This window comes from Dasypus novemcinctus, chromosome 12 (assembly GCF_030445035.2).
Source record: "Dasypus novemcinctus isolate mDasNov1 chromosome 12, mDasNov1.1.hap2, whole genome shotgun sequence".
In the NCBI taxonomy this organism is placed as follows: Eukaryota; Metazoa; Chordata; class Mammalia; order Cingulata; family Dasypodidae; genus Dasypus; species Dasypus novemcinctus.
The window spans coordinates 89,755,567-89,899,745 of record NC_080684.1 but is presented as its reverse complement, the minus strand read 5'-3'; the positions used below and the strand labels follow the sequence as shown (position 1 = coordinate 89,899,745).

At 41.9% G+C, this 144,179-nt stretch overlaps 1 long non-coding RNA gene, 2 other non-coding genes and 1 pseudogene across 3 annotated transcripts; 2 read left to right on the top strand and 2 right to left on the bottom strand.

Annotated features, from left to right (window-relative positions):
* Positions 1–44,049: 44,049 nt before the first annotated feature.
* LOC101432834 (small ribosomal subunit protein eS26 pseudogene) lies at positions 44,050–44,391 on the top strand (annotated as a pseudogene).
* A 40,048-nt stretch (positions 44,392–84,439) lies between these two features.
* Positions 84,440–90,591, bottom strand: LOC101432379 (uncharacterized). Its single transcript, XR_009188337.1, has 2 exons — positions 90,550–90,591; positions 84,440–85,333 (listed from the first exon to the last, which is right to left on the bottom strand). It is a non-coding gene; the product is annotated as an uncharacterized protein (transcript).
* On the top strand, positions 89,064–89,193 carry LOC111759114 (small nucleolar RNA SNORA31). The gene has a single exon (XR_002793197.1). It is a non-coding gene; the product is annotated as a small nucleolar RNA SNORA31 (small nucleolar RNA).
* Positions 90,592–91,401: 810 nt separating the features above from the next.
* LOC131280647 (uncharacterized) lies at positions 91,402–132,579 on the bottom strand. The gene is made up of 4 exons (XR_011650296.1): positions 132,527–132,579; positions 118,214–118,238; positions 92,200–92,230; positions 91,402–91,458 (listed from the first exon to the last, which is right to left on the bottom strand). It is a non-coding gene; the product is annotated as an uncharacterized lncRNA (long non-coding RNA).
* Between the last annotated feature and the right edge of the window lie 11,600 nt (positions 132,580–144,179).

Here is a 144,179-nt window from a genome sequence, read left to right as displayed (position 1 = left end):
AATCCATTTCATTGTTTCTGATCTACAAAAGTTCCTCCTCTTTGACTTCCCTGAAAAACCAGTTGTAACATTTATCCAAAGCGGGCTCCCCAAATATCACCTACACACAATCTTGATAAGACAAAGGAGTGTTTGGCTTACCAAGGTAAGGGAGATCTCTGCTCGCAACCCTCTGGCAGTGTCTCCAAGGGAAGAAGATAAAGGTAGAAGGTACTGAGAATTGAAAGTTTGAGTTAAGGTGGGTATTCCAAAGAGTGGGCTTGATTAGGATTTGGTAAGGATCACGGTATAACAGTTCAGGATTGGTAGAAACAACAAGGTGAGGGTTTTAAGGCCAGGAATTCAAAAAACAATCAAGCCATTTGGCTAGGCTGGCGACTCAAGGGAAAACAGTCATGCTAACACAAAGAAATAGTAACACCATGCTAACAAGGGCAGGAATAACACAATCACTATAGACAGTAAGGTGTTGTTTTCATTCTAAGTGCCTAGGCATTTCAGTTCTCACCCTGCCCCACCTCCCATGGTCGTTCTTCAGCCTGTAACTGATAGATAAACCATTAATATCTGGGGGTGTCATCAGTCTAGGTGTCCACAGCTATTTGAAGTGTCGTAATTGCATGTCAAGTTTCAATCAATGGTTCCATCCAAATTTCTGGTGGTGGCCTGGTTCGTTCTGCTGGATGACCCTTTCCTGGATCATTTGATGGGATAGGGGCTGTGCAATAGCATTTATGACTCTGGAGAATACACATCTGAGCACTGCAATACAGACAAATACTAAAAGAAGGATTATAATCAGAGTTTGTAGCCCACCTTCTCAGCCAAGAACCAAGAGTACCCAGGGTAACCCAAGCGAAACAATCGCACCAGATATGGGGTCATTAGTCAAATTACCTAATTTTCTGATTTCTTTATTTACTTCTTGAATCTTTTTCATAATGGTCAAAATCACAGAAAGGTCTGCAGGGATTATATATGACATTCTTCTCCTAAAACAACACACGGTCCCTCATGAGAGGTCAACATTATATCTGAACCACCACCTGACAATTTCATGATTCTCCTGGGTGAGGCATTCTGTGGCCTTTGTAGCATTTTCTAAATTGCCTGCTATTCTCTCAACCACAGCATGTAGGATTCACCTGTCTTTCCAGGCCTCTAACGAAGCATGAAATGAAGAGGTCTAAGGAAAAAAGAAAGAAATCCAGAATTCCTGTACACTAGTTAGATATCTACTGATCTCTTTCTCCCAAAGGACAAATCAATGGGCCAATATCAATCCTAAGTAACGTCAGAGCAGGAATTAGTTTACCAAGGTAGCAAGTTCCTTCTAGTTCAGTAAGCTTCTGTGTCACAGATCAATTACCAGTCATTGACGGCTACCTGGTGATCTGTTTTGGTCCAAAATAGTCCTATGGGATTGTCAAATAATGCTGTAACATTTGGTACAACTATCAAGAATAGTTGGGTGCCAGACAGTGAATTTTGTAGAATTAAGAACATTAGGTGGGAAGCAGACGTGGCTAAACAGATATAGCATCCACCTACCACATGGAGGGTCCAGGGTTTGATCCCCAGGGCCTCCTGACTCGTGTGGTGAGCTGGCCCATGTGCAGTGCTGCCATGCGCAAGGAGTGCCCTGCCATGCAGTGGAGTTCCCACGTAGGGGAGCCCCACATGCAAGGAGTGCACCCTGCAAGGAGAGCTGCCCTGTGTGCAAAAAGTGCAGCCAGCCCAGGAATGGCACCACACACACACAGAGCTGATGCAGCAAACAGCACATCAAAAAAGAGACGCAGTTTCCCAGTGCTGCCAGATAATGCATGCAGAAGCAGAAAAACACACAGAGAATGGACAAAGAGAGCAGATAATGGGGGAGGGGAGATGGGAAGGAGAGAGAAATAAATAAAACAAATCTTTAAAAAAAAAAAAGAACATCAGGTAAGTCTAAAACAATTGTGATACCTCTCATTTGTGTCTGTGAAAGGAGACAGCCTCCAAATATACAAGACTTGTCCATAGTCCACTTCCAAGTTCTGTGTTGGTGAAAGTTGGGTTACAAAGATTAGCTCCCACAGAGGTCCCTGAGTATTATTTCAGTGGAAGCAGGAACTTCCTTTTCTAAGTGCAACATGACAGGGGGTTTTAGATCTCTGGCTGCCTTGTCTGTGGTGATATTTGCCATCTAAAGAGTCACCAATGGTTGAATCCAGTTACCCAGGCACAAGGAACTGGAACCAAAAGAAACTGGGGTCTACCAAAGACAAACACACAAACTCAGTGTTATAGCTCGCATTATGTCCCCCCAAATGATATGTTTAAGGCCTAACCCATGGTCCAGTGAATGTGACCTCATTTGGTTATAGGGTCTTTGAAGATGTAATTTCTTAAGACGAGACCAAACTGGATTAGGACAGGCCTTAATCCAATATAACTGGTGTCCTTATGAGAAGAGGGAAATTCATCACAGACAGACAAGACTTAAGGGAGAAGACTGTCATAAGAACATAGAGGCAAAGAGCAGAGTTATGATGCCACAAGCAAAGAAATGCCAAGGACTTCCAGCTACCACTAGAAGCCAGGAGAGAGGCATGGAGCAGATTCTTCCCTAGAGGCTTCAGAGAGAGCATGGCCCTGCCAACGATTTGACTGTGGACCACTCTGAACCTGAGAGAATAAACGTCTGTGGTTTTGAGTCATCCAGTTGGTGGTACTTCGTTGTAGAAGCCCCACAAAGGAAGAAAGCCAGTCAGTTCAGTTGTCTGCTTCAGCCAGTGTGTGGGTAAATTGAACTCACACCAAGAAGAGACTGAGGATGCAAAAAGTCACATTGAAAACATATAAGTAATGTAGTTAGCAGAAACCATAGGTCAGTGAGAGAGTAGAACATAGGTATAAGAGAGAATGAAGAAATGGAGATTAAAGAGCAACAATCTGTGGTCTTGAATCGTGGCTCTTTGGTAGAAACTGTGTACATTCAAAAATTGTCTTCTTCAGGAAGTCTCCAAATAGCCCTCCATTTGTGGTCTCCAATGAAGGCAGTCTTACAGTGAGTCAAGTGCAGTTTATGTCTCTTTAATTGAGAGACCCACATCCAAGGATCAATCCCTTAAGGGTCTTACTACTCAGCTACTTGTTAACAGTACCTGACAACTAACAGTACTCAACAGAGTTTTCAGTCAAGGTTCTGAGACAGTCTTTCTTTGAAGACATAAACTCTGGCTGAGGTTTCAGCCATGCATTAGAGTAAAATAAATAGTATCTGTAGATGACAGAGGCTTAAAATGGCTGTGGTTAACTTACTGATACTTGTCAAAAGTGAACGAGCTAATGAAAGTGTACTACAATAATGCAACTGACAAGGAAATTTGGTCATTTTGTGGCAAATAAACAAAAAAGGCAATCTAAAATTGTAGACAAAATGCCCGTGATTATTAAGCATGTTTTCATAAACAATGAGAATTGTTTGATTATAAAAATGGATAAATATAATTTTACAGAAGAAAAATTCTTGAAACATAGCATATAATTATATACAAAATATATATATAATACACATAATATACCAAGATTATACCAAGAATACAATAAAAATATACCAATACATCAAGAATTTCAGGGAAACGGACTTTGGCCCAGTGGTTAGGGCGTCCGTCTACCACATGGGAGGTCCGCGGTACAAACCCCGGGCCTCCTTGACCCGTGTGGAGCTGGCCCATGCGCAGTGCTGATGCGCGCAAGGAGTGCCGTGCCACGCAGGGGTGTCCCCCGCGTAGGGGAGCCCCACGCGCAAGGAGTGCGCCCGTGAGGAAAGCCGCCCAGCGTGAAAGAAAGTGCAGCCTGCCGAGGAATGGCGCCGCCCACACTTCCCGTGCCGCTGACGACAACAGAAGCGGACAAAGAAACAAGACGCAGCAAATAGACACCAAGAACAGACAACCAGGGGAGGGGGGGAAATTAAATAAATAAATAAATCTTTAAAAAAAAAAAAAAAAAAGAATTTCAAGTAAAGAGACTCAGTGACTTGGTAATAGGTCCTAAATGTCTGTATTTTAATAAAACTCCATAAATAATTCTAATATGCATCTCAAATTGAAAAGCACTGGTTTAGCAGAGGCTAGATTCAAATTAAAGTAAGATTGTGACCAAGTAAACATTTTAAGTGTTAACTGAAAAAATACCACAAGGACTCTTGCAAATTGAAACATATCAAGGACAGTAAGGGCATTGAAGTTTCTCTAGAAACTTCCCACGCAGTGGACAACATCTGAAATATTTAGACATTTAACCTATACGAACTTAGCCTAAAGCAGGCCAAGTGTCTCTTCTTATTTGGAAACTTTTCTCATTAAATCCATCCATAGTAACATATCAGATATTCCTATTTCTGACTTCCCTCTCTACTGTGAAATAACAAGTCTTTGTGTTTTTCCAAAACAAAAGATACCCTAAAATTTATTTGACTTCATTTTATACTTAGGATTCACTCTTAGGAAGGACAAAAATCAAACATTTTCAGGAGATTTGAGCACTTAGGATAGGATCATAGTGCCTAAGAAACAATATTTGGCTATTCATTTAACAGTGACAATAAAACGTTTAAAATAAGCACAGAAGGTAACATGATTATCATTAACCTTAGCTCTTAATAAGTGAGGAAACTTTGTTTATTGAAATTAACCAGTACATAAAATAGCCAACATAAAGTACAGAAAACTATTCTAGCAAGACATAGGCTCTTCATTAACTAGACAAATTCACAGGGAAAAGAAAAAAAGCTCTTTATATTGTAGGTAAAGGTAAGAAACAATAAACCAAGGAAAATAAGACCATCAAAATTTAGCAAACTTCACTAAGATTTTAACACATTTTATAGCTTTTTAGATTCTTTTTCACAAAAGCATTATTGAGATATGTATTTAACATGCCATACAAATGATCAATTTAAAGAGCATGATTCATTGGTGTTAATATATTAACAGAGTTTTGCAACCTTCATCACAATTCTAAAACATTTTCATCACCACAGCCCCAAAAAATTCCTTGTATCCATTACCAGTCACTTCTCTTTTCCTCCAACCCATCCCCTTGCCTTTGGCACCCACTAGTATATTTATGTCTCTATAGCTTGACCAATTCTTGATATTTCATATAAGTGGAATTACACAGTATGTGTTCTTCTGTGACTGGCTTCTTTAACTTAGCATAATGTGTTAAAGGTGCATGCATGTTCTAGCATGTGTCAGTACTTTTTTCCTTTTTATTACCTAATAGTCTGTTGTATGAATATACTACATTTTATTTATCCATTCATCAGTAAATGGATGGATAAAAGTTTCCCTCTTTTTGCTATTATGAATAATGTTATGAGCACTTGTGTACAAATTTTTTCTGTGGATATAAGTTTTAATTTTTCTTGGATATATGTGCCTAGGAGTGGAATTGATTGACTATATGGGAACTCTGTGTTTAAACTTTTGGGAAACTATCAGACTGTTTTCCAAAGGGGATGCACCATTTTACTTTCCCACCAGCAGTGTATGAAGAATTCTAATTTTTCCACCAACCTGCCAACACTTATTTTAGCCATCTTGTGAGTTATTTCATTGTGGTTTTGATCTGCATTTTCCTGTTGGCTAATGATGTTGAGCATCTTTTCATATGCTTATTGACACAATAGTATATCTTCTTTGGAGAAATGTCAGACTTGTTGTATTAGTCAGCCAAAGGGATGCCAATGCAAAATACCAGAAATTGGTTGGTTTTTATAACGGACATTTATTTGGGGTAGGAGTTTACAGATACCAGGCCATAAATCATAAGTTATTTCCATCACCAAAGTCTGTTTTCACATGTTGGAGCAAGATGGCTGCCAACATCTGCCAGGGTTCAGGCTTCCTGGGTTCCTTTCTTCCCAGGTCTTGCTTCTCTCTGGGCTCAGGGTCCCTCTCTTCCTGGGGCTTGCTTCTCTTTTCTCTGTGTGCTTACTTCCTGCGACTCCAGCTTAAGACTTCAGCATCAAACTCCAACATCAAAACTTCAACATGGGGACCTCATATTTTTTTAATGTAACATAAAAAAACAAATAAAGAGAAAAAAATGAAAAAAAAAAAGGGGGGGTTTTGCCTTCATGGAAAAAAAACAAAAGACAAAAACTCCAACATGAAAAACCTTTCAACTCTGTCCTTTGCCATGTCTTTTATCCGTGAGTCCCCACCCACCAAGGAGTGGAGAATCGATGCCCTACTGGCATAAGAGGTTTACTTGATGAAGTAATCAATATAATGTAATATGCCCAGAGGAAAGGACCAGTTTACAAACATAATCCGATATTTTATTTTGGAATTCACCAATAATATCAAACTGCTATACTCATTATTTGCATATACTATAATCAGAAGCAAATAAAATTCCATTTCCACAAACCTACCATTTTCTACAGTCATTCAAGATTTATCCTTCACCATTTTCTTTCCCACTCTGAAACAAGAGTCATTTCACTTTAGTACAAAACTATTCTCCTTTTCCTTTAATAAAAACACATCTCATTACCTTACAAAGTTGTACCTCTCTGACAAGATTGCTTATAAAAGAGTTTTACTCAGGGACACTTAATTGTAACTTTTAACCAAAGTAACATCAGAGAAACCAGAGAGCAATGAATAATTGTCAACTATCGCACACCAATATTTTAGAGTAGGAGAGCTCATGAATACACAAAGCACACTTTCTACAGCCACACACATCCCTTCTACATTTTTCAAAATGGCATAAATTACCATGTTCATTAGCAGACACAAAGACACAGCCTTTCTGTAGCATATAAAAATAAGAAGCAAAGTGCATAAACTTGATATTATGCTTCATTACTAATGTTTCAGGATTATGTCTTACTTAGAAAATGATCTAGGCAATGAATCATTCATTAATTAACGCAACTTAATATTAGTCCTAAAGATATTGGAGATTACTCTTCCAGCTGACATACTACAAATATAATTATTATTGAAATAAAAATTTCCAAATGAATCAACTTGGTTAAACACAAATTTACATTTTTCATAACTTCAAGCATTAAGTAGAAGGAATGCTAGCTTATTTTATTGGTAAAACTATATACATTTAAGAACATACCCAGTTAAATAAAGATATAAGCTTATATTGTACTTAACCATGATAAATCAGGAGGAAATAACTTTTTTTGTTAAACCAAAAATAATAAACCAGTCTAAAGTATATGAACTTTTGGACTCTCAAAACAATTAAGTTTCTTTAACTTTTTTAGTACATTGAAAGTATTCATTCAATTTCCTTAATTTCTGGTCTTTTTTGGAATAATCAATTTATGCAAGCGCTTATTTACGTCTATAAGCCAATCAGAAAAACTTTATTTTTGGAGGAACTTTTGTAGAGTTCCCTCTAAGAACCTGGTCAATTATTTTAATTTTTACGTATTTTCTGTTTCTTTAGTCCAGACAAGGCAATTATTTTTCCAAAATCCTTTCTGTTTACAGTATCAACAATTATCTTTATCAGGCAACTGGCTTCTTGGGGGTTGAAAGATTGAGATAAGTTTTTTCAAAATGCTTAGCAATGTGCTGGAGTTCTGGCAAAGGGGTTATCCCCTATTCTATTTTATGCTTTCATGAGGAGAAAGCTGGTGTCACATCTGCTTCCAAGAGCTACTCCAAAAGTTGTTTTGTTTCCAATGGACTCATCTTTTCTTTGCTTGCAAAACTGGATTAGAATCCAACATATTTTCATTGGGAAGACTTTGGGGATAGCCTTCAAAAGGCCTTTTCCAACATTTATGTGTTTTTGAAATCCCACTGGTTTTCTTTGAAATTCAGTATCCTTTAAATCAGCCTTGGGGTTTCCCAAGCTGTTTTCTCCATCCAATTTTTAGCAGCTGAGGTTTCCACGAACATTGAGCTAATTGGTTTAGATCATGGCTTCTTGGATTAAACATTTGTGAAATTGCTCAGAACTCCTTTACAAATTTCTCCCTACCCTTCTGACCTTTGACAATGGCTTTCACAGACTAGGGTTTATAATCAAAAGAAAGGGGTTACTCTGTTTTGAAGGAGTTTTCACTTTAAGAAAAACTGAGTTTTCAGGATTTTAGCTGACTAGGAGAGAAGGGGAGCACATCAGAGGGATAGATAATGGCAGAAGGAAGAGGGTAGTATGGGAGAAAAGAATTAACAGGATAAAACTATTGGTACTTTTAGTTGGGTATAGGGGATCTACAAATGAGATTGCTGTGAGGCAGGTTGTTCCTTGCCTTGGCAAAGGAATCTCTTAACAAAGAGAATTTGGATGGACACAACCAATCCAATGTCCACATAGAAAAGGTGGCATTGGATTGGGAAAAGTGGACATGATGGCTGATGAGTATGGGGAAAGGCAGGAAGAGATGAGAGGTGGAGGCGTCTTTGGGACATGGAGCTGCCCTGGATGGTGCTTCAGGGGCAATCACCGGACATTGTAAATCCTCACAGGGCCCACTGGATGGAATGGGGGAGAGTATGGGCCATGATGTGGACCATTGACCATGAGGTGCAGAGGTGCCCAAAGATGTACTTGCCAAATGCAATGGATGTGTCATGATGATGGGAAGGAGTGTTGCTGGGGGGGGGGGGGGGGAGAGGTGAGGTGGGGGTGGTGGGGTTGAATGGGACCTCATATATATATTTTTTTAATATAATATTATTACAAAGTCAATAAAATAAATAAGTAAATCTTATTGAAGCCATTAAAAAAAAAAAAAAGAATTTGGAATTTGAATGTTGGGGTGATACTTCTCATACTAATTAAGTGATAAAGACCAAACAGAAAATTTTGGTCATATAAAATGTTCTCCAGAGTGGCTGCTATAATGCCAAATTATCCTTGAATGAAATGCTATTTAGAAAGATAAACACACAAATTTGAGTTCCAACGTAAATACATAGAGGCAGAGGTCTGGCCCAGAGGATGAGGCATGGGCTCAACTTTAGAGGGAGACACAGGAATGAGAGAATGAACTATTTGGTCCAAAAATGTTGCTTAGGCACCTCATGTCTAGTACCTCCCAAACTAACAGCTGGTTGTTCAGCTACAAACCTCTGAAAAGATTTTTAGCCCCAGCAGGATAGAAAGTTTTGAGAAGGAGATCTCTCCCAGAATCAGATTCTAAAGGATAAAACAAGACAAGACTACTTAAAATTCTCATGTTTTTGATGAATGCCCTAGGACAAAGTTTTGTCCAAAAGACATAGATCTGACCTTCTCAGTCCCCAGGACCACCTTGAGGAATGGGCTTATTTCAGGGCGTATGTCCATTCTCTTCCATATGAATTTTCCTCCTATTGAGAAACAACAAAATGACAAGAACAAAGAGTAGTGCTAGTAACTAGGCAGATTTCTAACAACATTGGGCATTATTTCAAATCTGATCAGATAACCAAAGGATACCTCAAATGAGTTTCTTACTCCCAAGAAAAGAAACAAATTCAGCATCCAGGAGCTCAGTGAAAGAGATCAAGTTCCAACCAATGGAAATTTCAACCAATGCAAGGTCTACTTAGCTGGGAGCTCAAAGTGCCCCCAGAGGAGCATGCTATTTCCTCCTCAAGGGTCTTGGGCCTCAGTGAGGTCTCAGCCTCAAATGCATCTTGGTGGGATCTTCAAAACTATCAAAAGTTGGGTCCCCAGCTATCACCAACACAATCTCTGGAAAAGACAAAACTGAGTTTTTTGCTTACCGAGTAAGGAGCATACCATCTTGCAAAGCTTGGGCAGTGTCTTGAACAGGGAAGGAAAGGTCAGAATTTATTAAGAATTAGAAATATGATTTAAGGTAGGTCTTTCACAGTGGAGGCCTCATTGGGATTAGGTAAGGATCACAATCAGTATTAGCAGAAGCAACAAGGGGGGAGATCACCAGGTGAGGGATTCAAACGATTTTAAGGTACAAACCATCTAATAATGTTTTCTCCTGAAGAGCTGATGAATCTTTCTTAAGTTCCTGTAACAAACAATCAAATCATTTGCCTAGGCAGGAAATTCCTAGAAGAATAAAGTCATGCTAAGAAGACAGAAGAATAGTACAAAGTCATGCTAATATGGACAGTAAGGGGTAGCTTTGGTTCTCATGTCCAGGCTGAGTATAGGGGAACACAGCTTCAGGTCTCACATCTTTTCTAGTTCCTTAATTTAATTAATAAATAAAATAAAATCTTTGACATAAGTCTATTATATATCTGTACGCCAGTCACGATTTTGCCTTTTTGCAAATTACCTTTAACAGTAGACACTCACTCATTGTATTTGAAATTTTCATTATTATTTTGGAAAAAGCTTATAGAAATGAAGAGACACGAATCACCATGTCATGCTGCACAAACAAGTCTAATAGATGTTCACATATGTGATATGTCCTTTATCTTTTACAGCTCTCCAATTGGTTGGGTATTGTCTTAGTTTGTTAGAGCTCCTATAACAAAATACCAAAGACTGGTTGGCTTAAACAATAGAAATGCATTGTCCCGCAGTTCTGGAGGCTAGAAGTCTAAAATCAAGATGTCAGCAGGGCCATGCTTCCTCTAAGTCTGCAAGCCCCTTGCGGTAGCTTGCCCTCAATCCATGATGTTCTTTGGCTTGTAGCATAACTCATTCTGACTATATCACATGGCCATCTCTTTCTCTCTGTCTGTCTCCCACTGACTGTGTCCAAATTTTCTCTCCTTATAAAAGAACACCATTCACTTTGGATTAGGACCCACCTTAATCCAGTTTGGCTTCATCTAAACTAATAATATCTTCAAAGTTCCTATTTCCAAATAGGATCGTATTTAAAGGACCAGGATTTGGACTTGAACATATATTTTTGGGAGACACAATTCAATCCTAAACAGGTATTAAAAATTCTTCATATCACAGTCCATGTTCCACATCCTTTCCAGCTCCCAAGCAGAATATACATCCTCAGTCTAAATCACACTGCTATCGCAGGGGTGCTTAACCTTTTTTGTGCCATGGGTTCTTTTGACAGTCTGATAAGGCTTATAGAGCCCTCCTCAAATAAAGTTTTTAAATTCTTGAAGCAAAACACAGTGGATTACAATAGAAATCAATTATATTGAAAAACTAATCAAAATATTTTATAAAACACATTTGCAATATAGTAATGCATTTCTTATTAACACATTAAATAGAAAATGCTAGTAGCAGATCAAGTAATTATTGTAATCACAATGTGAAGATAAGCATAAAAGAAATTTTGAGATATCTGCAAAACTTGTAATGTGATATGAAAATATCTGTGATTTTCATTGTTGACAATGTCATTATTTCTTGCTAATACTACTTTGGCTTGTTGCCTGTATACCTAATTAAAGATCGCTAAATTTCAGGGAGAGTCAGGTGATAATCAAGATGGAATTGGGAGGCAGATGTGGCTCAGGTGATTGGGTTCCCATCTACCATATGGGAGGCCCCAAGTTTGATTCCTGGGGCCTCCTGGTGAAGGCAAGCTGGCCGCGCCACCACAGAGAGCTGACGGCCGACAATGAGCACAAATAACAAGGGAGGAGAGAATAAATAAATGAAATAAAATAAAATAAATCTTTTTTTAAAAAAAAGATGGAATTATTTCCCAACCAAGTTCATGAGCCTCCCACACTCTATCTACTTACTCTTAGGAGTCCACAATTCCCAGGTTCAAAACACCTATTCTACAGTCAGAGACACTAATGATAAAAAAATTTAATTATTCAAGTGTTAGGCAATTTGAAAGCTTGCTGTGGAGTAATGTACTTAATACGTTCTTGTGGCTGTAAAAAGAAAATCAATAACAACAACAACAAAATGTGTTAGATGTTTATATAAGGATACACACCATCTGGTCTCCTGGCTGGACAGACAGAAGAGGAAAAGGATAATTTATAATTTCTTAATCATAGTTCCATTTTGTTTACTGCTTTACAATAAGTGTATTCTTCTTGCTGTTTAGGCAGGAATAAAAACAATTTTTGAGGCAAGTCCATTTCAAATCTAAATCCAAACAGTATCAATTTGTAATGAAAATAATTGTGCCCTGTGGCCAAGGAAGTTTTGTTATCAGAAGAGGAAACTCCTAGAAGGCTAGCCTAGCAGAGACCAGCAGAACGATTGCCCCTCCTCACCCCCAACGTCATACCCCGTGGCTAAAGTCGGCACCTTACAAAGCTGCCTGGCACCCCAACAATTGGGGATCCCAGCAGGACTCTGGTTATTTCCCAGTCCCATCTTCCCGTCAGCAGGTCATGAACCTTGATGACCGCATCGTCGTAATTTTAAAACAGCAGCCTGCTTTTCCCAGCAAGGAGCGTAGGGCAAAAATTTAGAGCTTTGCCCAAGAATTTAAAAAAGCCAAGATTCTATTGTGTGGTATCCTTCAAACTCTGGGTGGTCTCTCCCTCCCCACCCAACTACTGGCTTCCTGGCCCTAAGTACTCTTGGACTTAAGCTATCTTGAAGATCACCAGAAACGGAGTCTTGTAGCTCATGCATGAAGCCTTATCTTCCACTGGTTATGCTTTTATTTCAGAGGTCACCCATGCAGGGTGCTCTAGGAAGGTTTCCCCCGTTAATGAATCCCTTGCTGAATTTACAGTAGCAGCTCTCAGCCCACACATTAGTGCCACTTAGACAGAGATCAGATTTCCTTCCTAAGCCAAAACTTCAATAGCTTGCAGATCAGCAAGCTGACCTCTCTTTTCTGACTTACAATTTCAACAGTGGGGGTTCTCACGGAACGGAAAATAAAAAACAAACTCCAACACAATCTTTTCCCATTTTTAAATCTTCCCTAAGCTTTGTCTGCAAAATACTTTCTATTCATCCCATGAAGAAATTGGAGCTCTTTGTTCCAGATTAAACAGGGAATGCTTCTTGGGATAGTTGCAAAAGTGTGCAATCCATTATTTGCAATTACTAGCTAAGTAACCTTAAGCGTCCATTTCTCTGAACATCAGTCTCTTCATCTATTAAAAAGGGAATAAGAGTACGTGGTCTGGCCACCTCCCAGGGTTGTTGTAAAGACCAAATAAGATACTTATGTATGTGAAAGTCCTGCTGCTGCAGTCATTATTGTTTTGCTGTTATTGTTTGACACTTAGATGACCTATTATGTTAGTGAACTTAAAACCATGTTAGTGGCTATTTCGATAGATTTGGGCAATCATGTCTGGTTAGCAGTGGTTGAACATGAAACCCAAATCACCTAACCTGGTTTCTAATAAGAGGATGCTGTGATTCCTTAAAATCAGGTCTGTATGGAGGTAATAAAGGGAAATATGGGCAATTATGTAACTGGAGAAATGAACCCTGTCAGCTTTCTTTTCCAGAGAGAGATGGGGAGGAAAATGGCCCCAAAGAATGTAACTGGGCCCTTTGTTAATGGTAATTCAAGGCTTCCTCTGGGTCTTTGTGAAGCTCAGAATGGTCCCCCATTTCTTTTTTCCTTTTTTTTTTTTTTTGCCTTTTGAACATTTATTGTCTTTTAAAATGAAATGATTTACTTCATGGTAAGTTAATAAAAGATGTGTCTAAACTGGATCACAAATTTTCTGACAATATAAAATCAGCTCCAGTGAGCTTTCACTGAGCCTTTACATAATATCTTACACTTAGCCTGTTTTTGTTTTTCACTTTTTAAAATTCAAATAATTTATTTTTTTATCAGTGTTACAAGATACTCAGTTAACTCAGGATAATAACTATAACAACAATAAATCTGCTTTGGTCAATGGTTATTCCTCCCCCCCCCCCCTTTGTGTTCATTCCTTAATCTTGAGGGATGTGGGGCAACGTCCATTCTGACTGCTTCAGGCTGAGAAGCCCCCATTTCTTCATCCCAGTAGGCTGGAGGGGGCATGATTTGAAAGCAAGTTGAGGGAGGTGAACAGGAATTTGCACATCACGTGTGCTCTGACTATCCTATTATTGAGAATTCCCATTGGTCTTTGGGAGGCGCACAAGCGGTGCACACGCATGGGTGCTTGTGTGATGGGTTTTCCAACCAGCTGGCCAACAGAAGAATGAAAGAGTAAATGCCACAGCGCACACTGGTGAGAGACTTGCAACGGTGCCTCACTTGGATCCTCATGACCACTGTGGACTTTCTCAGGGGGCTTAGGGTATCAAGGCTCAGCCAGACCTACCACACAGGATTCATTCCCCAGCCCGTACTAAAAGCACAGAGCCAAAGGACAACTGTGGGCAGACAACTATTGCAAAGCTCCAGGGCAGGCTGCCTCCATAACTCACTTAGGAACTGACCCACTTGCAAAGGAGGGCTAGATAGTGTGGGTAGGAAGGGGTTTTCCAAATTTGAACACAGAGCACACAACAGAGGAAGCCCAAACTCATAGATAGGCCTAGACCTGGGACAAAGGACTGATGCTAGGAAGTGGGGATGTCCACAAGATACCAACAGCATGTGAAGACTTAACCTCCTGAGTGCTTTTCCCTTAGATGGGAATATTAATAATTAGCAGGCACTTTTAAAACATCTCCCTCGTGGTGTACCTTTATCCTTCAGGAAAGTCTGATGCTCAGAAAGAACCTTACATGATCAGGCTTTGCAGACTAAAGGGGAGGGCAGGGACAGGCTGCATGGCCTTCCACCTCCACCCCTCTGCTGTCATCGGCCAGACCAGAGCAGCATTGCAGCAAGGGCTCTGAGTTCTGGTGCTCCAGGCATGAGCAGTGCCACGACACTGGGATTAGCAGAGGAACATAGGGAGCTAGATGACAGTTCTAGCACAAATAAGAGACAACCAATCCCTGTAGCCCCCACCCTAACTTCTTCCCCAAAAACCCTTGAAGGGGGTAACCTTTAATGAAGAGAGAAAGCTAGGACTTGACTTAAGAATATTTGAAAATGCTTTAGTAATTTCTGAGGCCATGTAGCATTTTGACAACTTTTGGTGGCTAAGAAATGGCACATTTTGATGCAATAAGCAAACATAAGCAATGCTCTGGGATACATCAGATCTGTTTGGAGATCCAGTTTTTTCCTTTATAACATTGCTGATGGCTATCAACTTCCTTTCCATTCCTACCATCCCCACCTCCAGCTAAGGTCTCATCATCTCACACCTAAACTATTGCAAAATCGTGGGATCAGATGGTCATTTTTACAGTGAATGGACACATTTCTCAGGTCTCCAATAGCAAGACTAAACTAACATTCAGGGCCAGGAGTAAATTATCACCCTTAGTATAGACTTAAGAAGGTCCCTTTTTTTCCAAGCAGATGGATCTTTGTTTAAACATCTGCATTCGCAGCCTTTACAACAGGATTCAATGACATTCAATATTCATTGAGAGCCTACTTTTGCTAAGTACCGTATTCATACCTGATAAAAAGAATGATGATAAGGAGAGTTGCCATTTTATCATGTTCATTTACATATGAAGAAACTGAAACTCAGAGAGGTTGTCTAACCCATTGCAAAGTAATAGATGGTATAACTGGGATTTCGAGAAGGTCTGTGTGACCCCAGAGAGTCCACGCTCCTAACCACTGCCACACAGTCCTCCCTTCACAAGACTTGCAGTCCAGCTCTTGGGCCTAGAGAACGTATCACCTGCAGATTCAGGCTGGAGGCATCTGTATCCCTCCCAAAGTCCCACTTCTCCCCATCCCCGCCTTGTCCCTGTTTCCCCATCTCTGCCCTACATCCTGGTCCCATTTGAGAGCTAGAGACATGACCTGAGCCCCAATCTGAGCCACCTTGCTTGATTCTAGCCAGCTTCCTGCCAAGAGCTCTGACTGCTGCTCCCCGAGCCCTGAGGGTCCCCATGCTTGACTTTAAGGCAGGACAGAGCAGTAGAGGAGAGCTTGCAGACTGGCGCATCTCTCTGAGGCTGTTTCCTTATCTATAAAATGGAGGCAATATTATCTCATCTTAAGGCTGTGGTGATAATTTAATGAAATAATCTGTCAGGTGATCAGCACAGGGCTTGTCTCCTGAGGAGCCCCGTGCTGCCTTGAGTCTCTAGAATAACGTTAGTAAGATTAGACCACTCTCCCCCGTCCTGTTAAGGGTGTTTCACTTGGATTTGGACACTCCTTGGACGTGACACCTGAGGCATCCACTGCCGACCTCTGAAACTAAGCCAGCCTCCGCGGTCCACATCATGTCGCCAAGAGGGCAGGACCCTACTTCCCTCCCCGGCAGCTGTACCGAGGTCCCAGCGTGTCTATTCCTGTGTCCACACTTCAGAGCAGCACTGTTCAAGAGAACTTCGTGGGGTGATCGGAATGTTCTAGATCGGTGCTGCCCAATATGGAAACAGCTAGCCGCATGCTGCCACTGAGAACTTGAAATGTGGCTAGTATCCCTGAGGACTGCAATTCTCATTTTAATTAATTTTAATTTAAATAGCCACATGTAGCTGTGGCTAGTGACTACCATATTAGACAGTGCAAAGGTAGAATAGGCTCTAATGAGGGTGTGCCCTGAATGTCTGCTCCCGTCCATTACTTCACAAACACACACAACCCCCAAGGAGTTGCCCAGCCACTCATGGTGAAATCCAGCCGCCCAGGTAACTCACCGCTCACCCGCTGACTCCCAAAGCTGAACCTGTGATTGCATCTGTGCCTCAGCCTTGAGAAATCCACCTCCCAGGTAACAACCCCTTACAGGGTCACTGAAAGGTAAAGAGGAAACAGACAAGCAATCCAGCAATGGGACTGCTGCAGCCAGAGTTGAGTAGGGGTGTATACTGTTACATGCAGCCAGAGCCAGAGAGGATTAGAAGTGCTACAGAAGTGAACATCAGGCAACATGATATTCCACAGGTGTGAAAGTAGCATTTCTATAGGGTTGGTCAACACTCTCTAAATCAAAAATATCTGCTGCTGTAAAATAATTAAAAATGAGAGTGAAATGAGTCGTTAACTGGAATAAATGGGAAAAGATGCAGTGTCCAGTGTGTTCAGCCCAGTAAATTATGCCTACAAACCTGACTACCCACACACGGCTCAAAAGGCTACATCCTTTATCAAATGGGCATGTGATTTAAATGAGAATAAACAAAGAAAAAACAAAACAGGTTTTACAGACGAGGTGACTGAGACTTAGGAAAGTTATGTATAAAGTTTATGCCGCTTATAAGACTTGTAATCAAACTTTGAAACCCACAAAGTGGCATTCTAGAGCCCATTCTCAGTGAAACAGGATTCACAACAAGAGAGGCAAGGCTGAAGATGGCAGAAGATGTCATTTTAATAATCCAGGTATCAGGTGAGAATGAAAGATGAATATAAGAATCGGTGTGATTTTAGTTTCTGATGAAATGTATAGGACCCATTGAGGGATTCAGAAATGGGATTCTGATTTAGAGACTGAGATGAGGAGTTGGGTTTTTCATGAGTAGATTATAGCTGGCAATGAGATAACTAAGTGAAAATGTCCTAAAGTCAGTTGGAAACACAAGACTAAAACTTTGGACAGAGGCTGGGAAGCTCTAAATTGGGGAATTGTTGCAAAGTGAACAAATCCCCCCCAAAAAAAAAGATTATAAAGAAAAAGCAGCAGTAGCCAAAGCTTTGCCAGAAAGAAGCCTAGCATATGTCACTTTACTAGGTAGCATATGTCAATTGCCTAGCATATGTCACTTTACTAGGTAGCTGTAAGTGCATTATTTCCCCCGTTATCCATAGCACAAACCTGTCAGAGAGGTGATATGGGAGGAAACATTTGTCTTTTGCCCCCTCAACATCTCTTCTCTTTCTCTGGCACCATCAGCCAGATGGAATTGTGGATCCCTTCCCCCTTAGTCTGTGTGTATCCAGTGGCCTTCCAGTCCTTGCTCAGGGCAGGAAGAGCATGTGACTTAACCTAAACCAACACCTCCTATGCCCCTAGCCATAGTGACTGGTTCAGGGATAGGCACAAGACCCAGTCAGCTTCAGTGCGATCCAGGAAGTTTTTTCTGGGAATGTTGAGACAGAGACAGACACACTTTCCTGTGGAGTCCAGAACTGTAGGGTACAGGGAATGGAGCAGCTACACACATCTCGCAAATACGTAAACTTTGGCAATGGAGTCAAAACTGAAGAATTGAAATGGAGAAAGAGAAATTGGGTCTTAGGATGTCCTTTTGAGACCTGAATCAAGATAAGCTTGAAATGGGAATCCATCTCCTTTCCATTTACATGAGCCAGTAAATTCCTTTAGGGATGGATTTTTCTAATATTTTTAACAAATGGATCCTTACCTGATACGGAAATAATCCCCATTTTCCAGGTGAGGTAAACGAGGTTTCTCGAGGTTAACTAACATGCCCAATTTCACATATTTTATACTTGATACTAAAATACTTAAACTAAACCAAGATTTGAAGTCATTTCTTCACTTTACCTTGCTAAAAGGAGCTATGGAGGGAAACAAGATTTTTTAATAATTGCAATGTAGCAAACGTATGTGAAAAAATAAAGGCACAGCAGAACAACTGGAGGGAAGAACAACGAGTGAAGGTACAAGGTTCCAGGGTTACTGGTTTCTAAAGAACAGGCTCCTCTAAGAAAAATTTTCTTGGTTGCCTCATCTTCCTCCATAGCTTGGCAAAATCAGCAACTGTTGGATGACCTTGTTTGGATGGTTGACTAATTTAAACTCTGGTTATTTACAGGGTGTTACTTAGAAATAATTTCAATGCATAAAACCCGTTCATTGATTTGCAGAAATGTAGATATTTGCTATCAAGAAGAGTAATTTGTATTCTATTACTGGAAACAATTTTTAATACCAGGAATCTTGGAAAACAAGCCTAGACCCCCAAAGACCCAATGCTTTCAGAAGGGAATAATTCTAATCCAGTGATTTTCAATCTTTTCCCGCTAAAAGAATCCAAAATGAGCCCACACTCCTGGAGCGTGGGAGTAACTGGTCCATAGCAACCCTCAACGAGTATTAACTTCAAGTTCCCTGTTTTCAACTTCATGTCAGGTTTGCATTCTGCTCCATAATTCACCTATTGTTTGCATGTAAAAATGTTTTCAAGTGTTTACCCACTAAATTGCTTTCCTGTTTTCCACAGATATTACTAGTGCACTTGAGTCTCTGGTTTGAGGGACCACCTGTATCTTGCATCTTTGCACGCAAGGAGCTCTATACCTAACACCCCAGGGGGCTACAGATCAAAGAAGCTGCTGTGATGACACCAAGTACCCGATTAGTGCTTGCTACTTGCCAGGCACCTGTTTTCCTAGCTTTAGATACTTCAACTCATTTAATTGTCACCACCACCTGTAAATTAGGTAATTAAGTACAGTCAGATTCCCATTTTATGCTTCGGAAAACTGAGTCACAAGAAGTTAAGTGGCTTGCTCAAGGTCACAAATTATGAGGGCTTGAGTTAGGATTTGAAGCAAGTGTCTAGCCTTGACTACACTCAAGTCCTTTGATTGCCCTTTGACAACCCTTTGACCTGTCATTTTGGATTATAGTAAAGGGTGTGGCTGAAAGAAACAGACATATAAATTGGCACAGCCTTTGGGGGCAATTCAGCAGTATCAGTCAAAATTTCAAATGGTCTGGCAATTCCTGTAACATAGCAATTCTATTTTTAGATATCTAGCCTAGAGAAAGACTTGCAGATATGGGAAATGAGGCACACACAGGATGCTTTTGCAACACTACTGTTATAAAGGGGAAAATTGAAAAGGGTCTAAATGTCCATCAATACTAGAATTTTAAATTAATTCTGGCACTTCCATACAATGGATTACCATGAGGCCATTATAATGAACTAGGTCAATTTTTATGTGTGGCTTGGGAAATTCTCTCAGGTATGGGGTTAAGTGAAAAGGTCAAGTTATAGAATGATATGTAAAGAATGAGGCAAGGATTTAAGCATTTAGCTTGAAAACAACAGAAAGCACAACAGTATATTTGCACATGAATGTAAATGCATGCAAAAAGAGCTGGCAGAATTCACCCTGAATTATTCACAGGGATTACTTCCAGAAAGGAGAATGAGGAAATATCCTCAACTAGCATTGAAGGGGAAAGATAACTTTTTACTCCATATATTTCAGTACTATTTTAAATTTTGTAAGAAAAAAAATCATTTAGGTATTTTATCATGAAATTTAGATGTTGTTAAAGGTGCTGAATTGCAAGTGTAAAAGGTTAAGCTCAAACGTGCCCTGCTGTAATTGCACAGAATGCAACAGCAACCTCAGGGTGGGCCAGAGGGTCTAGGTCAGCCTGGCATTTGTTTCAGTTCTCCTCCTTGTACGATTCCAGTCAGAGTTTGCTGACAAGACAGCTCAGCTGAGATCTGGAAACGGTGGAAGGCAAGTGGAGGCCCTAGTTCGGGGGACCCGGGGATGGTCAGACCCTGCCCTCAGAGCGCTGCAGGAGCACTCACCGCTGCTCACTTCTCGGTCAGGGTGGTGGACGGGGTCCTCTGCCAGGTGCAGTTTTTCTGCACATTCGCTGGCACTCCGGGCTGCCTCTTCACAGTGGACTTCTCTGACCTTGACTTCACCACCCCAACCCCAGCCTACCCAGCTCTTCCAACCCTCAAGGAAACCTGTTTTCCTCACCCAACCTTGAGGGATATATGCAGTAATTTTCGTCCTTCCCAATTCCCTGCCTTAGGGCTCATGATGCCTATCCAACTAGAAGAACCTCTGGAATATAACTCAAAGTTGGGGCAAAAAGAAATATGTGATCTGCACAAAATGACTAAGTGAGCAATGCCTCCCAGTTGGCCTAGGAAGTACCTGGTTTTAGCACTAAAATTCCTATGACCTGGGGTTTCTCTCAGTCCTAGGCAAGCCAGGACAGTTGGTCACCCAAATAATAACCAACAGAAGCATTAAGAAGAGGAGGCCAAAGTGAGGAGAGAAGAAACTGATTGCTTAATGAGTTTGACTTTTCTCTATCCTCTGGCCACAGGCCCCCCTCCGTACCTCTTTTCCTCCTGCAGGGGGCGGACCACTGGATCCAGGAGGAAGGAATGACACCAAACAGCAAGCTGGGTTCAGGATTGAGGAGAAAAAGAGGTGGGCCAGGGCGGCGTTGCGATCAAAGAGGTTAAGGCAACTTGGAATCCACGCGGGAGGGAAGACGCATGGCGGCTTCCAGGAAGGTCCACATGGGGCATGGGCGGAATGAGCTGGATAGTTCACACCCTTCCTCACCAAGAAGGTTCTGGGTGGCCAAAGGTGAGTAGAGCCCGAGGCTAAGTCCAACTCTGCTCACACTTGCCTGGTATCATCTGTGTCTCACCAATGGCCATCAAACTCCTTCTTCTGCCAGTCCAGCCCTACAAATGCAAAGGGTGCAGACAAGTCTCCCCAGAGTGACTGTCTAAAAAAGACAAAATGCTACTCAAATGTTAATGTGATGAAACAAAAATGGAGACAAATTCTGCGTTATCTGGACTCCATCTTCCTCCTTTGGCACCCTTGCCCCATGCCTCCCTTTTTCCTGATAGCTCTCTCAGTGGATGGCATCACCAGCTACCTAGTTGCTTAAATCTGTTTGAAGCAGATTCCATGGCAAGAGGCAGCAGAGATTTATGTTTAACAGGGTTATTGATGGTCCCAAGAGACCCCTAAGAGGCCAGAGAGTAGACATCACAATCAGCCACCCAAGGAGCCCAAGGGTGGCAGGTATGCTACACTGGAAGTGCAGCAAAATGCAACCCTTTATCCAAGCTGCTAGAGAAACTAACAGGATGTCCTGCAAGACCATGTGGGGCCAATCGTGATGGGCGTTTGGGGGATGCAGCGTGGAATACGGATGATGACCATCCTCCCCCTGGCCTTTGCTCTCACCTTTTCCAAAGGCCTCAGCCTTACAAGGAGCTGGTAGTACCTGCATCCCACAGAGGGATGCACCAGCTGCTAAGCAACAGAGCTGGCATCCAACCCCAGATGTCCTGACTCTAAGTCTAAAGCTGTTCCACTTTCCACTCATCTCACTACTCTGGATTGTTGATCTTTAAGTCGAATTCCAAGTGTTTTCCAAGTGTTTCTTGATCTCTGACACAAATTAGACAAAGGAACCTGGGCCCAGATTTCAGGGCCCCCCAAGACATGCCCAAAGAGAGCAGGTGTGTTTTCAAAGAGAAACTTTCATTTTGCATCTCATCTTAATTTGTGCATGGACCTTTTATTTAAAATTCTTGATGTTCTTCTCTGCTCTGTTCCATTGCAGCCATTTACCAATAGATATTATATTTTAAATTACTGCCCCTTCTCCATGATAGCCACAGCGCCCCTAACACATTCGGCCATTCGTTCACTCTGCTGTGCTGTGTGCAGCCTTGGTTTTTTCAGCCCAAAACTTGAAAGAACAAATAGGGTCAGATTACTGGGGGGACGCTGCCCTCTGCAGGCCACCGCCTTGTATGGCCCTTGAAGATTCAAGCTTGACTTCAGAATACTGGCAAACAGTAATAATGGCTGATATTACTTCTCATGATAACCCTATGATTAAAAACTATTATTATCTCCATTTTTCAGAGGATAAATCTGAATCCCAGAGAGGTTCATTAACTTGTCCACACAGCTAACATGTGGCACAGACGGGATTTGAACCCAGGCCATCTGACTTGTGTCTGCCCTCCTATGCACTGTATCATACTGCCTCCCACAAGGGAAGGCAAGTAACAATTTTAACTGTACCTCGTTTCATCCTTCCTGTTTTAGTCTGATAGACTCCCAAAATCCAATATACTGGAAATGGGTTGGCTTTCACAATAAGCATTTATTAACTTTCAAGTTTATAGTTCTGGACTGTCAAAATGCCCAAATCAAGGCATCATCAGGCAATGCTTTCTCTCTGAAGACCAGCTGCCGATGATCCTTGACTCCTCTGTCACATGGCAAGGCATTAGGCAGCACCTGCCGGTCTCCCTTCTCTTACAGGTTTCCTCGCTTTCAGTTTCTGGCTTCAGTGGCTCTCTCCCTCAGCTTCTTTTTTTTTAAGATTTATTTATTTATTTATTTCTCTCTCCCCCCTCCCCCCTGCCCTGTCTCTGTGTCTATTTGCTGCTGTCTTCTTCTTTGTCTGCTTCTGTTGTTGTCAGCAGCAAGGGATTCTGTGTTTCTTTTTGCTGTGTTATCTTGTTGTGTCAGCTCTCTGTGTGGGCAGCGCCATTCTTAGGCAGGCTGCACTTTCTTTTGCACTGGGCAGCTCTCCTTATGGGTTGCACTCCTTGTGCGTGGGGCTCCCCTACACGGGGGACACCCCTGCATGACAGGGCACTCCTTGCGCGCATCAGCACTGCGCATGGGCCAGCTCCACACGGGTCAAGGAGGCCCAGGGTTTGAACCGCGGACCTCCCAAGTGGTAGACGGATGCCCTAACCACTGGGCCAAGCCCGCTTCCCTCCCTCAGCTTCTATGGCTATTTTCTCTCTATTTGTCTTTCCATATTCATCCCATTTATAAAGGACTCCAGTAAGAGGATTAAGACCCATCCCCCAACTGAAGGAACCTAATCGAAAATTCCCATCTACAATAGGTTCACACCCACAGGGATGGATTAGCTCTAAGGACATGATTCTTCTGTGGTCCATAAAAAGCCTCAAACTACCACATATCTATCAACCAAAAGTAACCACATTATCTCCAAATAACAAATGTCCTCACCTGTAGTCACACAGCCAGTAAGTCAGATCTTTCTGAGTCTACAGCATGTGTTGCATCCCACGGAGGTGCGCTGCTCAGCTCTACCTTCAAGAAACTGTGGAGGGAAAGCTCAGTAGGCTGACAGCCTCCAGTGGTTGCACTTCCAGCATCACGGCAGCATTCACACGGAGACCACGCTCTCCCCGGGATTCTCCCAGCCAATGACGGAGTCTGAGGGGAGTACCGGACCTGGACCAGTTCTGCCCAATGCAGGGGCTCCTCTAATGGAGCTCAGAGATGCCCATTAGCCTGGCCAAGGCTTTCTCAGAGCTGCACTGCTATCAGAGTCCCTTCCTACCCAGTCCCCCTTCTTGCCCTCACTTCACAGGGGTCAGCCCTGCCTCGTGGGCTGAGATTCTCACACTTACTTCTGTTCCCCCTTTTTTTATCCCTCATGGGTGTTGCCCTCGGTGACTTTCTTGTTCATTTAATCACACCTTGGCCTCTGTTTCTCAGATGACCCAAACTGGCAAAATTTGCAACTCCGATCATCCAAGGGCACATTTTCCTTGGGTACTGATGGGGCCAGCAGTACCAGTTATTGTTAATTCCTGTAGGTGATAAAGGAACACAGGATCAAGAAAAGAAAATGTCAAAGGTTGACACCAATGCTAGATCTCCCGGCGTGTAATCCAGGAGCTATCGGAGGCCCATGGAGCTCAGTCACTCATGCTACTGGCTGCAGCCACTGTCTGTGGAGGTCCCAGGCCCGCAGCCCAGACTCTGAGGAAGCCCTGGGGTTCATGCTCCACCTCCCACTGTTCTAGATGGGACCAGTCCTGGAAAAATGATGATGGGAGCATAGTTTGCTTCTAAACACTCTCAACCCACCCCAAATGCCAAGCCAAGACCCCAGTTCCTTGCCCTGGTCCCTCCTAGTTCAGTTCCCAGTTGTGGAATCCTGAGTCGATCTGTCCACCTGGCCCAGTAATTCCTCCTCTAGGACATTCCCACCTCCCTTCTCATCAGTAGACTTTAGATTTTTCCACTACCTGCTCATCTGATAGGCAACATTTGTCCCAATGGGCAGGCACCAGTTTGGGCAGTTTAGGGATCTGGCTGGGTGAGCCAGATACTGCTCTTGCCCTCACGTTGCTTGCACTGGGTGGAGGAGATTAGTCACAAAACATGTTGACTATATGGCAGGATAAGCAGCCAGCAGTGTAGAGGAAAGAGTCAGATTTGTAATCCGAAGACCCCGTCCAGTCCAGCATCTGCCATCTGGGGTAAATTATGGATCCTCACCCAGCCTTGGTTTCTAAATCCATAAATGGAGGCCAACAGAGCACCATGTCTGTGCTTTGAAGCCAAGCTGGCTTGTGTTTACCTCCTGGCTAGATAAACTTGAGCAAGCAATTTAGTTAGCTTCTCTGCACTTCAGTATCTTCATCTGTCTGATGCTAACATGCTTCTTGGGGTTGCTGTGACAATTAACAGTGATAATGGATGTAAACAATCTGTTTGTCGTAAATATTAAATATAAGGCAACTAGTATTCAGCAGCTTCATTTGGTAAGAGTAGGAAAAGCTCATAGAGGGGGAAGTGATTTGTTAGGTATACCAGCCAGACAGAGGCTAGTTATTGCTGATAATATAAATGCCACAAGAGAGGATGGAATTACCGGATCTGGAATTCAAAGGAGAGAGGCATTGAGCTGAACAAGGGAGAGGAGCCAGGCCTTGGGCAGGGGTGAAGGCAGGTGAAGTGAGGGGCCAGTAGAGGTAGTAAAGGCCTGCTGGGGAACCTGTCTGAAGCCCCTTCCCTAGAGGCCCTGCTGGTCGAGAACAAAGGAATCTGATCAAGGAACCCAGGATAATGTGAAATGAGAGGAATGTGAAGGCGGGAGAAGACACCTCAGGCCTCAGGCAGCTTAACAAGGAGTTTATAATCACACTGGGCAATAAGACAGACATTGTAGGCCCAGTTAAATAACATCAGAGCCCTGCAGGGATGACTGTGGCTGCTGAAGCTCCAAAAGCACTTGCCTAGGGCCAGTAGTTGGGATGGGGGAAGGAGGTGTGGAGCAGATTCCTTAGACAAGAGGGAGAAAAGAGGGTGACCCAGGCAGAAAATAGTCAGAGCAAGGAGGTGGACATAGGACAACCAATCACATCGTGATATTGGCATCATACTTTTTTGTGTGTTTTTTTTTAGTTGTATTTTTTTGAAGATACATAGATCACAAAAAATGTTACATTAAAAACTATAAGAGGGAAACGGACTTGGCCCAGTGGTTAGGGCATCCGTCTGCCACATGGGAGGTCCACGGTTCAAACCCCAGGCCTCCTTGACCGGTGTGGAGCTGGCCCATGCGCAGTGCTGATGTGCGCAAGGAGTGCCCTGCCATGCAGGGGTGTCCCCCGCGTAGGGGAGCCCCACGCACAAGGAGTGCAACCCGTAAGGAGAGCCGCCCAGCACGAAAGAAAGTGCAGCCTGCCCAGGAATGGCACCGCCCACACGTCCCATGCCACTGACAACAACAGAAGCGGACAAAGAAACAAGACCCAGCAAACAGACACAGAGAACAGACAATCGGGGGGGGGGGGAATAAAATAAAATAAATAAATCTTTAAAAAAAAAAACTATAAGAGGTTCCCATATACCCCACTCCCCACTCACCCCCACTCCTCCTACATCAACAACCTCTTTCATCATTGGGGCACATTCATTGCATTTGGTGAATACATTTTGGAGCACTGCTGCACCGCATGAATAACAGTTGACATTGTAGTTTACACTCTCCCCCAGTCCATTCAGTGGGTTATGGCAGGATATATAAAGTCCAGCATCTGACCCTGCAATATCATTAAGGACAATTTCAAGTCCCGAAAATGCCCCCACATCGTATCTCTTCTTTCCTCTCCCTGCCCTCAGCAACTACCATGCCCACCTTCTCCACATCAGTGCTACAATTTCTTCCATTACTAGTCACAATAGCTCTATAGTAGAATACCAGTAAATTCACTCTAATCCATATTTTATTCCTCCATCCTGAGGACCCTGGGATGGCGATGTCCACTCCACCTCTATATCGAAAGGGGGCTTAGATTCCACATGGATGATGGATGCAATCCCCTTACTTGTAGCTGTAGGTACTCTCGGTTCCCTGGTGTGGTGGTTGACCATCTTCACCTCCATGGTAGCTGACCTGGATAAGTCTAATGAACCAGAGGGTAGGAGTTACAACTCTGCTGAGGCTCAGGGCCCAGCTGGCACATGGACAGTCCAGAGATTCAAGTCTCCTGAGTATACACCAACCCTAGTGCCAACCACAGGTCCAGTAAAAGTGACAGAGGAGGCATGTGTAGAAAGGTCACATCTGAGTCCAACTCCATCACACTCAGGAGCACAAACTCCAAAGTAGGGCCCACTGACAAAGCACTGAACTCCAGAGCCACCTGCCATGACCGTAGAACCTGTGTGTCTCCACAGCCCTAAGGAGCACCAGTACCTGGGGCTGTATCTACTTTGGCTGTCTCAGGGATACTGCCGAGGCATACTTCGCAAAGAATGTTCACATACCTTTGCTTGACCACTTCAACCAAGTCCCAGAGGCTGAACAAGAAAGAGAGCTATCTCTTCAGCGATGCTCCCCACCCCCGCCCCTTCCCCCAACAGCCTGGGTGGAGCTAATAGTGACTGCGCAGCTGGGATGGAATTTAAGAGAAACATAATCCATGACACTGATGTTCCCTTTTGGAACTAGAAGGAAGGGCAGTTTCAGGCAGAACCCACATTCAGCATTTTTTCTCACCTCCATCCCCCTCTTTCAGCATTCCTGGTTGCACATACACACACATACACTCATGCACATAACCACTTCGCTCCCTCTTTCCGAACGTCTGGCTCTTTCTTTCCACTGTACACTCCTTGGAGCAAGCTTTGCCCTTGGGAGGGATTCATGGGTGGGATAAATGAATAAATAAACCAATAAAGGAAATAAAACTATCAGTACTTCCCATAGCTCAGATATGTTACAGAACTTTACTGGCAGTTAAGTAAATCCTCCTGTATAATAGGTGGGACGCACACGAAGTAAAAGGCTAAAGCCCCCTCCTTTTTTAGGTGGGTCACCATGGTCAAGGTAGTCAGCAAAATATCTACTACCTAATCCTGTCTCCTATCTAATCTAGCTACTATTTTATCAGTAAATCAGATAGCGTTTGTAAAGCTCCAACCCCTCCCGCCCCCAGGCTTAAAGAAATTCCACTGAAATGCACAAAATGCTCGGTGTGAGTGATTTCTTTTGAAAACTAGCAAAGGGAGAGAGGGGGATAGGTTTATAGCCCCATAGAGGTGACAAGAGGTGAAACACAGAGAGCAAACTTAGATAAAACTACAAGAGCACACACCCTCAAAATTGGTGAAAATCTTGGCAATTCACAGATTGTGGCAGTGGCTGGTGGGGGCTGCCCAATTAAACGGCCCCCAGAGCAGCTACCTGGAGCTAACCTCTCAGGAAAGCCAAAAGCGCCACAGGCCCTTTCAGTTCCCTGTGGCCTTAGAAAAGCCAGTCCATCTCAGTGGCCCCAAAGAGCAGACCTCAAGCCCCTGGGAGGAGAAGGAACTGCCCTGGAGGCCCAAAGTCAGGCAGCTGGTAAACCCTCTCTTCCACAGGCTCCACTGTAGGCAGGCGCGGAGGGACTTGCCTCTCGGGGAAACGGCAGGTACACGCTGAGGCCCTGCTGCCTGGCTCGGCAGGAGGCGAGAGATGCGGAGAGCAGGAAGATCACCGCTGTGCAGCCCACTTTTAACCCACCCGTGGGCTGTGGCACCAGAGAGATGGGCCCACGCTTGCCCGGGGAGGAGCTGACGTTGTTTGCTCTGGAAGGGGCACTTCAAGGGGGAACCTCCTTCCCAGGAGCCTTTCGCAGGGTTGGGTTCTGCTAGCCCGTTTACTAAGGAAGGAGGCAAGACCCAGAGCAAGCCAGGGTGTGCTCTTGGTTACGGCACAAATAGAGCAGACCCCAAGTTCCCAGTTCCTAGCCATGCTCTGAACCCCTCTTATCTGTGTTCCCGAGGTAACATTGCTGGCAGTGCCGATGTGAGGTGAACAGAGAGGCAGATCTTGAATAAAGCGGTAGAACAGCGAGGACGCCGTGCTTGCACAAAACTGGGTTGGGGCTGGGATTAGCCCATTGGACAGATGAAGAAACTGGCAGTTGTAAGTGGTTTGACCCAAATCGAACATCTGGATGGTAGAGCAAAAACCTGAACCCCAGGCCTCCTTCTCCAAAACACCTCACTCTTTCCACTACACATCGGAACCAGAACTACCACTCTCTTCTTTCCCAACACGCCCCCGCGGACTTCTATCTCATCTCAAAGCACCTGGGCACAGACGGTTGTCCCTCTGCAGAACCCTGGTGCCAGCTGCTACCATAATACTTTCCCTCCCACTCCTTGTTAATGCCCTGTGAGTTCTCCAGTTCCCAACCTCAACCATACTAAGCCACTTTTCATTTTCATCTTTCCCTCACTTCCCTCATCTAACCACTTAACCAGTTTTAGAGAGTCCATCTCAAAAATATCTTGTGCATCTGCCCTCCTTTTTAGGCCATGTATTAGCCAAAGAGGTGCTGACACAAAGTACCAGAAATCTGTTGGCTTTTATTAAGGGTATTTATTTGGGGTAGGAGCTTACAGTCACAAGGCTCTAAAGAGTCCAACTCAAGGTAGCATGAGAGGTACTTCATCACCCAAAGTCTGTTGCCACATGTTGACTCAAGATGGCAGGTGACATATGCAAGAGTTCAGCCTTCCTCCTTTCTCTTAAGGCTCCACGGTTCCAGCTTCTTCTGATCCGAGCTGTAGGGTGGCATAAGGCTTGTCTCTGTTCCTAGGGCTCACTTCTTTTCAGGCTCAGCTGCTCTGCTCTCTTCACAAGGTCAGCTGTAGACTGTCAGGCTCATCTCTCTTCCTGGGGCCGCAGGATCCTCTGTGTATCTTTTATGTGTGTCCACTTCCATGTGAGAGTCTGTTTTATCAGCCCAAGGGCGCTGGGACTCAATGCTGACGCCCACTTTAATGACATATTTGACTCAAAGCCTAATCTTAATATAATTTAATCAGACATTGTTAGAGGTTCCCCCTCACTAGGTTTGCAATAATTAACAAGCTGTGCCTCAGTTCTCCCTGATGTGCATTGAGGAAAGACAAGCTGCCCCGCCATAGCCTACGTGTCTGAAAGCATGGCATTTCCCCAAAGGCTGAACAAAGAAACCACGTGGAGATGGCAGTGAAGTGACATAGAGACCTTCACCCCCTCCGGAGCAAAGTACCACCTGCTCCTCCAGCATTCCAAGAAAACTTAACTCCCTTACCCACTACCCTCTAGCCAAACAAGGGAAGAGTTTCTCCTCTAGGGCTTTCTATTGGCCCCTGCACCTCACTCGAACTCTCAACCCCCTCCCTTCAGCTATCATTTCCCTGCTTAGAAATACACTGTATAAATGCAAACCCCCCCTTTCCAGGGGTGGCCTGAAGTCTATTCTTCAGACCCCCTCCACTGGGAGAGCTTCCCAATAAACTTTCTGCCTGCAGTCTTCAGTCTCCGTGTCCCAGTGAGCACCGCTTTTCCTCCACAGACATCTCAGCTGAATCTAATACAACCAAAGAGTATCACATATGGAAAACAGACCAGTTTACAAACAATCAATATCTCTTTTTGGAATTCATAAATAATATCAAACTGCCACATAAGCTCATGTCCCCAATCCTTCTTTCCTGGAATGCAAACACAAGGCTGAGGCCGTTCCTGTGGGTGGGCACAGAAAGCAGATTTTAAGAACAATAACGTGCATGTGGGAAGTAAGAAATGAACAGAAAAAAACACCATGTGCCGATTTTTGTGTCCAAGACCTTGAAGATGTGAACATTTAAAAATGCATGAGCCCTTTGCCCCAATAACTCCGATTCTTACCACCAAGCAACCAAAAATCACTCATCTACCAGGCTTAGGACACTAGATGGGTTTGCTAGAGCATCACTTCTAAACGGGAGTTGCATCTTACCCACTACGGGACACCGTGGAAATGGATAGGGGTGTTTTTGTTGTCACAACATTGAGGGGGTGCTACTGCAAATGAGTGAGTGGGGCACAGTTTGATTCTGCATGTAAAAACTTATGCCAGGCCCACACATTTTCAAATGGCCTGCCAGAAATTCATGTAGAAGAAAGACCTGTTGTCATTTTCTGACTCTAAGTTTCTGTTTCACTTATAAACACAAAGTATCTTTTATATATTTTTTAATATACACACGTTTCTAGGAATGTTCATGTTGAAGGCAGATGGCACTGCATTTGATTTAAATCTTTACCTAGAGTTGTTGACGATTTTGGAAAAGCTCTCAAGGGTCAACAAGGGTGTTCCCCCCTTCCACCCCCAGCGGGCACCCCCAGCGGGCGCCTACCCCCCACCCCCAGGCAATCTGCATTTATAGCGTCCAGGGTGGACATGCAAATCCTGCCTTGTGTCTCTGTGCCGTCAGCCCCAGCAATTACATTCTGAAACATTGCCTAGAGGTTAATTACGAACTACTTTCCTATGTTTCTCCTTTGTAAAAACAGTTAGGTGTTTTCTTGGTTTTTATGTGTGTATCAGCACGATAGTAAAGAAGGCATTTAAAAATATTTGTTTTTAAAAGGAAACATTACATGGAGAGCAACGAGTCTAGAGTTTTATGCCCTTAGTGTTTTACAGCATGTTTTATTTTGTCTGGAGACTTTCTGGCACCCCTTGAAATATGTGCAGACACCTGAGGCATCGCTAATGAAGAGTTGGGGGCCCTTGGGGCACAAAATGGGAGACCCCAGGGGACTAAGAAAATATATATTTGAGCTTATGAGAACTGGGGCTGAGGGAAGAGTTACCCGAGAGTCAATTTAGCTTGAATCTGAGCTAGCAAGTTTGGGACTACACACACTTTATATTTATGAAGCTTCTTAGAATTTATGATACAAAAGCACTCTTCATGCCTGGTCCATTAACAGGCAGTAGCCATGGCAGAGTGGCAGGGGAGCAAAGTGGGAGTCAGAGCTGACTTGACCACATGTCCAGGTGTCTTAACTTCCTTGAGTCCCATTTGCCTCAATCTGTAATACATGGGTGATATTTATCCTCCTTACTATGAATTCCTCTTATTTACTGGATGCCTCCTATGGGCTAGGTACTTGGCAGATATGATCTCATTCCATCTTCACAACTGCCCTGTGAGAAGGTCGTCAGCCCTGCCAGCCAATTATGGAACCAGAGCAGATGCGGTGGGCTGGCCCCCGCCCGCCTCAGAGGTCATGTCTGCCTCATCCTATGTCTCTCTGCCTGGTGGCATTCTCTGGCTGCTGGAGTGGCCCACACACAGGCAGGCTGGATGGGCAAGGGGTTGAAAGCCCCATGGGGCAACCATCAGCCAAGGAGGGATGGGTGGTGGTGCCAGCACCCTTGCCTGGCAGTGCAACAGTCCTGGGATGGGTCCTACACAGTCTCTCAGAACACCCCCAGCCCCGGGAGTGAGACTTGGTTGCACTGGTTGCCCACCCATTCACCCCTCCTGCAGTGGCTTTCCTCCTTTCCCTGCTTCACTCCCCATCCTTCTCTATGCTTCCTGGGATCCATTCCCAAACAGTCTACATGCACTCATGCCCTTTTTAATTTTAGCACACTTCCACTTAATTCACTGTGGCATGTCCTTACCTCAGAATCTGCTTTAGGGGTAACCTAAAGCAAGACATCAGCTGAAGCACAGAGAGGTTACGTTACTTGTCGATGATCCCCCAGTTGGAAAACTTGGCTCATCCAGGGTGGACAACCCCTTCCTTCTGATTTCAAAGAGTCTGTTCTTGTCCCTTGCCTCTCTGCCTTGTATCTTAACTGGTTACAGGCAAATTAAAGGTGATAATGCAGGTGAAGAAGAGGTTCACACTGTAAAGCAAATGCTTATAAGGTTTTCCTTTGATCGCCCTATAACCCCGTGAGGTAGACAAACCGGTTCACTTTGGCCTGTCTTTGTAGGAAACTGAGGCTCAGAGGTTACACAAAGCGACCAGCTAATACGTGACAAATGGCAGGGTGGTTCTTCTGTTTGCACCTCCAGAGCTATTCTCCATCTTTCTCAGCCCTGCTCTATGCCCAGGACACGAACACCACTGGGCTTCTTCACCCAGGCTTCCTTGCCTTTTGGCTTCCAGCAGGAGTCAGCCACCAGAAGGCATGGACAGGAAGAAAGAGAAAGGGGTCCTCCTGCCCCCTCCTCCCCTGATGAGCTATGCCTCCGCCTGAGGCCACAGCTCCTGTCCAACCACTTTAAAAAATAAAAATAGGGAAGTGGACTTGGCCCAGTGGTTAGGGCGTCCATCTACCACATGGGAGGTCTGCAGTTCAAACCCAGGGCCTCCTTGACCCGTGTGGAGCTGCCCATGCGCAGTGCTGATGCGCGCAAGGAGTGCCCTGCCACGCAGGGGTGTCCCCCGCGTAGGGGAGCCCCATGCACAAGGAGTGCACCCCATAAGGAGAGCCGCCCCACACATAAAAAGCGCAGCCTGCCCAGGAATGGCACCACACACACGGAGAGCTCACGCAGCAAGATGATGCAACAAAAACGAGACACAGATTCCCGGTGCCACTGACAAGAATACAAGTGGACACAGAAGAACAGACAGTGAATGGACACAGAGAGCAGACAACTGGGAGGGGTGGGTGGCGGGGAGGGGAGAGAAATAAAAAATAAATCTTAAAAATTTTTTTAAAAACTTTAAAACTTGGATTTGGCTAGGTTTGATTTGAAATCTAGAATCCTGGAAAGAGAGGAAGAAATGATCCCAAAACACTTTCCCTATGTGGTCAGACCAAGCGCCTGTCTCCCCTCCCCCTGCCCCAGGTGCAGGGAGGAGCCCTCTCTCACCCCTCCAGTGGGTGCTTATGGCTTCCCTCCCTTGAAGTTCACATCACCTTTGCCCATCGCCTGCCCCCATCCCTGTAATGGATCCTTTCATCTCACTCTTAAATTAAAGGCTTTGAATTGCCAGTTCTCTTCCTTGCTGAGACCCTGACTGACTCTGATGGCTTAACCACCAGTAAGAGAAGGAGAAAATAAAATATTTCTGGAACAATACCATTTTCCAATCCCATTTTCTAAGCCACGATTCTCACAATAAACCATTCTTCCCATTTCACAGATAAACAAACTGAGGCTTAGGAGTGAGACGTGGACCAGGGTAGTGGACAGTCACCATCCCCACGAAGACCACACCGTTCTCTCACCTGACCTGCCAGTAAAATGACTGTTGGGACCAGGGCCCTCCAACCTTGCCCTGAGCGTGTGAGGAAACCCGAGAACACGCTGTCTCCAGTTAGGGTGTAGCATCCTTGTGGTAAATGGGCTTTCCATGAATGGAAACAGCCTTTCCCTTCGGTGAGGAGAGGCAGGATTTCATGTGAATGTGTGATGACTGGCGGGGAGCCAAGAATAAGAGCAGGAAATGGGAGCCGGAGTGAGATAACTGCCATGAGCATGGCGGGGAGGGGGCAGGGTAAACAGAGGAGTTTCAATTTTGCGAAGCATTCCAGAGCTTGTTGGATTAAGGACAGCCCTTGGGGAGAGCCAGGGATATTAGGAAAAGGGGGAGACAGCCCTGGCAGGCAAAGGAGACCAAGTGCTGGTGGAGCAATTAAAGGGCGGAGCAAATGGGTAGGAAACCACAGAATAATGCAAAACCCAAAAGCAGGCATTTGAAATGTGGAAAGGAAAAAAAAATTGTAAGGCAAAACACAGCAGACCAGAGTTTGTGCTTAGTAGCAGAAACTATTCAAAACAACATTTTGGAATGAGAAACATGTGGGATAAGAGGCAGCTGCCATTCTGTTTACCAGCTTGAGAAATGTGACTTGTCCCCATGGGGCACTGGAAGAGGATATTCCCTCTTCTTTCAAAAGAAAGAGAGAATTCAGAATTCTACATGAAGATGTGGAACTGATCGGGCACAGAAGAGGTTTCCCAGTATTTGACAATTGCGAATAAAATTGGAAATACTAGATTTCACATGGTCCATGAGAATGGTACAAATATTATTCTTTCCACTCTACACCAATCTACTTAGCCAGTATAAATTAATAATAATTACCACCTATTTAACATCTATATCCCAGGAAGCTTGCATATATTATCCTTGATTCTGCCTACAACTTGCAAGTAGTATTGGTGCCCCATTATACAGGCATGGAAATTGAGGCACAGAGAGTTGAGTGACATGTCACACAACTGGTGACATGCCAAGCAAGGAAGTAAACCCAGACCACTCTGTCTCCAGAAATCACGACATACCATTATCCCATGAATCTCAAAACTCAGCCTCTCTCCACATGGACCAGTCCTCCTTTCAGAAGAGAAAGCGAGGCAGAGAGAGGAGAAAGACATGCCTATATAAGTGGTAGCCCTAAAATTTGAGTGATGCTACATGGGGACTGGGAAGAGAAATTTTTAAAATTACTGAACCCAACGATATTGATGCCAATGTTATCCTTCCAAAATCCCAAAGCCTGAGTCTCAGAATAGCATGGTTTTCAAGCACCATGGTGCTTATCCCTACCATTCAAGTCTTTATCCATTCATTCAATAAATGAACATCTCTCCAGCCCCAACTCTGAGCCAAGAACAATGCACTATAGAAATATTTTTCCTGTAAGTAACTGGAAGGTGCTTGAATTGCACTTTCTTTTGTTATGCTTTTGTTTTGCTTTTTAATTGTAACTCACTTCCACTTAATTCACTGTATCAGGTCCTCAGATACTCCTCCAAATATTCAGTTCGGCTAATATTCAGCACACGGCTATCTTTAGTACATTTATAATCAAATAACAGTCCTTGTTTTTTCCTGGTGGTAATTGTGTTTTCTGTTCAGTAGCACTGGCAGTTCTGAAAGCCTGTATTTTCTTTAGAAAATATGAATGGCTATGGCCTCTTATATTTCTGGGCTGAAGAGGGTAATTGAAAGGGTGCTTTGTAAAGGCTCTGGAAAAAAACCTTGGATTTGGCTAGAGTTTTATTAGAAACCTTAAAACCTGAGGAGAGAGAATAAAATCATTTTAAGTTTGCCAGATCCCAAAACATTTTCCCCATTTGGCCAGACCAAATGCCAGATTCATGCTGAACTATTCTGTCAAAAAGCTTTTGCCATGTAGCAAACCACTCCCAAAACTTAGTGGCTTAAAACAACAATTACCTTATTTCCCATGATTCCATGGGTCAGCTGGGTGGTTCTGGTCTGAGCCTCTTTGCCTGGGCCTAGAAGATCTAGGATGCTGCAATCACATATCTGGGCCTCAACTAGGATGCCTGAGTCTGCCTTCCCCCTCCAGGAGGGTAGCCCGGGCTTCCTCAAGGGACAGAAGAAGGGGTCTTGATAGCAAAAGAGGGCAAGCCCAATGTCCAAGCACTTTTCAAGGTTCTCCTTGCATCAGATTTGCTAATGTCCATTGGCCAAAGCAAGATACATACCCAAGCCCAGATTCAAGAGGTGGGAAAGCAGACCACACTTCTTAAAAGATAGTGCTATAAAAGAGTGTTTTCTCCGTAGCTGGCATTTTTGTTGATTGACAGCCCTTCAGAAATTGCTCTTTTTTTCCCCAGAAGAAAGCTACTTCACTCAAGGACACTCTTGCTTCCCAGGGGCAGCCTGTATCTAGTAACTGATCAGTAGAGGAATATAAAGGCCAAGCTTGGAACAAATCTGAGGAGTCACCCCAGTTTCAGAGCTTCCCCCAGAGATCAGCTGACGCCTTTGTTGAAATCAAATTGCAGTGGAATTCCTCTCTCTGTTTAATCTCATTTCTTGCCCTCCCACCACAGGTGCTGAGCCAGCACACACCTTCCAGAAGGCTTATTGCATCTCATCTCTGTTCCAGCATCTGCTTCCTGGAGAATCAAGCCTGACGGTTGGCTGAAAAAGCAGACGCTAAGATGAGAACTGGGGCTCCATGACCTGCCAGATGACAGGCAAGGAGAAACCACTACTGTTCGTATGCAGACTTTGTATAGCCCCTGACAGAGGAGCACAGTGAAATTGATAAAACTCTTACAAGCAGTGAATGGGAGGGTATACTGGTATACTGGTAGCATAAGAGAAGTATGGGGGAAATGGTAATTATAAGGGCAATGGAATGGAATGGCTGTCACTGAAGGGCAAGCTATGCTTTGAGAAAAGATGACAAAAGACTGGGGGTGATGAATATTCAATTAAAAACTAAGGGCCTCCTTACCACCATATAAAGAGACTCTCATCCCCTGCAGTCAATGAAGGTTAAGTTCTCAACCTTAGGCAGATTTGCTATACTAAGGTCAGAAACCAGAGCAAAAAGAATGGAACCCTGAGCTATGGGATGGACATGTGGGTAAATGCACTTGAAAAATTATGGATCCCTATATTTGCCAAAACAATGAGAAATGCTCTGGTAAGAGCAGCATCAGCATCCCTGAGAAACTCAGTGGTGGCTGTCCTTTGCAAACCAGGGATGATAGCGGATGTCATTCCAGAGCCAGGTTCATTGAAGCAATAAGAATTTTGCCATTACAAAAATAATAGAGGGAAGTGGACTTGGCTCAGTGGTTAGGGTGTCCGCCTACCACATGGGAGATCCACGGTTCAAATCCCGGGCCTCCTTGACCCATGTGGAGCTGGCCCATGCACAGTGCTGATGCGCAAGTAGTGCCCTGCCATGCAGGGGTGTCCCTCGCGTAGGGGAGCCCCACACGCAAGGAGTGCACCCCATAAGGAGAGCTGCCCTGCATGAAGAAAGTGCATCCTGCCCAGGGTGGCACCGCACACACAGAGAGCTGACACAACAAGATGATGCAACAAAAAGAGACACACCAAAAAGTGCCACTGATAAGGATAGAAGCGGTCACAGAAGAACATACAGCGAATGGACACAGAGAGCAGACAACTGGAGGGGGGGAGGAGAGAGAAATAAAAAATAAATCTTTATTTAAAAAATAATAATAGAGGGCTAAGACTTTCCCACAAAGCAGACTTAGTTTTAGTTTCATCGACCGTTGCATGAATAGTTCATTTTTAAAAATATCTCAGTAGTATTCTATAGTATGGATATACGACAATTTATCTAGTCTTCTGTTAGCAGACATTTCGGTTGTTTCTAGTTTGGGAATATTAAAAATAAAGTCCCACACTGGAATTGTTCTGCATGACATTGTAGTGATGGATAAAGGCCATTATACATTTTGTCAAAACCTATAAAATTGTGCGGGGCAAAGTATAAATTATAATGTAAACTATAGACCATGGTTAGTAGAAATGCTTCAATATGTGTTCATCAATTGCAACAAATGTACCACACTAATGAAAGATGGGGGAAGTGTGGGAGGGGAAGGGGAGGGTATATAGGAATCCCCTATATAGCCTAAAGGTCTAAAGGATGCAAGGGTGGTGGCCCCTTTATATCTCCATTTAATTTCACCAATTTGGCCCTTACAAAAACCAGAGAGATCCAGGAGAATAACAGTGGACTACTGCAAACCCAACCACATTTGCAGCAGCTGTGCCAGAATTATCATCTTTACTTAAACAGATAACTATGGCCTAGATACATGGTTTACCAGCACCGATATAGTGAAAACATTCTTTTCCATCTCCATCAGAGAAGAGGATGAGAAATAGTTTGAGTTCATTTCAAATAGACAGCAGTATATATTTTTGTTCTTGCCACAGGCTTTGCTAACTCTCCCACCTTCTTTCATAACATGGTTTTAAGAGTCCCAGACCAGCTGGGCATCCCACATTTACATCAATGACATCATGTTAATTAGACCAGATGAACTAGAACAAGCAAGTACTTTGAAGACCTTGTTAAGGCACAAACCTTGCAGAGGGTAGTACAGAAACCCTGCAGTGATTCAAGGGCCAACATATCAGTGACATCTTTAGAGGTTTGAGAAATGCTGGGAGATCCCTTACAAAGTAAAGTACAGATTATCACATCCAGACCTCCACAGTGAGAAGGAAGCACAACATCTGATGGACTTTTTTAGGTTCTGGAAGTAGCATATTCCAGACCTGGGAATAGTGCTCCAAGACTTATGCAAGTGTTGGGGTTTGAATCATGTCCCCCATAAAGACATGTTCAAGTCTTAATTCACATTCCTGTGGGTGTGAACTCTTTTGTAAATTGGACCTTTAAAAATGTTATTAATTAAAGTATGAACTCATTTGTGAATAAGATCTTTGAAGATCCTATTTAGATGAGGCTGAACTGAATTAAGGTGGTCCTTGAGATGGCTGGAGTCCTTTAAGGCAGAGGAAATTTGGATGTTGTCGGTCAGAGCAACAGAAGAAGAACAAAGAGACAGAGCACCATGTGGCAGAGGCAGAGATGCAAGCCCAGCAACCCCAGGGAACCCCAAGGACTGCTGCAAGATGCCACCAGAATGCAATAGCCTTCAAAACAATGAGACAATAAATTCCTGTTATTTAAGCCAGTACATGTGGTATTTGTCATAGCAGCCCTGGCAAACTAAGACACCAAGTAATGTGAAAGGCTACCTGTTTTGAGTGGTGTCCAGAGTAGGAAAGGGCTGTGGGACAGGTCCAGGCCTTGGTGCAAGAAGCTTGATTTTTGAGCCATACGCCACAGCAGATCTTAAGGTAGTGGAGTGCTATAAGAAATTACCACAAACACTGGCTTTAAACAATATTCCTTTAATATCTTGTAGTTCTGGAGGTCAGAAATCCAAAATGGGCTTTCACTGGGATCAAATCAAGGTGTCAGCAAGGCTGCATTCCTCCTGGAGGGTCTCCTGGAGGCCTTCCCTTGCCTTTTCCAGCTTTAGAACCGTCTGCTTTCCTTTGCTCATGCTCTCGTCCTTCTTCTTCAAGGTCGGCAGTGGCTGGTTGAGTCTTTATCACATCTCAGTACTCTGACCCTGACTCTTCTATCTCTTGTACTTATAAGACCCTTGTGATGATATTGGGCCCACCCAGACAACCCAGCCAGCTCTCTTGCTTTCCATGTCCTGCCCATGACATCTGAGTGCGATCGTCCTAGTGACCATTTCCACCTGCAATAGCACACTGCAACCCGCAACCTTAGCCCCCACTCCACTGCTCAGGACATTCCCTTTTAGTGCTTTGGGTCTCCTATATCTATGCCTCTGCTAAGCTCCTCTGTCATTTACCAAATCTTTATAGAGACTGAATTCCCTTTCTCAGAGGCAGGGTTGTGCGGTGCTTCGGTGAGTTGCTATGAAATTAGGTTGCCCTTGACTGCTCTCCTGGCTTTACCACCTGCTCACTGTATGCCTTTGGGCATGTTGCTTAACTTCTCTGAACCTTAGCCTCCCCATCTGTGAAATGGAGACCATGTTACCTATCCTATTACTGGCAGAGAAGAGTTTCTGAGATGATATATTTAGATATCATCATCCTTAGATATATTTAGATAGCATCATCTTGGAAAATGGTGCCTTTTTTCCTTTTTCTTAATCCTTACTTCTTATTTTCTTTATCCTCATCATGCCTTGAAGTCAGGGGGGAATATGTTCTGGAAGCTCAGAATCCTCAGAATGCTAACTTCTCACGGACTGTGTTTCTTTGGCTGGACAGGCTAGTGCTTCAGTTGAACCCAAGTGATTTTCTCTTTGGTTTTCCCCTTTCTGTTCACATACTTCAGGGTCTAGCTATCTCAGCATTTAGGGACTCAGTATGCTCAACACCAGCATTAACCATCTTGGTGAGGCTTTCACCACTCCCTACCCTGTTCCCAAAGCCAAGATGTGCTGTGGACATGACACTCCCATGAGCACCCAAGTTGTGCCAGCCACAATATCATAAGTGTCACTTGTAATTAGCCCAAGAGACAAAACCACTCTTAGAAATGGACCCAGAGAACATCTGTGGGGTCTGTCTCTTCTTTCCCTTGGCTACAAGATAGTAATTCCAGCTGAAATACATTTTCAAAATATTTGTAATCATAGGCTGTGAGTGTGGCAAAAGGCTTTAGGTCAAAACCCATTTTACAGATGAGGAAACTAAGGCTCAGAGAAGGGAGATGCCTATGTGTTATCAGAAGACAGTGCAGTGCACTGTCTAATCCTGGTTTCTTCCTGTCCTTGCCATGTGACCTTCAACCAAGTCACAGAATGTCTCTAAATCTAGATTTCCTTATTTGTAAAATTAAAATGGAAATTAATATAGTATCTGCCTCACGGAGTCATTGTTTTGGAATGCACTCTGACAACACTCGAGGAAGTGACAGCATAAATCTCACTCCTTCCTATCCACAATCCACACATTCTGGAATTGGGGGGCTGAGAATTGCTTTCCATTTTTCAAGGTTTCCATGGAAGCCAGAGTTATATATATGCTGCTTAAGCTTTGGGGACAACTTTGCTTTTCCCTACTTATCTAAAAAAAAATCCTGTAACAATCACAATAATGCTTACATAATTATACTGATTATAAAGAGTAATAAAAATGGACATATATGGAGTGTATCTAATATGCCACTGTGCACTCATCTTCACAACTACCCTTTGAGGTAAGCTCTATTTTTATCCCCCTCATTATACTGATGAAGAAACTGAGGCCTGGAGAGGCTAAGTAACCTTGCTCAAGGCCACACAGCTGCTAAGTGGCAGTGCCCAGATATAACCCAGAGCATCTGATTTGGGAATTACAATGCTTTCCTCTATAAACTAGTACAGCTTGATTCCATTACTCTTAGCTGTTGGCTTGTTGAAACTTGTTGAAGGAGAATCATCCTCTTTTCTTTTGTCTTTTTAAATCCATGATGGTTTTCAAGTTTTGTGGAATATTATATAGTCTCCCAGTTGTTGATTCTTGGGAATGGGTGTGGGGCTGGTGGTTTTTCTTTTGATGAACCTGGAGATGGCTTAGGTCTACCAGTTAGCTTGAGATATTTGACAACTGGTCTTCTTGGCTCCATTTTCTCTTTCCACTTAACAACTTTTGTCTCAGATGGGAACGTTTATCATTTTTTTCTTTCCTTTTAAATGGTCTTTTCTATTTGAGGATTGGACGTGATGGGTGTAAAAGCAGGCAGGAAAAGGAGAAGGTCTTTATTTTCTCGTCTGGTCTCATTTAAAAAGCTCTCTTTGCTCTGTACTTAACATTTGGGCTTTCCAATGTTTCTCTTGTTAGTGGTTTTGCCCTGTCTCTGTTTATTTTGTGACTTGTGGCTGAAGCGCTGTTTTTTCAAAAGGGAATTATCCCAGCTACATCGTGTTCTGGCCGCCCGTTGGCTGTCCTTTTGGTCAAGGCCTTCTTTGTGTGGAGAAACCGAGGATTTACTCTGGTTAACAGGGATGCCATGAAGAAGCAACCATGCAAAGAGGCAGGGGCACAATAAACTTCTATTAGCGTAATCAGACGTTTACTCCCCACGACAGGATGTTGTTCTTGGCAACAAAACCACTTAAGCAGAGGTTTAGAACACAGGATTCTAATGAGTGTGACTGAAACACATCAAGATTCCTGCTGTTTTAGTCAGAACTCAGAGCAAAAATGCCTTGAGTTGGCTCAAAAGAGGGGGCTTCATCTGAAGGCTATAATAGGTTATCTCACTGGAACACAAAGACCCTCACCCTGGCCTCACAGGACCTGGAGTTGGGATTTAGGCAAACATGTCTTGCGAGAGCCCTCAGGAAGTGCTGGGGTTCCCCCTACCCATCTCTCAGAAGCTGCATGGTCTTCTCCAAGCCTTAAATTCCTCATCTGCATAAAGAAGCAGTCACAGAGTGGGCAAGGGTGAAGACTCAGCAGTGCCAGCCTTTATTCATAGCCTCACTACTTCCTAATATTTGGCAAATTACTCATTTGGTTTGTGCCTCAGTTGCCTCATCACTGAAATAAACACTGTCGAATTCTGGGGTCGTTGTAAGGATTAAATGGAATAATACCTGACACGTACTTAGCACAGTGCCTGGTGCTGGGCAGTGCTCAATCTGTGTTCGGAATGTTTTGTCTCTTGTGACTGCTTTTCCTGGCTTTCATGTGGCCAGACATAGCCATAGCCAAGGGTGGTATTAACAGTAGTAGTAATTATAATAATTAATAATAACAAAACTAACCATATGGAAATTTTACCCTATAAATATTTTGCAAATATTATTTCATTTTATCTCATAAAGTCGCTGTGAAATAGTTACCTTTAATATCCCCATTTTATGGATAAGAAAACTGAGGTTCAAGAAAACAAGTAACTCACTCAGTCACCCAAGTAAACTGAGCCAAGCTCACATCTGTCTGATGCAAAGGCATGCTGTGGAAATGCAGGGTCTTCTAAGTCCTTTCTATTATTTACTCCCATTCAATCCTGAATCTGCCTCAAGGTTTGCTCCATACGGTTGAGGTCCTAGAGGTACTAGTGCCTTTCTCTTGCCAAACTCAGCTATAGGCATGGAGGACCTTCCCTGACAATCTCAGCCCTGCCCATTTCTGGAATTAACCTATCCAGGGTTGGAAGTACATGGAATGCCTTGTGTCTGTCAGGGAATGGAGCCTGGAAATTTGTCTGGCAACCCTAAGCAGCCACCATGCCGGCCTCCTCCTACCACTTGCTTGGTCTTCCTGATGGTGCATCCACTTGGTTCTTAGAACTGTACTCCCCTTCTAATCCTGTTACTAGACCCCATCAATGAGTTTAACTATGCCCAGCACTTTCCTTTCCTCCCCAGTCCCTGTGGCCCCAAACACTAGCTAAGACCCCATCCTTACCTGAACACAAGGCTGTGAAGCACAAACATGCTCCCTGCAGAACTCTGCCTGGACCTACCCACCCATCAAAGCAGGCCCCTTTGAATATAGTTTTTTAAAACTTATATTATGGAAAATTCAAATATACACAAAAATAAACAGAAGCATATAATAAATCTTCATGTATCACCACCTAGCTTCAAGAGTGAGGAAATCATGGCCAAGTAGTTTTATCTATCTTTTCACTTAATTTTTCCCAACATTATTTTGAAGTCAATTCCAGACATGCTATCATGCATCTGTACATATTTCAGTGTGCGCTTCTAAAATGTTAGGACTCCTTGTTTTCAAACATAACCACAATGACATTATCACACCTAAATAAATTAAAAATAATTCTCTAATATCACAAAGTATTCTGTGAGTGTTCAAACTTCCAGATGTCTCCTGAATGTCTTAAATTTGTTGTTATGGATAATTGAATCATGTCCCCCACAAAGAAATACACAGGTCCTAATCCCTGGTCCTCAGGCTGTGAACCCACTTGAACATGGGCTCTTTGATGGTGTTATTAGGTAAGATGAGGCCAAACTGAATCAGAGCAAGACTTGCTCTTTTCCTGTTCACTTCTGAGATGACAAAGAAAAGAAGAAACACCAGCCATGCCAAAAAGGGCCACAGCCATGTGCAGCCTATTCACTGCAGGATCTGTGCCCACTGCGTGCCCAAGGATAAGGCCATTAAGAAGTTCACCATTCGAAATATAGTAGAGGCCACAGCCGTGAGGGACATTTCTGAAGCAAGTGCCTTCAACGCTTATGGGCTTCCCAAACTGTATGTGAAACTACATTACTGTGTGAGTTGTGCCATTCACAGCAAGGTGGTCAGAAACCGTTCTCCTGAAGCCCAGAAGGACCCAACACCTCCATTTAGACCTGCGGGTGCTGCTTCACGACCTCTACCAAAGCCCGTGTAAGGAGCTGAGTCCTTATGTTGAAAAATAAAAAGCATAGCGTGCAAAAATATCTAACGAGCCACTCCTGCCCCTGCTTCTGTAATCTAATAAACCACTCCGTCCCCCACTTCTGTAAATCAGCCCACAAAAGCACGACCTTGCACCTGCATTCTGCTTCTGTAAACCCACTTGCAAAATTTTGCCTAACAACATGTCAGCCAGTGAGCAAAAGTCATGCTGATCCCACATAAAATCCTATATAAATCTATGAAAACTGAAAAACAGGGCTCAGAATTTGGAGATTTACTCTCCTCTGGGCCTGTGTGTAATAAATCTGTTCCTCTGTCTCTCCAAGTGCTGTTTTGGGTTTCTTCTGTGGTTCAGAACTCCTGGCTTTGCTGCAACACTTAAAGACTGAAGAAAATACTACTTTCTGGAAAAAAAAAAAAAAACACAAAATGGAAATTAAAATTAAAAAAAAAGCAAAACAGATGAGCCATACCTTTTAAATAGAGGAAATTTGGACACGGGAGGAATGAGGAGAACATGAGAGGAGACAGATGACCATGTGACAGAGGCAAAGACTGAGCTCTGGAGTGCAGCGAATCACCATCAGAATGCTACAGACTTCAGAGAAAGCATGGCCCTGGACCGCACCTTGATTTTGGACGTCCAGCCCCAAACCCATGAGACAATAAATCCCTGTTGTTAAGTCAACTGGTCTGTGGTACTTTGTTTCAGCTTCCCTGGCAAGCCAAGATTTTATTTCATTTTAACAGTTTGAATCAGCTTTCTAATAAGGTCCACCTACTGGGATGTGCTGACATACCTTTAAGTCTCTTTCTGAGTACCTAGGCTTTTGCCTCCATCTTTCTCCTTCTCCCTATCTCCACTCCTCTTACCAACCCTTCTCCCTGTGGGAGGACAGAGACATGGGGAAGGGAGCATATATGGCGCTGCCCTTTCCGGACTCTGTCTCTCGGAGATGGGCTTTGTCCGCAAGCTGTGTGTGTCCATGTGCACTTGCCTCCTCTATGGGGTAAGCAGTGCAGGGCAGACATCTGGAGGTCCTGGGGGAGGCAGGAGAATATGCATTAGGTCTGGGATGGGCTGGATAAATTTCATGTAGCAGGAATTCAAGTCCACATCCTCTAATCCACCAGCATTAAGCTGAAACACTGGTCCTCTGTGTTTCCTGTTTCTCCAATGGCTTGTCACCCATGGAAAACAGGAGTGTGATACATCAGCACCTTTGCTATACCACCAGCTGCCTTCCTTTCCCCACTAGCACCCACTGCTGAGATGCTATTACTCCTGGCAAAAATTGCGCAGGGTAAAGCAGAAGGCTCTCATTAAAGCACAGACGTTACCTACGAGAGTAGCTGTGAGGTAGTGGGCTTACCCTGCCAGGCATCTAGCACATTTCTTAAACAGGTGTGGATGGGACTGGGACAATGATTCTATGAGAAGGCAAAGAGACCCTTTTCATTTATAAACCTTTTAGACATCTGGGAACCTGAAGACTGTGTGTGCAGCTTCTGCTGTGATTTTCAGCCAGGTTGGCAAGAGGGTGCAGCCCTAGATGTACATGAGGGGCCTTAAATTCGTAGCACCACATACTAGCCAGTTGCCCCCTGTGCCTTTTAGGCTGATTTGATATGAGCTCAGGGCTGATTGGTTATGGTATAATGTGGAATAGATGTGAAATAGACCCCAAATAACGATATATTAAATAAGTCTGAAATCTATTTCTCTCCCACATAAAAGTCCGAGCTGACATAGTGGTTCTGCTTCACCAAGGCGTCAGGGGTCCCAGCTCCTTCTGTTTGTTTGTTCCCTCCTCCATGTTCCTCTTGTCCTCATGGCATATTGCCCTTGACTCTGTCAACATCCTACTGGTCAGAACTTAGTCCCATGGACTCACCTTGCTGTAAGGAAGGCTGGGAAATATAATGTTTCTTTTCTGGATGATCATGTGCTCAGTTTAAAATTCTACACTATGGAGGAAGGGGAGAGTGGTATCAGGGACAAAGTCTCTGCCAAAATGGGCGTGGAAGAGAACCACGGCGGGAGGGGGTAACCCCTTGGATACACACAGTCTTTCCCCAGCCTCGTAAGGATCATTCTTACCATTGCGTTAGACTTCCAGAACCAAAATAAGGGTGTTACCCTCGCAGGTGGTGGCTTTACTGAAAGAATAACAACCAAAAAAAGGCCTTTATTCCCTTATTATTAAAAATCTTGCCTTCTTCTTGGGTTCAGGAAGAGAAATGAAATTATTACAAACCCCAAGTCCAGGAAGGCACATGCCTTTTCGCATCAGCTTTGCTTTTGGAATCACATTTGCTCAGTAAAACAAGTTGAAGCTAGGATGGCTTGCAGAGCATGCTTGCAGTTCAAGAGAAAAAAAAAAACAGCAATTAAGGGAGGTTAAGCATGCTGGAGGGAGGAAAGTGATTTTCCTGAGGGGAAAAAATGAGATGTTAGTTGGCTGACCTGACAGATAAGAAATCGAAAATAGGATCTTGAGGGTCAGGAGAAATATTCACTGGTAAGGCAGGATACCTAGATCTAGCTGCTCCTAAAGAGGCAGAGAAAAGGCAGAGATCTCTGGTTGTTACGAGATCAGGGCTGGACAGTGGGATACAAGTTAACCAGCCAAGTATGAAAGACAAGACCCCAGAGAAGAGACTATAATACCTCCCCTAAATGCAACCTGGGTGTGAGACACTCTTGACAAGGACTTTCTTACAGCCCTAGAGGAGGAGAAGATCAGAGGAGAAGCAGCTGGGGGAAAAACCTGGTAAAGATCAGGACAGACACCGTTTGGACAGATTTGCAAGAAGCTAGGGAAGATGACGGTAAAATGCTCAAGGCATGCTAGGCGAGTTCCAAGGTGGGGGCAGAGCTATTGCCCGCAGACTCTGGGACCATCCCTGAGAGCATTAGGGAGTTAGGAGTTCTAAGTAAGCTCTACAGTTCTTATTAAATTGAATACAGGCCTGGGATGTTGGTCTGATGGGAAAATGTGCCCAGGGCAGAATTTTCCACCTCAGCAAGGGTGAAGATGGGCAAGATTTCTGAGAGGAGAGGATGAATTTGTCAGATGCAGTATTTACTGATTTCATAGAAAAACTCCTCAAGATATAATTTAGTGGCAGATGTTAGAAAAATAAATGTCTGGGCCTATTTCATTTACCTATTATTGTATAAGAAACAAGCTCCAAAACAATGGCATAAGAAAGATTTATTATTTTTCATGATTCTTCAATACGTGCCCAGGCTTAGCTGGGCAGATCTTTTGTTCAATGCAGTACCTGCTAGGGTCCAAATGTCTGAGATGGTTTCTTCTTTCACATGTCAATCACCTCAGCTCAGATGGCTGAGTAGCTAGAGGATTGCCGGGTATCTCTCCCTCTTTTCTCTGGGCCCCTCCAAGTTGTTAGCTTGAACTTCCCCACAGCATGGTGGTCTTTTCTTACATGGATAAAAACTTCTTCCGTGGTGGCTGGCTGCCAAGGGAGACCAATCCAAATATGCAAAAAGCTGAAGCCACAGATATCTTAAGGATCAGCCTTAGATGCCACACCGGGCAACCTCTGTTCTGTTCTGTCAAAGTAAGTCATGGTGCAAACTCAGGTTCAAGGGGAGGAGAAACCGATTCTATCTCTTGATCTACCCCAGGGCCTAAATGGAAGGCAGTTATGTAAAGCCAGCAAATCATACTAACTTTTGGGGAGTTAGAGAAGGAAAGAGGTTATGTGAAGGAGTATCTTAAAGTATTAGAAATTCAACTGTATATTGCTAAAAGGAGTTAAGGGACAGCAAGAGACCTGGAGCACTAGAGACACATCCCAGTTCTGCAGAAAAGGATGGAGCAGAAAGAAATGGTCCTCAAGGCCTGCACATTCAAAAGCAGAACAAAGACGGTGCTTAAGGCGTATGTGGCAGAGATACAGGTCCTCCTAAGGCTACAGGTGGCAGAAGCATCAAGGTCCATTTCAGGAACCAGTTGAGGATGTTGTTTTAGCTGGGGTTGGGGGCCATGGGAGGAACCAGGATAAAGGAGAAGCATTCCCCAGAAGGATTCTTAGTTTACTTAAGCAGCAGCAGTGGCAACGGCTACTATTGCAAAGGATGGAAAATGCCAGTTCTCAAGAGCATGTGCACATGACACAAATAGATAGAACCTACCTTCATTACAGCACTGAGGCGCCAGAAACACAGACTCAAAGAGAACAGCAACATGAAGAGGTGCTGGATGTGCCGGATGGAAAAGAAGTCACCATCTAGTACACGTGGTAGCTGGAGCTGCCCAAACTGGCCCTTTCTAAACTTGGCAGGAAGGCCCTCATGTCCCCGAGAGACAAGTCAGCATGCATAGCGGAAATCCATGGTTTCAAAACTAATCTCTGATGGAGCACTTCTCCTTTTTGAGTTTAAGGTCATAGACACAGGGCTTTGGACTGACTTGCATGCATTCCAGGGAGCATGAGGCTACAAATCCTTTCTCTTGTTTAGGCTTCTCCACCAAAGTACCTGTGAGTCTCAGCAATGTTCTCTGGCAATATGAAGTAAGGGTTCTGGGAATGTAATTTTGCCTGAAATAACTAACGCTACTGGCTTGAGAAGGGTGTGCTTTTTAAATTTGGTGGGAGTGGGGCCAGTGCTTATGAAAATGTGTTTGGCCAGTTAATTCTTTGGTTTCTTTAAAAGGTGAGGCACCTTAAACTATTGAGACATAATGTTGAACTAATTTAGGTGCTGATGCCCTAATGGAACCATCTGCTTCCTGTGAAAGACCCCAGGCTTTAGCTGCAGTGGAAATTCTAACTCCATCTAGTTATCAGGAACCTTCTGGCTGATGCTGCACACAAAGAGACCTTGGGGAGCCTCAATCTTGAACGCCATGTTCTTCAAACTTACACTAACAAGGGCAAGATAATTTGATTTGGGGTATCAATTTCTGCCTTTTTAAAAATAACTCAGTTGTGTTTTCTTTGTATGTTAAAGAAAGTGAATTTAATTTTCATTTTTCCTTGGGAATTTTATATGGAAGTGCCATAATCCTGGATTTTAATTATTGGAGTGTCTTAATAGTACTATCCTGGAATGTATGAATATGTTACCTTACATGGCAAAGGGGACTTTGCAGATTTGATTAAGTTAAGGATTGTATTAGTCAACCAAAGGGGTGCTGATGCAAAATAACAGAAATTAGTGGGTTTTTATGAAGGGTATTTACTTGGGGTAGAAGCTTACAGTTATCAGGCTGTAAAGCATAAGTTACTTCCCTCACCAAAGTCTGTTGCCATGTGCTGGAGCAAGATGGCTGCCGGCGTCTACAAGGGTTCAGGCTTCCTGGTTCCTCTCTTCCCAGAGCTTGTTTCTTATCTGGCCCAGCTGCTCACCTCTCTCCACAAGGCCAGCTGTAGACTATCAAGCAAACAGCTCATCTCTCTTCCCAGGGCCTCTGCCATGTCTAATTGAGCCTTCTCTCTGCTCCTCTGTGTGCTTACTTTCTGGGCTCCAGCATTAAAACTCCAACAACCCTTCTCTTCGGTGTGGTTTCTCCACCAGGGGGGCAGGGTATCAATGTCCTACTGACAGGGCCTAGTCAAGAAAAGTGAAACCTCTGAATCCAACATAATCTAATATGCCCAGAAGAAAAAAAACTAGTTCAAAAACATAATCCAATATCTATTTTTGGAGTTCATAAACAATAGCAAACTGCCACATGGATCCTGAAATGGGAAGAATTATTCTGGCTCCTGAGAGATGGAAGTTCTGGAGTTACCAGGGAACTCAGGGAGTCCTTGTGAGGACAGGATAAAGTTGCTATTAAAAGAAAGTATATTAAAAAAAAAAAAAAAAGAATAAGATACACAGATGAAGAGAGAGCTCCACAGACATGGAAGAAGAGATGACCTTGATCCTACAGCCCCAGAAAGAAAGATGAGACATTTGCCTGATGGTTTACAGGTAACCTTGTGAACAGAACAGAGCAGCTGAGCCTGCAAAGAAACAAGCCCTCTAGCCTAAAGTTGAGATCAGAAGGAGCTGGGACCACAAAGCCTTAAGAGGAAAGAGGAAGGCTGAACCCTCGCAGACATCGCCCACCATCTTGTTTCAACACATGGCAACAGACTTTGGTGAGGAAGTACCTCTTATGGTACTTTGAGTTGGACTCTTTAGGGCCTTATAACTAAGCTTTTACCCCTAATAAATACCCTTTAAAAAAAAAAAAAAGATGCTATTCAATAGGCATACGACTGCAATAAGGTCCAGGAATGGCTAAGAGGACCTAGGGTTTTATTTAGGGCTTCTCCCCCAAGCTGACCTCCTCAACATCACAGGATTGCCAAAAACTGTGCTCTGCTTTTCAGAGACTTTGTTTGTCTCCTACTTTAAGCAGTTTCAGATTGGCAAATATCTCAAAGAGGGAAATTGTCCTTGTATGGATTCAGTTCACTCCTTCTTCCTTTTCACTTGGCCCCTCAAATGCTATCTTTTATCTATCAGTCTTTGCAGAACTGCCAAAAGCTTGTCCTCTTATTAGGGGTCCTTCTGCCCGAAATCCTCAAGGTCTCACTCCATACCCAGAATTGGCAAATGCCTGGAGGAAAAAAGCAATGTAGGATGTCAATTAACCTCTCAGTGATTCCCTCTTCTCTAGGATTTTGGACCCTCAAGTACTGGCTGCTTCTGAAGTTTTCTCGTATTTTCAGATTTTTTAATGTACCATCTTTTCCAGTTGTCTTTGGAAGTGCATTAGTCTACTCTAAGCTATTCCATCTCCTCTGGGATTTATATTTTCCAAGTATATGGAGTTTTTAAAATTTCCCTTTAGTTAGTAGCTTCTAGCTTAATTACATTATTTGGTCAGAGAGTTCTTTGAAATATGTTGAGACTTTATGGCCTATATGTGATACATACACAAATGTCCCATGCTTGGGAAAAATGTATATTTGTAACTGTAATTGCTGGATGCAAAAATCTATTTATATCCATTAGGTCAAGCATTTTTAATTGTCTTTTTCAAACATATATTTGCTAAATATTTTTGATGATTGGCTTATCAGTAAAAATGAGAAAAATGTGTTGAAATCTTCCATTGTAATATTGGATTTGTGATTTCTTTCTGTAATTCTATCCTTTTGGGCTTTAAGTATTTTGATGCTCTTATCAAACTTCTTGGCAGTTTGAAGTTTTATCATTATACAGTGATATTCTTTATCCTAAATGATGCCTTTTAATCTTAAAGTCTATATGTCAGATATTAACATAGTTTATACTAGCTTTGATTTATTTAATGTTTGCCTGATGTATGTTTTCCATACTTTTACTTTCAACCTTTCTGTGTCCTTATACTTTTAGTATGTTTCTTATAAACAACATAAAATTGGATTTCACTTTTTTAAAAAAATTTAATCCATAAAACTTCTTTTAATTGATGAGTCCATTTAAATTTATTGTAATTTTTATATTTTTACTTATTATTACCATCTTATCTTTTATTTCAATTTGTCTCACTTCTAGTGATTTCTTCTTCTTTCTTATTTTTAAAATTAATTCCAATTTCTTCCCCCTAACAGAAAAGAATCATAGCACACTTTTATTACTCTTGGCCTCCCCCTCCTTACCTCCTATCATGTTTATAGTATCTAGAATTTTAGTTCTGAATTTATTTGAATTTATTAATTTAACTTTTTGTTAAATAACAACAATCTTTGCCAAGGTGTTTCAGAACCCCTACTTTAGATATCTCTTGAAACATCTCTTGGGTTTGTTTCTCTTTTTGAACACATTCTCCAAAATTGTTTTCGGTGTAGGTCCTTGCATGACAATACTTCTGAAGTGTTATATGCTTAAAAATATTTTTATTATACCCCCACATTTAAAAGACAATTTGGCTGGATATAAAACTGTAGATTCACAATTATTTTCTTTCAATACTTTAAAATAGTGCTCAAATGTCTTCATGCATCTAGTATTGGTATTGCACTGTTGAATACTGGTCTAATCATTGTTCCTTTTTAGATAATCTGCTCCTTTTTCTTTGCTAGTTTTTTTTTTTTATTTCTGCCTCCTCCCTCCATTGTCTGCTCTCTGTGTCCATTTGCTGTGTGTTCTTCTGTGTCTGCTTGTATTCTCATTAGGCGACTCCAGGAACAGATCCTGGGAACTTCCAGAGTCGGAAAGAAGTGATTATTCTCTTGCACGACTTCAGCTCCCTGGTCTTCTGCCTCTCTTATTGTCTCTCCTCTGTGTCTCTTTTTGTTGAGTCATCTTACTGCACCAGCTCTCCACATGGGCCAGCACTCTGTGTGGGCCAGCTCACCACATGGGCCAGCTTGCTTTCATCAAGAGGCCTTGGGTATCGAACCCTGGACCTCCTATATGGTAGGTAGGAGCCCAATTACTTGACCCACATTCACTTCCCTCTCTGTTAGTTTTTAATTGCTGTTTTTGTCTTGACTATTCTTAAATTTCACTATTGTATCTATGTAAGTTTTCCTTTCTGTTTGAACTCTATAGTCGCTTTCCATCTAGATCACTTATATTGAATACTGAGACTTTTTTTTCAAATTTCTTCCAGTATTTCTTCAAATATTTTTCTTCTCCATTTTATTTTTCTCCTCTTCTGGGATTCCTGTTTTTTACTGTTTGACATATATTTCTACTCTCCATGTATCTTAACTTTCTGTTTTCTTTTATTTTTATTATTATTATTTCTTGCTTCTACTGGTGGCGTTCATCTATATGATCCTCAAACTCACTAATCCATGTTTTCAGTTGTATCAATTTTATTGTAGCTCTATCTATATTAATTAATAATTTCAAGCAATCTAGTTTTCAAAACTAGCATTTCCACTCGATTCTGTTTCATGATTTTCTCCTTTTTAAATTATTACTCTAGCCCCTCATCTCATTTGGGATTTTTATTTGCTTATTTTAAATTCTTAATCTGTTGGTTGTACTATTATTGCTTTGTATAGTCTATTTAGTCCAGTTTCTTCCCTTATATTTTGAGTTGTACACTTTGGGTGTCTCCTTCTTTGGGCCTGTGAGTTCATAGTCCCCCGAGGGTATCTGTTACTCTAACAAAGGGCTGAAGGTCAAACCCCAGCCTGTGTCAGCCACGGTGATTTCAGGAGAGAAAAGGAGACAAGCCCTAGGGTGGAGAGCTTATAACCACCCCGCTTGGTATCACCCACCACTGATTCTTGGGGTCAGGACTTTACCTCAAGGGCAAAAAACAGTGGCAGGAGTTTTGAAGCAACAAATGTGCATAGCTAGTAAATCCCTCACCTCTTTTCTTCAATTCTTCAACCCAATAGGCCTTTAGCTCCGTCGGAATTTACACCTGCACCAGCAGTCTTAACTGTTGTCAGCTATTCTGCAGTTGGGTGGAAATGATGGTTCCAAGTCCATAGTGGAAGAAGGCCTGGTCAGAACTGCAGCCACTTTTATCTGATTGATCTGAGCACAGTGGACCTCTACCCCAGGTTACAGGCACTCCTAGTCCCTACAATTTAAAGCAGCTTAGCATCTCCCAAGAGCTTTCTGCCAGTGTTTTCTTGTTTGCATGTTAGTTGGTTGCTATTTTTCATTTTTTATTTCCTGTATTCCATACTCCCTGCTGTAATTTCTCCAGGATTGTTTTGGGGGAGGGGAGTTTTTGTAGGTGGATCTAGCAGCCTGTGCTAATCCACCATCTTGACAGGATCTGGAAATATATACAATAAAGACCCTGTTATCTGACTGAGTCCAGTAGTAGTTAATCAATCAAAAAAGATAGCCAAAACAGGGAATTATTTTTTACAATGCATGCATACCTTGAGTATTTTATTTTAACTTAAAAACAAACCAACAAACATTCATTGGCAATGCTTTGATGTTTGGCCCAAGGATTTTTCTTTCAATATGGTCCCCTGGTTGGAGTTCACTTTATTTCTGGTATAAATTACATCCATTTTGTATTATCTAAGATTTCCCATTTCTGCTTCTCTAAAATGGAATAAGAGCTTAAAGATGCTTGTAAAGAAATCTGATTTCAGTCTCATCTATATTTTTGGTAGATTTTTCAATCCCACCAGTAGTTTTTTTAAGCAATTCACTTTTTTTCTTTTTTCTGAAGAATTCAAGCTGATCTTCATAAAAACAATTCTCTTTCTTCACTCATGTTTCATTAGTTTTAACATTAAAAAAAATATTTTATTGGTAAGTTAGTTACAATAAGAAGTATAACTGGCTGAATAATTTTGGAGACACACACAACTCCTTCTTGATAAGAACATCATGACTGGCAAGTGAAAGTGCATAGCCCAGCAGCAGTAACTATTAGTGCACCTTGGGCATATGTCCTTAGCTTTCCTCTGTTTCTTCTGGCATCAATTAGGAGTGAGTCTACAGTACCTCTCCCATGATAATCAGGTAATAAGTTTGAGATATTCCTTCAAGACAGCCATTCCTATTATTTAAATGCCCCTAAAAGAATACAGGTACTTCTGGAGAAAATGACATATCAAGCAACTGCCTTCCAGAAACACTGTATGTAGGTCAAGCATCAAAGGCTACCCGTGGATGAGCACTGAAAGCAAACTTCAGCCCTTCACAGTTATGCTGAGTTCACTTTTTCCACTCCAGTCCTACAGATGCTCATCAGTTGCTACAGGATTCTCGTCCTGGTTACTCAAATAGCTTAATGTTGCTCCTAAACTATGCTGGATGCAGTCATTTCTCTGCCCACAGTAAGCACCAACAGAGGGCCTGGAAAGCTGAAGGAAGTCCTTTCTTGCTTTCTTCCTGCCTTCTTTCCTAGCTTCCCTCTTTCCTTTCTAAGAGGCAAAGTATTAAGAACATGGGCTCCAAGGCTGGTTCCACTACTTGCTAGTTGTGTGATCTTGAGCTTTACTGTCCCCATATTAAATAAGAATTTATTTCTTTTGCAAATGCTTACTAAGTGCTTGCTACATATCAAACACTATATTAGCTATATTAGGTCTAGGGATGGGATCCGTAATAAAACAAATATGGTCCCTGCCATCGTTAAGCTTACATTTCCATGGGGGAAATATACAGTAAGGAATTTAGTCACCCGAAAAAATATATAATTAAAAATTGAGGTGGGAAACAGATGTGGCTCAACCAATTGAGCTCCTGTCTATCAGATAGGAGGTCTGGAGTTCAATGCCCAGGGCCTCCTGGTGAGGGCAAGCTGGCCCACACAGTGAGCTGGCCCACACGGAGTGCTGGCCCATGCAGAACTGCAGCCCCATGCAGGAAATGCAGCCCCACACAGGACAGCTACCCTGTGTGGGAATGCTGCCTCCCGTGGGAAAAAGTGCCCCATGCAGGAGTGCCCCAACACGGAGGGCTGGTGCAGCAAGATGACAGAACAAGAGACACACAGGGGAGAGAATAAGAAGATGTAGCAGAACAGGGCAGCTGAGGTGGCACAAGAGAATAGTCGCCTCTCTCGCACTCCATAGGGTCCTAGGATCGGTTCCCAGAGCTGCCTAATGAGAGTGGAGGCAGACACAGAAGAACATACAGCGAGCAGACACAGAAAGCAGACAATGGGGGGATTGGGGGCAGGGAGAAATACATAAAAATAAATCTTTAAAATAATATGTATTCTATATCTAACCTTTAAACTCATAACTATATTCCATTTTACTATTAATGGAACCTGCCAATATATTGGGCTTCACTTTTGAAGAAGTTTTGGATCACAGAGAGGTTCAACAATGGCAGGGGAGAAATACTGGTGTGGGTTGTTATTGACAGGGGACATATGGTTGGCAGGGAGTTCTACAGGGCATATATCCAGGGTACATAAAAATGTTTGGATATTTTCATAGTGGTTACAATTAAAAACAACAATTGAGGGAGTGCTGAGTTCCTAGCCAGGGGAGCTCTATCACAGTCCCTAAAGGAACAGCAACAGTTCCCCAAGTGCAAAGACCAAAAAAGAAGGAAGGTCCAACAATGAGCCCTTGATACTAATGACTATGCTTGTGAGCCTGTGCACCTGAAATAAGAACAAGGCCTAGAGCTGCAGGGTGCCTAACAGTTATCTCCTGAGAGCCTCTGTGTTGCTCAAATGTCTCAAAGCCAAACTCAGCATATAAATGTGTTGCCTTCCCCCCAGCGTGGGACATGACTCCCGGGGATGAGTCTCCCTGGCACCGAGGGATTACTACCAAGTAACAGCTGATGATGTTAACTAGAAAATGACCTTGAATAAAAGGGTCAGCTCGGACCAGCAGAATATCTCAATCTACATATAATACCAGGAGTTAAAAATGCTTTTTGACCTGAATAAAAGGGGGACATGGAAAGGACAAATGAGTTTATATGGTTATGAGTTTTCAAAAAAGAGCCAGGAGGTTATCAGAGGGGTTGCCCTTATGCACAGCTGAGCAGAGTCCCAGAGACAGATAAAGTAGATACAACCCCAGGTATTGGTTCTTCTGAGGGCTACAGAGACCCACAGGTTCTATGGTCATGGCAAATGGAGTTCAGCACCATGTCAGTTGGCCCTACTTTGGAGTTTGTGTTTCTGTGTGATGGAGATGGACTCAGATATGATCTTTGTCCAAAAGTCTCTCCTGTTACTTTTACCGGAACTGTAGTTGGTGCTGGGGTTTAATGTATACCCAGAGGACCTGAATCTCTGGACTGACCATGTGATAGCCAGGCCCTGAGCCTCAACAGACTTGCAACCCCTACACTCTGGTTTATTGGACTTACCCCACTCAGCTAACATGGAGGCGAAGAAGGTCAACCACCACACCAGGGAGCCAAGAGTGCCTACAACTGAAAGCAGGAGGATTGCATCCAGCATCCATGTGGAATCTAAGCCCCTTCTTGATATAGATGTGGAGTGGACACAACCATTCTAAGGTCCACAGGATGGAGGAATAGAGTATGGATTAGAGTGGACTTACTGATATTCTATTCATGAACTATTGTGATAATAATTGAAGAAAATGTGGCATTGGTGTGGAGAAAGTGGCCATGGTGGCTGCTGGGGGAGGGAGTGGGAGGAAGAGATGTGATGTGGAGGCATTTTCGGGTGTTGGAGTTGTCCTGGATGGTGCTGCAGGGACAGTTACCGGACATTGTATGTTGTCCCATGGCCCACTGGGTGGGCTGTGGGAAAGTGTGGGCTATGATGTGGACCACTGACCATGAGGTGTAGTGGTGCTCAGAGATGTATTCACCAAATGCAATGAATTTCTCATAATGATGGAGGAGATTGTTGTTATGGGGGGAGGAGTGGTGTGAGAGGGGTGGGGGTATATGGGGACCTCATATTTTTTTATTGTAACATTAAAAACATAAATAAAGACAAAAAAAGAAAGACATCGAAAAAGAAAAGATTTTTAATGCAAAAAAAAAAATTTTTTTTTTAAATAAGTGGCCTGAGAGAAAATTACGGGATAGTTATGAGAGAGAATGGGAAAGACTAATTTAGCCTGGAGGTCACAGATAATAATCACACTTACCTCATGGGTTCTTGGGAGGATTAAATGAGATCTCAGACCTAGAACAGAACCTGGACCATGGCCAATGTTCTACAAATGGCCCTTGCCTCTACTATTCCTTCATGTACAATGTCAGCCATGTGGGGATGACAAATGGTACAAATGCCACATTTCCTGCTCCAGATGCCATTCCCATCCTGCATTTTTGTGGTTTATTCTACCTCAGAGCTAAGTGGAGATGGAAGAACAACTACTATTTCATGGAGAGGCTAAATGGAGCAGGAAAGTCTCCTGGTGGAGCTAATGAAGGAAGGCTTCCAAAATATTCTGCTATTGCTACTACAAGGAAATCAGTGCATTTCTTTTTTAACATTTAAAAAACAGAAAAACTAGTGCTGAAGAAATGAGCATGTATGTCCTTAGCCGAACAGCTCTGGTAAGAAAAGCTCTTTGAGCAACTTGGGTAAGAAATAATATAAATAGGAGGTTTCAATAACTTCTATTTATAACTTTTCAAAAGTTTTTCTGGCCATTTCCCCTGATTGGTTCATCCCTGTCTTAGGCTCCAGTGAATTCATGTGTTCTCCCAAAGGAGGTCCTTCTCCCTCACTTACCAGCCCAGCTGGTAACTAACCATGTTAGTTCAGGGTTTAAAAAAAAAAGAGAGACAAACTTTTCCTTCTTTTTTCTTTATTCCATTCAATTTAGAGAAGGGTATTTGAATCTCAGCTTTTAAAGACTAGGAGAGATCTGAGTGATCATCCAATAGAGCAGTTTTCAAATAATTTTTAACAAGAGAACACTTTTTTCAAATAAAATTTAATCCAAAATCCCCACATAGAAAACAGAGGAATAAAGTAATATTTTTCAAATAACTGTTTCATTTTAATTTAAAATTATCTTTCCATAAAGTCATTCGATGAGTTTGATTGTGGCTCATTTGGTGAACTCAGTTTAATACACATTTAGTACTGAACTAAATGAGTTTGACTATGGAATCCTGCATGACAGTTTTAGGTCTATATTAGCTTCAGTATCTAATGTTTTAATAATTTTTGTTGCAGCACAGTTGCAGGAAGTTCCTGATTTTCACGATATATTAATATTTACTGGAAGTATTTTATTGCAAACAGGATAAACTCAATTCAATTTAGTTTAAGGAAATGGGGAGGAGGGGATAGATTTTTATCAGCTCATGTAAAGAAAAGCCCATTTGAACAGCTTCAGACACGGTAATCTCTCTCTCTGCCCCTCTCTCCACCTGTCAGCCCTGCTTTCCTTCAAGCTAGCTTTATCCTCAGAGAGCCTCCCTGAACTGCAGGGAAAGATGGCTCCCAGCAGCTTAAGGCTGATACTATAGTTCAAGCTCACGATCCTAGAGGAAAAAAGAATGCTTTTATCCCCAAAAGCTCTGGAGAAAATTCCAAAGCAAACCCTAATCAGGCAGTCTTGCACCAGTTGCCCTTCTCTGGACAGGTGACTATTGGGAAGGAAAAGGGCATTCTGATTGGCCAGATCAGAGCTATCGTTATGATCCCACCCTATGGTGAGGGAGGGATTGAAGTCAGCCCCACCCATCCATGGGGAATGGGTTTCCCACAGGGAAGAGGACTTCTGTTAGCAGAAAATGGGGAAAAGGGAAAGCGTGAGAGGCAGACAAAACCCTTAACTACCACAACTCATTCAATATCTGTAACAGTTTTAATAGCTCACCTTTCAATCTCAGTAGAGTGGAATAGATTCAGAAGCGTGAGAAACAGTAGGAATCTGGGCTCTAAAGATAAATCCGTAACACTAACAACTGTTCACATGTCTTTTTATATTCAGTATTGGTTTAAGATGGATTTGATGAACAAGTTTCTCAGCCAGTTTAAATCTTCCCTGTTTTCTGAAAACATATCTCGACTATATCCTGGAATATTCAATGACAACATCTTCAATTATTAGAAATCTCAATTCCCGTCTCTGTTAGATAGTCACAAAATACTTCAAAATCATCCAAATTTATTTTGTTTTGAATGTTGAGTCTAAATTTTAATCTTTCAGTTATTTTAATGATGTTTAGTTGCTCCTGTAGGCATGGCAATACTGTAAGCTCCATTCTGCTTACTAAAGCCAGAACTGCAATAAAAACTTAAATACAGAAATGATCCATGACATTATAGTGTCACAGATCAACAGGTTTTATGTTCTGCTCTCACTACACAGCTGACACATTAAAGCTTTGACAGAGCCTCATCCAGTCTATAATTGAGAATGGCCTGTACATGTGTTATAGAAATTTATTCACTTGCACAGTTTTAGGTGAGTAGATGAGTACTGGACTAAATTCTTTCTAATTTAACACTCCAGGTCCACAAGTCAATCGGACTTCTACAAGATTTTTAAATATATACAGAAATAGCATCAAGAGTTCGGGTCCAAAGTTAACATAAGCTATGCAACATACATAAAATACTAACAGTATAGTGGTGGTCCCATTTGCTGTATTTTGGTATATAATACATTTGTGCCTGTGTTATTTCTGCAGCTCTTTTATACTAATTTTATTGAAGTATAATGCATATACAATAAACTACCTGCTTAAGAACTGTATATTTCAAGTTTTTTAAAGGGTTAAATATTCTATTTTAAAATGACATTCTAGATTATAATCTTCAGCATTTACATTTGATCTAAAATTTCCCATCTTAAAAGATCCTCCTAGGGGATTAACACCACCAGGTATGTTTAAGTATTATAAGAGTCAAATTATTAAAACAGTTTAGTACTGGATCATGAATAGACAGATGGAACAGAATTTTATCAGAAATCAGCCCAACTACCAAAAATAAAAAATAAAAATTAGAATGTGAAAAAGGTGGCATTTCAAACCAATGGATTATTCAGTACATGATGTTTAGACAATCAGGAATCCCCCTGAAAATAAAGTACAAGCTGTATCAATACTTCACACCTTGCAACAGATCCTCCCCAGTTCTGGTTTCTATGGTAGACTCTGGAATCCTTCAAATTAAATTGACTTTTTTTTTTTTTTTTTGGCTAGCACTGGCTTAAGTTGGTTTCTGTAGCTTGCAACCACTTAAGCCCTTGACAATCTAACGGCATTCCTTCTAACACTGAAAATTTCCCAAATTATTTTTTTTTAACTGGTAGAGAGAATAGGATTTTTAAAAAGATTTATGTATTTATTTATCCCCCTCCCCCCCTCACTGTCTCTTCTCTGTGTCCATTCGCTGCACTTTTTTTTTTTTCTGTATCTGCTTATCTCCCCTTTGTTGGGTCATCTTGCTATGCCAGCTCTCGGCAGCACACAGGCTATCAGCTATCCGCGGGCGCAGGTCGGCTTTGACTTCACAAGGAGGCCCTGGGACATGAACCCAGAACCTTCCATATGGTAGACAGGAGCCCAACTGATTGAGCCACAGCTGCTTCCCTTCCAAATTCTTAAAACAACTTTCTTCTCTGTCACCCTGCCTTCGTCCAAATTTCATCTGGTCTCTTGCCTGTACCTAGAAAAAGGCTATGTAAAGTCAATTGGTTCCTTCTGCATCTTCTGTTATTTGGACCTCCCCAGAGAGATGGTCAGTCAGAGCAGAAACTGTCCTTTGAGGGCCACTAAGAAGTCTGTGGAACCAGCTTAGATCAGAGCTATTTTAAAGCCTAGACATCAAAGGATTTGGACAGGATCCGATTTCCTGTCTGCCTGCTACCTCCTTCCAAAAGAGAATCAAATTATGGGGAGGAGGGAAAGCACCTCAACTGGACCTCCAATTCTCAAAACTGCTATTGGCCTCCTACTACAGAAAGGGCTCTCCTTGGATGCTGGTTTATTATAATATTTTTATGAGAACATGAGATGGAGAGCAGGGTGAAAACCAGAAAAACTGTCCTTCAGGTCAGAGGATCCAGTTATGTTCCAGGTTCCCTCACACACTGCTCTGGTTTGCTTTTCAAACAGTAACAATAGCTCCCATCTGTTGGGCCTTTACGTGTCTGGCATGTGTACAAAGGGACTCATGTGATCACACTATTTGATTCCTACAGCATCCCTATAAAACAGGTTCTGTAAGTATTCCTGTTGTACAAATAAGGACACTGAGCCTCAGGGAGGTTAACTGCCCAAGGCTGCATGTTTGGGAAGTGACTGAGCTCACATTTGAACGCAGAGTCTATGCTCTTAACCTCTACTCTGGAAATCCCAAACCAAAATGCCCAAGGGTACCAGGTGGGAACAGAAACGAGCGGCACAGACCAGAGGAAGACATGGGCGGTGGCCAAGACTACCGTCAGCTGGAGACCTGCGCCCCACCTGAAGGAGGCACCCTCTTTACAACAACAGCTGAAAAGAAGTTTGAAATCTGGATTTCATAGGAAATCTCCCCAACTTTCAAATGTTGGCAACTGACTCAAATGTTTAAAAACAAATAAAACATCATGCAAGCCAAAAAATAGGCGTCTACTGCCCATTGCAAGGCAGGAACTCTTCATCCCCACGCCTCACGTTTCCCCGGGAGGGACTTTAGCTAAACAGCCTTCTCTAGGACTGGTGAGTTTCAGGGAAGGAACTGGGCATGTTCAGTTTACTCCTCACCTCCTCAGGAGCCAGCCAACCCTGGGAAGTGCACAGCCTCTGCTCCTGAGGCAGGATGGACAAGTCCATCTATTCAGGGATGAGGCACTCTTCTCCAAACTGCTTTATTGATTTTTTTAAAATAGAGCAATATTTTAATTTCCACTTCTCTGATTCCTGGGGCTATCTGGTTCCAAGTGAGACAGAAAAAAAAGAGCTGTCATTTCTTTATTTCCTAAAACCCCAACAGCCCTATTCAGCTGGAACCCTGACAGCTCTACCATAACTCAGTCATTTCTCTCCTCCATTTTCTCTTCTCTTCTCCCTTCTCATTTACTCTTCACTCTGTTTTCAATCACTTCTTGCTATTTAGACGGCTACTCACATTGCAATGCTGTGGTGGAAAGGCTCTGAGGTCCTACACACCTGGGCTGAAGTCCCACTCTGCCTCCTGTGAAGGCTTCAGCCTGACTCCTCAGAGACTTCAGTGAACGGGTGGTGTGGACTGAATCTGCCAGGGGATGACAGGCCCTGAGGCAAGGATGTTTTTTCCCATGCCTTAGTTTCCTCATTTGAAAAATGGAAACAATAAACACAGAGATTGAGCACTCCTGTACTTAAGAAAAAGGACATTTCACCACGAAATAAATGGTTCTGAAAGCAGAATCAAGGAAACAGGCATGTGACCTGGTGAATTGTTTTAGGTGTAAACAGAATGCACAGTAGCTCACGGTGGTAAACAGATCAGCCTTGACTCCTTCCAAGCTGAATTCCAACACCAGGAGCTAGTCCTGCTTCTCAACACAGCCTGACTTTCTCTCTCCCCACCCCTGCTTTTCCATTACCTGCCTCACCACCATCCACTTCGCATACAGGTGCTAGCCTCTTGGTTTTCTCACAGTGAAGCTTCTACATGCTATTGTGATGAGCACTTGACATACTACTGAAAAAACAATTGGACTCATCACCAAGGCAGTCAAAGCAAAAACAGTGTGTTGCTCTCAAACGAAGTTCTGGATTTTTTTTTTAAGGTACCAGTACCTCATATGTGGGAAGCCAGCGCTCAACCATATCGGCTCTACTGACTTGGTTTTTTCATTTGTTTTATTTGTTGTTTGTTTTTGTTTCTGCAGGAGGCACAGGGGAATTAAACCCAGGATGTTGCATGTGGGAGGCAGGAGCTCAACTACTTGAACCACATCTGCTCCTTCTGGATCATTTTTAAGTGATTCTTCTCCATGGAGGCATGAACAAGAGAAAAAAAAAGGAATTAATAATAAATGCAGCACCAGGGCCTGGGAGAAGAGTAAATAAAAGAGGGGGAGAGTGAAGCCTGGATGGAATTTCTGCAGGAGGTGGAGACATCTTGCTTGTGGAGCTCTGTGGTCATCATTGTGTGTGTCAGTAATGAGTGTCACATTGACACAAGTGCCAGAGAAGCATGGGGGAGCACAATACAGTTTTGTGGGGTCAAGGAAGCTTCCCAGAAGAGGTGAAGCTGAGCTTGGTCCTGAAGAATGTAGGTCAGATGAAGCAGAGCTAGTGAGGTGAGCCTAGCACCCCCAGGCAAAGTGGGGAGATTGTATAAAAGCTTGGTGACAAGAAACTACATGGCCTTCAAGCAGCTCACAATGACTGAAGCATGGTGGGAGGGAAAGGCAGTGGTGAGAAGTGAGACTTGGAAAACGTAGTGGACATCTGTGATGCTGGGACCTCTTTTCCTACACTGATAAGTCCCTCCTGCAGGGAAGGAGCCAGAACTCCTTCTCATGGCCTCCCTTCCAGTGGGGTCAGGCATGTGCCTTTGGCTCCACCAGTCAGATGCCCCCATTTAAAAGGGAGCAAAGTAAGAAAGGGGGTATTAGGAAGGTGGAGGTATTGGTGAAGGCAGCTAAGGATGAGCAGCGTAGCAGAGCCTTAGGTTTCCAGTCCCAGCATCAGGATGGAACAAGCAATGCCTGTGCTGAACAGGTGGAGTCTTCACATGGGCAGTCACTAGGGCATGGTCTGGGTATTGCTTTTGGCAGGAATAGCCTCAGAGCCTGACATTCTGCAGTCTCTTACCTCCCACCTCCACCCTGAGATTCTTGCACTTCCTGATATCCTGTAATACATGCCTTTTGAGCTAAAATTGGTTAAAGCAGACTCTTCTGTTTCAATAAGAACCCCAGCCATTCCAGCAATGAGTATCAGAAGTGATTGCAGGCAGGAGGCTCAAGGAAATGGCAACCGAGGATCCATCTTCTGGTCTGAAGTTAGGAGGACACACCTAAAATTATAGAGTGGAACTTTGGCAGCCCCTGGCATTAAGTGGGTAAACCCAGCAATTAAATGATCATCTATGACAATGATATGCCCATGGAAGATAGAGCTTTGGAGAACCATCTGGCCATTGTCTTAGAACAGTGTGACAGTAATAAGGAACTCTAGGCGGCACATTGAATTATGGGTCCCCCTTCATTCCTCTCTGATAGGATTATGTATCCCCCCTTAGCCTGTAACTTCATGTGGCCTTTCAGTAGGGAAGTACTCCCTTGATGGATGACCAGAGAGACAGGGTTGAAGACTGAGCATAGACAGCTCTTTGAGGAGTTTTGTTGTAAAGAAGAACAGAGAGTGTGTTGGCTAGTAGAGCCCTTCTCATGCCCACTGCACTTGGAATACCTCTGAGATACATTTATCCCTACTTAACCATAAGGAATCTGCCAGGCTCCTGATATTCCTTCCAAGTGGAAGGAGATCCACTAGTATCACATTTGGGGCCTTTCTCCATCCCTTCACTTGCTTTGTTGCTGAGGAAGAGGAGAATTTGGAAAATTTGGGAGCAGGCAGTGGCATGCTGGTAAATGTTTCATAACTGGCTCTCTGGGACAAAAGCCCTGATTTGTAGTGTTTAATGACTTCTGTGGTATAGAAACTCCCACCCCACTGCCCTGATAACCAGCTACCATCGTGAAGCTCCTGAGCACAGAGTTGGGAAGGGAGGCACACAAGCTGGCCTCTCAGCCCGTTCCAGTGACCGCACACACCATGGGAGCAGGAACCACTTGACCCTCTCACTTCCCTTTCTCTTTCCAGTGGGCAGTCAGCGCCCACCGGAAAGGCACATTCTGTTCCACTTCTCCACACTGAAAGCTCTCTGGGGACAGAGCAGCATGTGCGGAGCCCTGTGGCTGGGGTTCAGTGAGGTTCCATGTTAGGAAACCTACCTGCCCACAGATAAACGCCACTATCTCTAAAATCAGCTTTATCAGTAATACAAGTGGCCTCTTCCTCTTCCCCTTTTCCATTTGCCTTACTCCTTTTTTTTTTTATTTCTCTTCCCTTCCCCCTCCCTCCTCCCTGCCCCCCCTCCCAGTTGTCTGCTCTCTGTGTCCATTCGCTGTGTGTTCTTCTGTGTCTGCTTGTATTCTTGTCAGCAGCACTGGGAATCTGTGTCTCTTTGCGTTGTGTCATCTTGCTGAGTCAGCTCTCTGTGTGCGCGGCGCCACTCCTGGGCAGGCTGGACTTTTTTCACGTGGGGTGGATCTCCTTATGGGGTACACTCCTTGCGCATAGGGCTCCCCCATGTGGGGGACACCCCTGCGTGGCACAGCACTCTTTGCGCATATCAGCACTGCACATGGGCCAGCTCACCACACCAGCCAGGAGGCCCTGGGTTTAAACCCTGGACTTCCCATGCGGTAGGTAGATGCTCTATCCATTGAGCCAAATATGCTTCCCTGCCTTACTTCTTTGTCTTATTTCTCAACTGGTTCAGATCTTGGCAGGGGTACATGTATTGGGCCTCCTCACATCTCAACAGAAGAAACAAAAAGGAAAGTGTATCTACAGAAAAGAAGACATTCAAATCATTCCACTCTACATCAACTTTGAGATCTCTAGCAGTAAACAGGCCTACACAGAAAATCCTAAACCATTGCCTACAGGGTTCACCCTGTTGCATTTTTGCAACCTTTCTAACTTTAATAACCTATTCGTGACTTTCAGGATTAAATGAGACAGTGTAGGTGAATGATCTAACACAGATCTTTGTCAAATTGTGGAGCAGAAATTAAGCAATTGTTTCTTATCTTTTTGAGCTGATGTTTCTCATTGTGACCCAACTGAACAAGCTGCCACTCTCATGACTTTGTGCACTGTTCTCAAGAAAAGCTCAAATTGTATCAGGCCTTAGATTCCAATGTGACCAGGTGAGTTAAATGAGTGTGGGTGAGACACCACTCTCTGCTGGTAAAGAGCCAGATGGTAACAAATTACATAAACTCCACTGTGCTTAGGATTGATAAGAAATGGCGCTTTTTAGGTAAAGGGCATTTGAGAACAGCTGCATGTTTCCAGGGAAGCAGCTAGTGCTGTCATAATGCTAATTCCAACTTTCCAAGAAAAACTCTTTATGCTGGCCATTCCTTAATACTTCCTCAGCTTTCTATGCCACTATCCACCAGTACTCTCTTTGTTTAAAAAATAAATCAAGTTCCAATATGTACTCCTTCCCACCCCAACAATCTTCCATTAATATTGGACTTGATTATTTACTTTTAATTTGTTAACGTGTGTAATTTTGCACTACTAGCTTTGCAATCAAGAATCAAATTTAGTATCAATTGTTGAGAGTACAGTGTTTAGACTATTGAACTTCTTAACACAAAACCCCTATTTTCTTTTTAAAATGCAATAAAAAAAAATTGCCTGCAAGAAAATCTATAGATTAAGTGTGTTCCCATCTTAATCTATGTCCCTGGGCTCTTTTATTTGTACTGGTGTCAGCAGCAGAGAGACCCATCCCAGGATGAATTTCCTAAGGGAGAACTGAGGGAAAATCTAGTGCCTAGAACAGTGCAAGACATACAGGGGCTCGGTATGTATTTATTGAGCAGATGAATGAAGAAATGGGCAGCCTAGCAAGCTACATGAATAGACTTGGGCACCATCCTGGTTTCCTCATTCCCACTTTGCATACTCAGACCTAGGAGAATTTGTGGAAAATCCATGGAGATCCCATTTACCTTCAGACGACTACATACTAATATAAATACTTACCTGCCCCTTTCACCCTTTCTTCCCCTTTCAGTCAAAAGTGACCTCCCAAGTAAGGTCAAGAGTAAGCCTGTCTGACCTCATATCAGCAGTTGGAGAAAAGAGGAGTGATGTCCTAACTTTAGAAAAGTGTCTTTAAAAATACATAGACATAAACATAGCTTATTATTTGATCTAGTGTATATTTCATTATGCTAGTGACTGATGTGTTTTAAAAATGAGAATAGAGAAGCGGACTTGGCCCAGTGGTTAGGGCGTCCGTCTACCACATGGGAGGTCCGCGGTTCAAACCCCGGGCCTCCTTGACCCGTGTGGAGCTGGCCCATGTGCAGTGCTGATGCGCGCAAGGAGTGCTGTGCCACACAGTGGTGTCCCCGCATAGGGGAGCCCCACGAGCAAGGAGTGTACCCCATAAGGAGAGCCGCCCAACGCGAAAGGAAGTGCAGCCTGCACAGGAATGGCACTGCACACACACAGAGTTGACGAGTCAAGATGACGCAACAAAAAGAAACACAGACTCCTGTGCCTCTGACAACAACAGAAGCGGACAAAGAAGAACACACAGCAAATAGACACAGAGAACAGACAACTGCGGGGGGGGGGGAGGAAAAATAAAATAAAATAAAATAATAAAAATGAGAATAACCAAAATACAAATAAGGGTCCACATGGTCCAGATAATGATGACAATGTTATTGAATACTTGCTGGAGGTCAGGCTCTCTTCTAATCTCGTTACAGGTATCAATTCATTTAATCTTCACAGCCCTGAGAGGTAGGACCACTATTCCCTGGGCCCTTGGTTTCCTTATTTGTAAAAAGGAAATAATATTTTACCTACCTATTAGAGTTGTTGCAAAGATTCGTTGAGTCAATATATGCCACACAGTAAGCACTCAATGCATAGCAGCTTTTAATTTTTGTTGTCATTGTTATTGCCTCCATTTTACAGATTAGGAAATTGAGACACAGAGAAGTTAAGTAAATTTAAACAGCCAGGATATAAGCTCCCTGCTATTATGTAGAGACTCCTGACTGCTGAAATCCAGGAATATATAAAGGAAATTAGGTATGGAGTATTCCCATCCGTAATAAAGAAGGGGGCAAAAATCAAGCTGCTATTTGAAGTTGTGTCCACCAGGGGGAAGCAGATACACGAGTTACAAAGCAGGGCACAAGCCCAAGGTTTTTTTTTTAATAACGCTAAATGGTCAAAGTTTTATCATGAGAGAAAAATTGATTCAAACTATTTTCCTATTACCTCGAAGTATAGAGGGTTGCCATGAGGATTAACTATGACGGTGTATATAAAAGTGACTGGTAAACCAAATTAAAGTGCAAATTCAAGTACTTCAACCCACATTGGAGAAACCATTGTTCACTCCTCTGAACCTGAAGCTGTGGTAGTGCTAGTTCAGGGAGCACCAGGCATGAAGCTCACTGAAGAGTGAGAGACGAAGACCCCCCCGTACCCCTGCACCCCGCCCCACGCCTCTGCAGGGCCACCACGCTGAACTTTCTGGTTTCTTTAAAACCCTATCTTACCCTGCTCTGTGGAACACATGCCATTCCTTCAACCAACAGGTCTCAACTAAGAAGAGCGTTCTGACACCTCCCTCCACCTGGCTGGGCTAGGGGCCCCTCTCTGTGTCCCCATGGCCTTTTCTAGCACCTGTCGTGGTCCAATACAATTCTGCTTACCTGTTTGCAACCCTCGTTCAATTGTAGGAGCAGGGACTTGAATGAACTCATGGCATTTACGTTCTTGTGGAACAAGGCAGACAACAGATAAATAAACAAGATAAATTCAGAGTTAATGCTGTGAAGGAAACAGGGGAGGCAGGGATGTTGATGGCTTGCTCTAGAGTGGTGCCAGCAAAGATGGAAAGAAGTAGATGGAGGCAGTACATCTTTGAGAGCAACTGAATCACACAGAATTTGGAAAACTTTGGTGAGTGCTATAACAGAGAGGGTAGCCAAAGGGTAGAGGAGCAAAGGAGCAGAGGTGCCCACTTCTGCCTGAAGATGACGTTGGAAGTCAGCTCCTAAGGATGAGAAAGAGCTTGCCAGGAAGATAGAGGGAAGCAGGAAACTATTCCAAGAAGAACAAATACCCTGGACAAAAAGGTCTCCTTGTGCCTTTAGAAAATGTGGAATGCGCTGAAGGGAAAAGAACAGAGATGTTATCAATTCCCCTGTCCCCAAGTAAGAATATTAGATAACATCCAAAAAAGATGGTAGAATAACCCTTTTTCTTAAAAAATAAAAAAAAGAAAGAAAGAAAAAGAAAGGCCTTTTGCATTTCTGATTACGAAAGCCTTGGACCTCAGTGATTTAAATCCAGCCCCACCTTGGTTTCTGCGAACACCAGGGTCTTGACTGAAGCTGTCCCGTCCTCCATAACCTAATGTTAAAATACTTTTAGTTGCTTATCAACAAAAGTGCCCAGTTTGTTTTGAAGTAAAAATGAAGCCTGAAACTGTAACTGAGAGTTAAGAACTAATAAATAGTTATAACTAAGAATTAACAAATAATGATAACTACAGAATCATTACACGATACCTTCATATTCTAAAATAGCAAAAGGTTGATATCTGAAATTGCTGGCACTGGATGGATGCACCCTAGGCCTGCTACAGTGATGGTCATTCGAAACAGGTCTCACCCTGCTTGCGGTTACTCACGCTTAGCCTCACCCTTGTGTGTACTTACTGTGGTGAGGATGTATTGATCAGGGTTCTCCAGGGTAACAGATCCAGCAGGAGATATCTGAAAATAGCATGAGATTTTATCAAACTGTCTCACACAATGGGGATGTACAAGTCCAAATTCTGCAGGGCAGAGGCCAGGAGCTCCCATGAAGGCCCTTGATAACTTTTCCAGAACACACTGACTATCCAAAGTAGAGATGGGAATTCTCTCTCTGAACACTGAAATCACTTCTCTTCTAAGACCTTCCACTGACTGGATGAGATATCACTCATTGCTGACAGCAATCTCCCCACTGCTGATTAAAGTCCATAAAAATGCCCTCGCATTACTGTTAACCCAGTGCTTGCTTGACCAAACAACTGGGCACCATTCCGTGGCTGAGTTGACACATTGGCCTAACCATCACAGATGGTTATTCTAAACTGAACTTATGTTTGCTTTTGGTTATTTCAGAACTAGGTCCACCTTGTATAAACTTACCATTGTGATGATAATCACTCTACCCTCCCCTGTTTAAATCCATAAAAACTCCTGCTTCCCAGTTCAGGGGAGGCAGATTTGAGACACTCCCATCTCCTGTTCTTCCGTGGACATTAATAAACTAGATTTCTCTCACAACCATCTGGGGGCTAACTCTAATTCATCTGCTCTGGGCGAGACCCCTGCGGGGTTTCCTTCAGGCTCATTGTAGACATTTGGGGGAAATATATAAAGAATATACATTTCATCACACATATAAAAGCAGTATTTCCTTGCTGTCTCTTTTATAGAAACATTTATCTGGGACAATATTGTATGTAATTTTGTATTTTTGCATTCTGAAATATATGGTGCACATTTTCCCATTAAATGAAACATAAAGCATACAAAAGCATAGTTTTTATGACAATGTAATATTCCCTTGTGTAGCTGATTCAAAATTTTTAAGCATTTCTTTATTGTTGGAGATTTTATTGTTTCTACTTTCCCTTTACTCTGAACCACTTTGATAGACATCCTTTTATGTAAGTCTCTACATCTCATTAAATAAATTCCTAGAGGTTGAATTGCTGGATCCATGATCTGAGCATCATTAAATGTTTTTGATTCAAATTGCCAACTGCTCTCTAGAAAGGCTTTGGTAATTTAACCCCATTATTCATTTAAGTGATAAGAGTGTCCATTTCACCACACTCATGACAAGACTGTTTATTATCACATTTGATCTCTTTGTCTTTCTAAAAATATGTATTGGGCATCTGCCACTACCAGGCACTGTGCTAGGTGCTGGGATACAGCAGTGAACAAGAGACCAAGATCCTTATTCCTGAGCATCCATGCTAACGAGGAAACCATCGATGAACAAGGGAAACGAGCAGAATATGTTAGTTAAAAATGCTGCAAACAAAGATAAACCTGGAAAAGAGGTGTTTAGATGAAGTGGGCAGGGAGGGCTTACTGGGGAGATATGTAAGTAAAGCCCTAAAGGAAGAAGAAAGCCATGCAGATATCTGGAGGACAAACTTGTAGACAGGACCTGGCAGATATGTTCAAGGCCAAGCATGATCGGGGTGGGTAAAGTAAAGGGAGAGAGGAGAAGAGCAATTGTAGGTGAGATGAGAGGGTAACTGGAGTTGGGGTGGGGACTGGGGGAGACCAGTTGTGTAGGACAGTATCGACTTCAGCTTTATCCTGGAAGAGAAGGGGAGTGCTGGGGGTTCTGACATGAGACTGAACGGGAACTTTCTGCCTGCTGTGTTCAGAATAGGCAGGAGGGGGATAAGCATAATCAGTGTATCAGGACTCACGAGGCCACTGCACTAATCCAGGGAGATGGTGGTGGGAACGGACCAAGATAGAAGTAGTAGAGAAGAAAGGAAGTAGTCTAGATACATTGGTAAGCTCGCAGTTACAGGATTTGCTGGTGGGGCGTTTGCAATTGGTGGGGGATAGATGAAAAAGAGAAAATTCAAGGGTGAGTCCCAGTTTGGGCCTGAGCAGCTTGAAGAATGAATTTGCCATGTACTGAGTTGGAGAAGTCTGTGATGGAAGCAAAACTGGGGGGAAGTCAAGAACTCAGATCTGGACCTGTAAAGCAGGAGATACATTTTAAGACATCCCAGTAGAGACGTTTTGATTAGGCAGTAGGAGAAGGGGCTGAAATTAGGGAGTGGTCAAGCCTGGAGATAAACATTTAGAAATCAACAGCATATAGAACGGACAGGAAAGAGGAGCAATCCAAAAACCAAGCCAGGTGGGCATGCCTATGTTTAGAAGCTTGAGTCTTTAGAAGGACCCCAGGCCTCCTTGACCCGTGTGGAGCTGGCCCATGCACAGTGCTGATGCACGCAAGGAGTGCCGTGCCACGCAGGGGTGCCCCCCGCATAGGGGAGCCCCACGTGCAAGGAGTGCACCCATAAGGAGAGCCGCCCAGTATGAAAGAAAGTGCAGCTTGCCCAGGAATGGTGCCGCACACACCGAGAGCTGACACAACAAGATGACAGAACAAAAAGAAACACAGATTCCTGGTGCCACTGATAAGGGTAGAAGTGGTCACAGAAGAGCACACAGAGAATGGACACAGAGAGCAGACAATTGGGGGGGGGGGGGAAGGGGAGAGAAATAAATAAAAAATAAATAAATAAAAGAAAATCAGGAGGATGTGATAACCTGGGATCCAAGTGCAGAAGTGTTTCAAGAAGGCTGGAGGGATCAAGCGTAAGAGCAAGCCTAAGAATTGGCCAATAGATTTGACAACAAGACAGTTATTGGTGACCTTGAGAATGACCGTGTTAGTGAAGTAGGAGGAGTGAGCCCAGATGGAGTAGGTCCAAGAGAGAATGAGGGGGAGCAGATGTGACTCAAGCGGTTGAATGCCTGCTTTCACATGGGAGGTCCCAGGTTCAATCACTGGTGGCACCTAAAAACAAAACAAAAAAAGTAAGAAACAGATTAACAAACTCAGGGCAGGAAATGCGGCTCAGAGGTTGAGTGCTGGCTTTCCTTCATACAAGGTCCCAGGTTCAATCCCCAGTCCCAGTACCTAAAAAGAAACAAAAAAAGAAAGAGAAGAAAAAAAAAGGAAAAAGAGAGGGAATGAGAAGGGAGAACTTGTAAAGAAAGAGTGTGATGGTTAGACTAATGTGTCAACCTGGCCAGGTAATGGTGCCAATCGTTTGGTCAAGCAGGCATTGGGTTCATTGTAATACAAGGACACTTCATGGACTTTAATCATCGGTAAGCTGATTGTGTAGATGGCTGATTACATCTACAATCAACCAAGGAGATTGCTGGCAGCAATGACTAACATCTTATCCAATCAGTTGAAGGCCTTAAAAGGGAAGTGGCTTCAGCATTTGGAAGGAGAATTCCCAGCTCCACATCCCAGGTTCTGGGAACTCATCAAAGACCTTCATTGGAGGCCCTGGCTTACAGCCTGCCCTGCAGAATTTGGACCTGTGCATCCCCATTGTCATGTGAGACAATTTTATAAAATTTCATACTATTTACAGCTATCTCCTGCCGTTTCTGTTTCCCTAGAGAACCCTGACTTATACAGAGAGTAATGTACTGATCTTAAAAGGAGTTCCATTGCAAAGGGATGGGAGTAATAGGGCATTTGGTGGAGAGATTTTATTTGGTTTTGGTTTAGCTTTTTAAAAGAAGAGAAATAAAATCATGTTTGTATGCTGCTGGATATAATCCTGGAGAGTGGGTACAATTGATTTAGGGCAGAACAACTGGCAAAGAGTCATCAGTAGGGTATAAGAGGACGGGAGGTTTGAAGGAAGTTATCCTTCACTGGATGATCAGACACGTCCACAGTGACACAAGGAGAGGCAGAGAAGTGGTCCACATGGAGAGGAAGCTTGACTGCTTCTATGGTTTTGCTTTTGTTTTTTGTTTGTTTTTTCGGTGAACGAGAGTGTTGGAAGAGAGTTCAGATGGGGTAGGACATAATGGTTTGCAGGAAATCATAAACTGTTGTCTAAGAGAGTGGGAGAGGGGATGGACTCAGATAACAGAGGGCAATGGTCGGGCAGCATCACGGGAAGTCTCTACCAGTGCTATTGTCCATTTTTCTGCAGCCACGTTTAGCTGGACACGTGGCGGCAGGCACGGAGCAGGCAGAGAACTGGCTTCGCCCAGGACAGTAGTTAGCCAAGTGACGACAACAAAAGGGGAGATGGGGCAAGGGAGTTGAGGGTGGGTGCAAGGGAGTGATGACACTGACTGAGCTTGGTATTTAAGCTGAATAAGGAGGCCATGAGGACCCAGAGGAGGGTAAGAGCAAAGTAAACAGCGATGAGTGGAGTCAAAAGATCGTTGGAGTCAGGAGCTGGGAAGAGAATAATTGTGATGGAAGTGTGGGGTGCTAGGAACTGCCTTTAGGAAAAGTTGTAGTTGTTGATAACAAGGTCCGGGGCATAAGTATGGGAGCGCATGTCTGAGTTTGGGTGGAGGACAAGGTAACTGGAAGAGAGAAGGTCAAGGAACTGCAAGACCTGTGTACTAGAAGGTGAAAATAGTGTCTCTTTGTTACTGTTATTTTCATTCGACTATAATGAGGCGGAACTTTTCCCCCTGTGGTATACAGGCCATCTATAATTCCTACTATGAACTGTCTTCTTGCTTCACCGTGCTCTCAGGCCCTTCATCTAAGAGCACATTAACCCTCTGTCACAAATGTTGCGCTGTTTTCCAGGGACTTGCATTTCACATCTTTCCAGGCTAGTTTGTTTAAACATACCGTTGTTTCCATTTTTCCCAGTCAGGTCTAACTGTATTTTACTTTCTGGATTCAGCTCTGTGTATCATGCTTATAAAGCTCTTTCCCAATTTCAGGGTCTGATAAATATCCAAGAATATTTTCCTTTGTTTTATGGTTTCATCATTTATATTACTCTCAGGTCCATGCAAATACATTTATTGGATATTAGATGACACTTGCCTCTTCTTGCCAGCCAGCTAGTTAACTCTTTTCTTCAAAATTAAAAAAAAAGAACTCCTTTTCTCTCTCATTTATGATGACATCTTCATACACTCAATTTATAATACATTTATGTTTTCTCTTCTGTTCCAGTCCTACTGTGGTTATTGTGGCTTTATTAGAGCTTTGGTATCAGTAAGATATCATGTTCCCCTCATCACTACTTGTCCTGGTTTGTCTTTGGTGGATCCCAGAAAATTATGTTCTTAAGCTAACTCATTCTGTGCCTGTAAATGCTGTGTAGGTGGGAACCTTTTGATTCGATTCAGTTACGGGAACTTTAATTAGATCACTTTTTTAAAAAAAGATTTATTTATTCCCCTCTTTTCCCCCCTCCCCCATTGTCTGCTGTCTGTGTCCATTCACTATTTGTTCTTCTGTGTCCGCTTGTATTCTCATCAAGTGGCACTGGGGATCTGTGTCTCTTTTTGTTGTGTCATCTTGCTGCGTCAGCTCTCCATCTGTGTGATACCACTCCTGGGCAGGCTGCGCAGGGCAGCTCTCCTTGAGCAGGGGCTACTCCTTGCATGGGGGGCACCCTTATGTGGGGGCATCCCTGCGTGGGCTGGCACTCCTTGCACACAGCAGCACTGTGTGTGGGCCAACTCACCACACGAGCCAGGAGGCCCTGGGTATCTAACCCTTGGACCTCCTATGTGGTAGGTGGACACTCTATTGAGCCACGTCCACTTCCCTTAGATCACTTTTGATTAGATCGTTTTAGGGCTTTGGATTGTACTACATCAATGAAGCATGACCCTCCTCCCTCTTGCTGAGATCTTATATAAGCAGAGAACCGAAAGCAGAAACACACAGAGAAAGACAGTGGCCATTCTTTACCCTGTCAAATGAGAAATGACTCCAGGATCACTTGCAGTCACAGAAAGACAAAGAAACCCCAAGAAGCTTAGAGAGGCCAGCAGAGACCCAAATGGAGAGCCGCCATTTTGCCTTCCACGTGGCAGGAGTCCAGGACCTGCCAGCAGTCGACCTTGGTGAGACAGCATCTGATGTTGCCTTGATTTGGATATTTTCACAGCTTCAGAACTGTAAGCTTTTACCCTAATTATTTCCCTTTATAAATGCCAACCCATTTCTGATATTTTGTATTGGAAGCCTTAGCAAACTAAAACACTACCACTCCCTCAGTTTACATGATTTTATGACTGTAACTGCACTAAAGCTATAAGGAAATACATAAAGAATTACCCTGTTCCTAAAGGACACAGCCTCCTTAGACCACACCTTCTCAATATACCATCCTTCTGTAGCAATTAGGAAATCCAGCATTAGGATTCCATTCAGAATCCAAATTTCAAACAGAACCTACATACGTTGTAAATTAGACCTTCCCAAAAGTATGAGACTTAAAATAGGGGATTTTTTTTTAATAGACCTCTGTCTAAGACAATTCCACATCCGCGGCCTCTTCTCTAGGGCTTTGTTTCTGAGGGAATTGTGCTGTGAGTGCATGAGTATCCCAACCACTTACACTGCCCAGCACTCCACATGCAGAATCTCATCAGTGCTCTCTTCGAGTGGCATCTAGGACAACACTCTACCGGTTTCCTCGCTATGGCTACTCCTTACTCTCCTTCCCTGGCACCTCCTCGTCTCCCAAACTCCAAGCCCTGAGCAGCTTGGGACTCCGTCCTTCATTCTCTTCTCTATTGACTCACTCTACTGGTGACTTCATCTCGCCCGATGGCTGTAAAGACCATCTGTACACCAAACTTAATCCAAATATAGATAACAAATGTCTGTCTTCAGCTCTGGCCTCTCTCCTGATGCCTAAGGGGAGCGCTTACCTGCCTGTTCCACTTTGAAGTCAAAGAGGCGTCTCCAACTTAACATGTCCAAATGACCCGATCACCCCCATACCTGCTCCTCCCACAGTCTTCCACCCTCTCAGCAAATGGCAACTCCCTTCTGTTACTGAGCCAAAATCCTCAGAGTGCTCCTTAATTTTTCATCTATGCTCACACCTCACATCCAACGCATTGACAAATTCTGTCCCCTCTATCTTCAAAATATATCTAGAATCTGACCACCTTCCAATGCTATCACCCTGTTCCAAACTATCATCACCTCTCCTGGAGTATTCCAACAGGCCTCCATCCTCCCCATACCAACCAGCATCCCATAATCCTGGGGAAGGCCCCTCTTCTCCAAATCAGCCAAGGGCCTCCCACCTCACACAGAGTGAAAGCTCAGGAGCTACAAAAGACTACTAGGTCCACCTAATCTGCATTCCTCCAGGGTCCCTCTGACTGCCTCTCTCTGATCTCTCCAATTATGCTCCCGTTTGCTCTCTTTGCCTGGCCCCACTGAACTCCTTGTTCTTCTTCAAATATGCCAGACACACTCCTGCATGGGGCATTTCAACTTGTGCCCCTCTCCTTAGAATGTTCTCCTGCTGTATACCAACTGCCTCCCACATGGGAGGTCCTGGGTTCAGTTCCCGGTACCTCCTAAAGAAGATGAGCAAGACAGCAACCTCAAGTAATGGGCTGGAACAGTCAGCTGATGCAATAAAGAGACTCTAGGGGGCGGACTTGGCCCCGTGGTTAGGGCATCCGTCTACCACATGGGAGGTCCGCGGTTCAAACCCCGGGCCTCCTTGATCCGTGTGCAGCTGGCCCATGCGCAGTGCTGATGCGTGCAAGGAGTGCCCTGCCATGCAAGGGTGTCCCCCACGTAGGGGAGCCCCATGCACAAGGAATGTGCCCCGTAAGGAGAGCCGCCCAGCACAAAAGAAAGTGCAGCCTGCCCAGGAATGGCACCACACACATGGAGAGCTGACACAACAAGATGATGCAACAAAAAGAAACACAGATTCCCATGCCACTGACACCAACAGAAGCGGACAAAGAAGACACAGCAAACAGACACAGAGAACAGACAACCGGGGTGGCGGGGGAGGGGAGATAAATAAATAAAATAAATCTTAAAAAAAAAAAATAAAGAGACTGTATAAGGAAATACAACAAGAGACACAACAAGCAAGAGCAGAAGTGACTCAAGCCTTTGGGTACCTCCCTCCCACATGGGAGGTCCTGGGTTCAGTTCCCAGTGCCTCCTAAAAAAAAGAAGATGAGCATACAACAAACAGACACAGAGCAGACAGCGAGCGCAAAATGGTGGGAGGGCAGTGGAGAGGAGGAGAGGTTACATGGGGTGTTGCTTGGAAGGAGAGGCACCTCCAATAGAACACTGAGCACTTGCGCTTCAGGTGTTCTTTCTCTTTTTTGCTTTTTTCAACTTGCACCACAAGCTCTGACACACTCTTTGTCACCTTCACTAAAAATTTATCCAACGAGGACTGCTTCTGTCTTCTTTTCAGAATTCCTCAAAAGTGTGAGATTATTGGTCATTCAATAAATTCACATTTCCACTTGTCAGAGCTTTGCCAGATGGTACTTTTCCACAAAGTTTTGAACTTCTGCCCATTTTGCACACATTTCTTTTATCAAGACACTGGGGACATCCTCCCTTCTCTCCTCCTCACCTGAAGAAATCTCTTCAGCACCTCTTGTTGCTGCTCCTTCTGTAGTTCATGTAGTTCCTGCAGCTCCTCAGTGCTGAGCTCTTCACGCTGCTCCTCCACTAACTCCTCAATATCAGCAGTGTCAAGCTCCAGACCCATGGATTGGCCCAAAGATACAATATCCTGTACAGCTGTACTCTCTGTACCTGCAGGCTTGGGGTCAGCCTCAAAGCCTTTTAAGTCTCTCTGAGCCACAGCTTCTGGCCACAAATTCTAATTGGCATTTTTTCCCAAAAAACTCTGGTCTCATCACAGTTAAAAATTTGATGGGGAGTACAACTCTCAGTCTTTATCTTTAAATTCACTGCTGAATTTATCAGCAGCCTTTCTATTAGCACTGGCTATCTCGCCATGCCTCAGGACACTATGGAGGCTGGTCCTCTTTTTATTTTTTTTTAAAGATTTATTTATTTATTTCTCTCCCCTTCCCCGCGCCCCAGTTGTCTGTTCTGTGCTCTCTGTGTCTATTTGGTGCATCGTCTTCTTTGTCTGCTTCTGTTGTTGTCAGCAGCACAGGAATCTGTGTTTTTGTTGTGTCATCATGTTGTGTCAGCTCTCTGTGTGGGCGGCACCATTCCTGGGCAGGCTGCACTTTCTTTCGCCCTGGGCGGCTCCTTGCACGTGGGGCTCCCCTACGCGGGGACACCCCTGCGTGGCAGGACACTCCTTGCGCTCCTTGTGGAGCGCATGGGCCAGCTCCACACGGGTCAAGGAGGCCCGGGGTTTGAACCGTGGACCTCCCATGTGGTAGATGGACGCCCTAACCCCTGGGCCAAGTCCACTTCCCTGGTCCTCTTTTTAAAATGATCAAACCATTCATGGCTGGCCTTAAAAACTCCAACACTCTCATCACTCGGTTCCAGTTTGTTTTCAAAAGATCAGTGTGCAGCACTTTCACGTTTTCACATATCGCCTTTTCACATTTCCGATACACTGTTGCCCACTAACTGCTTCTCCTTTACCCAAGTTAATAACAGCTTTCAACTTCCTGGAGTGTTCAGGAACACTGCTTTGTTACTACTTTAACTCCTTTCACAACATCAGCCTTTTTTAGCTTCTTTATGATGGTGGACACCATTGTTCTAGGCATACCATATTCCCTAGCAAGATCAGTAGTGCAAACACTGCTCTCATATTTACCTATTATTCCTTTTTTATGCTCAATGGTGGTGCCAAGTAATGTTCTTTTCTGCTCAGCCCTATGTTCATTTTCTTAGGACCCACGATGAGGAAAAAAATACAAAAATACACAAAATGACTAAGGTAAGACTGCAATGGGATGTGCACAGGGCAAGCGCTTACCCAGTGACTAACAGATGACCCTTTGTTTTGGCTGGAAAGTGTAGCGAGTCATGAGGCAACTGACGCCAACAATTTCTAGCTTACGCATCAAGTACCAAACAAACAACGAGTCCTGGGACAAAATTATTGCATCAAAATGCATCGAGTAAAATTCGACGAGTTTCAAAGCAGTCAAGTACCAAGGTATGACTGTATTAGCCATGCCTCCTACAGAGGAAGACCCAAAAAGCAGAATTTGGAAGAAACAGAAAGATCAAACCTTCTGATGCCCCCCAGATGAGAATAAAGGGACGGACCAGGCACGTAAGACCCATGACTGCTTCACTCCCCAATGGCTTCCAGACAAGAGGAGAAGTTCAAGAGTGGGCACAGGCTCCTCACGTGCTCACCTGGCCCATCGCTCCTACCCCACTTACCATCACCTACCATCGAGCCAGCCTGAACTCCTGGAGGATCCCAGGACACACTGAGGCCTTCAGGGCTCTGTGCCTTTGCACCTGCTTTTCTTTCCTCTCCCGCATATGGCCGGCTAACTTGGACTTGCTCTGCAATGGGGACTGCTCTTTGGGGAGACTTTCCTAACCAACCAGTGTGACTTAGATGTCCCTGCTCTGTGCTTCCAAAGTAAGCCATGCAAACTTTGGCCACTGCTCTATATTTTCATTGCAGGTTACCCATCGTATCCCTCACTAGCATAAAGATCCTTGAACGCATGGGTTGGAGCTGTCAGCCGTGCCCTTCATAATTAACGTGAATTTGGGGCAATGCAAAGACTCAACCAGTGAGAAAGGACTGAAACTCTGAATTGGTAATAATAGAGCACATTCTATGGAGAAGCATGCCATTTTGTACTGCTTGAATTGATCAGGTACATTAAATGAAAATAAGTTAAGTAAATCGGGGAATAGATGCAGCAGGTTTAGCACCTGCTTCCCATGTATGAGGTCTTGTAATTCATTCCTCAGTACCTCCGGAAAAAAAAAAAGAAAGTAAATAAAAGTAAACTATATTCCTAAGAACAAGTTCCTTACCACTCCTGAAATTCTTCACAACCCCAGACATGGATACAGTACTAACAGTACTACTACTACATATAACTCCCATTTGTAAGACTGAAGATGTTTCCTCTTCCTCTTCAAGCGTTTAGTAATTTGAAAATCCAAAGAGACAACGTCCCTATTGCACCAACTTACTACCTTTGATTATTCTGCTTTCCCCTGAAAAGCCTGGTCCAGATGACTCTTGAAAACCATTCATTAGCTAGCCATTCTTTAAAAGCTGTACTTGCCAGAACTAGATTTCTACATTCCAGAGATTCAAACAGTTCTTCCAAAACTAAATTCTAGCATTCTTCTTTAGCTAAGTCTAGGAAGAAATGTCTCCTAGTTTAGAAGAGCAGTGCACTATTCTTAGGAAAGTTTATTTAAGTCAATTTTACTAATCAAAGATTCTCTGAAACTCACCTCCCTAACACTTAAAAAAATCTTGAAAAGAACCAAAATATATTGTTTGAAAATATATTACCTCTTACATCTCAGGCTCTTCCAATCTCTCACTTTTCTTGTGAAAGGTTTTAATGTTGTTAGCAATTCTTCTCTAAGATTCTCCTAATATCTTTAAGATCCCTGCAGTATTTAATACGGATTATAAGTATTAGCCTTAAGACATAGCCAAGTGGTGGAAAGTATTGTTAACACATAAGAATCACCAGGTTCTAAATTTAAATAATGTCTAATTGAAGGAAAATGCTAAGACCTGTCATAGATTCATAGATATGGAAAACACTATTCATTTATGATGAAACTTGATGACATTTTAGAAATGTGTTTTAACAGTTTTGAACTGGATTTTTATTTTATAGGCTTGTTTGCTAGTAAAAGTCAATCTTCTAAAAATGTATATATATGGGTCATGTCAGAAGTCAACTTGAAAAAACTCCCAACAGCCAAAGTTGAAATAACTTGAGCAAACAAAATGATGGTAATGTTGGATTATAATCTAAAGAACCAAATATTCATGAGTCTCTACTGATATAAAAAAAAAATGATGGAATAAATATAAGCAAATGGAAGAGAAGGGACAAATATTCCTTACAGAAAAATTCCTAATATTAATATGTGCAGAAGGAAGGAGGGAAATAGAAAATCACCATTAGAACACCACAGTAATAACTGCTACAGACAAGATCCAACAATGAATGCTAAAAATAGTAGGGAAAATTTTAAGAACCACTATATTTGCACAGCCTCAAAGGATCTGCCCCCATTGTTTACTAATTACTGTGATGCTTTTAGCAAATGTCCAAAAATTCCTTGATACTCTCTCCTCCAAGAGCTTAATTCCCCTCTCCTTGAGTGTGGCCTAGACTTAGTGACTTACTTCTAACAAACAGAGTCTTGAAAAAGAAAAAGTGATGGCAGTTAAGGCACCAGTGACCAGCCAGGCGATTCAGTGTCAGGAGATTCTATGAAACAATGCAGCAAGACAGCACTTCACCTCGGGTTTTCTTCCCTGAAATGCATAAACCCTGTCAAATCAGGATAAACCATCAGGCAAATCCAAACTGAGAAACACACTACAAAACATCTGATTCAAAAGCGTCAAGGTCAGGAAAGAGAGTCCTAGAGCTGAAGGGGAAGTAGTGAGAAGAGGGTGAAGAAGGGGCGCCACCTCCAAGGTGGTGGAAGGAGGTGCAGGGCCAACTGCTCTGGATTTATCCCTCCCGGTGTGTGTGGGTGTGGAGGGAAGCATTCCCAACCTGGACAGTGGAGGATTCATAGCCAACGCACGGCAGCTCCAACCCTCCTCCTCAGCCCGTCCCTCAGACAGGGTGGAAGAGCAACACGGCGGCGGCTCCCCGGCAGCAGTCCCCGTGGCCCCGCCTTCCAGCAGTCATCAGGCCTCGCGCGCCATTGCCAGCTTCCCTTCAAACTCCCCTTTTCCCCTGCAGCTGCCACACCTGTGCATACACGTATGTACCCCGTCCCTCTCCCTCTGTCCCTCTTCCCTGTCTAGCTCAGGCAGGCCTTGCCTGAGGCACTGGCCAACAGAAGCACGGCCCTGAAGAGATAGGACAGGTATTGCAGGGAAGTCATGGCAGCTCCAGTCAGGTAGAAGAGCAGCATGGTGGCTTTTTATTGTCACTCACTGCAGGCCCTTGTAGCCGGTAGCCCCTGTGGCTGCTGAGCACTAACACTCACCTCTCCTGAAACTCACAAGCCCCTTAGACAATTCCAGCCCTTTGCACGTTTTCAGAAAGTTCACTAACACAACTAGATTCTAGCGGACACAGCTACTGATTAGGTGGCACACCCAGCAAAGGCCTCCTGCCTGGTAAGTGCTTATGCCGTTTCCCTAAGGAGAACTGGATAATCTGAGGCAGGTTACACAAGGAGATGAGGAGATGAGCCATAGCATGGCTGACAGCCAACACAGCCAACAGACAGCACGGCTGACAGACAGCATGGCTGTGAGACCCTGCAAGACCTTAACCATGATGTCCCAGTTGGACATTTTCTGGGCAGAGGGGAGGCCCTGGATATTCCAAACAGGCCTCCCCATTGGCCCCCACCATTCGTGGGGTAACCAATAACAGCTGGAACCCTCCCCTTACCATTAACAAGGGAAAGAATAATAGCTTAAAAGGTAACCACAAAAGCCAAAGCCCTCTCTGTCTGCCTAGAGGAGCCTGCAATAAATCATGGTGTATATTTCCATCCTTCTCTTCCATTTCTCAGCAAGCTCTGTTCCTTTACCCCCAATTGCCAATAAATTCTTTTTACTGGGGGGGAAAAAATGGTCAGAAAAGAGGAGGAAAGACTGAGAAACTGCAAGGAAGGGAGTCTAGGAGACCTGATGACCTAACACAACATGGAATCTTGGGCTGCATCCTGGAACAGAAAAAGGACATTAGTGGAAAACTCATAGAGTCCAATTAAAGACTGTAGTTCAGTTGATAGGGTGGTACCAATGTTGACTCTTTTAGTTTTGAAAAATACACTATTGTTACATAAGATACTAGCATCACAGGAAACTGGGTGAAGAGTATACAGGAACTCTCTGTGCTATCTTTATGACTGTGAACCAAAACTTATTTCAAAATAAAAAGTTTTCAAGAAAGTCAATCTATCTATTATCCCTAACAGAATGTACTACTGGTGTTCCACCTAAAGGTTATTATGGACTTTCAGTAATAATTATGATAAATCCTTAATGATTCTTACCTTCAACATTTATCAATTTGATGGTCGTGTGGTTGTCATATGGACAAAATACAAGATAATACTTTTCTCTTTGTGACAAATTTTAAGTTTTTATAGGAATTTATTTATACATTCTCTTTACATGTTGATATATTTTATCCTATATATCCTTATGCCGTCTGTAACTTCTTTTAAAGTGTTCTATTGAGAAATAATCAGGGAATCCAAGTAAAGAGGGATAAAAATGTTTTAATAGTTGAAATACATTGGTAAAATGAGCAATTTACATTGTAGTACTAAGAAGAGACACATGGTCATTAACAAATAAAGAATTGTCCAAATATTCCATTAACCATTCATCACAAGTCCTTGAAAACAGAATTGATGAGGTGCCATGATTATACAATGGTAGTGTGAGAAACTCAATGACTAGGAAGTAGCAGTGATTATTATACATAAGCCTTTGATAAGAAAATAAGATTTAATCAAAATGTGCATGTCATGCAAATTTAAGTAGTTTATTTTGAAATATTACAATGTAATTCATTACTCTCATTAAAGAAAAGTTCCTGACATTTAAATAAAACCAAAAACCAAATAGAAACAAAGGAAAAGTGATCACAATAAGAATCAATTTGACCATTTTGCAGCTAAAAATTAACATGAAGTAGAAATTGTGAAAGATAGCAAATATATTATTTTAGGTAATTCATTTATTGAGCCTTATTAAGTTATAAATAGAATAAGGATTTTATTATTTAAAAAACTATCAAAAAAGTATCAGTGAAAAGGCATGACCTTCATGAACTGTGCTGAATGACCACGATGAAAATGCTGCTGGAGCACAGCAGACGAGGCTGGGCAACCATTGCTCCGTGACAGTTCATTAACTTGTCTTTCATGTGTCAACAACGGAAAGTTCCATAAATGAATATACTATCTAACCAATCCCCTTCTATGACCACAACATTCAACATGTGCCCTTGGTTTAACTAGACATCTAAATTTGTTTGTGTGTTTTTTGGAGGGGGGAATGTATGACTGTTTAGAAGTTTCTTGGAAATGTCTGTGCATACTATAATGTCCTATGGAGCCAGATTCCTTCCAAATCTTGATGAGCAACCTATAAAGACAGCAAACAGAAAAAAAGAAAAGAGTTAACAAGCTTCAATGAGTACAACTTAGATGAAACTACATCAGCCCTTAGCCCACAGATTACTTACCAATTTTCTTTTATGGAAAACACACATTCAGCAATCACTCAAAACTTTAGTTTAAGATTTTCTATGTGCCCAGTGCAGTGCTGAGCACCAATAATACTTATATAAAAAGATAAAGTGAAGTGGAGAAGGAGACCAATAAACTTACAATTAAAACACATGATGAAGCAAAACAACCCATGATGAACAATGCCCAAACCTAATTGCATATGAACATCTCCCAAATTAAAAATGCAGACTATTCAGCCACATCCCCACCCCTTCTGTACTTAGTCAGAACCTCCTGGGAGAGGTCTAGCATCCACATTATACCAAGCTCCCCAAGGCATTCTGATGCAGCTGGTCCAGCTTTTGGCATTTGAGAACCATCACTTAAGCTCCTCTGAGCTGGAAGGACTCCACACATCTAAATGTGCATAACTTTTAACCTAAAGTAATGTAGAAGAACCTACAATTTTGTATCTGCAATAGAAGTAATTTTAACACATTCTAGAACTATTCCACAATTTGTTTCAAAAAGTAACCACACTTGGGGAGTGGGTATAGCTCAGTGGTTGAGCACCTGCTTCCCATGTACAAGGTCCAGGGTTCAAACCCTGGTACCTCCCAAGAAAAGAAAGAAAGAAAAAAGTAACCAGACTTAATATTGCTAAAATGGCAAAACTACCCAAAGCAATCTACAGTCAGTACAATCCCTATCCAAATCTCAATCACCTTTTTTGCAGAAATAGAAACACTGATCCTAAAATTTATATTGAAAGGCAAGGGACCCCAAATAGCCAAAACAATCTTGAAAAAGAAGACCAAAGTTGGAAGAGTCACACTCACTGATTTAAAAACTTAATACCAAGCTACAGTAATCAAAACAGTGTGGTACTAGAATGGAGAGAGACATATAAATCAATGGAATAAAATTGAGAGCCCAGAATTAAACTATCTATGGTCAATTAATTTCTGACCATAAATTAAGGGTGCCAAGACAATTTAATGAGGGGAAGAATAATTTCTTCAACCAGTGGTGCTGGAAAAACAGAATATACATATGCAAGAGAATGAATTTGGACCCCAACCTCTCACTACATATAAAAATAAACTCAAAAAGGATCAAAGACCAAATTATCAGAGCTAAAACTGTAAAACTCTTAGAAGAAAACATAGGGGCAAATCTTCATGACCTTGGATTAAGCAATGATTTATTAGATATGGCACTGAAAGCATAAGGAACAAAAGAAAAAATAGGTAAATTGCACTTCGTCAAATTTAAAAACCTCTGTGCTTCAAAGAATGCTATCAAGAAAGTGAAAAGACAATCCATAGAATTGGAGAAAATATTTGCAAATAATTTACTGATGAGGTCTAATATCCAGAATATATAACGAACACTTACAACTCATCAGCAAAAAAGACAAACAACCCAACTTTAAAAAGGGCAAAGGACTTGAATAAACATTTCTCCAAAGACAATATAAAAATGGCCAACAAACACATGAAAAGATGTTGAGCTTCATTAGACATTAGGGAAATGCATATCAAAGCCACAGAGAGATACCACTTCATACCCACCAGGATAGCCATAATAAAGAGGAAAAAGGGAAGCCAGCAAGTTTCAGTAAGGATGCAGAACAACTGGAACCTTTGGACATTGCTGGTAGGAATGTAAAATGATGCAGACACTATAGAAGACAGTTCAGCAGTTTCTCAATAAGGTAAACATAAAATTAGCATATGAGTCAGCAGTTCCACTCCTGGGTAGAAACCCAAAAGAACTAAAAACAGATGTATAAACAAAACCTTACAGAGAAGCAGACGTGGCTCAACTGATAGAGCATCTATCTACTATATGGAGGGTCCAGGTTTTGATCCCCAGGACCTCCTGACCCATGTGGTGAGCTGGCCCATGCACAGCGCTGCTGTACACAAGGAGTGCTGTGCCACACAGGGGTGCCCCTGTGTAGGGGTACCCCATGTGCAAGGTGTGCTCCCCACAAGGAGAGCCGCCCCACATGAAGAAAGCACAGCCCGCCCAGGAGTGGCGCTGCACACATGGAGAGGTGACACAGCAAGATGACACAACAAAAAAGAGATGCAGTTTCCCAGTGCCGCCGGATGATGCAAGCAGATGCAGAAGAACACACAGCGAATGGACACAGAGCATACAACAGGGGCTGGGGGGTGGGGGCAAGGGGAGAGAAATAAATAAAAATAAATCCTTGAAAAAAAAAATCTTATTCATGACTGTTCATTGCAGCACTATTCCCAATAGCCCAAAGGTGGAAACAACCTAAGTGTCACCAACAGATGAATGGATAAGCGAAATGTGGTATATTATTCAGCCGTAAAAAAGGAATATAGCATAGCTGAATAGCTAAGCATTGAAAACATTATGCAAAGTGAAAAAAGCTAGACACAAAGAGGAGGAAAAAAGACTAGGATCAAATTAAATGTTTAAAAACAAAGTTAAGGAATGGGGGAAATGGAGAAGAGAGAGGGGTGGTAATAAAATAATATATATTTACAGCTGTGCCTGGGAAGGAAATACTTTAGCTAGCTGCCTAAGGTTATGCTGGCTGGCTTACCAGCAATGTTGCTCAATTGTTATCAGGGAATTTCAGATCCCCATGCAAAGGTGAACCATCTTCTCCCCCATGAGATGGCTGATACTGAGAGGTGTCGTGAGAAGTTAAGAGACTCCTCCAGGTCCCGTGTCGGCGACCGAGCTGTGACCACACCCAGACTCCTGATAATCCACCTACATGGCACCTCTTTCCAACCCATCTCTAAGCTTTTTGAAATAGACCATTTTTAGGAAGAGGAATGTGGGCTTCTTTTCAAGTAGATTATCTTTTCTATTTTGATACAAAGAATAAAAATTACTACTTCACAGGGGAAACTGGCAGGGAACTCAGAAATCTCTATGTGGGATTAGAACCCTATTAAAAGTACCTGAAATAGAAAATCTCTAGCAAATTCCTTAAGAGAAATCCAATGCCCTAATTTGTTCACGGGTCCCCAGGAATGGACTCCACAAAGCTATTGCCTTGATGAGAAAGTCTTAGAAGTGGCTACTCAAAGGTTTGTGCTTGTTGTCTTCTCTCTGTGTCCATTTGCTGTGTGCTCTCTGTGTCTGCTCATCTTCTCTCTACAAGGTATTGGGAACCAAACCTTGGACCTCCCATATGGGAGAGAGGCACTCAATTGCTTGAGCCATCTCTGCTCCCTGCTTTTGTTGTCTCTCTCATTGTGTTTCCTCTGGGTCATCTTTTACATCAGCTCACTGTGCAAGCATGTCATGCCAGCTCACTGTCTTGCTCGTCTTCTTGAGGAGGCACCAGGAACCTAACCTGGGACCTCTCATGTGGTAGGCAGGAGCTCAATCACTTGAGCCACATCCGCTTCCCCACCCACAAAGTTTTACGGTTCTTTCCAGGAAGAATGTGTCTACATTTTCTGTGCCCCCTTCCTCCAGGAGGGTAAGTTTATTTGCCTCCACCTGTGAGTTTATTCTGTGCACCCGTCTCCGTCCCAAACACCAACTCCAGTACTGGCCCTAGGCACAAAATTGGTTCAACATTAAATCAGTCTTGCTTCTGGTCTGCCAATGGCTGGATTCTGATTATAAAAAAACAGCTAGAGATGCATCTCCAAGAGATCTGGAGCAATTAATATTTGCTGCTAAGGTTTCCATTACAGATGCAAGAAAAAAAAAGATCCTTGTGTTTTCTGTCTGGTTATGGCAGCCAAGATAGAATGGGGGAATACATGAAGTTCTAAAAACATGGGGAAGGGAAAATAATCTCTGTGACTCAGAAATAAACTTGTAAATAGTGAATAGCAGAAAGAAAAGAAAATAATAGCATGATGATGATAGTGACAATGAAAACAATGATAGCAGAAGGTAACTTAATTTTTTTAAACTTTATTTTTAGAGAAGTTTTAAAGTAGATAATTTGTTACTGTGATGTTATTTGTGTTGGCGGAAGAACTATAATACTGATATAAAGATAGTGGTTGCCAGAGGTTCAGAAGGGAGGGGGAGAATGAATGAGCAGAACAGGACATATTTAGGGCAGTGAATTATTTTGCATAGTAACTGCAATGATGGACTCATGACATTAAGCATTTGTGAAGGCCTATGGAACTGTACAGCATAAAGGGTAAACTACAAACTTTGGTTGGCACCATTTATTTTTTTATTTAATCCTAACACTAACACTTTCAAGGTAAGCAATCTCTCCATTTTATAGATTACAAAACTGTGGCAATGAAGGGGTAGTAACTTGCCCAGCTAATAAATGGAAGAGCCTGAATTCAAATCCACAGCAGTTTGACTCCCAAAAGAAAATGGGCGGTCTCAGGAGGGAGGGCATTCCTGATCACCGGAGGCTTTAAAAGAGTTGGATGTCATTCAATGAGACTGAAATCTTGCTTCTATGGAAATGCCACGAGATATCTGTTAGAAAGCCTGGTAAACAGAGGGTAGTTACTAAATGAAAGCATCTCTTGTCTTGTTTTTGCTTGTATCTTAATAATTCTAATCCCAAACTCTTCAACAGGATCCCAGGCCAATTTCTTCTGTCCATACCAAACATGTGCTATACTGTCCAACCTGTAAACTCAATATATGATTCTTACTAGTCCTTCTTATATAGCTGTATCTCTGTACACTGGTGACTGCCCATCTCTATTAGCTATCTGGCACTGGTACATCCCTTCTCTCTATATTAACTAACTCCTGCCTATTGCCAAACATTTAATATTGTTCCTAATCTAATTTCCAGTCCTGTCCTCTCTGGTTTCTTCCTGTTATTTCTCAAATCCTAGCCCCTCAAAGTTTTGGCAATGAAGAAGTGTGAAAGCTCTATGTTCGAGGTGGGCCAGCCTTAGCTTGCTCTTATGAAGTAAATTAATGTGCATTGGAGACAAAATGAGAGAAAAAAAACTGCAAAGAAAATTTATCTCATCATTAAAGAAATCTTTACAATAAACATGTGTGATTCCATAGATTTAACCACAAGATGAGACTCTTCCTACTAATTATGAAGTTCAAGATTTCTAAGAAGTACATAGCAATAATGTTTATAGGCTAAACATACAGAATATTTAGAAAAATACACAGTACCTCTTGAATATTGAGTCAAGATATTGTTTTCTTCTAATCTTAAAAGAGAAAATTAAGAAAAGTTAAAAATTTATATTATATAGTATATATTCTAGTTTCCTATAAAATTACAAACAGTAGTGACACATTTGTATTTTCTAGCCTAAAGAAATAGTAATAAGGAAAAAATAACTATGGTATATTAAAAATAATGTAATAAAGCCTTGGGTACAAATTAAACATACTAATAGCCCTTTAAAACTATACACCAGACAACTACGTAGTGGTGAGTAAATCAACATTCTTTTCCACAACCCTCACTAAAATTATAATTAAGCATGAATCTATCTACAATGTCATAGTCACGCCTATTGCTCAAATGGACTTTATGAGCTCTGCAAATAGTAACTACTGAAACTCAGAAAAGGAACTCTCACTTCATTTAATTATACAGTAGGAAGTTATTTTTCCTCTAATTGCCACACTGCACACCAGTTAGTAGTTTTCATAATATATTACAGGAATTGACCTTTACGATAAACAAAACACGTAAACTTACTTAAACATTAGTTTTCGTTTTCACACTGATAGTCACTGAAATTAGCAAGAAATTTAAAATATCCATGGAGCATATCCATAAATAGAAGCTTGAATTTTGCTCTGGAACTACTCAAATGCATGGGTGGCAATTTTGACAATTACAATGAACAGACAATTCTTTTACGTGGTTCTTTGCAACTAAGTAACTATGTAGGTTAAGTCAGGCAAGCTCAAACAAAAGTTTCATATTTTTTCATAATATATAAAAATAAATATTTAGAGAGATTAAATACCACATGATTTCACTTACTTTTTCGTACAGTCTTTGTTTGACTGGATACCATAGTGACAGCTTCTGATGGTAGGCCAACATATACCCCTCCATAGTTTCTTAATGAAAACAAGCAGATACAGAAAAATCAGTCCAATTTCAACAGCTCTATAAATTCACACAAAGCAATAGCAGCATGGACCACTTCATGCAACTGTAGAATTATTAAAATGATTCATGTTTTTTCAAAAGTAGAACTCAGGATATTATTGCCTTTGAAAAGATGATTTTTTCTATGTTAAAAAGAAGCTATGAAAAAAGAAAGCTGTATTTAGTGAGTAGAAATTTTGGATATTTTACTTGCAGTGAGGAAAAAGAAAAGTTGGGATGTTATAATTTAGTATAACAATAAATATCAGTAGTAACAGATTGAATCATCAATGTTTATCAGTAATTCAGATGGTCAATATGATATTGGATGTTATTTTACCTTTAGATAGATAAAAGTATAAAATGAGGGGACAAAGAACCAAGGAGTAAAGAGAGGAGAAGGCGGTTAATCAGAAGGGGAGGTGGAAGGACAGAAAAGGCTGCGTGAATGAAGAGAACAGGACTCCAAAGACCGAAGGATGAAAACTAGCAGAGGTCATGTGCAGAAGACAAAAATCAAGCTTGCTTGAAAGCAGCAAAGATTATAATTCCTGGGAAAGTACTTTTTCGGATATGCTTCCCACTTGTATTCTCTGTGACAAAGGATTCCCTGGTGGAAAGTCTATTCTTGGTAACATGCTACAGTATGTTAAATCCATGAGGTAGGGCAAAATTGTTCAAATTAAACCCAGTTGCAATACCAAACGTACCTCCTCTTGTCATCTTCTGTTATTGATTCTTCTGTTCTAAAAGGTCAAAAACATTTGCCATGAGCCCTCTGGTTACATAGTCAGAGACTACAATTCTTATTATGGGAAAAGGGGAACTGCTTAGTTAAAGTCCATTTTGTTTATTTCAAGTGTTTCCATAGAGTATTTCTGTAACACAGTATTCTGTCTATACCTCAGTCATTCACAGACTACAAAAGCAGTAATTATCTACTTACCAAAAAGTGCAAATCCAGCAAATGCCAAAAAACTCAACCGACAAACAAAATGAAAAGGCCACAGGGATTAGAAAGAGTGCATAAATTTAAGAGTCAAGAAGCTTGGTTTCTCATCTTGGCTGCTCCCTGCTCCCCATGTAATGGACAGGATATGAGCAAGCTGCCTGCTTGAGTTTCATGTATAAAATAAGGAGGTTGACCAGATGACCCCTGAGATCCTTTCTGGTCTTAATGCATTAGAATTTTGTGTGTCTTACTCCTGTTCAGTAGTACAACTATAGATCTTGACATATTTCCTTAGTGAAGAAATGGAAAAATGCAAATTTGACTTCTTTGTATCTAAAATCTGCCAATTTACATGTTATCTACCACAAAGAGAGGGAGATGATGCTTAAAAGGAAGCTTACTAGGGAATCACTACTTTAAAATGTACAGCCACTTTCCTTGCAAAAGAGGAAGACAGGGAAGCAGACTTGGCCCAGTGGTTAGGGCATCCGCCTACCACATGGGAGGTCCACGGTTCAAACCCCAGGCCTCCTTGACCCATGTGCAGCTGGCCCATGCACAGTGCTGATGCACGCAAGGAGTGTCCTGCCAGGCATGGGTGTCCCCTGCATGGGGGAGCCCCAGGCACAAGGAGTGTGCCCCGTAAGGAGAGCCACCCAGTGCGAAAGAAAGTGCAGCCTACCCAAGAATGGCACCACATACAAAGAGAGCTGACACAGCAAGATGACGCAACAAAAAGAAACACAGATTCCCGTGCCGCTGACAACAATAGAAGCAGACAAAGAAGAACATGCAGCAAATAGACACAGAGAACAGACAACTGGGGTTGGGGGGAGAAGGGGAGAGAAATAAAAAAATAAAAATTAAAAAAAAAAAGAGGAAGACATATTCTACTAGATGTTCCTAGGCATATTTAAAAGAGGATTGGAAAGCTTTCCCTGAAGCACTACCCTAAGTAAGCAAAGGAATTCTGCCATACCAAAGTTACTTTTCTGAAAGGAAAGTGAGGGAAAAAACCTCGGTAAGATTGAAATGAATCTGATTGAACTGGACATGTAAATTCTAAGGGGCTTTAGTCAAGAAGAAAGTAGACTGAAAACAACAAAACATCTTCATTGGATTTAATTCTAGGGATTTTCCAACTGATTTTACCTATTTAACAGGTGTAAATATTTCAAGCTTTAACTGTATATGCACATGAGATTCTGCTTCACAACAGTCACTAAGGTCAAACTACATAAAGAAAGTGGAGATATTGTTGATTATCTGGCAAACAATGGCCATGCAGACAGCTAATACTCTTAATAGAGTGCAAAAATTCACCTTGAGATCTAATTTATCCAAACTGAGCACATTACCTGAAATCACTGGATCGTTATCACCGTCATTTACTTTCATGGTATATAATAAAGTTGGGTTGTTTTTTAATTTAAGGCTGTCAAAGTCATACTGTATTAGAAATGGTGTTGCGCTTATTGATGTGGTCTAACAAAATGTTTATTATTTTTAATTAAAATTGATTTTTTAAGACTTTAGTATGGATCATGGGAAAATGACAATGATAAACCTTTCCAAGATTATTACAGCTGCTAACTTTCATCCTGAATTACTGAAGTTACCATTAAATTGCTTTTGAAGTTTTATATTACTAGTAAATTTCGACATATACATTATTTCATATTTTCTGCCAAAGCTATTCTTTCCATATCCAATTACATACCTGTTTCTTTTAGTTCTTTCCCCTTTTGTCTAATTCTGATAAAGGATATATTCAAGATTTTAAAATATATTTTAACTTCCCAAATGTAAGCAAATAAATTATTTGTCAATCTAACTCATTAATTATTCAGTACCCTAAAACACAATCTGTGTTTCTGATTATAAAATTTATCAACAGCCTTACACATCTAACTGGCAGGAAATGATATTGTACCTGTCAGTTGTATTAGAAAATAAATTAAACTTCAAATATAAGAACAATCTTTGAAAATACCATTTATAAAGACATATAAGGTGTCCATTTCTTTAAACCTTCAAATAAGTTATAAAGCATGCCTTTGTGTATGTGTGTGTGTGTGTTTTCCCAGGTAATGAGATTTCTGCTTTATACATTCCTTCAACAAGCAATTACTCTACAATTCTAGTACTGGAGACTCAAAAGACTACATAGGTAAAATGGCATTATATGTGAGTCCCTGCTCTGTGTCAGGTTTGTATGGGGTAGCTCACAAACATTGTGACAGTTTGAATTTGATGAATCCCAAAAATGAGATTATGTTTTTGAACTAATAATCCATTCCTGTGGGTGTGAGGCCCTTTGATTCTATTAGATCACTTGATTGCTTTAGGGATTTTGAATGCATGCAGCGTGACACGGGTTGGGTCTCTGCCTTCTTGCTGGGTTTTATATAAATAGACACAGAGAGATAGAGACACAGGACACTCAGACACAGGAAGCCACCATTTTGATCCTGTCATGTGAAAGAAAGGACTGCAGGAAAATAGAGAAGCCCCAAGAGGCTGAGAGAGGTCCTGGAGTCTGGAATCAGCAGAATGCAGAGGCATGGAAAGAGGCTCCTGATGGGCTGGGCCCACAGAGCAGTTCCCATCTGATGAGCTGAACCCTGCCATAGGCCTGATTGCCACGTGGCAGGACACCAGGACCACCAGGAGCTGACTTTGGTGAGAAAGCACCACTGATGCTTTCCTGATTTGGACATTTCACAGCCTTGGAATGGTAATATTTTCCCCTAATAAAATGTCTATTATAAAAACCTTTGTAACTTTGCATCAGCATCCATTTAGCAAACTAAGACAAATATCAACACTATTTCTCAAACAACCCCAAGAGTTTAGACCTGAGTAAATAGGTCTAATGGTTTAGACCCTACTGATCTAACACCAAAGATCATGCTGCACATTCTAATTCATCAAACTGCCTGCAAACAGGAAGTGACCATTAAAAAACACTTTCAGTCGTAACAAACCAACATGGTGGTTTCTCCCAAAGTGGGAGTTCCCATCATACCACTCTTGCAAAGGCTTTGAGTCTCCCCCCAGTCTCACAACCTGTTTGTGTAATTTTTTAAAAGCTGTTTTATTGAGATATATTCACATATTATACAATACATCCAAAGTGTACAATCGCTTTTAGTATAATCAGAGTGTTATGCATTCATCACCACAAAAAGTTTTAGAATAATTTCATTACTCCAAAAAGAAATACTCCACATACCTTAGCAGTTACCTCTCAATTCCTCTATCTTTCCCCAGTCCTACATAACCACTAATCTAAGTTCATCTTTATAAATTGATTTATATTTACATTTTATAAAAATGAAATCATACAGTATATAGTACTTTGGATCTGTTTTCATTTAGCATAATATTTTGTTTCGTTTTGCCTGATATTTACATCTTATAACATTTACATACATTTGTTCAGTTTCAAAAAAAAAGTCTTATATACACAATATTACCCATATTCATATTTCACGTGAGGTTTTACTATGCTATACAGTCCCATGTTACATTTTTTTTACCTTACCTTCCTAGATATATACATGATCTTAGACTTTCCCTTTCAACTACTGTCATACCCATATAATAGCTCTTCTAGTTAAAAACACTATAATGTGCTTTCACCTTTTCTATTCATTTCCAAAGAATAGCAAACAACCTTTTCACAGATTAACCCTCAGTTTTCCATTCTTTAACACCATTTTATTTTCTGGTAACCTATATTCAAGTTATTAACTCCCAGTATTTAAACAATATATTTAATTAATAATAGTGCAATCATACAGTGTTTGTCCTTTTGTGTCTGGCTTGCTTCACTCAACATAATGTCCTCCAGGTTCATCCATGTTGTCATATGCTTCACAACTTCATTTCTTCTTACATCTGCCTAATATTCCATCATGTATATACACCACAGTTTGTTTATCCATTCATCCCATTCATCAGTTGTTGGACATCAGTTGTTGGAGTTGTTTCCATCTTTTAGTAATTGTGAATAACGCTGCTATGAACATTGGTGTGCAGATGTCTGATAAGTGTCACTGTTCTCAGTTCTTCTGGATATATACCTAGTAGTGATACTGCCAGGTCACATGGGAAATCTACAGTCAACTTCTTTAGCAACAGCCAAACACTCCTCCACTGTGGCAGTACCATTCTACATTCCCAACAGTGACTAAGCATTCCTATCTCTCCACACCCTAATACTTGTAGTTTTCTGTCTTTTTAAGAGTGACCATTCTACTAGATGTGAAATGATATCTCATTGTAACTTTGATTTGCATTTCCCTAATAATTAGTGATGTTGAACATTTTTTTATGTGGGTTTTTTTTTTTTTTCCATTTGTATTTCTTCTTTGGACAAATTCTATTCAAGTCTTTTGCCCATTTTTAAATCAGGTCATTTGTCTTTTTATTGTTGAGTTGCAGCATCTCTTTATGTATCATGGATATTAAACCCTTATTGGATATGTGATTTCCAAATATTTTCTTCCATTGAGTAGGCTGCCTTTTCACCCTTTTGACAAAGTCCTCTGAGGTGCAAAAGTGTTTAATTTTGAGGAGGTCTCATTTATCTTTTTTTTTTCTTTTGTTGCATGTGCCTTTGGGTGTAAGATCCAAAAAACTACCACATACCACAAGATCTTGAAGATGTTTCCCCACATTTTCTCCTAGTATTTTTATGGTCCTGGCTTTTATATTTAGGTCTTTGATCCATGTGGAGTTGCTTCTTGTATAGGGAGTGAGATAGGGGTCCTCTTTCATCCTTTTGGTTATGGATATCCAGTTTAACTAGCACCATTTGTTAGAGTCTGTTTTGTCCTGGTAACATGGACTTGGTAGGTTTGTCAAAAACCAGTTTGCCATAGAGGTGATGGTCTATTTCTGTACTCTCAATTCTAGTCCATTGATAAATGTGACTACCTGTATGCCAATAGCCTGCTGTTTTGACACTGTAGCTTTGTAAGAGGATACAAAGGTCAGGCAGAGAAAGTCCTCCCACATTGCTCTTTTTTTTAAGATGCTTTTGGCTATTTGGGTTGCCCTTTCCCTTCCAAATAAATTTGGTAATTGCCTTTTCTATTTCTGTAAAGTAGGCTGTTGGCATTTTGATAGGTATTGCATTGAATCTATAAATCAGTTTGGGTAGGATTAACATCTTCATGATATTTAGTCTTCCATCCCTGAACAAGAAATGTCTTTCCATTTGTTTAGGTCTTCTTTGATTTCTTTCAGCAGTGTTCTATAGTTTTCTGAATTTAGTTCCTGTACATCTTTGGTTAATTTGATTGCTAGGTATTTGAGTCTCTTTTTTTTGCTATTGAAAATGGGAATTTTTCACTGATTTCCTCCTCGGATAGTTTAATAGTAGTGTACAGAAACATTATTGATTTTTGCGTGCTGATCTTGTATCCTGCCACTTTGCTGAACTCATTTAATTAGTTCAAGAAGGCTTCTCATAGACATTTCAGGATTTTCTAAATGTATTATAGGATCATACCATCTATAATCGTAAAAGTTTTTTGCTTCCTCTTCAGATGCCTTTTATTTATTTTTCTTGTCTAATTGCTCTAGCTAGAACTTATAGCACAATATTGAATAACAGTAGTGACAGTAGGCAACCTTTTCTTGTTCCTGATCTTAGAGGGAAAGCTTTCTACCTTTCCCCATTGAGTACAATATTGGCTGTGGGTTTTCATAGATGCCCTTTATCATGTTGAGGAAATTCCCTTCATTCCTATCTTTTGAAGTGTTTTTATCAGGAAAGGATGCTGGATTTTGTCAAATGCCTTTTCTGCATTGATTGAGATGATAATGTATTTTTTTCTTTCCTTCAATTTGTTAATGTGGTATATTATATTAGTTGATTTTCTTATGTTGAACAACTCTTGCATACCAGGAATAAACCCCATTTGATCATAGTGTATAATTCTTTTGATATGCTGTTTGATTTGATTTGCAAGTATTTTTTTGAGAATTTTTCCATCTATATTCTTATAGTGTTTTTATCTGGCTTTGGTATTAGGATGATGTTGGCTTCATAAAATGTGCTGGGTAATTTTCCCTCCTCTTTAATTTTCTGGAAGAGTTTAAACAAGACTGGTGGTATTAATTCTTCTCAAAATGTTTTGTAGAATTCACCTGTGAAGTCATCTGGTCCTGGACTTTTCTTCTTTGGGAGATTTTTGATGACTGTTTCAATCTGTTTACTTGATACTGGTTTGTTCAGTTCTTGTATTTCTTGTAGATCAATAAATAGATTAATATAGGCATTTAGGCTTATAAATTTCCCTTTCAACACTGCCTTTCCTGTATCCCATAAATTTTGGTAAATTGTTGTATTAGTCAGCCAAAGGGGTGTTGATGCAAAGTACCAGAAATCCGTTGGATTTTATAAAGGGTCTTCATACCTTTACAAGGCCATAAAGGGTTCAATTCAAGGTTAGTCCCTCACTGTTGCCATGTATTGAAGCAAGATGACAGGTGATATCTGCAGGGTTCAACCTTTCTCTTTCCTCTTAAGGTTCCATGGACCCAGCTTCTTCCAGTCTCAGCTGTAGGCTGGCATAGGGATCAACTGCTCTGTTTTCTTCAGCTACAAACTATCAGAAGAATGGCTCAACTCTCTTCCCAGGGCTGCTCCATGTCTATGGAGCTCTCCTCCTCTGTGTATTTCTTCTCTGTGTATCTACTTTTGTGTGCCTCCTGGATTGAGTGTCCACTTACAGAGCCCACAAAGGGGCAGGGACTCACACTGAGTCGCCCTAATTATATAGTCGAACCAAAGTCCTAATCATAACAATTTAATCAGAGGCATCTCAAGTGAATCTAGTATAATCAAAGGGTATTATGCCAAGAGGAACAGACCAGTTTACAAACAAAATCAAATATCTTCTTCAGAATTCATAAAAAATACCAATCTGCTACAGTTGTGTTATTTTCGTTCCTCTCAATATTATTTACTAATTTCTCTTACAATTTCTTCTTTAACCCACTGATTGTTTAGGAGTGTGTTTTTTGGCCTCCACATGTTTGTGAATTTTCCCCTTTGCCATCTATTATTGATTTCCAGTTTCTTTCCATTAAGATGTGAAAAGGTGCTTTGTATAATTTCAATCTTTTTGTATTTATTAAGACCTGCTTTGTGACCCAGTATGTAGTCTATTCTGGAAAAAGATCCATGAGCACTTGAGAAGAATGTATAATCCACTGATTTGGGATACAGTGTTCTGTACATATCTGTTAGGTCTAGTTCATTTATCATATTGTTCAATTTCTCTCTTTCCTTGTTGATCTTCCATTTATTCGAATGATGTGAGTAGTGTGTTGAAGTCTCCAACTATTATTGTGGAGATGTCCATTTCTCCTTTCAGTTTTGCCAGAGTTTGTCTCATGTATTTTGGGGCACCCTAGTTAGGTGCATAGATATTTATGACTGTTATGTCTTCCTGGTGGATTGTCCCTTTTATCAATATATAATGGCCTTCTGTATCTCTAACTTTTTAAAGTCTGTTTTGTCTGAAATTAGTATCTAGCTCTTTTTTAGTCACCATTTGTGCAGAATAACTTTTTCCAACCTTTTACTTTCAGCCAGTTTGTATCCCTGGATCTAAGCTGAGTCTCTTGTAGGCAGCATATGGCTGGTTCATGTTTTTTTAAGCCTATATCTTTTTATTGAGGAGTTTAATACATTCACATTCAATGATATTACTGTAAATGTATTATATACTTTCATTATTCTTTGGCTTTCATATGTCATGTCTTATTTTTGTGTCTTTTTATTCTTTCAGTTTATCTTTTCTGCTAGTGTTGCCTTCTACACTTTCTCCAAGCCTTTCTCTCCTGTCTTTATCTTTTGGGCTATAAGGCTCTGTAGCAGTTTGAGATTATTAATGAATTCCAAAAAGAAATATTGGATTATGTTTGTAAACTGGTCTTTTCCTCTGGGCATATTAGATTATACTGGATTCAGAGGTTTACTTGATTAGATATTAAGTAATTAAGTAAACATTTTGTGCCAGTAGGGTGTTGAGTCCCCACCTCTTGGTGGGTAGGGACTCATAGATAAAAGACATGGCAAAGGTCAAGGTTGGAGGGTTTTTTGATGCTGGAGATTTGATGTTGGAGTTTAATGCTGAAGTCTTAAGCTGGAGCCCCAGAAAGCAAGCACACAGAGGAAAGAGAAGCAAACCCCAGGATGAGAAGAACCCTGAGCCCAGAGAGAAGTAAGACTTGGGAAGAAAGGAACCCAGGAAGCCTGAACCCTCGCAGATGTCAGTAGCCATCTTGTTCCAACACGTAGAAAGAGACTTTGGTGAGAGAAGTAACTTATGCTTTATGGCCTGGTATTTGTAAACTCCTACTCCAAATAAATACCCTTTATAAAAGCCAGCAGATTTCTGGTATTTCGCATCAGCACCCTTTGGCTGACTAATACAGGCTCCCCTTAATACTTCTCACAAAGGTAGATTCTTTTTTATAAACTCTCTTAGCTTCTGTTTATTTGTGACTATTTTAAACTCACCTTCATATTTGAAGGACAATTTTTCTAGATAAAGAATCCTTGGCTGGCAATTTTTATCTTTCAATAACCTAATTATATCATACACTGTCTTCTTGCCTCCATGGTTTCTGCTGAGAAATCTGCACTAAGTCTTACTAGGCATCTCTGTAGGTGATGGTTTGCTTCTCCCTTGCTGTTCTCAGAATTTCCTCTTTATCTTTGATATTTGACATTCTGAGTAGTATGTGTCTTGGAGTAGGTCTATTCTGAGCAGGGTACCCAGTGATTCTTGGACATGTAAGTTCATTTCTTTCATGAAAATTGGGAAATTTTCAGCTAACATTTCCTCAAATACTCTTTCTGCCTCTTTTCCCTTCTCTCCTCCTTCTGGAACTCCCATGACACATATATTACTGTGTTTCACATCATCATTCAATTCCCTGAGCCCCTGCTCAATTTATTCCATTCTTTTCTCTCTCTCTTCATCTCTTTCTTCAATTTCATCTGTTCTGTCTTCTGCATCATTTATTCTTTCTTCTGTCACTTCAAGTCTGCTGTTGTACTTCTCTAATATAATCTCACCTATTGTCTCTTACATTTCCATAAGCTCTGTTATTTTTCTATTCAGGTTTTCAAATTCTTCTTTGTTCTCACCCAGTGTCTTCTTAAGGTCCTTTATCTCTCTAGCCATATTGTCTTTCAACTTATTAATTTGATTTTGGAGGTTTGAATAAACCTTGTTGATTAGTTATCTCAAATCCTGTGTGTATCTGGGGCTTTGATATATTCCTCTGCGCCATATCTTCCATTTTCTTAATACGGCTTATAATTTTTTTGCTGATGTCTAAGCATCTGATTATGATGGGGAGTTTACCCTGATGCTCAATTTCTATTTCTTTCATAGGGATTTAGTGGGGGGAAGCTGTGTGTTACTTCTGTTCTTTGATTCTTAGTTCAGCTTTTTCTAGGTCTTTAGGATTGTCCCTGTTAGCTGCTCAAATCTGGTCCATGAACCCAGTAATGTCTTGCAGACCTGCTTGCAAGGGTCTTGGGGATAGAAGCTCTAAAGGCTGGAAAAAGCCTCTCTTACTACTTTTAATTCCCTCTCCTGAACTTCTTGGCCTGCCAGTAGATGGCACTCTTTGGCAGCCCTCAGTCAAAGCCCGATAGATTGTGTTTGCTGTAACTTGGGCTGGATCAGTGTGCCAGAGGATCCTCCCTGGAGGCTATTCAGAGCCTCGAAATTCAAAATTTCTCAGAGGCTGTTCTCCAACCTTTGCTGGCAGCCCCCTCACCTTTTCCCAGGTAGGAAATAACTTCTCTCTCCTCTGCATCCTCAACACCAGTCCCAGTCAGTAGAAGGCTGACTGAGAGGGTCAGCTCTCTTTGGTCCTGCTGTGCTGGATCCCAGGGTAAACAATAGCACGATCCCGCCCAGCCTGCAAGGGCGTGGGACACAGCAGCCCAAATTTACTGGTCAAAAGCTGAGTCAGCCTTGGCTATATCCCTCTCTCTCTGTTTCCTGGGGAGGTGGGGCCCGCTTGGTCTGCAGCTGCCGGCCAGAGACCAGAGAATTCAAAATTGTCTGTTCAGGGGGTGGGGAAGGACAATGGGTGCTGCAGCTGCAGCTTCTACTCACAGTCTTTCCATGGAGATTCTTTTCCTGTGTTCTTCTCACTTCTGGATGGTATCCAGGCATCCCCTGGTGTCCTAAACCCTAGAACACATTTTTCCAAGCCATTTCTGCCTGTCTTCTAGTTATTTTTCTGGGAGAGAATGAGTCCCGTGTCTAATCCACCATCTTCCTGGAAACTCATGTAACTCTGTTAGTGCTAATATATTATTTCCTCTAATCCCATCACCCATCTGCAAGTCAGGTATTAGCCGTATTTAACAGATGAAAAACTGAAGCTCTGAAAGTGTGAGGTTATCCCAGTAGGTAACAAGCCAGAATTCAAATCCTAGTTTTGTGATTCCAACTCCTGCTCTGTAAACTATAAACACATGTTAAATTGTTATAGAGAAACTCTCCTTAATCCCCAAGCTGGATGTCTCCACCTTTTACCATCTGGCTTAAGGAAAGAGGGAACCAAGAATATAGAAGAGACCTAGCCTAAGTTTATTTGCATTAGAAGTCTAGAACCTGCAATAGTTGCCAGGGACAAACAATCTTTACAGAATTTGTTCAATTACTATGTTACTCCTTTTTATCCAGGAACAAGGGTTGTCTTGACCAGCAGTTACATCCAAAACTATTCATCTGAATAACCAAGTACAGACTTTCAATTAGAAAAAGGCAGTTGATCTAAATGGAATCTCCTAGTGGAAGGATAGGTCCAAGCCATTGTTTAGGTGCCTGGGGAGGACCAGATGCTGCCCTGGTCCTGTCCAAAAAGATACCATCCTACCAGCTGGGGTGGCATGACTCTCCCCAATTGCTCAGGCTGCAGCAGAAGGAAGAAGAAATGGTTCATTGGGTACAACAAAGGTTACTAGCAAAATGATGGCCCAGAGATGTTAAAGCAGAAGTTCTTATGAGCTGGTAGTTCAGTGGTTACTAATCGCTCCAGGTGGGAGTCCAAATAACACACCTTCCAGTGTGAAGGACTAACTTCCCCAAGAGCTCATTTAGTATTAATAAGAGAAGTGGGTATTATCAAATCTTGAGGTACTTTGAAACTAAGGTATTAAACTAATCTTACTGACATTCTGTAAGGTCTTATTACCCCACATTTTGCAAACTAGAAAACTGATGCTTAGAGAAATCAAGCCACAAAACTAGTCAGTAGCAAAGATGGGATTTGAAACTGGGTGAGTCTGCCTCCAAAGTCTACACCCCACCCTTTACACTACATTGTAATCCCATTACTGTTTTTCTGACATAGTAATAGTATTAGAGAGGGACCGTCTGGAAAGCAAGGATTAAAATAATGACCTATTAGAGGAAAGGCAAAAAAGCATTTTCAATAGAGCAGCTCTTAAGTGAGAATTTTATAAAAGCAAACCATTATCTAAAATGATAAAGCCATATGGAGCCTAGAGTGCCTACAACTGAAAGCAGGAGGATTGCATCCAGTAACCATGTGGAATCTGAGCCTCCTCTTGACATAGAGGTGCAACGGACACAACCAATCCAAGGTCCACAGAGAAAAGGTGGCATTGGAGTGGGAAAAGTGGACATGGTGGCTGATGGGTATGGGGAATGGCAGGAAGAGATGAGATGTGGAGGTGCCTTTGGGACTTGGAGTTGCCCTGGATGGTGCTTCAGGGGCAATCACCGGACATTGTAAATCCTCCCAGGGCCCACTGGATGGAACGGGGGAGAGTGTGGGCCATGATGTGGACCAATGACCATGAGGTGCAGAGATGTCCAGAGATGTACTTACCAAATGCAATGGATGTGTCATGATGATGGGAGTGAGTGTTGCTGGGGGGGGGGGGGGGGGGAGGGGTGCGGTGGGGGTGGTAGGGTTGAATGGGACCTCATATTTTTTTTAATGTAATATTTTTACAAAATCAATAAAAAATTAATAAATAAATAAATAAAATTTAAAAAAATAAAAAAATAAAATAAAATGATAAAGCCATAAAGGAAAAAAGTATAGAATATTTTAATTTACCTCCCACAAAAGTAACAGGTACAGGGCAGTGGCTTCTGGGCATCTGATCTACCAAGGGCTCTTTTATTTTCATCCACATATGAAAGGAGTGGTCAAGAGAGTTAGAGTGACCCCACTCCTTTAGTCAAGATTAAGTAAGGATCTTACTCCATTTCTCCTATTAAATAACAAGCACTTCCAAGATAGGGAGCTCCAAAAGACTGAGACAGGAAAGGCAGATTTCTAGATTAGCAGGGAAACATCCCATCCAATGAGACTGAGATTTTTAAGAAGCTCTGGGATGAGCCGCTCTGTTCCTCACAGAGTACTTGGTTATTTTCTTTCCTTGTAGCTACAGCTCAAGTAGAAGTGTGGCGGCTATTGTGTGACCTGCAGCTGTGATTGCTGATGGATTATAAAATGTGTCCCAAAAATAATGAGGGAAAAAGAAAAGGGGAGAAGAACCCAAAGCCCCACCTTCCCCAAGCTTTGTGAGAACAGCAGCCACTAATACAATTCTCAAAGGTCCTCAGAAATAGGCATCATGACCCTATTTTCTGCCAATACTAAACCAGATCAGTAAGGGCAAAATGTAAGATGACTTCATCCCCTAGGACCTTCCCTTAGAGGGAAGAGCCTGAAGATTGAATCATTCCATGCTGAAAAAGATAAACAAAGTGAAAAGGAGGCCAATTCACAGTGGATGGCCTGAAAAAGAGGCCAAACTGCTCCACTGCACTTGATAACACTCTTTGGGAATTAATTGGTCCAACAAGTTCTGCAAACTCAGCTTACCCATAATCTTGCTCCTTCAGAAAAGGAGCAAGTGGACATACATTAACCAGGATAAATCTCCCATAGTAGTAATCCACTTGTAAATACCCTTGGGGAAGGGTACAGCTGAGGAGTGAATGCCCAGATACCTACAGGCAGATGAAAACAAATGAGGATGATTCCCACAGATGGCTGGGGGTGGAAGACTGATGAGGAAGGAAGGTCAGATGATAAGATGCACTGAAAACTGGGAAACATGAGAGAAGAGACTCAGAGACAATTTATGATAAATATTGCTAATGGGGGGGAAACCTAGAGAATAAGGCTTGTACCAAGGGAACCAAAACACAGTTACAGGCAGTACAGGACCAGCTGCCGTAAACCAAACCACCTGGAAACAAAAAGGGAAAGGGAAGTTTTACATCCCTCCCTTCTCTTCTACCCTGGCCCTGAGAACCGGGGCTTATCAGCCCTCTCCAATTTGACTCTCATGGAGCCAGGCCAATGAGGGGAAGAAGAACTCACATAAGTTACCAGAGGAGCAAGAGTGCTCTTGAAACAACTATGTGGCATGTCAATAGAAAGCCTGCTCTTGCTGGGACCTGCGCTGGATATTGAGCTTCTCTCTCTCAACTCCAAACCCATAATCTGTGATGCTGGGGCTAGGACTATGAAAAATACCTTCTCCTTTGCCCTCTGACCCATGAGGTTCTACCAATGGGGGTGCCAGAGACAGAAGACAAGGCAAAAGGAGGGAGACAGACTTGCTCTTTCCTGCTTTGCTTGCTGTTCCCATCATCATATCCCAGCAGCTGGTTCCAGCTCTGACCATCTCTCAACACTCCCAGAATGGGCTCCATTCAGCTCCTTTTCTGGTCACTACAGCTCAGGTGGGAGGGTAGTGGTTATCTTAGCCTCCTCTTCAATTAAGAGGCTCTGAGTCTGACCTGGATCTGGAAAGAGGGCTCAGAGGCAGTGCCTTTCCACGGTGGTCCCTCAAGTCAGGTTTCTGGCCCACAGAGTTTTCCTGCTAGCGCCAGCGGTGATTTCTGCTTCCCCTTGGCCTCTGCCCCTCTGGGACTCCTTTACGCCCATCTCAATGGTGGCATCTCCCTCTACCGCAGTCAACTGACAGAGGACAAAGGCTGAGGATACACTTTTCACTGGTGTATTTCTCAATGTTCCCAATTTCTTAAAGAAAAGGATATCCTCTGAGGTGGAGAGCGGGGCCTACTTAACAAATTCATCCCAGCATTCCTGTCTCCTTAACGCTTTGGCTTCCTTCTTCTATATTATACTACAGAAATTCTGGTATCTGGACCTCATAGAATGAAAGCTCACTAAGTCCCAGCTACATCCACCAAATAACTAAAAACTTTTAAAGAGTTCCAGCCATGCAGCTAAAACTTTAAGCCCAGAACCTTTGGTACAATATCCACGGATCCAGCCTAATTCATTATACATTCCCTCCTCCTTGGTCTCACACCCTTAGAATCCATTCCCACACAGACTCCCTAGGTTTCTGATTAATGCATATTACAAAATCCTGCAATCACTTGGCAGTCTAAGCTCTTTCCTTCAGGTCAGGCTTTGCCCTTGTCCCCATGGAGCACAATGAGATGTGACTCTATTTGTGAGTCTAGAGACATAAAAGGGCAGTTGGAGTACATCTTAAGGAGACTAAGGGTCCCTCAGCACCCCAGGTGAGGGGACACAAATCTACACCCTCCACTCCCCGCAACCTGCCTAACCCTTTCTCAAAGGCCCTGCTGAAGGCTTCAGAAAACAGACGTTTCTAGCTGACAAAGATGAAGAGGGAAAGCCAGCTCTTCATCATCAGTTTAACCTCAATTCTAATTTCGGCCAGTCTCGTACTCTCGAGAGAGGAAATAGGAACTAGAAGAGGCTACAGCAGCTATCTCTAATCTAACCAGGGAATAAAAGTCTACAAAATACTCTGTCACGTGGAATTGAACCAAAAACACTTACCATAGACAGCTCTTCCATTTAACATCGTCTTAATGCCTTAATATTTTGACTGCATACAAGACAAGAAAGTCATGGCCCACTTTGATTTTTGGCATTCCCAGCTAAATAAACAATAAAAAGAGGGAAGGAGAGTAGTAAAAAGGGAGGCAGACTGGCTTTCTTTTATTTGGTGGTAAAAGCAATCGTATATTCTGAGTAATTTTAGGGGCCTAGACAGGCTGAGATTTAAATATAGTTTAATTTTACCTTCTGGCTAAAGTTACAAGCTCATGCTGTCTACTATCAGTCACGTACACTCAATGTCAATGAAAGGAGAGTCTATTAGAAAGAACTTGAAGACCCAAGGGAAGGGCCTAGAACTAAGAACTGGGGTCCAAGACCCATCTTAGAAGGAAGGCTTACTCCCATAGTCCAAAGAATGATGGAGGAAAGTAGTCCTGAAGGACTTACATGAACTCTAGTGAGCGGCTGCTCCATTTTCTAATTACATGTGAGCCATTCCTCCAAAAAGAAAGCTTGTAGATAAACTTGTTTCTTCCAGAGGGAGAGTGACTGAAGCCTAACTGCTTTCTCTGATATTAAGACAATGTTTTATTTCTGCTCATATACATCATTTGAAAATTTGTGGTAAAAGATGTCATATTTGAATAAAATGTAACAGAGAAAGATTTTAAAATCATAACCTCACAGACTATCTTATAAAGAAAACCTCTTAAGCTACAAAAGCATTTCCCAATACCTGTGGAGCATGTATTATATGAACTACTTTTAGACCAGTTTTTTAAAAAACATTGGAAACTTAATCAAGATTAGGTCTCTTTTTGGAAAGTGTTTTGCATCTTATCAGAGAACAGGTGTTTTGAGGAGAATGAATGCGTCATTCTCAAAGTCACCCATCCCGAATGTCATCACAGCCTCCTAGATGAAGCTCTCACACTCACATGACTCAGGTCATGGCATCAAAAAAGCATTTGCAGGGACAAGTGTCACCAAGGGGGATCACTGGTCACTAATATCCCCCCCCACTTTCAACATCTTTTGGGAATGATGGTAGTTGGTAGTTTAAACATGATTGATAGCTGAAGATGATTTATCCTTGCAGAGTAAGATACTATTTAGTGATGTTTCTCATACCAAAGTTAGCCCAATGCTTGGCCCTCCTGCAGAAATAGGGGGGAAAAAAGAATGCAATTGACCAAGAGTAACTAATACAACCATGCTGACAGGTGGGAACCATCCAGTTCAAAACTTCTTACTTTTGTTTCAGTGTTTCCATTAAATACTTCTGGCCTACTTCCTGTGAACTTGCTAAAATCAGCACAGTGTTCCTCCTATCCTTCTCAGATTGAAAATCTATACTGATCTTGACTCTCTAGGTAATTATGCACTCTCTGCTTCCTACTAGCTTCGTAGACTTTGCCAAAATGAACCAGAGACTGAACTTCTCTTTAATCAGGCAGAGCTTTTGAACTAAGGTTCCAGAAGATGGGCTGCCTCAAAACCTGTGTCTCTGGTTGCTCTTTAGGGCAGGCTGGCAGTGGCAGTTTGAAATTATTTTATGAATTCCTAAAAGAGAAAGATTTTTTGTGGGCTGGTCCACTCCTGTGGATGTGAGACATTTTTTCAATTGGGCAACCATGACTTAGGTGGATCTCTGCCTTCTTGCTGGGTCTTAAAAAGGAAAACTGAGACAGAAAAAGAGAGCTCTATCACTTTCACTCCTGCCTTGTAAGAGAAAGGAAAGGCTCCAAGAGTTGAGGCCCTGGGGAGAGGTGAGCCATATGCCTGACAGCTTTTTTTTTTTTTACATTATTTTTTTTTTATTTATTTATTTTATTGACTTTGTAATAATATTACATTAAAAATATATATGTGAGGTCCCATTCAACCCCACCCCCCCACCCCACCTCTCCCCCCCCACCCCCCAGCAACACTCGTCTAGAATCGGGAAGAAAGTGAAGCAGCCAAACCTGAGAGCGAAGGCCTGGTAAGAGACAAGCCCTATGCCTGGTTTGCCTACAGAAAGGCAGAGACCTCGGCAGAAACCAGTGGCCGTCTTGCTTTGCCAGGCGCCCTGACAAGAGGAACAGTCACTGACTTTGGTGAGAAAGCACCTCTCACGATGCATCAATCTGGATTTTTCATGGTCTTGGAACTATAAGTTTTTACCCCCAAAAAAATATCCTTTATAAAAGCAACACATTTCTGGTACTTTTCATCGATTCTCCTTTGCCAAACTAAAACACTGGCTCTCCTCTGTTTGGCCTTTTTTTTTTTCATGTATATTTTGCATGCCTATTTAAAACCGAATATCTATATGAAACATGTAAACCTCACAATGAATGTACACTACTATTATTTTCATTATATCAATAACTATTTCTTTAATAAAGAGAAACTTTATTCAGATGTATATCAAATATAAAACCACTACTTTTTTCTTCCTGTTACACATGGTAGTTGAAAGAACTGCATCACTATATTTGCTTAGTTTCTGAGTTTTATAAAGGAGCTATCCCAAGTGACCTAAAGAAAGGTTTCAAAGGTAAAATAATGGAACTATGGTATATATATATAATGTACACTTTCAAGAACAAATACAGATAACAAACATTAAATAGCAGTCAGCCAACCCAATTACCCAATTAGCTAACACCCTGTCTTCTCTACAGTCTTAAAATTCAAGAAGTTCTCACTGCCCTCAGTTTTCCAGAACTAACATAGTTATGTGGCAAAGAGATGATTAATTTTTTACTTATTCAACAAGAAAAATTATTCTAAATATAGAGCTATCCTTATTAGTAATGATCTAAGAAGCAGAAAAACTGCCTGTAGTTTTTTTTTTCCATATTTGCAGTGCCACAAAAGAGGCCAAATTATTTTGAGTTGTAAACAGAACAAATTTAATATGGAAACCTGTGGAAACTATGCACATTTCTCTAATTATCCATTTTAATTTAGTGTTCATCTTTTGTGTTTAATCTTTTAAAATTGAGTACTTCCATTTACATTAAAATTCACCAGATGAAAATGTAGTTATTTAGTTTTCTTATAATACGTTTTTATGATAGCTCCTGCTTTTTTAAGTGGTTCTAGTCAATTCCACCAAACTCTAAATCACATGTAGCTTTTGACTGAATTTATCATGTTTTGTCATTGCCTGTTTGGGCCTATGCTTAATCTCATTCAGTTCTTTGCAAAGTCCAAACTTCTTTGGACTGTTATCCTTAAATCCCTCTCCTTGGATAAGCACCCCGGTCAATACTGGTCCCTTCCTTCCAGGATGTATTACTGAACAACATGGGTAACATTTGCTTCAGAGGAATGCTTTCAATGTCTCTTAGAATGAGGGCAATGTATGAGGAGCTAAATTCCCATTTCCCTGTCCCTTACTCTACTCCTTCTAATTGTTCTCTTCCCAAGGAGCATGCAGTATTATTTCAGCATTAGTAGTATAAGTATCATTTGCTGAAAGTAAAGCAAGAATGTTCTCTCAAAGAACTTGCTTTTCCCTGAGTACTACTGTTCATTAAAAAAAAAAAAAAAACCCTCAAGAATATGCAGCTTGTTTTCTAATATGCCAGTATTTCCAAAGTGGAGATGGAGCCAGGAAGTTTCTAATCTCCCTATAGAGCTCTTTCAAACTGGGACAATTACAGCTTCACTCAAAAACTCCTCCTCTTTAGAGACTCATCCTTGCTACAAGTCCTTGATGCACGAAGAATGTTGGCCCCTGACCCATTTTTTCCTCCTAACTCATTATCTTGGCAAATGTTTTAAATCTATGAAAACAACCCACCCATTTGCAGACTTCCTCTATTCTAACCACTTTTATTGCCGCTCAGTAATTTATTCTCATGGTTGCTCCATGAAGCTTAACTCCTGGAACTATTTCACCTCTGACATTTTAGAGTAGAAAATCCCATGGGGGTGGGGGTATCTTCCTTTTGATCCTTCCACTATTCCAAAGAAGCCTGTCTGCTTATGGCATCATGGCCTCCAGACCATCCAACCCTCCCCATTGTCTCCTTCCACACCCCTTGGGCTTCCCTTCCCCTCTCCCTAGCATGCTCCACGCAGTCAAGCATTTCAGCTGCACCTCTTGGTCACCACCTTTTCCCTCTCCATCCCTGGGTGAACCTACCCATCTGCTTTCTCTCTTCCTACTCGTATTCCATTAGCTCCTACCTAAGGAAATTCTAACCATGGGCAACCCATGGGAATGGGTAATTTCTAACTTCAGCAAAGATCTCAACGTGCTGTGTATTCTTCAACTGGACTCATGATAGAGGCTCTGCCAAATCTCTTCAACTACTCTTAAACTACCTAAAAATCACAGCAGTATTTACTGGAGCAACAAGGCCCTATGCCAAGTATCATCCTGAGATACTGAACATTCTGTATCAATTACCCTCATAACTCTTAAGCAGTTTCTGAACCTCTCTGTGCCTGCTCTGCCCCTCATCTACAGAATAAGACAGCATTATTTCCTCCATCAGATTGTCCAGGCATTAAATGGGATAATGTACATAAAGTACTGAAGCTCAGTTCATGGCACAGAGTCCTGATTAAACATTAGCTACTAATGTAAGAATGATGATGAAAACTATGAAGGTGATTACCCTGTACAAGTATTGTTCTCATCCCTATTTTATAAATGAGTGTACTAATGGCACAATAGCAAAGGGATACTAAAGGATGGAAGGAAGTTTAAACACAGAGCCTTCTGTTTCCAAAGCTCATGCTTTTAAAATACTATCTCACTTCCATCCCCTTCACCTTCAAAAGACAACCTTACCCCTTACGTCGCAGAGGAGAAAAGAGTACCTCAGATACCTTCAGGTTTGTCATTGCCAGGAGTGGAAAGAGCTCAGCTGTCCCAAGTCCATTAGACTGGGAAATGTATAGGGAATGCCAAGGAAACTGAAGAGCAGAGACTCATAATTTCATTTTTATTAAAAAGACACAGCTTGGGGGAAGTGGCTGTGGTTCCCATCTACCATATGGCCCCCTGGGTTCGTGTCCCGGGGCCTTCTTGTGAAGGCAGGCTCGGTCGCACCCACAGAGAGCACAACAAGATGACGCAACAAAGGGAGACAAGCAGACACAGAAGAACGCAGAGTGATTGGACACAGAGAGCAGACAGCAAGCAAGCCACAAGGGGGGGACATAAATAAATAGATAGATAGAGAAATAAATCTTAAAAAAAAAAAAAGACAACTTCAATGTCTTTTCCTTCCAAGGTATTTTTCTCTATAGTCCCTCCTTTAACACTAACAATAACTCTATGAGGAAAGGAATCTTAATGAAATGGCACTTTACAAGTTTAAGTGAAAGAAGTATTTAGATTACCTTGTTTAAATTGAGTAGCTATGATCTTGTAATATCAATAACAAACATTAACTTTGAGTCAACTTACTTAATACTCTGTTTCTTATTTGAAACATATTTGTAATATTCTTATACTCCTTGAAATTTAAGAGATTTTTGAAAACATGAAACAACAGGTATTTGGAATAGATTACACGTTATAAATAATGAATATTTTATTATCCTCAATTCTGAAATAATTCTTAAAGCAATATTCTTAAACAAACTGCTATATATTAGATCCCTAATAGTTACAAAAGTATGTATTTTCCAATAAAATAAAAAAATTATAACCTACACAGAGAACACCATTTGGCTCTGCCTACCCAGTTAAAACTCTCCCCTTCTTTGGATAACACCTTCCCAAATTTCCTTTGGGGAACCCCCACTCTTCCTCTCCTCAGTTACATGGTTACGTGGAGCCAAGGATACTGACTCCAGAGGTGGGCATGGGACCCAGGCCTGGCCAATGAGAGCCCCACGTTCCCCTGGGCCAGGCGACTGACTCAGAATGGGCACATGACCCCACCGGGCCAGTGAGTGCCTAGTCTGGTTTTTGAGTTTGCTCAAACTGCTGGAAAAGAGAAGGTCTTTTTCCACAGGAATGATTAAGCTGATAAGATAAACACCACTTGGAGAAAGGTGCCTAAGAAGGAAACCAAAACAGAGGAAAGCAGAGATGAGGGGAGTTTCTTCACATCACTTGATCACCTGGATCCAGCTGGGCCTAAAGCCAACCTCACTACACCTCCCTACCTACTCATCCCTAGCTTTTCCTTATATGTGCCAATAAATCTCTTTTGTTTAAGCTAGTTTAGGCCTGGTTGAGCTGGGCTTCTGCAGTTCCCAGCCACAACTATCCAACACAAACTATCAGTACCAAAAAGCTAAGATAATTTTGCCAAAATAAAATAAAAACATGGTTGGTTTTTGCAACTTTGTGACAGCAGGCAAATGCCACTGCACTGAATTCACTGCACTGGGATAGGATTTTGAAGAACTGAAGGGAGAACAAAAAGAAGGCTGACTCTCTGTCATGCTTGTGGACTTATCTTATATGATTATATTTCTTTATATCTTCATCCATCTTTCCTCCTTTTCTCAAGTTTCCAAAGTTAATCCTTCTACCTTTGATATCTTATTCTAAAAAACATTTCATTCATAAATTCTACCCAAACTGTACAATCAATATCTCTCAGTATAATCATAGAGTTGTACTTTCATCTCCACAATCAATTTTAGAACATTTTCATTGCTCTAAAAAGAAAAACCCCTTACCCCTTAGATACACCTATTATTGACGCTTAGCATTGGTGTGGTACATTTGTTACAAATGATGAAAGAATATTACAATATTACCATTAACCATAGCCCATATTTGCATTAGGTATATTTTTTCTGTACCTATGATTTTTAATCCTTCTAGCCTGTTTTAGGATCTACCTCCAAAAATTTCTCTCACTCTCACCATAGATAACCCCCTCTACATAGATAACCCTCAGTTTTTTCTTATTCTACTGGCTTCTACCCTTCAGCCTATAGGCACATCCACACCTGTTCCATGCAAAAAATAATAATAAAAAAGAAGAAAAAACAGATTTCAATATACAAAATCATCGATACACATAATTAGGTAGAAATAACAACAACAACAAAATCCTGGAAGAAAATAATATAAGACATTAATGATGATTGTCTCTGGTAGCAGGACAGTAGATGATATTTTTTTCTCTTTTTTAAAAAAATACTTTTTTGTCCTTTCCAAATTTTCTCAGCAGCACTTTTTTCCCCAGCATTACTTTATCATTAGAAATACAAATGTTTTAAATATACTTCCTCTTTAAGCTACCAACATTTTCCACCCCTTATTGCCACCCATTGTAAAATGGAAGTCCATGCATGAATCGCACTCCCACTTCCCTACTTCTCCTTCACTTCCACTTTAACTCAATTTTTCCTCAAACCATAGGCCCCAAGTGACTCATGTGGGCATCACACCAAACCCAATGTCTTCTCTTCCCCCTTCACCTTCTTTGACCTCCTTGGATTATCGGCTATCCCTTCCCTTGGCTCAAAATTGATGCCTTCAAGTTATTCTCTGATTTCCCTTTGTTTCCTTTCCCCCTCTCACTCATCCACAAACCTTGTCTTGAAAGCATGGCCCTTTCTCCTCCCCTATGCCTGCGATCAGACCCTCCTTGCAAGTCTCCCATCCTCCCTCCTCTTAGCCTCCACTGCCCACCCCACCCCAATTCCATCTGTCCCACTGCTTTGGGAGTTTCTACCCTAAAACTCAAGCATCATCACTGAATTCCCTTGCTTTAAAAATTTCTACTGGCTCTTCAATGCCTACAAAATCAAGTTTACAATTATTGGCCTGGCATCAAAGATCATTCATAATCCAGCCCCAGCCTATCAGCCTCCTCTTTCACCTCTGCCAAGCCTGTAGTCCAGGCTCCAGTTGAAACAAGCTGCTGGCTTTTCCCTGAAATGCCATTGCTCTCCTGTACCTGTGCCTTCTTTTGTGCTCTTTGCCCTGCATGGCCATTCTTCTCCTTTTCCATATGAAATCTTGCTCATCCTTCAAGACCCAGAGCATTAAATTCAGACTACTTTAATAATTAGCACTTACACACTGTATTTAGGTCACAAGTAAAGAGTGACCTATTAAAGGGCAGGAATAGCATGTATTTGTTATTACACCCTGGCTTCCTGCCTACAGACAGAAAAGAGGAAAGAGAGTCAGAACTGAAGATCTCCCTAGAGATATGATTTTTAATATATATTCAGGGGGTAATTATAAATCTCTGACTTCTAAAAATAAAAATTAATTCCCCCCAAAGACTCTTATTTGGTTTGTATAATAGGTGTGTTGCAATATCTGAAGTTCTCTACTCTCAGCTTTCATTAAATTACTTTGGCTACATCTCTTGGCTTGGGATCAGTCTGTTTAGCGAAAAAACAAAAATATAAAATCTTTATAATAAAAAGCTTAAATCGTCTTAATTTCCTAGCTCCATATTCATTCATGGCATTACCTAATGCTATGGTCAAAGTTTATAAATCTACAGCTTCTGCTTAAAAAATAATAGAATGTGCCTGAATGTGCCTTTTATATAAGAAAAAGTAATGCTAAATATTTTTTTTTAATTTTCCAATTAAATTGATTACATTTACCTTTTAAAGGGTCATTTATTTAATAAAATTACAACTCTTAATTTACAGGACATACAAGGAGGTATATAGTCATAGAGAATTTAAGTCTGGAAAATTCAGGAATTTAAAAAGTAGTTAAATGGCATCTCATATCCTGGAACAGTTAATTCTGTTGACAAAATGTCCACAAAGACATCACTAAATTTCATTAGAAATTTTCATGTCTCCAAAAGAAAGATGAAGTCATGAAATTACTCTCCCTTGAAGGGAAATAATGGAATTCATTCAACAAATATATTGAACACCAACTACATTCAATGCATAATAGGGGACATTAAGATGGGCAAGACATTTTATACCCCAATTCCCAAGGGGAAAATGACAAGAACATAAATAACCATAACATAAGCCCAAGATGATGTATCATAAGAGAGGTCTAAAATTCTGCAAAAGTTCAGAAGAGTAAGATCCTATATCCAATTAAGAGACCCAAGGAAATATTTCTTGTGAAGAATAAGACATAAGAGCTAATGAATATACAGAATTTTCACAAACAGAATTGGGAGAAAGACTATTCCAGGCAGGAAAATAGCAAAAAAAAAAATAGGAGCAGAGACAGAAAACAGGTCAGTTTGGGCGCCTGAGAGTAGTCTCATTAAGCAGGATTCTAGCTTCCCACTTGGTCAGTGTCTTTCCTCACTCAGATTTCAGCATTTTCTCCCACCTCATCTAGAATCAGACAGCTTAAGGCAAAAACATACATGGACTTCACATTTCCAGGGATGGTGGACTCAATTCCATTGGCAATGGAGGGTAATCGAAAGGTTCTTCGGAGCAAAACCATATGGGCAAGGCAGTGCTTAAGGAAAATTAATGTGGCAACAATATATAGAATTGGAAAGGAAAGATACAAGGAGAGAGGCTGAAATAGTACGATTAAAGTAAAGATTCAGAACTTATTATTGCTAAGTTCTTCTGGTAACCAACTCAAACATTGCAATCTGGAGTCTGAATCAAATCTATACAGTGTCCATTGTACCTAAAGTCCCATGTGAAATGCCTAATTCCCAGAAAGATCTAAAACCCTACTATACTTCTCTGAATTCCTCTTTGTAATAAAATTTCTGGCTCTATTTTTGATGTTTAACTGCTGACAGCTTTCAAGTCCTACCATTCCTCCTTTCTCTTTTGACCCATACCTGTGCAAGCTGATAAGAAAGCTCAGGCACTCTCTCCCTCGGTGCTGGCAGCGAACATCAAACAACACAAACCCCAGCCCCTGCCATGCGTAAGGACACGCACTCCACTCTCCTATCACAGTAAAAACCAAAGCCACTCACTCCTTTCTTTCCTCGAACAGACCAGCTGGGGAGCCTGCCTGGCTCTTCCCAGAAAGCCTCAATATGTAGTAATAAATCTTTTCACATCCTCTTAGTGCAGGGGTTCTTAACCTCTTTTGTTCCATGGACCCCTTTGCCAGTCAGGTGAAAACCACGGATCACTTACTAAGTCCACACAATACTGTGTATTACTTAATAAATATATCACACCTACACCAACACGTCCCCGCAAGAATAATGTTTTCGGGATTTCAATTCAAGCTCACAGACCCCTTGTTAAGGACCCCTGTCTTAGTGCATGTTTGGTGCCTTCAGTCTTCACCTCCGAACCAATTCTGGGTGGGGTAAGGGTTGATCCCACCTCCAGGGGCGACCGCAGGACACATGGTGAACTACTGTGATGTCCTTAAGACCCGAGACTGGAGGAATGAAGTTGCAGAAAACGGGCAACAAACTGCCAAATACTGAAAGGGTGTTTGAGCCCAGAAACCTCTCCTAGGGGAATGCTCCTTTACTTAAATGGCCTACGGCCCAAAGGTCAGCTCAGTGTTGACTCTGTTGAATGGTCATAAACCTCACTCAAATATCTGGTTATCAACTTTAGAATGGTTCGGTATGCGTTTAGTAAATGCCTGGTTCCAACTCCTCCTCCCTGGCTAACTTGAAGACACTGCATAGGAATAGGGGCTATGGGCTTAATCATCCCACAGGTACTTGCTTTTTATAGAAGCAATCTACATATAAGTTGGGACGGAAACACAGTTAAGCATTTCCCTTTTCTCAGAGTTTTGAGCTAAAGTGTCAGGACAACTGAAAAGTTAAAATGAAAAGTTACAAATAATAACATTCTCCACATAGTACTTTAGTTATAAACCAAATGATGATCTTGATATATGCATAGTACAGAGAGTATTTTCGTGTCTTTTCAACCATACCTACAGACATCGAAAGGTCATAATAATGAAAAACAGTATATTCCTAAGAAGGAGAGCTCGGAAAGTGAGAGTACTAAATACTTACACATCTTTAGCTGCACCTGCAGGGCCTAGAAAAAAAGATACATTTGTATTAGTGTAATAATATTGCTATAAAAAATTTGTACTAATACCCAACTAAAATAATATTCTAAAGAGACATGTTGAAAAGATGGCTTTTTTTTTCAATATCATTCCAAAAAAGGAAAGAGGACCCAAAAAATGATGAATTTCACATCTTAAGTAAATTCTGCACATTCCTATAAATTACACAGAATTGGTTCTGAAAGGAATTTTATAGATCACCTAATCCAATCCACTTGTTTTAAAGATAAGAAAATTAGCAGATTTGGGGAAATATTTTGTTTTCCAAACGACACAGCCCAAGCTGGTGCTCTTTGGTGTTGTCACACCATGAACCAATCACAAATGAAAGCAATCAGGATTTCCTAAACAAATTAGTAAATCTCAAGGAGACCTACCTCCAGAAGGAGTTACATGCATGCTAACTCGGCTACTTGCTCCTGAACCTTCTCTTTTCTGCTTCGCACATACAAAACAACTCATCTCTTTCAGACCCCATTCCTATCACTAAGCTCAGATTCTCTGCTCACAACGAGGGCCCATTTCCACATTTCTTCCTCCCAGTATCCTTAGCTGGATGACAGAAATCTTGGTCCCAAATCTCATTAGCTTAAAGATGACAGTAAGAAAGTTCTTTAACTCCTGAAAACCTCAACTCCCCCTTGTGTAAAAAAGAGGATAAAGAGTACCATCCCCAAAGTTTATTGTGAAGATTAAATAATGTGTGCAAGCACTTAGCACAAAGTCTGGTATTAAAATAATAAATGTAAGTTATTATTATGAGCAGTTAACTTAGTATCTCAATTTTCACCTCTATCAAATGGAAATTAAAATTATTTCTGTGCAAGGCACAGAATGTGAAAATATAAGATGCACTGCAAAGTTAAGAAAAAGAGTCTGCAGGAAAAGTTACAAGAGTGCAAGAACTACAGCTCAATGATGTTAATTTAGGATCTGTAATACTACAAAATAAAAACAGATCTTAAGATTAATCAAGACTGTGTCTCCAATAACTCTTTTAAACTTTTGACAAACCTGAAATACTGTCTGTAGCAATTTGATATAGTTTATGAATCCCAAAAATTGATACTGGATTATGTTTGTACACTGGTCTGTACCTGGGCATGATTAAATTATGATTAGGGCTTTGATTGGGCCATGCCAGTAGGGCCTTGAGTCCTCACCACCCTTGGTGGGTAGGGACTCACAGATAAAACTACATGACAGGCAGCGGATTGGCCCAGTGGTTAGGGCGTCCGTCTACCCCATGGGAGGTCCGCAGTTCAAACCCCGGGCCTCCTTGACCAGTGTGGAGCTGGCCCATGCACAGCGCTGATGCATGCAAGGAGTGCCCTGCCACGCAGGGGTGTCCCCTGCATAGGGGAGCCCCATGCACAAGGAGTGTGCCCTGTAAGGAGAGCCGTCCAGCGCAAAAGAAAGTGCAGCCTGCCCAGGAATGGTGCCACACACACAGGGAGCTGACACAACCAGATGACACAACAACAACAAAAAGAAACACAGATTTCCGTGCTGCTGAAAACAACAGAAGCGGACAAAGAAGACGTAGCAAATAGACACAGAGAACAGACAACCGGGGTGGGGGGGGGAGGGGAGAGAAATAAATAAATAAATCTTGAAAAAAAAAAAAAGCAACACATGACAGAGCAGAGGAGTCAGTCAGAGTTTTGATGCTGGAGCCTGGGAGATGAACACACAAGAGAAGAACACAGAGGAATAGAGATGGCTCCTTAGACACAGCAGAAGCCCCAGGGAGACAGCCATTCACCTGATAGTCTACAACTGGCCTTGGGGAGAAAGTACAGCAGCTGAGCCTGGAGAGAAGTGGAGCCCCAGGAAGAGAGGAACCCAAGAGGCCTGAACTCCTGGCAGACATCGCAGCGCAGCCATCTTGCCCCAACACATGGCAATAGACTTTGGTGAGGGAAGTAACTTATGCCTTATGACCTGGTAACTGTAAGCTTCTATCCCAAATAAATACCATTTATAAAAGCCAACAGATTTCTGGTATTTTGGATCTGCACCGCTTTGGCTAACACACTGTCTGAAATAAACTAGTTCCATTCTTCAAGGAAGAGTAATATTTGTGTGCCACAACTCTTATTACAATGGCATAGATTAAAAGTGCTTTGGAATCTGAGATCATAAAGCCAAAACATTCCTAAAATTGGAAAAAAAAAATCTTACATAAGACTGCCAACAGTAGAATAGTTACAGCGCTCTGATACGGAAAAAAAAAATAAGCTTTCTGCCACCAGAAAGCCGTGAAAATGAACATTTTATTGCAGAATCAAAATAAGCAGGACAAGCTGGAAGAAAGTCTAGAAAGGATCTAATATCCTGATTTTCTTATTTCTAGTTTTATTTTCAAGAAAAAGGATAAGGGATGTTAATGGGTTTTATTGTGGTCAGGGGAGGGGAGAGCCAGAGGCGTCAGAAACTTTGATTTTGTAAATGCTTCCACAGGGAAGAAAAGGGAGATCAGGATATCGAGCACAAGTCCTCGGCTTTCTGAGATGAGGGCTACCAGGGAACAATCCACAGGAGCAGAATGGACAGAAACCATTGCTGCTACATTCCAGGGATGGAGCAGGGGGCACTGCGAGAACAACATGAGTTGGAAGGCAGAAGACCCCACTGGAAGTCTCCACTCTGGTATCTCTCTAATGGATCCAATTCACTTCGCTTCCATTTCTAACATGTGAGGATATTCCGGGCCTACAAAGGCAGCAGAGAAGACCAAGCACGATAATGTGCGTGAGTCAGTTTATAAATGGCAATAACTACCAATCGGTACTTCACCATGGCTGCACCACGCCATGGGGCAAGGTCAGGGCCTCCTCCCTGCTGGGCTCACCATTCAAGATCCCAGCAGGCCCAAGGGAGATGCTCAGTGTTACCTCCCAAAAAGAAGGCAACAGATGGTTTCCTCTGTTGTGAGACGCCTCTCGTGGTAAAGGGCACCATCTATTTAATGACTACAATGGAGAAGGGTGGGGCAAAGAAGTCAGAAATGCTACCCTATGTACATACACAGGATTGTAAATGCACTCTATTCTTCAGGAAAGAAAATGTGCTTCTTAGAAGCAAGGTATGTACCCCAATTTAGATATGTTCTTAGTCTTGATCCACATTCCTGTGGGTATGAACCTACTGTAAACAGGACCTCTCAAGCTGTTTTATCACTTAAGGTTTGGGTTTTAATCTGGATTACTGAAGATCTTAAAGAGAAAGCCATGGGGGGGGTGGGGCAGAAGCAGAGAGTCAGCGGGACCCAGGAAGAGAAAGGAGAGGACGGAGCCCGAGATGGCCAGACAGCACCGGCACACCCCAGGCCTCGGGGAGCAGCACGACCTTGCCAACATCTTGATTCTGCTCTTTCAGCCTTCCAATAAATTCCTTTTGCTTAAACCCAAACCACCTTGTGGTACCTATGATAGCATCTCAGGCGAAGTGAGACACAAGGTAACGTGGTAACTGATGACAAACTTATGGCAGGGTAGGGAGGATATGCATCTCCAGCACACAACTTCCTAGAGTAAAAAAAAAAAAAAATTGTAATTGTTGGAAACCCTCAGCAAAATGACCAGAGTACCTAGATATAAAAATGTGAAAGAGAAGTCTATTTGTTCTACAAAAGTATATAATCATAAAACTATCAGAAATAGAAGAAAATTAATATATTTATTATTACCCTCACTGCAACGTTTTAAGCACACTTTATTTATATTGATTATAATTAACTAGGTGGAGATTGCAAATTAAGATAATTTATGCAAAAAAAACTTTGATCAGAACTTTTCAAATAATGGCAAAATCCCATTTAAATTTTGTTTGTGATTCATATGACTTATCCTTTATCAAACAAATATTTATGGTGGTGCATCTACTTCTTTCTAGGCCCCAGTGATACAACAGTCATCCCTGCGAATACCATTTCATTTCCTGCCACTCTGGCTCATTTCTGTTTAAACATCACCTGAATGCATTAATAAAATGGGTGTCAGGAGAAATAGAGAGGGAGGTAAGGTAACAGTGTTTCTTGTGGAATAAAATCACCATAAACATATTTAGGCCACTAGAATTTTTGTGGGTCCAAAAATCTGCAAACTATTTTCTAAAAAACTGGATGAATGAGAATCGTAATTTTAAATAAGTTCCTAAAAAACAGGGTGGGGATAGAAAATACATGTAGTTCCAGCAACATTTCCTTCTGAAAGCAACAAGTTCTTTACTTAAATATGGCTAGTTGCTCACAGTATCACTTTATTTCACCCTGATGGGGTGTATCTTTTATTTTACACATTTTTGAAAGATTTCAATATTTTATGTTTAAGTCCCAAAATCAGAAATTACTTAAAATGCATAGCAAACTCCAATTTATTTCAATATTCTTCATATTCTATACACAAAATTTGGTGTCCTACTAGGCTCTGAACAGCCTTCAAGTGCTTTATGAATGACATGAAGATTGAGTTGTACTGGATTTATTTCAACCAACAATTATTTATACTCCAGGGGTATAGTTTTAAATATATTTTCTATTCTAATGTGGTCCCATTCCAAAACAACTGCAGAAGACTCTTCTTACCTCTTTTCTCATGCCCCCACCCCAGCCAAAATTATCATTCAAAAAAAAAAAAATAGAAAATATTGGGGGAGAAATTAAATTTAATATATCATACACTCCACAAATACAGACATAATTTTATTCTGAGTGATAAAGCAAGCCAGATGCAAGACACTGCATCAGTTCAATAATTTTAAGTGTATGCATTTTAACATCTTAGTTCTTCTAGACAGATGTTCCTTTTGATCTAATCAGTCTGTATTTATAAGTTAGCAAGAATGAGTCAGGCAGCCTGCTATACCTTCAATATGAGAGTTTCCTCACATGATCTGAATTCTAATATTTAGAAAATACACTTTTAAAAGAGAGATCACATATATTTTTTTTATTTATTTCTCTCCCTCCCCTGGCCCCCCTTGTCTGCTCTCTATGTCCATTCACTATGTGTTCTGTTGTGACCACTTCTATCCTTATCAGGGGCACCAGGAATCTGTGTTTCTTTTTGTTGCGTCATCTTTTTGTGTCAGCTCTCCGTGTATGCGGCACCATTCTTGGGCAGGCTGCACTTTCTTTCGCGCTGGGCAGCTCTCCTTCCGGGGCGCACTCCTTGTGCATGGGGCTCCCCTACACGGGGGACACCCCTACGTGGCACGGCCCTCCTTGCGTGCTTCAGCACTGCGTGCGGGCCAGCTCCACACGGGTCAAGGAGGCCCCGGGTTTGAAATGCGGACCTCCCATGTGGTAGGCCACGTCCGCTTCCCCATATGTTTTTACCTTAGACAAAACAGGCTATTAATGCCTTTTTTCAGTCACCATCCTATATACACTTTATGGGATTTAAGTAATATACTGAAAATAGTCTCAGGTAAATAAATCACTAAATTTGATATTGTCATATTTCTTCAAATCGAGTAGTGATAATTTACACATATACACACCTATATAAAATGATGCATAAGAAGAATATCTAAAAAATATTAAATATTTCCAAGCCACCCTTCTTTCAGCATAAATGATACAAACAGAAGTGATTATGGCTTTTATGGGAAATAATAAAGACAGACAGGAGTGTTTTACTCTTTAATAAAAGAAAAAGGCCCTCTGAGAAATGTGTAAATGTAACTACAGAAAAATATCAAAGTGCTCTTTAAATTTGACAGCTTGCTATGGTTCCTCTGACCGATAATAGTTCTAAAACTGTATCACCATCTCAGTTTGGCCAAAAGAAGCAGAACAACAACTCTTTAGTTCATCCAGAGCAGTGTTTGTTTTTCAAGTAGCCAACAAAAGATACAGATTCATAAGTCATTTCTTCAAATAACAGAGCAAAAAATGCAGGTCAACGTGTCCTCAAAAAATGTAAAATTATGTTAATGAATACAGAAGCTTTTAAGAAAATCTCTTTGCTTACAGATTGTCCTTGTTGAGTAGATACAGTATACGAAATTTAATAAGTAAAGGTAGCCTTACAAGAAGAACAGATACATGGTAACACGCTGACATTTAGCTGCTCTAATATGATTTAAGCCTTGTCTAGATTGAGCTAAAAGTGGCTTATGGTGGAACTGAATAATTCACCGAGGCCACCTTTACGACCATTCACGTGGTGGCACTGTCAATTCTGGGGTGCTGCAACAAGCGAATGATGAACTGAGCTTCCTTGTTCTGTCACCAGGGTCCTTGTCTCCACATCCTTCACTCACCATCACTTCAAACACAACCCATTCAAGAGTAAACTGATCACCTAAGCCCCCTCTTATCGAGAGGTGGAGCGGACAACACCAACCCAGGGTCCACAGGATGGAGGAATAAAATATGGATTAGAGTGAACTTACTGGTATTCTACTACAGAATATTGTGACTAGTAATGGAAGAAACTGTAGCACTGATCTGGAGAAAGTGGCCATGGTAGTTGCTGAGGGCAAGGAGAGGGAAGAAGAGATGTGATGAGGGGGCATTTTCAGGACTTGGAATTGTCCTAAATGATATGGCAGGGACAGATGCTGGACATTATATATTCTGCCATAACCCACTGAATGTGCTGGGGGAGAGTGTAAACTACAATGTAAACTATAATCCATGCGGTGCAGCAGTGTTCCAAAATGTATTCACCACATGCAATGAATATGCCACAATGATGAAAGAAGTTGTTGATGTGGGAGGAGTGGGGGGTGGGATGTGGGATATGTGGGAACCTCTTATATTTTTTAATGTAACATTTTTTGTGATTTATGTATCTTAAAAAAATACAATGTAATAAAAAATATATTTAAAAAAAAAAAAGTAAACTGATCACCTACCTGCCCTACCTTACCTTCAGGGTCCTAGTGATCCAGGCTTTACATTCTCAGTTAATTTTTAACCCTTCCATAGCAGTTTGATATTGCTTATGAATTCCAAAAATAGATATTGGATTATGTGTGCAAAGTAGTCTGACTGAGGTTTCACTTTTACTTGATTAAATTATGACTAGGGCTTTGACTGGGCCACGTCAGTAGGTCACTGAGTCCCTGCCCCGTGGTGGGTGGGGACTCACAGACACAAAGACATGACTAAGGACAGAGTTGGGAGTTTGATCCTGGAGCCCAGGAAGTGAAAACACAGGAGAAGCAGATTCCTGAGGAAAGAGAAAAGGTCCTGTTAGACTCAGCAGAGGTCCTGGGAAGAGAGACAAACCATTCGCCTGACCGTTTACAGCTCATCTTGTGGAGAGAGGAGAGCATCTGAGCCCGGAGAGAAACAAGCCCCAGGAGAGAGAGATTTATCCCAGCCTACAGCTGATATTGGAAGAAGCTGGGACCATGGAGCCTTAAGAGGAAGAGGACGGAAGAATGTCAGCAGCCATCTTGCTCCAACACGTGGCAACAGACTTTGGTGAGGAAAGTAACTTACACTGGTAACTGTAAACTTCTACCCCAAAAATACCCTTTATAAAAGCCAACAGGTTTCTGGTATTTTGCACCAGTGCCTCTTCTGCTGACTAACACACCCTCCCTCCTGCTCAGCCCTCACTTCCTCAGGTCCGGCTGTCTCCCACATGCCTCTGACATCGACGCCTCCACAACTCGGTCTCCTGTGGTTGGTCCAGCCCTCATCACCATGCTGACTCCAGACCTCAGCTTTAAATGATGCCACCTCTACATGCACACGCCTTCGGGAGCTCCCTCTTTCCTTCTCTCACTTACAGGTTCCCTCTGGATTCTGAAGTTCTGTATAATAATAATAGAGCATCAAGCACTTACGATATCCAAGGCACTGCTCTAAGCACTTTGCAAACATTGACTCATTTTGTCCTGACTAGGTCCTATTACTACAGCCCCATTTCACAGCTGAGGAAACGAGGTACAAACTGATTAAACAAGTTGCCCATGATCATTGAGCAGATAAACAGCAGAAGTGGGATTCAAACTTGGGCCTTCTGGCTTCGCGTCCTCTCCCAGTTCTGGGGCTCGGAGGCCTCTCACCCCACGCCCCTGTCCCAGCTGCTCTTCCTTCCTTCCCACACTCACGACCACCATGAGCTGCTGCTGCCAGGAGGAGGGACTCCTTACAGCCCTGAAAATGCACTGCGCTCCTTCCGGTCTCGTGACTTCACACGGTACTGAAAATGCCCTTTCATTTTTTGTTCATCCAGACCTTACCTATTCTTCAAAGCCAAAGTCAAGTCCCATTTCTCCCAAGCAGGCTTCCCTGACTAACCTGAAGTGTGCTTTGCTTTGAATTTCATTCTCTCCATTGCTACATCAGCCACCTTGTGCCCACACAGTTCAGGACTTCATTATGTAACTTTGTTTTTCCAAATGTAACTCATTCAATGTTCAGCATTCCTTCAACAAATGATTTTTGAAAAGCAAAAAAATTTCATTAATAGTTTGGATGTTGCTTTAAAGGCTGAAGATACAGCTAAGAACAAGGTGGATGAGGCTCTCCTGAGACTTACAATTTGTGGGAGCAGGTGCTACTGAGACAACAAACGAGCAAATTAAAATATTAGCTCTGAAGAGAATTAAAACCATGATGGTGATCTTTAAAGTCACTCAAGGTCTATGATCTGTGAGTCTATGCGTCTTCTGTTTACTGACTCCTGAGTCAGACAAGGGAAAATCAGTCATTGACGTACAAAGTAGAGCTATGAGCTGTAGATCTTAGGCCCTAAGCAGCACCCTGACTGGGGTAGAGGGAATGTAGAGCTGGTAAGGGAGGCGGGTGGGATGTTGTCATTCATGTGAATCATGTTTCTCTTACCATCCAGCCCAAACAACCAGTTAAAAACAAAAATGGCCTTTTAGCAGGAACGAACACAAATAAGGTGAATGAGTATGGTTTCAGCATTTGGGATTACAGACTTGCTCTTCTGATGAACAGCAAACTATCTAGTCTTTTGGGGGGAGGAAAGTAGGTGAAAGGGAAGTCTGTGGACAGTGAAGTGTGCAGAAAGGGTGAGATGCAATTTCAAGAGTTTCTGAGTCCTATTACTAGTTTATTGTTACGAGTTTATTGTTCTATTATGGGTCCTATTGTGAGTTTATTGTTATGAGTTTATTGTTCTATTATGAGTTTACTGTTCATGTTCATTGAAAGCAAATAATAAAATTTATGAAATGTAAAAAAAAAAAAGTGACTTCTGGAGTGACTAGAAGGCTGGATGCTGGGGAAAGCCGCTGTGAGGAAGTGACATTTTTTGCTGAAATCTGAATGACAAAACAAGGAGCCAACCAAGAAAAGAGCCGTACAAAGTGTCCCAAAGTCAAAAGAACAGAGTAAGTTTGGCATGTCTGAAGTACAGAAAAAAAGGTGGGGTGGGACTGCGGTCTACGTGAGCAGGGTGAAATAGCAACCAAATTTTGTATCATTTCCTCCACAGGGCTGGGCAAATGTTAAGCCCAGTCCCAGCATTTCAATACTACCAAACTATCTGCACATGTAAATTAAGGCTGGACCTATATAAGAAAATGCAATTACCTAGTTAATTGAGGGTGAGTAGACAACTAATGTAAATAATTGGACCCAAAAGGATTATATTCACCCTGCATAGACTGAGAAAATAGAATAATTATTAAACTCTTTTTCAGACTATTACATAAATAGCAGAAGCACCATTATAGAAACGTCTTCACAATATACTCCCCACCAAATTATGGTCAGATAGTTGCCAATTACAAATCTCTAGCAGACAAACTACAGCCAACCCTGTCCATCAAATATAATGGGCAGAACACTTCTGATATAACTCTACTGCTGCAAATAATTTCTACAGCCTTAGCCTGCAATTAAATAGGCTATTGTAGATAGGTGGAAATATTCTAACTTTTAAGGAATTTTCTGGCTTACATTACTAGGACTCACCCAACAATCTATATGATTATAACTGTATAAAAGGGAATGACTAACCTGCTATACATCATTAGCTCAAAATGCGGGATTGCTCATTTCACTGCCTAGTTATGGACTAGGGTCAAAGAAAAACAAGTAGAAAGAGAACCTAATTGCTGAGAGAGAGAGAGAGAGAGAGAACACAGAAAAGCTCCCTGCATTACAGTAACTTAATAGTAAATGTAACACTTTAAATCAGGGTTCTTAACAAGGGGTCCATGAACTTGAATTGAAATTTTTTTAAAAACCACATTGTTCTTGTAGGGACGTGTCGGCGTGGGTGTGATATATTTATCAAATAATACACAGTATAGTGTGGACTTAGTAAGGGGTCCTTGGTTTTCACCTGACTGGCAAAGGGGTCAGTGGAACAAGAAAGGTTAAGAACCCCTGCTTTAAATGGACTCTGTCTAGATGTTTTCTACAGTTTAGGGTCTAGACTCTAAACTGGGAAAATGTACTGAATGTTCACAAAATGGAGCCCTTCTACTATATTTCTAGGTTGCAAAAAATCAAATTCCTACGTTGAGAGTGTGAGCATATTGAGACATTAAAATGGAAAGCTCTTGTGTAATTGAAATGGTTCTCATGATCCCATCTAGACAGAACCTCAACTCCTCCAGGAAGCCTTCTTTGATTAAACATCTCCTAAGCACTTGGATGTTCACTGTGGATTCTATGACAGACTGCATTGTAACTGTTCCCACATGTTTAAGCTCTCAGCAGCAAGAAAGTTTGATTTCATTCTATAATCATCCCTTGCTGGCCCTGCCCCCACCTAAGCACATATGAACTGTGTTTCAGTTTACAGTCAGAAATCTCCTGTAGGGGCAAATCTACCCTGAATTATTGAAGGGCTGATCCCCTTATCTCAATAGTCCTTGGCTATTTAATCTTATTACTATATATCAGTTTCTCCACATATTGGGCATAGGGAGTCAAATGTACTAAACCGCATTTCTGCATATTACTTTATCATATTAACCAAGTTCACCAGGCAAAAGCCAAGAAAGGCTCAGGGAAAAGGGAAACAATTATCTAGTATTATACCTTAGAGAGTAAAACAAGGCTCATAATGAGATTTCAGAATTGAGTGCCTTATAATAACCTGCTAATGCCTCCTTTAAAAATAGATTGCCAGGAAGCAGACTTGGCCCAATGGATAGGGCGTCCACCTACCACATGGGAGGTCTGTGGTTCAAACCCCGGGCCTCCTTGACCCGTGTGGAGCTGGCCCATGCACAGTGCTGATGCATGCAAGGTGTGCCCTGGCACGCAGGGGTGTTCCCCTCGTAGGGAAGCCCCATGCGCAAGGAGTGTGCCCTGTAAGGAGAGCTGCGCAGCATGAAAGAAAGTGCAGCCTGCCCAGAAGTGGCAGCCACACACACAGAGAGCTGACACAACAAGATGACGCAACAAAAAGAAACACAGATTCCAGATGCCCCTGATAGGGATAGAAGCCGTCACAGAGGAACACACAGCGAATGGACACAGAGAGCAGACCACTGGGGGGCAGGGGTTGGGAAGGGGAGAGAAATAAATTAAAAAATAAATCCTTAAGAAAAAAAAAGTAGATTGCCATGTTCTTGTAGAAAAACATTCAGGGAAAGCCACGTCACCTTCAACATGGTAATACACTCTTCCTATATGATAATTACAAGTGTATAGCATTCTTCCACACATTATCTAAAGTTCAGAACCACACAGCCTGATGAAATAGGGTGCATCCAGTTGTCCTCATTGGATAAATGAAGTAAGTAAAGCTCAAAAAAGCAAAATGAACTGCCCAGAGTAACACGACTGGCTCAAGTGCCAGAGTAAAGCTTATTCCAAACTTGCCCAGCTCTAAATTCAGCTTCCTTCTTACTACAGCTCTCTGTATTTTTTTTTTACTGAATTGTTTGACACTTAGGACATTTTCAGATCTCTAAGTGGTGTGCCCAGAGGGCAGAAACAATGCCTGCTTAACGCATTTCACACTGCCTTGGGTTCAACACCAGGAGCTTGCAGCTTAGTCTGTCCTGCAACTGATGCTGATGACAAAGCTCAAAATGAAAAGAAATGTAAGTATCTTCACTTTGTGGTTTTTCTAAACCTTATATCTCTCATCTTGACACATTTCCTTTCTGAAACTAAATTCTGCCACCAACTAACCGAAAATTTCAAAATCACAGTGAACAAATCCCAAAGCCAGCCAGCTGGATGCACTAGCAGGGAAATGTTTGGGAAGTGACTTCTCAAAGACAAGGGCAGTTCTATCAATGAGGTGATGCAATAACTCTCTGCTCATACCATTTTCTCCTTAATGTCTTACAGTTTGCACTTGCTATCTTGCGCTTCTCTGAACGTAAAAAAGTAATTCTTAGCAAAGGGCAAGCTAGAGGAGAGAACAGCATGTCCTGCATGTGCTGCCCATTATAAACAGAGTAAGGCCACTCATCAAAGGGACATGTGCTTAGAGTTTTTTCAATACCACTATTACCTCCCTTCATGTAATAAGGGATGTCCTGGGGTTGGGACAGCCAAATATTTGTAAAGAGAATCATATTTTCCCATCTTCTTACATCACCATTTCAGAGCAACCGTAACATCATTCTGATTTTCATTTAAATGATATTCCTCTCTCAGCCCCAAACCCAACAAGCAGTTCGTTAATAAATTACAACATAAATGCACTACTGAATCCACTTTGAAGGAGATGGGTTACAAATCCTTCCTACAAAATTCTGTACTGTGGATAATTGTTCCTGACCATTTTTATAGCAGGGGACACAAGCAGAGGTCTCACAGGGCCACTGCCCGTGGAAGATCGAGGGATGTGTTCACAGTGTGGTGAGTGGCCTGGAAACTGCCCCAGGGTCCAGGCAGAGTTCTCTGGCATCTCTCAGGTTGGAATCCTGTCCTTGCCCTCATGTGTACCACCTGTCCCGCCCGTACAGGAATCTAAATGATCTGTTTCCCCAGGAGCTCTCTGTATATGACATGGATAGAATTTAATTCAAGATGTGAAAAGGTTCACAATCTTGTGAATGTAATTTAACAGCACTGAATTTTTAAAAAGATAATGAATAAATGTTACCTGTAAGAGCTAAACTTCAATAAACCATTACCTGGGCTTAATCACATCTTTAGGACTAGAATCCCACATATTTTATTTAGTCCCTTCTCTCATGAGGGAATATCCCTGATGTCCCGTCACTAACAGCCAAAGGAGGAGGAACAAAGTTAGCCAATTAACTGAGCACCCAATCCCATTATGTGAATATCGGTAATAATGATGACAATAATAATAAGGCCTGAGTTTTCAATTATATCTTCTGCTGAAGTCTGGGTTAAAGAAAGTGATAGGCTCAAGGTCACAAAGCCATTGACAGGACGTCCTGCCTGCCTAGGAAATACTGCAGCATCAGACTGTTGTTTGCATTTGCCAGTGGGGACATGATGTGGCATCTGATTGATCTCAGCCGGAGGAGATAAGAGCTCTTTATCCAAACGGACACTAAAATAGGTCAGAAGATATTACTCAAATCATATCCAGACTCTTCTTAAATCGGAAGACACTAGCTGGGTTAAAAGGAAGGGTTGAGTTTCAGAGTAAGTCACTTGGTGCAAAGCCTAGCTGGCACAGGGCAGCTAGAAGACCTCACCAGCCAATCAACAGAATGAAGTGTTGTCAAAGGAAGTTTCGATACGTTTTTAAAATACATCACTGCTAAGAGAAAATCTCTGTCACAACTATCTCAAGCATCCTTAATACTGCAGCTTTCAGAGAAATCCTAAGGGCAGCCGAGCCAGTGTCAGGCAGCAAGACAGATGCCGATGTATGTTGGAGCCCCGTCTGCAGTTCTCCTCCATCCCACCCGCAACCCACCACCACCAGCAGCACCGAAAAAGTCCGGAATTGCACTCCTGCACCTTTCCAGCAGCAGCATATCGGTTTCCCGGGGCTGGGCGGCCGGCGTGCGAGGCGAACGGGCGGCCCGGGGCCACGACGAGGACTCCTCTCCCGCAGGAGGGTCCGGGGCCCTCCCGGCGCAGGGGAGCCCCGCCGATAGCGTGCCCCCTGCGCTCGCTCCGCAGGGTCGCCCAGCAGGCTCGCCGCGCCCGGGCGTGACCGCCCCCGCGTGGGGGAAATGCCAGACCTCGGGGTCTTTCCAAAAACGGCCAGTGTGCTCCAATCGCGAAAATGGGGTCGGGAGGAGGGGGTGGCACGCCCCCCCACCCCGAGAGCCCGCCACCCTTGCTACCCGCCGGCCTCTCCGCGCAGGACCCTCCTCCCGCGGTGCTGCCGTCCCCGCGCCCCCGACGCCTCACCTCGGCCCGCGCCCGCGCTGGTGGCGGTGGAGTTCCCGCAGCCCATCGCGCCGCCCGCCGGGGAAGCCGAGCTCGGGAGCTCGCGGCGGCAGGTCCCGGGGGCGGAGACGCAGACGGAGACGGAGGGCGGGCGCGACCCGAGCCGGAGGCCGGCGGGGGGCGCGCGGGAGCCGCCCCTCCCCGCGTCCTCCTGCCGCCGCGGGGCCCCGCCCGGGCGCAGGCCGCCGCGCACCCCTCGACCCCGCGCGCTCTGGGTCCCCGCTGGACCCACCCGTCACCTCGGCAACCGCCGCGCGGACCATCCCGCAACCTCGTGCGGGCTCCTCGGCCAGGCATTGGACGCTGTTGAGAGGGGGCGGGAATTTAAAGTGGGTTTGGGGGCGAGGGCGAGGCTGAGAGGCCGAGGGTGCCCACCTCCCACCGTCCACATCCTCTTTGCCTTGTCTTCCCCCGCTTCCCTCCTGCCCCAAGAGGGGGCAGGAAATGGCAGGGAGCACCTGTTTTGCGCGCAGTGGGCGCCAATAAACGGTTCTGACTGAATCATGTTCAGGTCTGTGGCCAAGATCGAAGCCCGCTCTGGCTTTCGCAGGAAGCTGATGCAGCCGTTTCCCCACCCACATTGGCTGGTAAAGAACGCGCGTTCTCCCCCAGGTGACTCACGTTCGCCTAGTCCACTTCTGAGATAAATGTCTGCCGCAGTTTCTACCACCTGGATTGGGACCTCCGCTCTGATTTCAGGAACATGGATTGGGACCTCCGCTCTGATTTCAGGAACATGGATTGGGGACCTCCGCTCTGATTGAATGACAGCTGAGTTTACACGGCACCTTTCAACCTAGCAGTTGGCCAGGGGCTTTGGAGTCCTAGGATTCCTGCTCCACCACTTGAGAGCTGTGTGACTTGAGGAAAGATACCTAACCTTTGGTGTATCCGTCGTTTCATCTTTAAATTAGCAATAACAACTCAGGAGCATGTGACACACCTAACACAGTGCCTGATCCATAGTAAATTTTCAATATGTGCCAACTATTATTGTTACTCTTAAATCTATCAGAAGTGAATACAGATTCCTTGAAGGCAGCGACTATCTGATTTATCATCATGTCCTCCTGGCTCACAGTACAGACTTAAATGATTTGTGAGGCAAAAAGCAACCCAAGAATTAAATCTCCATTTTAAATGTATTTAATATTTATAGAGAATCTAGCCTATGCCAAGTCCTCCGTTAAGTTCTGGGGAAACTCGTGTGAGACAGTCTAACCAAGTAGACGTTATAAGCAAATGGATTGCAATATGTTAAGAATGCTAACAGAGGAATACAAGGTGCTATGGGAGCCCAGAATGCTCGGATACTGGTTAAAAGGCTTTCCTAAAACCGTATAATTGTGTTTAGAAGGAAAAAAAAACCTTGCACCGGAGCCGAGGTCCTGGTGGCCTGTTGAACATGACCTTTGAGGGCTTGGTGAAGACTGGCTGGTCCTATCATTCAGAATACGAAAATTCAGCATCCTCCGTTTGAAAGCTAGATATGACTGGCCATGTGCTGAGATGGTGACTAATTCTTGGACAAATAAGGGTGCTTTTGAGTTGTTCAACTTCTAAAAGTTCTGGTGCACAATGAAGGTGTTGGTGGTGGGGTAATGTGTGAGAGCCCTGTATGATGATACCCATGTTTGTTTTGTAAGTTCACAACTTTTGCTATACACTTATTGTTTATGTGTGTTCATGTTTGAATGATACACTTCAATAAAATTTTATTTTTTAAAAATTACTGTTGCTGTACCTTTGCCTCCACTCTTTGTTCAGTAGCCACCTATTATGGGTTGAATTTTGTCCCCAAAAAGATATATTGAAATCCTAACCCCAAGTACCTGTGAATGTGAACTTCTTAGGAAACAGATGTAAGCAAGTTGAGGTGACTTCCTCCTGGACTACCGTGGGCCCTAAATCCATCGGCTCTGGTCCTTAAGAGGAGATTTGGACACAGAGACATACACAGAAGGAAGACAGCCACGTGAAGATGGAAGCAGGAATTGGAGTGATAGTGCTACAAACCAAGTAATGCCAATGATTGCCACAACCATGAGAGGTTAGAAAGAGGCAAGGAGAGATTCTCCCCTAGATGATTCTGAGGAAGCATGGTTCTGCTGACACCTTGATTTCAGATATCTAATCTCCAGGACTATGAGAAAAATTTCTGTTGCAATAAGCCATCCAGTTTTGGAGCTTTGTTACAACAGCCCTAGAAAACTATTATACTAACCTAATACATCAAATGAGGTGTGTCACTCTGACTAGGGGAACAGGCAGAAGAGGAGGGACAGAGCTGCCACCACTTCCCCTGCAACACCTGCTCCGATGTGCACATCAGAAGCAAGGTCAATTAATGGGAAAAATGGAAGCACCATTTTGCTTAACTGAGCTTCAAAGTGTTCCCTATCATCAAAATTGATTGCAAATGTGCATTTGTTCACGCTGATTATGTGCACATGAGCAAACGAAGTTCATGTTGACTCTACTGGTTCACTAACGTATGAAAGATTCTAATCTTTTCCACAAAATATTTGCTGATGAATAATACAATTTTTAAAAATTTTAAAATAGGCTTTAAATGCCTTACATTTTCACCAGCTTCACCAATCCATGGAAATAAGAGTGTTCCTACTTCACACATATTTTTACCACCATCAGTTGTTAAACATATTAGCAGATTCCATGTCAGGTTATAGTGAGTTAGTGTTTTATAATTTCTCTGAAAACATTCTCACCTGTACTTAAGTAATTCCATGCAGACCATGCACAGCAAGCAATTCTGCAGTCCCTTTCAATTCGGCACTGAGACACCGACTCCTTGGATAAACAACCACAACTGAACAGACTTAGTAGACCTGTGGATTCATCAAGAGTCAAGGAAAACCACTTCCAATCACTTGACTTGTCTGATTTTACCTCCATTTTGACCATTTCTAAGTGTATATGTTTACAATATTTAAACAAGACCATTTCAGTGGTATTATTTAAATTCATGGCATGGTGCCATCATCACCTCCATTACCAGGACTCTCTCATCACACAAAACAGAAACTCTTTACTCAGTAAGCATGACTCCCCATTACCCACCCAAAACCCCTGGTAACCTGTAATCTATACTTTCTGTCTCTGTCTAGTTCCTTTATTCTATATACGTCATATAAGTGAAATCACACAATGTTTTTTTGCTCACACAATGTGTTTTGCTCATTTCACTTAGCATGGTGTTTTGGGGTTCGTCCATGTTGTGGCTTATGTCAGAGCTTCGTTCCTTTTTCTGACTGAAAGCTATTCCTTTGTAGGTCTAAGCCATTTTGTTTATTTATCGGTTGATGGACATTTGTATTGGCTTCAACTTTTGACTGTTGTGACTAATGATGCTAAAGTACATTCAAGTGCAGGTTTTTGTTTGAGTACCTTTTTCAGTTTTTTTAAGTATTTAAGAGTAGGAGTGGAGTTGCTAAGTCCTATGTTGATTCTACTTAACTAATTTGGGTGTTGCGTGTTTTTCATAATGGCTTCACCGTTTTGTCTTCCCACCAGGAATGCCTGGGTGTTTCCGTTGCTCCACATCCTCTCCACACTTAATTTCCATTGTTTGATGATGGACATCTTGATGGGTATGACATGGTACCTCATCATTTTGATTTATATTTTTCTAGTGGCTGATGATGTGCAGCATCTTTCTATGTGTTTTGTTTGTTTGTCATTGGTATATCTTATCTGGAGAAATGCCTATTCAATCCTTTGCCCATTTTTGAACTGGGATGTTTGTCTTTTTGTTGTTGAGTTTGTGTAGTTATTTATATGTTCTGTGGGATGTGTGGTTTATAAGCATTTTCTCCCAGTTTTGTGGATTTTCTTTTACTTTTTTTTTAATGGTATCCTTTGATGCACAACAGTTTTTAATTTTGATGAAGTCTTATCCTTGATCTTAGGGGAAAATCTTTCAGTGTTTCATCACTGAGTCTAATTTATCTGTTGGTTTTTCATAAATTCCCTTTGTCACGTTGAGGAAGTTCCCTCTTATTCCTAGCTTTCTGAATGTTTTTATCATGAACATGTGTTGGAATTTTTCAAAACCTTTTTTGAGTCATTTGAATGATTACATGTTTTTTGCCCTTTATTCTATTAATGTGGTTACTATATTGGTTGATTTTTTAAATTTATGTTTAATTGTGGTAAAAAAATATATACATAACATAGAAATCATTTTAATTGGGCAATACTGTGACATTAAAAACATTGACAATATTGTGTAACTTTCACCACTTTCTATTTACAGATTGTTTTCATCATGCCAAATCAGAAATCATGCCCATTTAGCAATAATCCCCCTTTTCCCCCACCCTTACCCCTGGTAACCAATATTCTGCTTCCTGTCTCTATGAATTTGCTTAATCTATGTATTTCAATATCACAGAAATCATACAATATTTTCCTTTGGTGTCCGGCTTATTTCACTCAACATGATATCTACAAGCTTTATCCATGTTTTAGCACATACCAGCACTTCATTCCTTTTTATATCTTGAATAATATTCTATTATATAGTTATACCACATTTTGTTTGTCCTTTCCTGTGTTGCTGGACTATTAGGTTGCTTCCACCTTCTGGCTATTCTGAACGATGCTGTCATAAATATTGGTGTAGAAAACAGAATTTGTGGGTGAGCCCTCACACCCTCTGCTATCAAACAGTCAAAAGAAAGACTCTTGCTTATTTCTATGCTGACACTGAACTCTAGCCCTAGGATCCTTGTATAGAAAAGAAAAACAGATCCTGACACCCAGAAACTGGCCTGACATTCACAGCTAGGCAGTGGTGCTCTCCTGTTCAACACAATCTCATCAAACACCAATTTCAAACAAGACTATGATACAGTGAGACAAAAAGGAAGATGGCCTCACAATCTTATCTGAGCATGGACAAAAACAAAGTTGCCTTGCAATCCACAAAAACATTCCCCTCACCTGACCAATAGGAATATTTGCTGCTTCTTTACCAATTATATTTTAGCCCTGTACTAGTCTCACTGACTTAGGGATAAGATTTATTAAAAATACCCAACTGTGGGAAACAGATGTGGCTCAAACCACTGGGCTCCCATCTACCACATAGGAGGTCCAGAGTTCAATGCCCAGGGCCTCCTGGTGAGGGCAAGCTGGCCCATGTGGTGAGCTGGCCCACGCAGAAATACCACCCCGTGCAGGAGTGCCGACCAACATGGAGAGCTGGTGCAGCAAGATGACACAACAAGAGACACAGAGGAGAGAAAATAAGACGTAGCAGAACAGGGAGTTGAGGTGGCACAAGAGAGTAATCGCCTCTCTCCCACTCTGGAGGGTCCCAGGATCGGTTCCCAGAGTCGCCTAATGAGAATACAAGCAGACACAGAAGAACACACAGCAAATGGACACAGAGAGCAGACAACGGGGAGAACAGGTGAGGGGAGTATGGAGAAATAAATAAAATAAATCTTAAAAAAAAGAAAATACCCAACCATTATCTCAGTTTCCTGACAGCATCCAATCCAGAACAAAGACCTGCTTCCTTAGACCCTGACCAAATGACCTAAGACAAGCCCAAATCCTAACATCCTTTTACAGTCTCCTGTGAGGAGTCTGTTTTCCCCTCACAGCAATGAGCAAATAACCCAACTTGTTCAACTACACGTCTGTTCCTGGTGCTCCTTGTGTTGACACTTATAAATAATATGTACTGTACCTTCCAAGGCTATAGAGAGTGTAATCTATCCATTCTCTTAACAAATACTATTGAGCATCCAACTTTGTGCCAGACACACCTATAAATGCTTGCAATATAGAACAGTAAACAAGACAGAAAGGAACAATCTGGTGGGAGAGGACAGATCAAAGTCAGACAAAATAAGATAATTTCAAAAAACGTAAGTGCAGTGGAAAAAATCAAGCAGAGCAATGGAATAGAAGCTGACTAGGGGTAGAGAGATGTGCTCTTTTAGATAGGATGGTGTTTTAATTTGCTAGGCTGCCAAAATTCAATTTGCCATAAATAGGCTGGCTTTGGGGGGATTTATTTGCTAGCAAGTTTACAGTTCTGAGGCCTTGAAAATGTCCAAATCAAGGCATCTCCCTGACGACGTGCTGTGGGAGATCCTGGATTTCTCCGTCACATGCCAAGGCACATGGCAGCGTCTGCTGGCCTCTCCCTTCTCCTCCCAATCTCATTGCTTCATCTTCCTGCTTCAGTGGCTTTCTCTCTCAGTATTCATCCTGCTTATAAAGGACTCCAGCGAAACGGTTAAGACCCACCCTAGGTCACGCCTTAACTGAAAGAATGTAATCCATAGGTTCACACCCACAGGAATGGATTAACTCTAAGGTCCATAAAAGCCTCAAATTACCACAGATGGTCAGGGACATCCTCTTTAGAAAGGGAAATTTCAGTGAGGTCTGAGTGATGAGAAGTGTTAGCATCCAAGGAAAGAGTATTCCAGATAGAGGGAAGGGCAAGTGGAAGAATCCCTGAGGCAGGAGCACGCCGGGTGTATTTCACAAACAGAAAAACAAAGGCCAGGATAGATAGACTAAAGCAAAGAGGGAGGGGAGAGGTCAGAGAGGGAGGCTACATCACTGTACCTGAAGGGCCTAAGTAAGGAGTTAAAATTTTATTCCAAGGGCAATGCAAAGTCATTTGACGAGACAATGTATGAAAAGTTCCTAAAGTAAAATATCAAGCATACATTATATGTCCAATAAGTGTGCTTTCCCTCTGTAATATGGAATGAAAGAAAAAACAAATCTAGTATCTCCTTTTTTCCTTTTCAGGATTAATATTTTATTTTTTGTTTTAGATTTTATTCTATTTTATAGACAACAGTTAGTCGCATTTGGATGGTTTTTTAAAAACACAGTCAAAAAGAAAATCTTTACTACCTGCCTCATTTCCTGACTGGTCCATTTTAGCTTCTTTCCCTGTGCCAGTAAAATCACACCACTTAGCTTCTGCTTGCAGTCTTCAAACAAGAACTCATCTGGTGTGAAGTGGAGAGAAGAGATGTGTGACTGAAATTGATCTTACCAAAGAAAGAAATCAAAAAGCAAGAGATCACGGAGCTAATTAAAAGCTTTGGTGGTATACCGTACTTAATTTTTAAGCTATGACTACTTTTAGCTAGAAAAGAAGTTTGCAGGCCTTCTCATAGTTCAGCTGCAGGAAACCTTGCCTAAATTTTAATGGTTTTCCCCCCATAAAGGGATCCCCACAAAAAGTTTACCAGCTGAGTTATTTTTTTTAATCTTGTCCTCCAATGGCATACAAGACTATACAGTTCACCACAGCCAATCCTGCTCACAAAGGCCAATAGATTATTTTGTAATAAAAATAATAGCCAGCTTTTATTGATTGACTACTATGTGTCAAGTCCTCTCCCACCTCTGTGCGCTATGATGGCAAACATTTCCAATTTTTACTGTTTTCAGCTGCAGATGAAGCTGAGAGGACATGGATATGAGATCTGGTGCTGCAGCAACCATCTTGCAACCACCAGTAGAGAACTTGTCTGAGACTAGAACCATTGCCAAACAAGAAACAGAGAGGCATGGATCCTGGCCACATCTTTTAAATCGCCGCATTCAACTGCACCTGAGGCCAGCCCTACCCCTGAGTTTTCAATTTATATGAAACAACAGCTTATCTGGAAATGTATCAGATTATAGTACATGTGAGCCCTGGAGGCAGACTGACTAGGATTCAGGTAATGGCTCCACTACCTACTCACTGTGTGTGCAAATTATGTAATTTCTCTGTGCCACACTTTTGCCATCTCTGAAATAAGCATATGAATAGTACTACTTCCTTGGGTTGTTGTAAGGATTAAAGGAGTTGATTCACATAAAGTATTTTGAACAGTGCCTGACACATCGTAAGTATTTGAGAAACAGCAGCTGTCATTCACTTGCTTTGGTGTACCTCTCACTTGAGAGAATCCCAGCAAGTACAGTGATTTAACGTAATTGATGATTCACTGCAGTCATCTGAGGCAGACGTTATCACCTCCATTTTGCTGATGAAAAAAAACAACAAAACGTTTTGAGTAACTTGACCAAGATCATAGCTCGTAATGACTGGCCATGGGTGCAAAATCACCAGATGTATGGGAGCTTCCTCCTGACTCCAGGCAGCCCACCCTGCTCAGCTTTCCATATTCACAACGTCTTCCCCAAATCCCTCATCACTCCCTCCTTCCTTTTTTGTTTTTTCATTGATAAATGTGTTTATTTACTAAAATACAACCTACACATAGAAAAGTGTACAGATTTTAAACATATAATTCAATATTTTAAAGTAACTACATTCAGGGAAATCCCCCACATTCCAGAATAGTCATCATCCACTCCATTCTAATGATAACCACGAACCTGACTTCTAGCTCCTTAGATTAGATGTGCCTATCTTTTAACTTTTTATAAATACAGTCATACCAAATCTACTCTTCTGTTTTTGGTTTCTTTTGCTCAGCCTCCTGTTTGCAAGATTCAACAAGGTTGTTGCATGAAGCAGTACCTCATTCATTTTCACTGCTGTGAAAAACACCATTGCACAACCTTCTGGTCCACTCCTAGCCGTAAATCCAATAAAAATATGTGCACGTGTATGTATGTGTATTATCTCCAAAAACGCATGTGTGTATAATCCCCAGTAGATTTTGCTGAAGAGTTTTCCAAAGAAGTGGTACTGGTTTGTACTCTTACCAACATTGTAGGAGATATCCAGTTTCTTCACATACTATACAATACCTGATATTACTAATCTTTTTAATTTTAGCCATTCTGGTGTATATGCAGTGTAATTTCATTGTGGTTTTTAATTTTCATTTACTGATGACCAAAGGGGGTTAAGCACTTTTCATTTATTGGCTATATGGATTTTTACATCTAAGTTTAAGAAATTTCCCTCTTTTTCTCAAATAATGCTTATTGACTTAAATCTGTTTTAGTCTGGTATTAATATAACTACACCAGTTCTTTTTTTCTTCTTACTTTTAAAAAAAATCTTTCTGTATCTATATACTTACGATGTATCTCTTATAAGCAACCTATAGTAATATGTTTAATCCTATCTGCCAATCTTCGCTTTTGTTGGAGAATCAATTCATTTACCTTTAATGTAATTAGTGATATTTTGAAATTTAAATGAACCATTGCACTATTTTTTACCATGTGTTTCTCTCTCTCTCTCTCTCTCTCTCTCTCTCTCTGTCTCTCTCCCCCCCCCCTTATGGATTAATCTTTGTTTTGTTTTGTTCTATTTTCCTCCTCTATTTCTTTGTTAGTTACATATTTTCACCCTTTGTTTAATGGTTTCCCTAGAAATTGCAAAATGTATCTAACTTTTTAGAGTCTAATATATATCAGTATTTTTATAGGTCTAGAAAAATGCAAGTAACTCCTTTTATGCCTCCTTTGGGCCATTATTGGCATACAACTTAATTCCATACATATTATGACTGTTTCGTGTGGTCGGCATTCAGCTAGCTTTACCCCCATACATAGTCTTTCCTCTTTTTTTCCCTTTTCATTTCTTTGCTTTTATCTTGGATCATTTTTCTTTTGCCTGGAGAACTCCGTTTAATATTCTTATAGTGAAGGGCTGCTAGTGATGAATTGTCTCGGTTTTTGTTTATCTGAAATGTCTGTATTTTGTCTTCATTTCTGAAGCATATTTTTACAAGTTGTAGATTCTTTGTCATTTTTGCAGCATTTTTGTTTGTACTTTGAAATTAATTTTATTGTGGCAAAATATATATGCTGTAAAAATCATTTTAACCATATTTAAGTGAACAATTTTGTGACATGAAGTGCATTGAAAATATTGTGTAACTTCTACCACTATCTATTTCCAGAACATTTCCATCATTCCAGACAGACACGCATTCCCGTTAAGCAGTAATTCCCCATTCCCTCCTCCTCTGTCCCTGAAAGCCACTCTTCTGCTTTCTGTCTCTATGACTTTGCGTATTCTAAGTATAATATTTTTATTTTTGGATCTGGCTTATTTCACACAACATGTCTTCATTGTTCACATGTAGCATGCATCAGCACATCATTTCTTTTTGTCGCTGAATAATATTCCATTGCATGGGAATACCATATTGTGTTTATCCATTCATTGGTTGATAGACCCTTGGGTTGCTTCTACCTTCTGTCTCTTGTGCATGATGCTGCTATGAACATTGGTGTAGACATATCTGTCCAAGTCTCTGCTTTCAAAGTTTTGGTAAGATGCCTAGAACTGGGATTTTCAGGTAATACGATAATTTTATGTTTAACTTTTTGAGGAACTGCCAAACCATTTTATGCAGTGGCTGCACCACTTTACATTCCAAACAAAAATATACTAAGGTTCCTATTTTTCCACATCTTTTCCAACACTTGTTATTCCTATTTGTTCGGTTTTTAAAAATAATAGCCATCCTAGTAGGTGTGGGTAGTATCTTGTTGTGGTTTTGATTTGCATTTCCCTAGTAACTAATGTTGAACATCTTTTCATGTGCTTGTTGACCATTTGTTTATCTTCTTTAGAGAAATGTCTATTTAAGTCCTTGGCCCATTTTTAATTCGGGTTCTTTGTCTTTTTGTTGTTGAGTTCCAAGAGTTCTTTATGTATTCTGGATATTAAACCCTTATCAGATATATGATTTCCAAATATTTTCTCCCGTTCTGTAAGCTGTTTTTTCACTTTCTTGGTAATGTCTTTTGATGCACAAAAGTTTTGAATGTCTATGAAGTCCAATTAATTTTTTTCTTTTGTTGCTTGTGTTTTGGGTATAAAATCTTAGCGCCCATTGCCTAATACAAGATCCTAAAGATACTTCCTTATGTTTTCTTGTAAGAGCTTTAAAGTATTAGCTTTTATGTTTAGGTGGCTGATCTTTTTGGAATTTATTTTTCTTTATGTGGTGAGAGGTAGGGACCCAAATTCATTCTTTTGTGTGTGGATTTCCAGTGTCCTAGAACCATTTGTTGGAAGACTATTGTTTCCCGCATTGAATGAACTTGGTTCCTGTTTTAGTTTCCTTAGCTCCTCAAGCAAATGCTATACAATGGGTTTGACTTCCATAAGTGGGACCATCGTCCCACTCTTCTCTCTCCATTTCTTTGCCAAATTTTAAAATGCCATTCTGAAATATTCTGAAATAAAATGTTTCTGTTGAAAAGTCAGATATTAATGTGCTACTGCTTTAGAGGTATAGCGTTTCCCCTCTTCTGGCTGCTTTTAAGATTTTGTCTTTGCTGTTGGTTTTCAGCAGTTTTATATTAGGGGCTAGGTTTTGTGGGGTTTTTAAAAAATCGATCCTGTGTGAGGTTTACTGAGATTTTTAAATCTGTAGGTGTTCATATTTTTTACAATTTTGGAAAATTCTAGGCCTTTATCCCTTCACGTCATTCTACTCCATTTTCTCTCCCCTCTGTAGACTCCAATTGAATGTATGTCGTTCCTTCTTTTCTGCATACTGTTTGTCTTTTAACCACTTTTTCATATTTTCTATCCTTTTTTCTATATATAATTTTCTCCTAGCCAAACTTTTTTTAAATTTCTCTCCCCTTACCACCCCCACCTCCCCATTATCTGCTCTCT